At 40.1% G+C, this 144,179-nt stretch overlaps 1 pseudogene across 1 annotated transcript; it reads right to left on the bottom strand.

The window, feature by feature from the left end:
• Positions 1–66,956: 66,956 nt before the first annotated feature.
• Positions 66,957–139,507, bottom strand: LOC144369711 (E3 ubiquitin-protein ligase RNF213-like; annotated as a pseudogene). Its single transcript, XR_013429438.1, has 38 exons — positions 139,287–139,507; positions 138,889–139,044; positions 138,381–138,592; positions 136,221–136,504; positions 135,399–135,657; positions 133,844–134,041; positions 129,212–129,365; positions 116,472–116,685; positions 116,143–116,292; positions 105,441–106,026; positions 104,540–104,701; positions 103,457–103,691; positions 102,366–102,506; positions 102,092–102,256; positions 99,884–101,036; positions 98,793–98,986; positions 98,428–98,583; positions 94,179–97,793; positions 92,294–92,435; positions 92,166–92,172; positions 91,650–91,739; positions 90,621–90,739; positions 89,749–89,880; positions 89,186–89,311; positions 88,627–88,770; positions 88,236–88,374; positions 86,629–86,820; positions 85,755–85,900; positions 84,478–84,632; positions 83,104–83,316; positions 82,650–82,831; positions 81,915–82,035; positions 75,653–75,753; positions 75,309–75,491; positions 74,462–74,631; positions 74,271–74,370; positions 69,624–69,735; positions 66,957–68,844 (listed from the first exon to the last, which is right to left on the bottom strand). The product of XR_013429438.1 is annotated as an E3 ubiquitin-protein ligase RNF213-like (transcript).
• Between the last annotated feature and the right edge of the window lie 4,672 nt (positions 139,508–144,179).

The following is a 144,179-nucleotide window of genomic DNA, read 5'->3' as shown; positions in this document are numbered from 1 at the left end:
CTTTCTTTCTTTCTTTCTTTCTTTCTTTCTTTCTTTCTTTCTTTCTTTCTTTCTTTCTTTCTTTCTTTCTTTCTTTTTATTTTCAAGCATGGGAACTTTTTACGAAATATTGCACAACAAAGATTTTTTTTCTACAAAATTCAAGGTAATTCCTAAACTTCAGACATCAGCCCTTCCTTTGCTATGGTTCTGATAAAAATAAAGGTAAAGACAACATAAACAGATTTTGGAAAGCAAATGAGAAAATGTATTATAAACCAAAAGGAGGAAATTCCAACATCTTATCCTAGAGTTTTGCATAGATATGTTCAAAATATATTAGAAACAAAGTTAAATAAGCATTTTGCAGGCAAAGCTGCTTCCTCAGCATGAATTCTTGAAATCTCCTATACATAATAGAGTAAATATTCCATGATGAATCCATCATTTTGATAAAAGAAAGCAAAAGCAAGTCTGAAGGACAAGAGCACATTAGGATTTGGGTTGAAGAAAGAGAAGGCATGGTTTTGAATTTCCAATAGGAAAATCTTGGGTTTCAGTTCTACATGCATCCAAAGTGGCTGTTTATTTAATTATACATCATTAATTCCACATCTGAATTCTTTTCTTAAATATTGCTTTCATTGTAAAGTTCCATAATGAAATATTCTCTACTAATATGATTTTAAGTAAATTTTTTAAAAGGAAGAACCCATCCAAAAAGCTTCAAGATCCTCAAGTACACTGTGGATGAACTTGGAAAGTGAAATAATAAGTAGAAGTTATCTAAGAAAGACAAATAACTATTTGACTAATCACAATTTTAGAAGCATAATCCATCATTTTTATTCTAATAGCATGCTAATATTCCTAGGAGGAGTAAACATTGTGTTAATAATTTTGTTATTTATAAAGAATTATCAAGAACTTCATATTTAGCAAAGTGTGCTCAAATAACTGAGAAAGTATGATTCTTACTGCCTTGATGTTATTATGGTTGAAAACAAAGCTTATTTGATGTAATAAAAGAGGATTATGTTATTTGTGTGGCTTAATAAATACATAGACTACAAGTATTCAGGAAAAGAAATTTTAAAATGAATTAAAAGACAATTGCCTTTATGACAACCCCCCCCACACACACACACACTCACTTTTGGAAATGATCCATGAAAACATTATTCTCATTATTCAGGATTGGAAAAATTAGTTTATGCACTTAAAATATTCTCACACTTGTTACAGTTTCAAATTTTCCATTTTCTTAGTTATGAATATGAGGGGTAAAGGGCTGAAATTCAAGAACAGCAAATGGATGAGAATCTGACTGGTTTTTTGTCTCACATGCGAACTCCACACCCATTTCTGGACAATAGTTGAAAATGGTGCTGCTAAATCATGAATATGCATCTTTTTTATAGCTAATAAAGATATTCTATGAGATATGCATATATCATGCACCAGTTCAAGAAAAAAAATATTTAGCAAAATTGTGCACCCATTGCTTTCGGGGGCTGATGAATGTCCCCTGATTTTCAAATTCAAGCTAATGTTAAAAATGAACATTATCCCATGTTTGCATTTCTTTGCACTTCTGAGAAGCAGCTGAGTCCAAAAGCAGAAATGCTAATATTCTATGAGAACAGCTGTTGTTACGGTATTTCTGGACTGACTGCTTGCAGGAAGATTAAATCTTGCTATAAAGCTTGCATTTTCTTCTAGAATTCTCAGTTGAGTTTCACAAACTCAGAAGGTTTGAGTAGGTGACATGCAATTGTGATAAAGCAACCTAAGTGAGGTTATTTCTCTGAACTGAAACAAGCCCTTAAACTTTTCTTGACTATAATGCATTTCCAATAATAGTGAGTTTGACATCATGGATTATAGTGAAAGCCACAAATATACCAAGTCTGAAGAAAATGAGAAAACCAAAAATTGGAAAAGGAAATCTGATCTGAAGTGGGAAAAACGCCCCGAAGCATTTATTTATTTATTTGTGTGTGTGTGTGTGTGTGTGTGTGTGTGTGTGTATTCAAAGATATTTGACATCCATTGAAAATAAAGTTTGCTTAAACCTCACCAAAAGATTTGGTCCACACACCACAGAACCAGAAAAATAAAACAGTGAGATAATGAGCACTTGAGTTCACCATTACCACAGCTACACCTGTATGCCTTAGTGATTGGTTTTGCTCCTAATAACAAAATTGTTTTAAATTTTTTGAGCTGGGCATGGTGGTACATGCCTGTGTACTGCCAGAGATTCAGGACTGAGTCAGGTGGATTACAAGTTCAAAGCCAGCCTCAGAAACTTAACAAGGCCCTAAGTAACTTAGGGAAAACCTGTCTCAAAATTTTAAAAAATTAGAAAAAACAGGAGGGACACTGCGGATGTGGCTCAGTGGTTATGTGAACCTGAGTTCAATCCCTGGTACAAAAAAGAGAGAGAGAGAGAGAGAGAGAGAGAGAGAGAAGTTTTGAATATTATATTTATTAATGAAATAAAGATGGGTAGCTTTTATGTGTCTTGGAAATATCTCTGTTAAATCTAAATTTTTAAATGGGAGGTTATTGGAGTTATCTTTTTTTTAAATGTAAAAATATAGCATTAAGGACAAAATGCTATCTCCATAAAAGTAATATGAATAAAATTAAATCTAAATATTTATTAAATTTTAGCAAAGAATTTCATTTCATGAATATAATTAAGGGGCAAAGTCAATCAACCAACCAAACTACAAATGCTAAATAAAACTGACAATTTTGGGCTCTCTGGTGAGTTTGAGTAAAAGAAATATTCTAAAGATATAGGGCTGGGGTTGTGGCTCAGTGGTAGAGTGTTTACCTCCCGTGTGTGAGGCACTGGGTTTGATTCTCAGCACTGCATATAAATAGATGAATAAAATAAAGGTCCACCAACAATTGAAAATATATATTTAAAGAAAGAAGTATGTGAAGTTAAGAAAAAAAAGAAAAAAATAGGGTAATGTAAAATAAATGCAGAACAGCACCTGAAAATTACAGAAATGTGTCACTGTTCATATCCCATTGATACAGTGAGAAAAAAATATACAAAAATTTATGTATGAAGTGATAATGTATACAGAATGAAGTAATTTTTCTTTCTTTCTTTGATAGATCATAGATGTAAAACAAACATTACCAAAATAATTGAAATTTGTATTTTAGATATGATTCTGCTTAAACAGAAGCAAAAATTGTTCATTCTACAGGTTCATAGGTGTGGATTTTTTTCATTTTCATGGTAAAAATACCTCAAAGGAATTTCTAATATTTATTTAAAGACAAATAAACAATGCCTTTTTGACTCGATGATAAGGGGTATATATAACTAATAATTCAATTAATTAGTCTATCAAAACTCCTTTTGAGTTACTTTATACTATTTTCTTATCCTAGCCATCAGAATTATAAGATTTATTTACAGAAAATATTTTAGATGAGTGATGGGGAAAACGTGATTTCAATGAAAGTAGAATATATCCTAAAAAGAAAAACAATTCAAATGTTAAAAATTTCTAGAAGATGTCAAATGTTTAAGTTGTGTATTTATTCAATCTATATCAATATTTTAAAGTTTGAAGTCTCAGAATGCATGATGGTCTGTGGACCAAATTAAAGGACTTATCTAGACAGTCACATACTTTCCTTGACAGGAGGATAGAAGGATAGGAGGATTCAAACAAAACAAAAAAATTAAAGATTTTTTTTCTTCCCCAAAATAGCAAACTGTGCATATAAGAAGAGTTTCACTCATTTTTACAGAAATATATGTCAATGTTATCCAAAGAACTGTACTATCTATAGCCTTTTACTATATATAATTGGGTCACCAATGTTTATTGATTTCTCATCATTACACTCTATACGTTCTGCACATGAAACCTTGGGCAGATTGATACACAAATATATCTTCAGAGTCTGCAGATGAGATTTTCAATATACTAATGTTATCTTTCAGTAAACATAAATTGTTAATTTTAACAAATTTTTGTTCATGAATCCTATATTTATGGTTAGTATTTTTTTATGTTTAATTTGTTGACATAGAAAATCATGAAGATAGTTTTAAACCTTCTTTTTCTAGACATTTCATTGTCAAAGCACTCTTAAGTTATGCTGTAGTTTATTGAAAATAAATTTTGTATGGCCTTCTGTAAAGTTTTAGGCCTGTTTCTTCTTGGGGCTGGGGCTGTAGCTCAGTGGCAGAGCACTTGCCAGCATACAAAAGGAACTGGGTTTGATCCTCAGCACCATATAAAGATAAACAAAATAAAGACGTTCTATCTATCTACAACTAAATTTTTGTTTTTAAAATTCCATCTGTTCTTATGAATACCCACCTAACTTGGCTCGTGTTCATACACTGGTCATCTCCCCCTCTCTCCCCACTGATTTTTTGGCAGCATCTACTAAGAGACATACTCAGTTGCTTCTGCAGACTTTGTTATATTGATTTATTTGTCTAAAATGGTACTGAAGGCACACTGTGTTAGTTGCAGTAAATATGTACTCATTACTACCTGGTAGTATAAATTATTCAACTTTTACTCTTTCCTTCCAAATTGCCATAGCTACTCTAGGCCCTTCACCTTTCCATGTAAACTTTAGGAACCATACCAATCCCACACAAAAAAAAAAAAGAAAGAAAAGAAAAGAAAAAGAAAGAAAGAAAAGAAAAATTTAAATCCAACTTGATTTTTAGTAGAGTCATGGAATATGCAGGCAACTTTAATATAATGTCAATATCATAATTATAACTCAATTTCATAAGTTATCACTCTGTGTGTTAAAGTATTTAATTATTCACAAGACTGTGGAACTTTCAGAGAAAGGTCTGGAGCATCCCTCCTTAGCCATCCTGAGATGCCCCATGGTTGTTGCTGGTGTTATTATCAATCTTATTTTTATGTGTTTAATTTTCTATTCATATGTTATAATCACATCGATGTAAATATGCTTGTGTATACTTTCTTTGAATCCAGTAACTTTATTAACTTTGTATTTAACTATTTAGAAATCCCTGTGGACTAATACAAACACAATTTTACCACTTGCAAATCTATTAAATTTTATTTATTCTTTCAGTGGAAATTCTTAGATTTTTTTTCCCTGAATAATTTTTGTTGGGCCATTAACAACACTGGAGTTGCTGGAAATCATTGTTTTACTCCTGAGCACAGAGGGAAACTTTGACTATTTCCTCACTATTAAAGAATTTGGCTGAAGGATTTCAGACGTTTTGTAACAGGCTCAGAAATTGCCATCCCATTTCTAGTTTGCCAGTAATGTGTGAATAGTATCTATAATTTTGAGCAAATTAGTAATAATTGATCACTCAATAGTAATCATTTTTAGTCATATGCTGTTTAAAGTAGTAAGTGTAAATTTTATCCCATTAAGACAGCTTGGCAGATGTGTTTTTCTTTATATAAATGAATCCAACACAACAGAGGGGAAATCATGTAGTCATTTAATTTCTCTTTTGACTCATCGTCAGTATGGCACATTTTCCCAGAATGCCCTATGCTTGTCAGGAGCCATGTCCATGCCACCACTTACCAACTGCAGGCCCAGAGTGAATGCTTCAGCCTCCCTGAAGCCTGCAACACTCCTTCTGCATTGCACGCAGCAGTGGCTTCCAAACACTGATCTGCAGACCAAATGCCTTCCTGAGGATACTGCCACTCACAGCTGTCTGACTGGCAGAGTGATAAGAATGTGGAGAATGTCATGAGTTTTCTATATAAGTTCAATGTATCTTTTATTTTGAAAAAACTTTTCTACTTCTTAGAAATCAATTGGAAGATAATAGATGGTGTATTAGCACTGCATCAGTATAATTAGATACCTAACTCAGCCTCCTTGTAAAGTCATTTTATTTAGCTCATAGTTTTGGAGGCTCACGGTCTAATTGGCATGTATAGGCTAGCAGGTGAGGTCTACCTCTGGGCTGCATCACCTCAGGGTGTAGACAGCATTGGTGGGAGCTCATGTGGGAGAAAAGAAATAATTACAGAAAAGCCCAGGAGCAGAAAGAATAGGGGTGAGCCAAGCTCATGCTTTATAACAATCCTTTTGGAAGAACTGCTGCTTAGCTACATCAGTTCTTTTTAATTTTTTTTTTTTTATTTTGAGCCAGATTCTTGCTAAGTTACTGAACCTGGCCTTGAATTTGCAATCTTCCTGCCTCAGCCTGGAGAGTCCCTAGGATTACAGGTCTGAGTGACCATGCTCTGCAGGAGACTTACTTTCTGAGATCACACTCCTAATGACCTAAAGATTTCCAACAAGGCCTCGCCTCCTAAAAGTCCTATCATACTGTCCAGTGTCATCACCTTGGGGACCAAGCTCTCAACCACAACAGACACTTGAGGAACACTCTAATCACATCTCAACCATAGCAGATGGTAAATCATAGTCCTCATTTGTTTTTCTTTTCCATAGTTTAGCAAAATACAACCCATACCTTGGTTCCTATTTTAGTTGGCTTGTCATCTCATTTAAGTATTATTACTCATGAAAATCATACATCCTAGAGGCCATGACCTGCTAACAATGTCCAGATGTTACTTGTGCTCTAAATGGTCTCATCGTGAACCATCCTCACCTTTAATCATTCACCTTTATGTTCTCTGGCTTAATGGATTCCAAATTCTTAACTATTTCCTTATATGCCTAGTTGTTTGTAGTACCACTATTGTGATCTTTTGCTTTATAAAATTCTTTTAAAAATCTGGTAACAATTGGTTATCTGCTTATGGAATTGGAATCTTTAGGAGGCATATTTCATCCCTGATAGCCCATCCTTAAGCTCTCAAGGGATCCATGGAAACAAAGTAGAAAGATGTGAAAAGAAACTGTCCATTCTAATTCTCAATCTCTAAAAAAACATAAACATCATGCCTTTGAAAACAGTTCATGAGACTACCTCTTCGAAAGAAAAGGAACAAGATTCACTTAATTTTGCATAAAAATGTGTACCATTAAATCATGTTTTGGAGCTTAAAATTTTAATTCAGTAATAGTCGTGAAGCATCTACACATCTTCCAAATTCAAAGTATTGCCTTTATAAAGATCCAAACATTCTGTTGTTTTTTCCCCCCCTGGTGGTGCTAGGAGGTGAACCCAGGGACTTGTGCATGCAAGGAAAGCACTCTACCAATTGAGCTATACCCCCAGCCCACATTCTATTTTTGTTTAGGTGATTTGTTTGTTACTGTACTAGAAATATGAGGCTATTAATTAATCTGATTAGTATAGTCCATCTAAAATACCCAATTTCCTTATTCATAAATTGGTAATATCATGTCTTTCCATCATTTTAATTAATTGCTTGCTTTCTCATGGCAAATATTTTATCTGGAAACAATCAAATGTATAGTTTGGAATGTCATTATACAATGCTGTGGTACTCTGCATCTACCACAGCAGTTGATTCAAGAAAGAAAATGTATAGCTGTACAATCCTCCAAAAAGCAGTTTCCTAACTTGATGTTCACCACAGACAGAGTTAACTAAAGGGAAGTATGTGGCTATCACCATTTTGGATGAAGATAGTTCCTGCCTGCTTTCAAAATAACCCAAACATGTAATGAATCCACCACAAAACATTCAGAAAGCTAAGTAACAAAACTAGTCCTGTAACTTCACCATGCAAAGAGAATGGAAAGACCACAAGGGTTTCCATTAGAAGTTGCCCTGCTTCAACAGATGAAATCCAAAAAATTCTATCATTACTTCATGGAAAATACAATCTCCCTAGCAAATATCAGTGACTCTGAGAACATAATATTTGTATTAACTTAGATCTAAATTCCAAGCTGTATCTTTATACACAATTGTTTACATAGGATTTGTTTTTCTAACTAAAGCAAATACATATTAAAATGGTAATGAAGGAGGATGCACAACACCCAAACACTGGCCAATATATATAGTTCTGAAGCAGAGTTGGATCAGATTAAATTCACTCCTAACAGAAATAGACACTTTCAAATGTATAGCCACAACCTTTCACCTTTGCTATTTTCTGCTTTCGGAGAAAAGAGAGGTTGTCACTGAAGAAGCTTTGAAGTGAAAAACAACTTTGAGCAATATTTTTTTCTTTTTTCTCCTGTCAGTCTGAAATCCCATTTGGAAGTTAGATTCTCTGAAAGGAAAGCAGTTTGAAGGAGAAGGTTAGGGGTGGGGGACAAGTGAAGCTGGGTATGAAGTGAAGGAGCCCGGGGAAGGGTCTCCTTCACAACCTGCCATCCCTACCAACTGCTGTAAGAGGGAAAAAATCACCAGATTCGGAGATTATGAGGAGTTCTGGACTTTGAAAAAGGAATAAAACATTCCATTGGAAACCCCTCAGTGCACTACACAAAGGGATAAAAGTTTCATCAAAAAACAAAGATTCCACAATTTCAGCAAAAATGTCTAAGGAAACAGAATTTGCCAAGTACTATAAATAAATTTGGGAAAAACAATGTTAAAATTGTAAAAAAAAAAAAAGTTAAATTTAGCCTATGTGTTTGAAGGCTAATATATAATCTTTGTTGGAAAAAGGAGTCTTTCAAAATAATTATCATATATCTTGAATTATTTCCATAAGCAATTTACTGTATGCAAATTATAAATCATCTTCCTTGTAAACAGCATCAGTTTGATCACAGCAGATTTGTGAGAAAACTGATTTTAGGAGATAGCTTATTGTTAGTTGTTCATGCCTTTCAGTCACAGTCATTGTATCACCCCCCAAATAAATTCTAGTTCAAATAGAGATCGGTATCTCAACAATGTTACATTGATGTTTTTCCAAATGCTCTTTTAATTTGTCAAAATATTACAAGTTATTTCTTTTTTTTGGGGGGGGGAGCAGTTTTCTGTTAAGTACCTTTTGCAAACATATCCTATTTTAGTGTTTTATACATAATTTCCACATTATTTTGTTACATAAAATATTTGCTTCAGTATAAATAAATGGTCTACATGTCTTGAATTTGTAGTTAATAGTTAAATTTAAATTATATGGTTGAAAAGAAATACTGAATGGTTAATTGCACTAGCTAATGCTAAAATCTCAACAGAAGGATATAATTTGAACAAATGCTTCAAAAAGAGAGATAATTATTTAATATTATAAAATCAGAATCTAACTCTTAGATTACAATGATTAAACTAGAACAGTAATGAGAATTTATAAAAACATACTTAAACATATTTATAGTCTATGTTGGGATGTAGATTAACTTATGAGGATTTAAGCTTTAATTTTATCAAAACTTTTGATTAAAATTTTAATAGTTCAATATACGAAATTTACTTAACCATTTATAATAGCATAATGTCAGGGGTAAAATGGTAAAAATGAGGGCTCTAGAGTCATTCAAATACAAGGTTTACCACATACTAACAGACATGGACTATATATCCTACATAAATCTCACTTAGTGTCAATTTCAACATCTGCAAAATGGGAATCCTAATACTATTTCTCTGATTATGTTGTTCTGAGTATTAAATGAATTAATAAATGTAAATTTTTGTGTGGAGCTCCTATATTTGGGGGTTCACTATTATTTATTCTTATAGGTATCTGAAAATAAGCAAGCATAATTTAATTTTATGTGTAATCATATTATATGTAATCATGATATAATGTGCAGCTATAATCAAGAACCATAATGAAGGTAGCTTAAACCAAAAGAAGTTTCTTCTCCAGTCCTGGATGTTGGAAATCTGCTCCAATATGACCTCATCTTAAGTAGTTACATGGGCATCAAACCTATTTCCAAATCAGATCACAATGTGAAGTTCTAGGAAGGACATGGATTTTGGAAAGACATTATGTAACCCCACAGATTCCACAGGAAAAAATTGCTGACTTCAAGCTATGTCATTATACCAAGCACTGGAAGTAGGCTACCAAACATTGTATCTTTATCCCCAAATGAGTTATGCCCACTGCCCACAGTTACATATCTGCTATTGTCCCAGTGATTCTAAAATGATTAATTAAAAATGGATGGATGACTTTTGGTATTATGTCAATTTAAGAAAACAATGAATTTTCTATGTTAAATTTAGTCAAACTATTTGACTAATATACAGATAAAAGGAGAACAATGTAGCCATGCATTCAAATTGTCCAGAGCATTTAATTGAGAAAATTTCAATTATTTATATTTTTTCTCAACAAGTTGTCTTATGATAAATAAGATACAAAACTGAGATACCTATATATAATCTAAGAAATAATGTGATTTTATTACATAAATTACAATTTTAATTTTCCAATTCACATAGAATAAACATCTGAGGAATTTATTGATTTACACTTAGTTCAGAAATGGTTTAATATTATGCTTCTTTCTGCTAAAAAAAGAAAAAAAAAACAGTGAGAGGTCAATATTCTGCCCTCATCAGCCCAGAAATAGCCTCTGTCTAAATAGGATACATCATTACACAAATTCTTGTGAATATAAACAGATAAAAAAGTGGACAGAATCATTACCAAAAATGAGATCATAGTTCATATAGCACTGAATACATATATTGATTCTAATTTTATATACTCTAACAGAAGAAAAATAAGCAACACATGTTGAACTTCAGTGAATTTCTTATGCACAAAAAGGATCATTTTAAAAAGTAATTATAAAAGTGTAATTAATATATGTAATTATAAAACACTCTAAAAGTTTGGAGACTCTGATTATTCTTTTATTAATTCAAAGAAAATCTATTTTTCATTTTTTAATTGCAGTTATTATAGATCTGTGGGTTTTGTATATTTATTTTCTTATTAATTTAATTTATTTTAAATGGAGAAATGATTGTATATATTTATCATTGTCAGTTTATTATTTTGAAATATGTATGCACTGGGGAATGTTTAATTATTGTATTTATATTTATGTTTCAAAATTAATGACTTTTGCAATAATATGAAAATGAGAATACATAGGTTTCTTTGGTATGCCACTTATTTGATATTTCTAAACGTTTGTTACTTCATTTATTATTTTTTCTTTAATCCAAAGTATATTTATTGAATTCCTATGACATACCAGGAAAAGATCTGGTTATGTTATACACTACTGATTTATTTGTTATTTGTATTCTGTTCTATATCAATAATTTCTTGGGTTCTATTTTCAATTTTCTTTAATTTTAAAAATATTATTATTATTATCACTAGTTATTTTTGTTTTCTCTGGACAACATTAAATTGATTTGAAAACCATAATTATTCTTCTTATTTTATTATTATTATTTTATTGAGATGTTGTCTTGTGATGTTTCCCAGGCTAGTTTCCAACTCCTGGGCTCAAGACATTCTCCTGCTTGGGCTTCCAAAGAAATGGAACTACAGGTACATACCATGAGCCCCTCAATCTTTTTAACTATTGCTTCTAAAACTTTAGTTTATATTCAACAGGATTGTTCTTTCAAATTTGTTTGATTTCAATAATAAGATAGACATGCCCAAGTCTGAATTTTGCATTTTTGAAAAACTATTCATTGTCTGCAGTGCATAAAGTAAATCTTAACAGTGTATAATTGTTTCACACTTTCTCTGAATTTGATGGAGATAGTTTCATGATCATCTGCTCAAGAGTACTTAGATCAGTTGGAGGCCTACTTGGTAGCCTGCATTTGCCTCTTTTAAAGATTTGTTGATCTGGCTTTTCTGACCCTCTATTCCTAAGATGATTTGTTATCATCTATTGAAATTCAGCAAATAGCCATTGTGTCTTAATGTTCATTCTGCATCCATTTTCCCTGGACATTGTATCCAAGTTTTCTGTATGTAAAGATAGTTCAGACTACTCTCTCTGCTGCATTCTGTTTGCTCATTTGTGAATATTAAGGTTATGCATTGCAGAGTTTTTTCACTTATTTTCATTTTACCATTTTTAAATCATTGCCACCGATTTTTTATTTTATGTATAGGATTTTCTTTAATCTCTCTGCTATATACATCCCCATTTATGATTTTACTCATATTGTTTTTTGGCTGCTATTACAGAGCTATTCTACCAATAATATTTTCATTTTTTTTTTCTCTTGAATTTCCTTGCTGTGGCCTTCTGGCTCACTTTCCTTTCTGAATTTGGGCTGCTGTTGCTGGCATAATAATGTGATACTTGCAGTCTGGTCACAAGAAACTTAGGTTCAGAATTATTGACTTTAAAACCTTAAGAAGCAAAGATTTCTACTCTATAAGTCTATCTCCTTTGTTTACTGTGGTTCAGGGTAAAGTATCTTTGTCTCCCAGCACTGTGACCTGGCAAGGGCCACCTCCAGTTTCTCCTCTGACACAGTCATTTAGACAAGTCTCTCTGAGATTGAGCGCTAAATTGTGCTGCATGAAAGGAGGTGACAGCATCTCTGTTTTTTGCTTCCCCTCTCTGTGCTGTGCAGTTGGCATTCATTCTTTTCTCTTTGCCAACCCAGAATGTTAAATCTAGCCACTGTAGTCTAATCATCTTTGGTGTCCTTTTTAGAACTGTGGCACCTACTTTTAGAGATAATAACCAGTAGCCTTCTATGGTGATCTGAGGAAAGTTCTCATATTGTCATTGCATTCTGGTCAAAATTTTTTCAGTAATCTTTGAAATTGTGATTTTATATTAGAACTGTTAATGGCATTTTAACTACATTTTTACTTATCCATTTTCTTTTTTATCCTATTTGTTCTGACCCTTCAGTTCAGAGAACCTGCTAGAATAAAACTAGCCTTACTCTGGCAACTGAAGCCAGCAATATTTAATTGCCTAGAGGTTAAATTTTAAGGTTTGAGTATTAAAAAATTTTGATACTTCTAGCTAAATATCATTACTATATTATCAAATGATGTATTGTTCTTGCATTTGTTTAGTTTTAAAAAGTCAAAAACCTCCCAAGGAATTTTCAGTGAGTGCCTGAGAGCAAGAGGAAAGGATGAGTAGCGGTCTGGTCTGAGGACCTGGGAGGGAGGTGAGGGTTTGCATTATACAAAAAGCAGCTGCAGCAACACAGTCCAGCCATGTGCGGACAAGCCCATGTCTCCACTTGCAGTCATTCAGAGATAATGCTTTCACTTAACTATATTATTTATTGATTTCCACCTTATTATGCAAACATTGAATTTAACCAATAAGAGTAAAAGCATTTTATAATGTCCTACATAGTTCATATTTAGAGGCTCTACCATGGCAAAAGTTTCCAACATTGGACTGCATCCCTAATGACTTCTATTTATGTAATCATACATTAAATCCAGTGTGGCAAAGGACTGGAAAACTATCCAGTAGAGTACCTCTATTTGTACATCCATTGCACTTGTTTCACGGTATGTGGGGGAGAAGGTTTATTTTTCTACTTCTAGAATTGTGATGCTATATAAATTGTGTCCTGCCTTTGGTGGAAGTTGACACTCTATTACTGTATCGCATTAATAGTTTTGGATGTAAGGTCCTTACAGAGCCAAATAATCTGAACATAAAGAACAAGCTCACTTAGAATGGCTTATCACTGATATTCTTGGCAATAGATCTTAACTGTCATGTGTTTAATGCCTGACCATTATAGATGAAATACAGCAGCTACTGAAACACCCCAAAGGGGAGCTCTGTGCCTTGAAATAGTATATTAGTCTAGTATAGGCTTGTCTCCTTTGGTGCCAAAATGGTCAAAAATAATTTATACATTTCCCCGGTGATATACTAAAAGCACATTGGGAAATAGTTTGCACATTCATGGTATCTGAAACTTTACTTGATTTGTTAAAATACGCTTTAAGAAAAAAGTTACCAAAGGCAGAAAATTAATTTTAAACTGCTCCCAGCCTCCTGATTTATCTCTGCATCTGTTAATTCTATTACTCTTCACCATTGCTTCTGCCCCAGAAAGTGTACTGTGCAAACTGTCTCCATGGTTGTGTGTTGGCAATCTGTTCTGTAACATCATCATCTTTTTAGTGAAATAGTTTGCACATACATACAGAGTTTCTGTGAGAGCTTTTCAACACTAGCAAGTGCTGAGGTCCCAGCACTATGTTGATCGACAGCATAATTTGATCCCGGCCAGTTTTAACTGACATCATCAGGATTTCAATGTCATATTTCTGAGTCAGATTTGGATATGTATTCTTCATAGATTTTTCTAGTTACATTTAATAATGTATCACAAAATCATACTAAATTTGTACTTGAGCTTGCTTTATTTCATCCTTTGAGTTAAAATAAAATAATAATTTTTAAAAATATATTTATGAAAAATTATCAAGAATAAATAAATTAACATCTATGTCTGGTGTATTATATCATTCATTTAAAAATATTTTATAAACTGTATTTCAATTATATATAAAATATACAATTATTTTATAGTCTATCATCAATTCATTTTTTTGAAAAATAGTTAAATAAGTAAGACATGTTTTAAGAAAATGAAACACATCCTACTCAGCTAGCAAATTATGAAACAATTTAAGCTTAGTCAGGTCTGACTCACAATATCATCTATTTGAATTGTCTCCTGTTCCACAAAGTAAGTGTGCATTTTTAGACTTGATAGATCAAATTTTCTCCCATTTTTAAACAACAAAATGATTGAATAATAACATTTCAAAATAATTGTTAAAATCATTTGAAGTTTATAAACTAACAAAATATACAAATTAAACTAAATGCTTCCTCATATCTTTATGCTACTGTAAACAACATTCCCATTACCATATACTTGCTTCTTCTTGGTATAGTTAATTACTCTTGAAATAAAATATTTGTCTTTAATACCCAGCTCAGATTGTATCTTGGTTAAAATGTCTCCCCTGGTAATTTTTATTTCCAATATTTACCTTCTTAATTTTGTTTGTTTATATTCTCTGTAGTGTTCAGTTATCATATGAATATTCAATTTTCTATGATAAAATTGAATCTTTTAAAATCAATAATTGTTGTAATATGTACAAAAATTCTTATGATCATAACTTTTACTTCACTGGACACCCCAAATAGCTTGTTTGGGAACAATGATATGTCTTATATGTAGAAGATTTATTAAAGCTTAATGAAAAATTAGCTCACTTGAAAGGGTGATAACAGCAGAAAACATCACAAAACATCATAAACCACTTAAATGTCTTAAAATGAATGTCTTTCCCAAAGGTAGACCAATAAAGCCAGGATATTAATTTGGGCCTCAGCCTTCTGAATGGGATTCAAGAAGAAGTGAAGCTAATTAAAAGAGTTCAACTTCTACATAACAACTTCAAAGGACCTACACAGAAATGAAAGAAGGAAACAAAGTAGAATGCAGATGTAGAAGATGCTCCACTATAAAGCAATGATGAGAGTCCAAAAAATTTTTCATTCCATAACACTCAGAGTAGCGCTTAATAGGTCAGGGTTTTCAGCAGGTATTCCAATTATTAGTGCAAACAGTGGAGGAGATGTTTTATTTGATGCATAGAAAATAGATAATCACACCAAAAAAAAGAGCTGATCTATCTCTTTATCTCAGAACATAGCCATCCACTTTTATCTGATTTACAAATAGGTTTGTAAAACTGTCTTGATGAATAAAAAAAAAAAAAAACTCACTGTGTAAATTATCCTCCTTATAACCTTAATGGAAACAAAATAGATAGACAGTAACTACTTGTTAATTGAACATTAATTAGCATCAATGTCACAAGCCTGACTACAGAAATGATAAATGAAGCCAAAATTGTTAATAACAGATGCATGCAAATTAAAGTATAGCATGGTGAAAAGCACAGAACATAAGCATTTGCGCATAATCATATGGATTCATAGAATTGTTACTTCATGCCTAAATTAAAGTCTAATAAACTTTAAAGTCACAAACAAGTTCAATAGCAACTAAAAATTGTAAAGATTATGGTGACATAATTATGTATATATAACCAGTCTATTAAATATTCAGAAATCAGTGATGGTACAAATATAAGAATTTTTTTTAATTATTCCTTTAACTTTGTTTTGTTCAATCTTTCTTTTCTATTTTTTAGTGATTTTTTTTCATGTTGAATCAATTGTTCTCCAATCACTAATTTAAAAAATTAGTTATAGATGGGCACAATATCTTAATTTATTTATTTTTATGTGGTGCTGAGGAACAAACCCAGTGCCTCACACATGCAAGGCAGGCACTCTACCACTGAGCTACACCGCCAACCACTGTCCAATCACTTTTAATCAAAAGTTATACAAAGTGTGACCCCTTATAGTTGATTCAATGTCCACTCATAGCAATTTTCTAAAGTCTAATAGTCTCCAACATTAATGTTCAGGGTTACTTTGGTGACTTGAGAAGAAAAGGTGAGTTTAGCTTGCTTTTTTTCATCTTCATTCACCTCCATTATCCTTGGAGTGGAAGCATGATTATAAGCTCTTACACATTTAATGTTTTGGAAATAGGAGGTGGCTGGAGTTATCTTGCATAGTCAATTACTGGTCAGTGATGTGAAAATAACCTGTATCCCTCTTGGGCTAATAGTGATCTTTCCTAGTAGTTGGCCTGTGCTGATATCGTGAGACTCACTGTGTACTCTGTCCATAATTAACTTGAAGATCTTTTCACCCTAACACATATTTTCAGTGTTGACCTCCTCACACAAGGTCACTCTCCAAGAAGGAGTTCACCTTCCTGGTGTACAGCTTTCTGTGCAATGTTATGTGTTCTGTTTCCTTTCCAAACGTTCTTAGTCTGAGTGGAGCACGAAGACCAGAAAGTCTTCAGCCATGCCTTTCAAGGACACTGGAGAAAAGAGAGTAGGAAGGACATTCCCTCCCCACAACAATCATGTCAGGGAAGGGAAAAGTCACCATTTATCACTTCTCAATAGATCAATGTTTTAATAATACAATGACTCTTTAAATAATCATCTTTATTATTATAGTTTTTGACCCTTATATAGGCACATTTTATACTTACTTTAGAAAGCTAAGTACTTGATAACATCTTCTTCATTTAGGGTTCTATCCTCCAACACTACCACCTATAATATTCAATAGCTTTCTATAGATTACCCCCAATACATTTTGTCTTTAGAGGCTCAATAGAGAAATCAAAGTTATTTTTACATTGTTCAATACATTGTTTTGAATGTTTATTTTCAAATATCTATTAAACATACACTATTTACTAGGAACTTCTGGGAGAAAAATCAAAAACATGTAAATTGTCTTTAAGGAGTTAATGGAGCAAAAACATAACTATCATACAGTGTAAGCAGTTCTATCATAGAACTAGGAATGAACATTTAATTAGGTGGGCCTTGCAGATAAATCCTAGAGAAAATAAAGGGAATGATTAGAATGGGCTAAAGAGACTTTTTATGTCACACATTTAGTTTGAACTTGATATTAAAATATACAAGCATGCAATCATAAATTAAAATAAAGTGAAATAATTAGATATATATAAAAACATTCATCTATGGCTTATTTTAATACATTTGTAGTTTCATTTTTAAAAAATGCTGATGTCTGGGAAATCTTGTCATTGCTAACAATATATTGCAAGGGAAAAGATCATATAAATCTAAAACTTTAGTTGATTCATTTTAATATTAATACTCACCTCTCATAAGAAAATTTATAGTCTTGAATAGTAAAGTGTAATCTCTAAAATTTTTAATTCTTTTTAAAAAAGTTTTTAATCTTTAGAAATATATCAGAATATATGAATATAAGAATATTTTCACTTAAAAAGACTTAGAAAGATTTAACTGAACTGTGAAATAGTCATAAAGAAGTAAGTGGACTACAGAGGAAGAGACCCAATCCTATAAACATTTTTCCTTTCAAGATAAAATTATCAGAGACTGTCTTAGTGTATTTTGTCTAATTCTCGTGGTGAGTTGACGCCCCTGTTCTGGGCCCAGTGTAAAGCAGACTGTCATGGCAGAAGGGCAGGGCACAGGAAAGCTGCTCAGTCATCTCAGTTGGGGAACAGATAGAGACAGGGAGACAGCAAGGGGCCAGGGACAAATATAATCCCCATAGGTATCCTCCCAGTGCCCTATTCCCTCCAGCCATGCCCCCCATGCCTACAGTTACCACCCACTAAGCCATTCAATTTACCAATCCATCAAGTGGATTAATCTACAGATGAAGTCAGAGCTCTCATAATGTAATCATTTCACCTCTGAACATTTCTGCATTGACACCTGAGATTTTTGGTAGACATCTGTTTCACATCCCATCATAACATGTTTGTTACTCTGAAGGGTCATGACATACTAAATTCATCAGACAACTCTCTAACCTTTCTCTTCTATGTGGAGTACAATATCCACAGCTTTTCCTCTATTAGCTTTTGCTCTATCAGTCGCATTGCTTTTCAAGGGATCTCTTCAAAAGAATTAGATTGTATTTGTACAGAGGTGAGATTCCCACCCAAACATGTCAAAGCAACCAGAAAACTGCAAAACAGGAGGAGGAAAAATGTTTCTTTAGGACAATCCCACTTGGACAACAGAGAGCAATAATAGTCATCCATCAGATAAAAAAGCAAAACAACAACTTGAAAGGATTTAAATGAGCTAAACTATGAGACAACAACAGGAATCATTAAAATAAAGTCAGTAATCATTAAGAAAATTTCCAGCTACAAAACAAAATGTAATCTCAGATTCCTACATCTGGAATGTCAGACAGGAACTCAAAACACAAGGTGAAAAGAAAAGAGAAGGAGAATGTAAAGACCCCTCAAGAAGCGGGGCTGTGGGTAGGAAGGTTGTCCGTGATATTGCATTTGTTTTCTTCAATCATCAAAATGAGGCTGACATTAATTTTAAAAATATGTAAAATAAAGAGCTGTCATTTTTTAAAGTAAAGTGCCCAAGTTCACATGACAATTACAAGATAGAATAATTGAGATTCAGTCCCTAATTTTTACAAGTAGTCTATACATACGAAACTACCATCCTTCAGTCTCAAGACTAATTAAAATATTGGTATGGATTTATTTCAGTTATCTGAATTACCATTCTATTATCTATGACAATTAAACAAACATCAAGTTCACTGAACAGCCATCTTATTCCTGATTGATTTTGGTGAGAGGTAGCAGACCTCCAGTATTCACCTGAAGCTTTCTTTTAACTTCATGATGAGGTTTTCATTGCCAGCTGCATGCATGTCTCCTCTGCCCTCCAGCAGTGTGAGACAAGCTCATCTCTGGATCCACCACACCACCAGGGACACAAGACACTTGAATTTCATTTAATTGGTTCCTGTTGAAAGAATTAAATCTCATTCCTTATTTGAGGAGACAAGATAGAAAATGCAGAAATCCAGACATTTATTAAAATTTCTCACTTATCTTTCACTGATACTATTCAATGTGTATTTTTTTTTCTCTTTAGATGTTTAAAGTTTGTTTCATTAAAAGTTCAAAATTGTGCATGGAGAGAATCTTCAGAGTTGTTCTATTGTTATCTTTTAGTTAGAATTCTAGTATATCTTGTTATGGATTTTTTCTTCATGTATAAACAAATATATATTAAAGTATGTAAAAATTAAAAAATATATATACAATACTAAAACTCATTGTAAAACCAAATAAATAGAATAAAATTTTATAAAATACAAATTGTTGCTAAAAATATTTAACAAATGACACATTTCAAATATCAGAATGTTCTAGAATTTCAATTATATGGTCAAATATTCTCAGGTAATTGATTATTTGGAAAAATAAATTGCTATACTAATAAAATAATATTTATAAATACAGACCTAGAAAGCATATCATTTTTTCATTTCTCCTATCACTAATTTTCTCTTGTAGCCATTTTAAACACATTAAAGTAGAATTTAGAAGCAAAAGTACAAAAGTTTTATCTGCATTCTATCAAAATTTACTGTTAAATGAGATATTTACTATTAATAAATCTATCAGCCACCCATTATTAACACATTTGATTTATGTAAATATAGCCCCCTCTTAATTTTTTTGGTTTTTGCATATAAGGTCTTACTACATTATGTTGCCAAGATTTGTCTCAAACTCCACTCTCAAATAGTGTTCCTGCCTCAGCCTCCAGAGTAGCAAGGACTCAGGCACATGCCATTTTCTCTGGTATATTAACCAGGGTGATATTTTATATCATACATTTATATATTTACATGTTATCTTTAAATAGAGCAAAAATATATAACCAAATATTATTTAGATTATATTGGGACAATAATCAACAAATAGAATACCAAACAAAGGGAAGAAAAGGAGTTATGCATAATACATTTATAAATTTAGCATAAAATAAAGTCACTTTTTAAGTAAAAATGAAAAAAAAAAAAGCATTTGAAGGAAAGGCTTTTTCCAACAAACACAACATAAAGTAGAAACCATGAAGCAAAAACCTGACAGATTCAAATACTGAGTTTCAAAAGAAAAACCTACATTAAAAAAGTCAAACATTTAATAAAGAACCATTTTTTTAAAATTTTTTACATGTTTTAATATATATTTGTTTATACATGAAGAAAAAATCCATAAGAAGGACCAGGATTTTGAAAATGTTTGTAATATGAATAGCATAAAATTAATGTTAAGAGTATATGAAAACTATATTCCAAGTAATGAGAGAAAGACAAACACCCAATTTTTTTAAAAGGGCAAGTTGTATAAACAGGGAATTCACATGAAAAATACAAATAGCCAATGATATTACAGGGGTTAAAATCAACTAACATAAGAGTAAGTTAAATTTTTTAAAAAATTCTGTTATGTCTTCAATATATAGAATATGAGGAAAACACATTGTCATCAAACTTCAGAGGAAGAGGATATAATTCAACTCCTTTGATCTGAAAAAATGCTGGCCACTTTTAAGGCTTGGGGAGTGTCATGCCATTTGATGTTCCCTTTCTCTTTTGTGAATGTGTTCTATGGAAATGCCAGTTTATGAACAAAATGGTTTTGTGCAAATATGAACAGAAGTATTATTTAAAACATAAAAAAAACTAAATATTCACCAATAGATGAGTAGTTATTTTTTTGCACATTCAGCTGCAAAATACTATTCAGCCATTAAGAATAAAGTATGTCTATGTTTTACAATAGAGAAAATGATTAGAACAACTATGTTAGAGACAATATATACAGTTTCATTCCACTTGTGTAAGGGAAAATACACTAAGTAGGTGTGAACGTCTAGAGCATTTGGGTCCCTGGGTAAGGGTCGCGAAATAACCGGGACACAGGGGATGCAGAGCCAAGGCAGCAATTGCAACTGCATGCTGAGGTTTATTTGCAAGTTCCTTTTATATTCTTCTTCTAACAAAGCAAGCAATTCTTCAGTAACACTTCACCCACATTGCCCAAATATCATGCCTCAGCAGGTATACAGAGATAAATTCAAATTGTTCCTGTTCTTTTTGATAAGTACCCTCCCAAAGTTCTTTGTAGACATTATCTAATCCCCTGAGGATGTATTTGCTTCTTTAGAATGTACTGTTCCCAGGTCCAGTATGCAGGAAGCTTCTTCCTCTTGGCCAAACCATGCAGAACTTGTGACTTGCGATAAGGGGAAGAGAACTTTTCCTCCTCCTACCTGAGGTTTGCCTCAGCTGACCTAAATCACAGCCACAGCTCTTGCAAAAAGTCAGGCCTGAGGGAGCTAAACTCTGCACACTCAAACCCCAACAAGTAGGTAGGTGATTAGATAAACAAATAGATGTAATTAAATGCTACAGGATCTTTTGAAAATGAAATATATAAGAACTTTTAAAAATTAGGAACAATGGCTGGGAAAAATATAAAAATGAAACTTTTATACTAAAAATTATATAAAGTTTTCTTGTGGGAGATTTCTGTATAAAATTTACATTATTAAAACAGTTAATTTTTTATACAACAAATGCAAAAAAATTGCAAATAAATTTATAGAAGTTCTTAGATGAAAAAACATTAAGAAATAAGTTATTTTCATATTTAAGATTCTTGGGATTTAACATGAATATGTTTTAAAAATTTAGAACATGAAAAATCTATTGTAATACACATAATCTTTTAAAACTATGTAAATTATTCCCATTTAAAAATATAGAACTTCTAAGTTTTATTTTTACACTTATTTTTAGATTGCAGAGTACTTTCAAGCAAGCAATTGCCATGAATCTTATAAATAAGCTGCCCCTCTCTCAAAATCTTTGCAAAATTTGTTTAAGAGAGTTTCAAACATCAGTGTGATGGTCAAAAGATAATGATCTGCATCAGGAGATTATATTGAGTCACAGTTGTGAGTCAAGGAAGGTGAAATCAATTCATTATGTGCTCTTCTCCTAGGAAAAACTTCTCACACTCTGTTAGCTTTTGGAAAACGCAGACAGGCACTCTCTGTGATGATAAGTAACAATGTGAGAGAACAAGAGATTTGAAACATACCAGAGAATATAAATTCTCTATCAGTAAAAAAGTAAACATCAACATTCTTCTTCTTGACTGATAACTTTTAATTATATAAATAAATATCGATGCATCTTGGAAACACTCTCAAGTCAGGAAATTGTTATTTAAGTATTAGATCACTAAGGGGTAACTACTAAAATTATGGAAACATAAAATACCACTTCTAGGATTTGTGGGACATATTTGTCAATCTTCAGAATTATTTTTCTTTTAGAAAATGCATTATCAATAACTTCAAATGTTCTTTAATCCATAAAGAATAATTGTCTATAGAACTATTAAAAATGCATATTCCATACCTCAAGATGCATTCATTAATATATATGGCCATCCAATTGCTAAAATTATTTAACAAAAAAAATGTAGTCACTAATTTTTTGAATGATAGACAGTTTGGTAGACAGCAATAGTTTGCACAGCAGGCAGAATTTGACATAAAAGAAGGTTCTTAATGAAAAGATGAATCATGTATGTATGTATGTATGTATGTATGTATTTTTTATTGGTTGCTCAAAACATTACAATGCTCTTGACATAGCATATTTCATACATTTTAATCAAGTGGGTTATGAACTCCCATTTTTACCACGTGTACAGATTGCAGGATCACCTTGGTTACACATTCACATTTATACATACTGCCATACTAGTGTCTGTTGTATTCTGCTGCTTTTTCTATCCCCTACTATCCCGCCTCCCCTCCCCTCCCCTCTCATCTTCTCTCTCTGCCTCATGTACTGTAATTCATTTCTCTCTCTTTTTTTTCCCCTTTCCCCTCACATCCTCTTAAATGTAATTTTGTATAACAATGAGGGTCTCCTTCCATTTCCATGCAATTCCCCTTCTCTCTTCCATTCCCTCCCACCTCTTGTGCCTGCTTAATGTTAATCTTCTTCTCATGCTCTTCCTCTCTTCTGTTTTTTGAGTCGCCCTCCTAATATCATAGAAGACATTTGGCATTTGTTTTTTAGGGATTGGTTAACTTCACTTAGCATAATCTGCTCTAATGCCATCCATTTCCCTGCAAATGCCATGATTTTGTTATTTTTAGTGCCAAGTAATATTCCACTGTGAATAAATGCCACATTTTTTTTTATCCATTCATCTATTGAAGGGCATCTAGGGTGGTTATACAGTCTAGCTACTGTGAATCGTGCTGCTATGAACATTGATGTAGCTGTATCCCTATAGTATGCTCTTTTATTTTTAAGCACTATAAATAAATAACATTGAACACTAATTCAGACAGTCTACTTCACATATTTTCATGGTACCAAATTATACACCTTCTCTTTCTGGTGATAAAATAATGTGGCTTAATTAAATGTTCCTTGGTTCCCTCTTATCTAAAATATAAAAACCAACAAACAAAACAAAACAAAAAAAGGAACAAACAGACTTGCACTTCATTTGTTTTCATGGGGATAGAACAGAGCATTCCAGTAGGTGTTCATAAAATAAAAGAATATCTAAAGAGTGAAGAGAAATCCTGAAGGAATCACTCTAACAATGAAAAATGATATTGAATTGGCAGCATTTTTCAAATATTTTAAAATAAATAAGAAAATGGTGAATCAATGGCTGAGGCAGCCCCCAGCTCTCAGCCCCATTTACATTTCACTTGGCTGCAAACTTAGATTCCATCCAAGATCACATTCATTATCTGGACAACACACATCCTTTAACTAACCTATGCAGATGGAGGGTGGGAGGAGTCTTACCTACTATGCATCTAATATGTCTGTATGAAAATTCCTCAGAATCATTATGACATAGCTTTAAAACTTATTTTACAAAACGATGGGAAGATAATTGCTATTGACAAACCCAATAATACACACACAGAGCACCCAAAGTTCTTGAGCAGCATACCTCCAGCTACCAGGGAGAAGACAGGATGAATGCATTTTGTACCTTCTAATGTATCCACTGATCCAAGTACTTGACACTATATATTCTTTATCAATGAGATCCTAAATGCTCAGTAAATATGGGTGACATGAACAAAGAGATCAATCCCATTCCTGGGATCATTAGATTGTATTGCCAATGTTATTTATCTAATAATCTTGTGTGATCAAATTGTTTTTAAGCTTTATGCTGGGGTTTGGATTTGTCATAATCATTGTGGAAACTATTTCATGGTTTTTGCACTCTGATAAGGTATTGTACTTGCAATGAAAAAAAATGCAGTCAAAATTCTAGGTATTTAATAAATATTCATAGATATGACAGGGAAAATAGCAAAAAAAAATTTCAACACGATGGATGGGGAAGCTAACATAATAATTTTCATTCACTTTACTCAGATGTATGTCACACTTCCCCTTACCAAAAAAGTGACATTCTAAAACATTTTTTAAAGGCCTTTAAAATATCTCTTTTTAAATCACAGTAAAAGACATTGTATAACACATTTTTGTTTTGAAAATATATGTAGAGTTATGACTTTTATAGAATACAGATGTACATGTCTATTTCTATCATCTATTAGTCAGCTGCAATTACAGTTCTTTTTTAAAACCATATAGTTTAATGCACACTTCAACCCTTCGCATTTCTTCACTTTATATTAGAAGTGAACATAGAATACTTAAGATGAAAAGTGTTATTTTTTAAAAAGTTACTTTAAATATTTCTGATTATACAAAATTAACACAAAACTCAAAGTCTATGCATACCACATATGTAAAACATATCAGTGTTATGTCAATAACAGATGACATTAAATATTAGCATAGGAATATAGAAAGTCTTCTATTAAAGTCCATTAATGTACGAGCTACATCTAAATCACAGGAATAAAAACTGTAATGATAATAAAATTTAAAAGATTTTCAAAACTAATCATACAGTTAAATTTAGTAGCAAAATGACAGATATTAAGACCAAAACATGGCAATAAGATTAGTATATTTAACACACAAATTTGTTAATTAAGTCATTTTTCAGGAAAAACCAACAATAAAGTAACAGATCTAAAACATTAAAAATAATGAAATTTAAATTTAAAAAATAAAATTGAAAGATTTATTAATTGTCTTCTGTGGTCTTCATAAAACATCACCCCCCAAAGATATTTGAGGTAGAGTATTACCTGGCTAATTCAACACTCCATCTATAATCCAAACAATGGTATTTTTGTATTTGATATTTGCCATTTTAGGAGATGTTCCTTCTAAGGTCATCTTACACATGCACTTTAATTTGATTAATGAAAGATGAAAATCGCTGGCCAAAAATCAGATTTATGGACAAAATCAAAGTTTGTATATTATAGAACTCATTTGATCTTTGGTTCCCAAATACATTTAGTCATTTGGAAATTCACTTAGTCAATAAATGTTTTGTTACCTTCTTACTGTAACTGCAGGTGGTACCTAGGCACTGGAACAGCTGGTGCATCTGGTAACTAAGGGGCATGAGCTGTGATGTACAGTACTTCAGCTGCTTCTCAGATACTGGAATGCATTACTGCTGGATCTCTCTCAGGTTTCTGGATCCCATCTGTTTCTATGATGCCCATATCACAATTAGGGTCTTCCTCAGTTAACACACTTTTCCTGAATTCAGCAACATGATGAGACATGGAAAGTGTGAGGTGCAGAATACAACAGTTAAAATGGCTATAGCTCTCTCTGCACACAACTAATTTATTGAATGTAATTGTTACCTAAAGTTGGATGATGGCCATTACTGGTGTAAAATTGAAGTCCTCCTTGTACTAATACCAATGGTCAGAATTTAACTACATATGACTATCTGGCTAAGTGATTTAGGTTGGATGGCTATTTGCCTAGATGAAAATTCTTATATGATGGAAATAAAAGAGAAAGGTACTGTAGAAAAACCAATAGTTTATCGCTCCCATCATCCAAATATCATTGCTTACCTTCACTGGTATATACATAGAACTTGACCCTACAGTGTTATATCCCCATTTACTACATCTAGTTCTACTTTGTTCAACTGCAAAGCAATTAAGAAAATAAATCTCCCTCTCTGCATTTCATAGACATAATTCAGGTAGCTATTTACTCAATCTCAACTAAAATGAACACATAATCAATTCCCCAAGTTATAGTAATCTTTCCCCTGATGAGAGGTAAAGTTAAAATTCAGGCCCCAGATTCCACTCCATCTTGGAGATATTGGGGATCACAACATGACTGTCTTTGAAAATATTTATTTTCAAATACCATCTGCTATCCTAATAGAAGGGCACAAAGTCATGTGGCCAGATGTAGGATGCCACCTGTTTTTTAACTTCTCTGGGTATGTATCACGTTTAGCCACACACTAGTATCTGAAGTCCATTCTATCTTGCTGCCTTAGTTGCATAGCTCATTATGTAAATATTGCTTATTGCTTACTAATCAAATATTTCTCTCATTACCTCTATGTTTGTGTTTTTTCCCATTCCTGTGATTCAAGCAGCAAAGCATATTTTTATCAGGAGAATATTTTTTTTCACAGTAGAGGAACCCAGTACCATCTTTGTGTTTGAAAAGCATCAGCTCTGCAGCATTAAGCTTCTTGAAAACAACAAACATTTGCTCGATAAACATTCTCCTTGCTGACCAACTTTCCTCCTGTGTTTGCAGTTAATCATGGCCAAGAGGCTCATTTCATCCAATTTTGTCTGAGATGAAATTAAATGTGCCATTAAGAAACCATAGCATAAATAAAATCCCACACAGCATGCACACACATGAAAATGCACATGGACCCTCTCTTCTTTTTGAAACTGAGGATTCTGTTTCTAAATTTTTCAGCTTATAAGAATTCGGATATTTTTCATGGAACTCTCTGAATGACTAATGTGGTGATTATGTCCAACCCATAATAAAAAGTATTAAGGAAACAAAGGAAGTAACTTTTTTTTTAAGGGACAGGGCTTGGAGGTTTACTTAGACTATCTTGATTGACAGTTTGTGAATGAAAAGACAGATTGTATACAAGTTTGGTTCTTGACAAAATGCCCTAAATGGTACCACCAGCTACCTCTTAGAACAAGTTTTCTTGCTATAGAAACTCCATAGGGACTCAAACACCACAACAGACACGGTCTCAAGAAATAACCATTTAACAATATCATAATATTATAGGCACATGGATCTCTGTTTTTCTCTTTGTTTTTATCCCCCAAGAAAAAAATAGACATCCTTTTGATCTTCCTTTGAAACCTCAATCAAAAGAAATGTGTCTCATGGAATAAGGTCGTTTTTATCAGACCACTAACACTGACCATTGTTCCCAAAAGTTCATGTTTCTAATTTACAGGGTTGTATTTAAAAATCCATTCCATGCTGCTGTAGAGAGCTCTGTAAACAACAACAAACAGATTTCCATGGCTTCATAATGGTAGAGAACCTTCTTACCTTCTCACGGTTTTTGACTTTTCTCTATTTTTCAAGTATTGTATGTGGCTCACCCTTTTCTACCTATGGACTTTGATCTTAAACTGAGCTCTTTATTGCTGATTTACTCTCCTGTAGCTTCATTCCAAGTGCAGACACAGCCTATACTTTCTCACAACACCACTAATGCAACCCCTTGTGCTGAATGGGACTTTCTGTTGATTCAGAAATCAAGATTGACACAACATCGCTAGTGAAGCCTGCCTGCCACCAAGTGGCTGTGGTCTTCCGTTTGATCCTTTTCAGAGACAGTTTTCTTTAGTTTATGTGTTCTTTCAGAAAAAAATACATACACACACACATATATACACATACTTATATATACATATACACTTATATGTTTGTATACATATATAAATACACACATATACAATTTGCGGTTTTTTATTTTTCGAAAAGAGGAGAGATATGTGTTTTTGTCCTGTTTCAATTCTTTATGTACAACTACCTCCATTTCGTCAAGTGTCTCATCAAGTATAATCCAAGAATTTGTGTCTTCCTATATAAAACAAAATATACACTCAAGTGTTTATCCTCCAAAAGTAGGTTTCTACCACATATTTCTATTCTTAGAGACATGAAGTAATAAAGAAAAACTCTTGAAACAATATTTTTTCATTCAAATGCATTATCAGTTACCATTCTTTTTTCTACAGTAATCTCTACAAATAGAAGTGAGAGTATGTTAGTCTGTTAGTTTTTATAACAAGAAACCTGAAACATTTTATTATTTATGCATACCCTTTTTAAAAAAATATCCTCATTTCATGGCAATTTCTGCCCTTAATTTTTTTCCTTTGTCTCTAAGTCATAAAAAGATACTCTGTGTTTAGATCATTTAGAAACTACAAAGAATATATCATGAATATAATGTTTTCTATACTCTACATAGCTTCGACATCTATCTACCTATCTATATGTATATACATGTATAGACATTTATATATATGTAAATATATAAATATTCATACACATATGAATATTTAGTCAATATATGTCCTGCTTATTGTTTATATATATAATTTTTTCTGGACATTTATCACTCATGTTTTTCCTAAAGAAACACAAGTCATAATATATGTACATATATATATGCATATATATTCAGCATATGGTTCATATATTTTATTCCATTCTATCCTTTGTCATAATATATATATATATATATATATATATATATATAATACATATATATAGACATACATGTATGCATGTGTATGTATATACACTTGTTTCATTCTTATAGTGTAATAGTGTATCTACAAACTACATTAGGATGGATAAAAGATTTAAGAAAGAGGTTGTATAAGGTAAGAATTTTGGAAACAGCTGAGACCTTTGGTGAATGAATGAAAACAGAATAAAAGTTTTATAAAAACCTGTCTTTATGAAATTTTAAGTCCTCTACAATCTTATCACTCTTGAAAATGATATTGAATAGACTGTTTAGAAATATTCACTGTTAAAAGGAATGTCTTTTTGAAAACCACATGGAATACCTTGACATGAGCAAGAGTGTTCTAAGTACTTATATTTCCTATTTCACCTGTTGTCACTGCACATTAGTCCTGATCACATGCCAAGTCAGTTGAAACCAAGAGGAGTTGGAATATGTCCCAAATATCAGAATCATACAAGCTCAATGGTCTGCGCAAACTGACTGCAATTAGAGCTTGAAATGATCAGATGATTTACCATTTCCTTACACCCTGGGAATAACTTATTACAGAAATACCAGAAAAGCAACATATTGCAGTTACTTATACTTCTGTCTCATCCAAATATACCATAAATAACCTGAGATGAACCACTTAGAGGATTCTAAAAATCATGTTTTTTTTAACTTAAATATACAATATTATGTTGATATATATGGTACATATATATATATTCAATGTTATCTTAAACATAATCTTGAAAAAGTTGCAACTCTTTACATAGTCTTTTACTTGCAATTAAATTCTGTATACCAATAACTTACTCTTTATAACAAAATTCATTTGAGCCCTCACTCCATCAATATTTTGCCTTCTATCATAAAACACAGTGTCTACTTCCAAGAACTCTAATGTGGGTTTAAAAAGGGATGAAAACAGAGCCCAATAAATGGCAAAGAACCCAGAAAATATGAGTCTATATAACATTTGAAGGCATATATGGTTTTGATGTACCCTTGGCTGCTGCAGAGCTATAATACTAGAAAGCAATCAAGAAAAACAACTATGGTTGTCATGGGTGTGTGGAGTGGTACCGTATGGTTTGAACACCATCTTGCCAAGGAAGCCATATGGGATTTCCATTCCTAATGCACCCTGGGAAGGCCTTGTCTCTGGATTAGCTGAAGAAGACTGCTAAACTCAGGTCCATGCTGCAGGCAAAGTCACTGCCTGAAAGATAAAGATAATTTAAGAATGTATTTATTGACAAATGTGCATAGAGTCTAAGAGTATTCCACTAAGGGTTGCCATTTTGTATATAATTGTGAAGTGACTAAGGAATAAAACAGGATAGTTGTGGGGCCTGCCTGAGGTTGAATTGAATGTGGATAAGAAGGAGAGTGCTTGGAATAGATAAATGTCAGTAGGAATTCAGATTGACCGGTGCCCTATGATGAGAGTGATGCTAAACAATCATGAAAATAAATTTTCATACAGCATTGCACATCATAATTTTAATAAACACAAAATATATCAAAAATTAACATTGACTGGTATTGCCAAAAATTAATGGGCTCATGTAACACACACACACACACACACACACACACACACACACACACACACACATATATATATATATATATATATATATATATTATATATATATATATATATATATTATATATATATATTTATATATATATATATTTGTCTTATCCATGTTTTCAAGTATGTTTGTATGCAAGCAGCTGCATAGAAGAAACACAGGGTTTATAATCCTAATGCACTTTCAAAGAATTGTTGAAAATAAATTATATTTGAGAATAAGTAGATGATTAAGTAATCCAATTATTTGGATGACCAAATTATGTATCCTTTCATATTCCTGTGACCTTATGTGTCCTCTTCAATTTTTAAACCTGGGCTGTGAGTCTGTCAGGCACCTGATTTTAACAGACTGTTCTCATGAGCATCAAAGATGTTAACATGTTCTAAAATTACCGTTCTCAAGATCTATCAGATGGCAAAATTTTCCATGCCATGTTGTTATTTGATTTAAAAATCCTTTTCCTTTGGTCACATAAAGCTGAAACTAAGCATTCTTTTAAAAGTTATGTCTGCAACCACAGTAGCTGAAAGCAGGCCTGGAGTAATACCTCCAGTTTCTTACATGAAGAAAATTTGCTCTATTCTTCTTGATGGAATGGTCCCATACACTTTTCAATTCCAAATAGCTCTGTTTGGTTTCACAATAGTGATCACATGCAGTGGTAAATGGTGGAATGTGTATGTATCAAGATAATTATTAAATGGGTTGTGAGGTTTCTCAGTTGAAAAGTACCTTACTCAGAGGGAAGGTGTAGTAGAAAAAAATGAGCTCAGTGTAAAAAGCTCCAATTTTCTTGATGATTCTCTCCTTCTTAGTGCATTTCTTCCATTATGAGGCCATGTTGTCTCTACACAGCAGTGGAAAGAAAGTGTGTAAGAGCTGCTGTGACTCCAGGCTCAACTGTCGTGAGCCCCCTGGGGTCTACATGTTTTAGGTTTGCAAGATCACAGGCAATCTAGCATACAGTTAATAATTTGAATAAACACCATGACATGCAAAAACAGATTCAGATGAGTATAGAGGCTGTGCCATTCATTAATGGAATCTGACCAGCTCATCATGAGTGGATTTAAGGGCAGGTACAAACTGCCCACTACATCTTTCTTCAGAGCCCTTGTTGTAGTGAGAGAATTCTGCACAGTAGGATGATGCAAAGAGCAACAATTCCTTTTCCAACCACAGCACAATATGTTAAGACATCATTTATAACCCTAATGTCATTACTGTCATTCAGCTCTGTAAAGAAAGCACAGGGAAAAATGCTGTTAGGTGGCTCTAAGTTTTTCGGTTTTAAAGACAGTTGCTCATGCAATTTGATCTAGGGTCTTGTAGATGAAACAGTGTTAATGATGTTCTCAGGTGATTTTCCACAGGAGACCACAGATGCAAAGGTAAAAGGTAATTGTCTGCTCTGCATAGCTTCCCTTTAAATAATTATGTCAATAATTTATTTTAGATACTTTCCTCTCTCAAATGATATTTTAACCAAAATCTTGTGGGCTGTAGAAGCAAATTTTAATTAGCTTACTTTAAAGAAAGTGAAAAATGTTAAGAACAAATACCATCATATTTGGCTACAGCTATCATAACCAGTAATAGTGAGTCTATCCCTCAACACCACCACCTTCTCTCCCCTCACTTCCCCAAAGACTTCAATCAAAACCACTGGAATCTCTTGTAGTGTTTATATGAACCCAATTACCACCCTTCACAGCTCATGCTTAGAACATTGTCTGGTCCTTGAAATTACAGGTATTGGGTATGATAGTGCAGTATTTAGAATAATAAATCTTTGTAATTGGAAAAGTCTTTAAATTGCATTTATCCAACTGCCCACCTGATTGTGCAGGTAGGTCACTGTATGATGTTAGTGGCTAGATCCACAGGTCCCATTCTCCTAGTGCTGAGTTCTGTCAGCGTTCCCCTGATTATAAATTTCCATTAAACCCATGAAGCACATTTCACTGGTTGTCACTGCTCAGCACATGATGGGGTCTCTTCCATCAGTTTCACCTCCAATCCTGGTGCCTGCTAGTATTTCCACTGATAATAATTCTACTAAAGGAAAAGTCATAGATCAGATATTATCTATCTGGTAATATTTAGGGATCTTAATAGATAAATTGCTGAGCATGAATCAGAGGTAAAGTGATATATTTGCAGCTGTTTTGCAAGGTTAAACAATCCTTTATTGTCAACATTTTCTTGCATTTTTATGGAGAGATACAGAAAATTTGGAAAAAAACAGAGAGTGAAATTTAAATGAGAAAAATATTTGGTGAAATAGGAAATTTTGAACTCAGAAAATAAAACTTGGATATTGAATGATATTTCACAAAACAGTTCTCTTTAATTTTCATCAAGAATAAGAAAAAAGGAAATAATACAATAAATTGCATTTAATTTATTATTATAATCTTGTGGTTTATCAAAGAGTTGAAAATTTTAACCAATACAATTTCATAGTTTCTCCACATACACACACACCCAAATATGCAGGTAAATTCAGACAGTCTTACACACATCTGTAGGCTCCTATGGAGTCATTAAAATAAATGATTTGAGTCTGTGTTATTCCTTTTAGTGTAAAAAAATCAATATTCCATGCAGAAATCATCATCCCATATCATTCCAATCTGAAGAACCTAGGCTAATTTAATTATTAAGGCATTCATTTTTACAATAATAATAATTCCAAGTTGAAAGATAGGCACTGGCCCTTCTAGAGGTTGCTTATTCTTAAAACCAAAACAAAGATAGGCATACATTTTAAAAGCAACACATAACATGAGTTAAGTGTAGTAATTCATTAGTAAAATTATTTTATTTATGTGTTTCTCAAAGAACAAACAAAACAAATAGTTTCAGACCAGGACATATAATCTCTCTCTCTCTCTCTCTCTCTCTCTCTATATATATATATATATATATATATATATATATATATACACATATATATATATATTGTTCAGAGACATTTCAATGTTGCCAGAAACTTTATTAATCTCCAACAAACTAAGTTCTTCCACTTTATCATATGGATGAGTAAAAGAGTATTTGGTTCTCAGATTAATTATAGAAGACACTGCAAAACTGTCAAAATTATGGCCCCAGTATAATCACTGTGAGCTTTGTCATCTTCCTTCCAGACACCAGCCAAGCAGGCAGTACATTTTATTTTTGTGTTGACTGTTATTTTTGAGAAGTGCCATTTAAATGAGCAGAAAACAAAAATAAACTTAGACAAGGCTCAGAGCTTAAATCTGTTTTGCAACAGCAATATTATGGCTCAGATAATATACCAACACAAACTTAATCCAACAACACACACACCCAAATTGCATGTAGGCATTAAAATCTTCTACCATTCTCGCCATGTAGAAAAGCAAGTATTTGATCAGATTCCCCACAGCAGACCCACTTTTATTTCATCAACTAATTTTAAAAGATGCACATTTCAGATCTTACTGAACAAGATTGAAAAATTGATAAATATGAGAAGTGATAGAGCAGCAGAGATGTAACTATCCTTAAGGTACTCAGCTGTCTCTGCAAGAAATGATGTAATCCTTAAATGAGGAGAAAGCACAGCTATTGACATGCTGATCAGGAGTTTTATTAGCTTCAAAGATTGATAAAGCTATTGTTGATAATAAAATTACCAGAATTGTTGAATTTCCTGTGCCTGTGACACTGTGTGTGGGGGGGGTCATTGTGCAACAACAGTGAGTAAGCTCATCCTAGAGCTTTTGCTAATGTCATTTTGATGCAAATTATAGAGCAGAGATAAGTATTTGAGAGATGGCAGTGACTATGCTATACATTTGTTGCATTAGTGTTCACAACATAAATTGTGATTTTGTTAGGTACATTGGTCAAACTACGGCCTTAAAAAGAATTTGTACTTCCATCCCCAAATAAGCCCTGTATGCTACTCAAGGAAACAGAGCAGTGTTCCACTAAGGATGATAAAACCAGGCTGAACAAAAACCAAGCCAGTCTTTTAAAGGCACACTTTTAAAAAATTCTAACATAAAATAGAGTTATACCTGCAAAGTGCCTTGGAGTTTATTTTTACCTTAGATGGTGCTGCATTGTTTGAAGGATAAAAGGAGAAATAGGAAAAAAAAAAAAAGAACAGAGGAAGGAAGGAAGAAGAAGCAGTCCGCAGAAGATAAAATAACCAGTACTCATCTTTTCATATATTTGTTGATCAATTGTGTATCTTCTTCTGAATAGTGTCTGCTCAGCTCTTTAGCCCATTTATTGATTGGGCTGTTTTTTGTTTTTTTGGTGTTAAATTTTTTAAGTACTTTATATATCCTGGAGATTAGTGCTCTATATGATGTATGGTGGCAAAAAATTTGCTCCCAAAATGTAGGCTCTCTCTCTTCACCTCATTAATTGTTTTTTTTGCTGAGAAGAAGCTTTATCATTTGAATCCATCCCATTTATTGATTCTTGATTTTATTTCTTGCTCTTTAGGAGTCTTGTTAAGGTGCCGGGCCCTAATCCTATATAATGAAGATTTGGGCCTACTTTCCATCAGGCATAGGGTCTCTGGTCTAATTTCTAGGTCCTCGATCCACTTTAAGTTGAGTCTTGTGTAGGGTGAGAAATAGGGGTTTAGTTTCATTTTTCTGCAGATGGCTTTCTAGTTTTCCCAGCACCATTTGTTGATGAGGCTATCTTTTCTACACTGTATGTTTTTGAGACCTTTGCCTAGTATGTGATAACTATGGGGGTTTGTCTCTGTGTCTTCTATTCTGTATCATTGGTTTACATGCCTATTTTGGTACCAATACCTTGTCATTTTTGTTATTATACCTTTGTAGTATAGTTTAAAGGATGGTATTGTGATGCCTCTTGTTTCACTCTTCTTGCTAAAGATTGCTTTGGCTATTCTGGGTCTCTTATTTTTCCAAATGAATTTCATGGGTTGCTTTTTCTATTTATATAAAGAATGACATTGGGATTTTAATTGAATCTGTAGAACATTTTGGGTAGTATGGCCATTTTGACAATATTGATTCTGCCTATCCAAGAGCCTGGGAGATCTTTCCATATCCTAAGGTCTCCTTCAATTTCTTTCTTTAGTGTCCTATAGTTTTCATCATAGAGTTTTTTCACCTCTTTTGCTTGAATTCCCAAGTATTTTTTTTTTTGAGACTATTGTGAATGGGGTAGTTTTCCTAATTTCTCTTTCAGTGGATTCATCACTGATGTATAGAAATGCACTTGATTTGTTAGTATTGATTTTATAACCTGCTACTTTGCTGAATTCATTTATTAATTTTAGCAGTTTTCTCTTGGAAGTTTTTAGATCCTCTAACAATAGAATCATGTTCATTTGCAGGTAAGTGGATGGAGTTGGAGAATGTCATGCTAAATGAAATAAACTAATCCCCAAACAACAGGGGCTAAATGTTTTCTCTGATAAGTAGATGCTAATCCTTAATGGGAGGGGCATGGGATGAGCACAGGAAATTTGGATTGGGCAAAAAGGAGCTTGGAAGGGTCACAGAGGTATAAAAGATGGTGGAATGAGACAGACATCATTACCTTAGATACATGTATGATTTCATGAATGGTGTGACTCTACTTCATGTACAACCAGAGAAGTTAAGTATTCTGTTCCATCTGTATACAATGAATTGAAGAGCTTTCTACTGTCATGTGCAACTGATTAGAAATAATAAATAAATAAATAAGAGTTCAATAGGCTCAACAATGTACTAGATTCATATTATAAGACTGGTTTTTAATTACAGGGGATTTTTAAAATAAAACAAATAACAATTACTCATTAATAAATATGCATTTTTGTGAAAAGTTTGTATGTAGACTCTTAATCTTGGGAATACAAAATAAGTAATACAACACTATTTCTGTGCCCATGTTTGCGTGGCATGAAAGTAAGAGAGTATAATCATACAATTGTCAGCAATGATATAACTAATTGAGAAAGAAAAAATCCAATTCAGTACGGAAATGTGGAAATGTTTGTTTATCTTTTCATGCTTCAAGGCAATTGATTTCTCCCCAAAGCTGTCAATGTTCATATGTAAGTGGTAAGTTTTAAGGATCAATATTCAAAAAAATACCATGGACAAATGTTTTATTATAACCATAATGACTATGTTTGAGTAAAGCTTTCTTCCTAGCTTTTAATTTTCTTATTATTTTTAATTCACCTTGTATGTTGAATGTTGAAAATCACACACACACACACACACACACACTCACATGATGGTCCTGTTTTCATTATTAATCCACCTCCCCAAATAAATTAACTCAAAATCAGATTCTACCCATCAGAATTCTGGAAAGAGAATGAGAATGTGAAATGGCACAGAAAATAACATAGTGAAAAATAACTAAAATGGTAAAACAAAACAAACAAACAATCTTCTGCTTCCTTGCCAAATGAGCAAACAAAACATGTTTGCGATTCAGGCTCTAATTTTTGAAAAGTTAAGAGCTCCATCAGAAACCATTTTCTATATATGGAAATGTCCTCTCCTTATATAGAGATGAAGCTACTGACTTGTCAGTATGACTTGCGCTTTGCATTTTATTAAGAGATTTTTTCATACTTTTAAGAAAAAAAAAGAAAAGTAGTCATGTCCAAGAAAACAAAATAATTATGGAAAGGTGTTGGCACCTAGAAAAAAATTAGTAGGTCCACTGGGGTCTGTCCTGAATGCTCCTTGTATTGAAGACCAAGTTTGATCCTGTCTGCACTTTCCTATACTGGCTTAGCTTTATCCCAACCTTTACTTCTGCCTAGTGATGATTTTAATCTGCAGACCGGTGAACTTTGTTGAAAGAATGCAGTCATATATAGTCAGAGAGTTCATTGATTCTAGTTGGGTTAACTTCTAACTTTATGCCTGTGCCAAGGGCACCTGGCTATACAAATCATCTTCACTGAAAGGAATATTACAAAGAGAATCTACTAGGAAAGCATGGTGTTGGGTTCAAGAGTTCAAGCTATTTCTTGGCCACAGAGAGAAGCGCACCACTCATCATTCCTTTGTTACTTTTGGCAAATTGGCTGCCTTGAACATTCATTTTTAAGTTTCTTTTAAAGATAAAGGATTGCTTTTTGTTATTTAAAATTACTACAAGGATCAAATAAGATGATGAATGTGAAAAGGCTTGGAAACTATAAAGTCCTGCATGTATGCAAACTCTTCCAGGACAATTACTGCCATCATTACTGACTGACATAAACATGTTGCCTTAAGCCACCAGAGACTCATGATCACACATGACCAAACCGTAATGAAAACAATGAGTGATGCACAAGCCAAACCCAGAAGACAAATTATGGAAACATAATTTATTTCTGTGAAGAAGATGGATATTTCTAGACCCCAAAGCATTCCTAATAATGTGGCACAAACTCCCATGGTGCTGGAAAATCGAAAAATAATTCCAGTCTGTTTTGCATGTTCTGAACTTTGATACAATTACAAGAATATCAACACTGCTAAGTCAGACAATTTGTAAAAAGTTTCAAAGTCCATGTGAAGTCATGTTAAGGAAAATGGAAGTCAAATGACTCTAAAGTACACTGAAGGGTGTTTCTGGTCTGGCACTAGCCTAAGCATGCTCATTTATGCCCTGTGACATCTCTATTCAGTATGTGATATTATTATAAATGCTTTCCAAATAAGAAACTAGGACACAGGTGTGCAAGTAACCTTTCCAAAGTCTTCACCAAGATGAAGTCAAGAGACCATGGTGTGAAACACTGCAGAATTCCTTCTCTGATAGGAGGTCAATCAAATATACCAAATATTACCAAAAATCAAGGTAAATGAGGAACTCAAGAATGAGAATGTTGAAAAGCTCTAAATAATAAAACATTTAATAGTGCTGAAAACAGGGCCTTCCACATTTCAGGTATTGAATGACAGACTTGTGACTGTAAATCTCTTTTGGTTATCATTTCCCTTTTTGGAAGAAGAGATCGGCTGTAGATTTATACACAAAATGTTACTAAAAATCTTTAGAAATTGGACACAAAACACATTAAGTTAATGATTCTCAACTTATGTAGTATAAACTAAATAAATGCATATTTCCAGGCTCTGCAAGTGGATGAGATGATTACATTTTTACAACTATCCTTTTGTGGTCAACTTCCCAGTTGGTGCACTTTTTTAGTCAATTATTTCATCTCTGTCACAAAAAGAACTGATGAGAACAACATAGAGGAAGAAAAGTTTATTTTAGGACTTCTGATTCCTGAGGTCTCAGTTCACAGCAGACTTCCTTCATACCTTGGGCCTTGATGTGAGACGGAACTTCAGGGTGGAAGGAAATGGTGGAGAAAAACAGCTGAGAATCTCACCAGGAAGCAGAGAGAGAGAGAGAGAGCTCTTCTCAACAAGGAAAAATATAAACCCCAAGAGCAAGCCCAGAATGACCCACCTCCTCCAGCCACACCCTATCGCCCTACAGTTCCAATCCAGTTAATCCTTATCAATGGATTAATACACGATTAAGTGAAGGTTCTCATAATCCAATCTTTTTACCTCTGAAACCATTTGCTTTGAGTCACACATGAGCTTTTGGAGACACATCTAAACCATACCATCCAATGACAGCCTGATCAACTAGCATGAGTCTGTAAAAAGAAAGCATAAGAGAGGAGCACCACATGGAGGTCAAACCTCCTGCCAATCATAGAGAGAAGGGTGTCTTGGGGGACAGAATGTGAGGGGCATTATGTGTGTGGGTACAACCAAATCCATTGTTTTAAATGTGTGGGTCTCAGAAAAATGCAATCCCTAAGGTAGGTCTCATGACACATATTTGTTACTGTTGTCATTGTTGTTTTAGTCTGTTGATTTGTTCTTTGGTTTGAAAGGAGGCAGAGTTTAGAGGACACTGCTCTGTTTATTTGAATTTATGCCACCGTTTGATGGATATCAATACCAGAACTCTGTTAAGAATGAGGTGATAAACAATGCTCCTGCATTCTTCTAAATGAACTCCCGTCAGCTTTGCAAATTGTGCTAAATTTTCATCTGTTGCACATCTGATAACCTGTAATGAAAATATTGTTACATTTTGACTGTTTTCTGCTAAATCTGTTATTCTTTGCATCTTTTCACCATTTTTCATCATATTTAACTGGAAGCTGATTTGAAATGCTAGGATGTATGAATTTATTTTATATTTCTTCAAGAGGAATCACAGGGAGATGTTACTGAAAGCAGAAGTCATACAAACACATCTGAATCCCTTGTCCTCCCTGATTTTATGTCCTTCAGTAAACTCCAGCCTTATCAGCAAAATAGGAAGATAATTATGTGTCAATTACTTTTATGACTTTCTACAAAATTATTTGGCATATGTACCATTGCTGGAGCATGTGTGTGCATGTAGGTATGCACATGAATGAAAACATATTGGATTTAATATTATATGAATGCACTGATTAAAACCCAACAGAAATCACCACCATCAATATAAGCATCATCACCTTCTTCTTCAATAATACATAGATTGCTAACTATATGATTATCTCTGCATATTCAAATTATTGTATATACTGCACTTTTATAGAAATCCTTGTAACTTATTATAAAGCAATGGATTTGAGTGAGATGGTGAGGACAATTCTCAAGATTATCTACGAGTTGTCCCTGAAGGAGGAACTGGGCAAACCACGAAGTAAAAGAAGGTCTAGGTTGTGGGAAGAGCTCAGAGCCAAGAACCTGGCTCAGCAGACATGAATTCCTATATAGGTGGCACAAAAATAGCTCTGGGTATCCTCAAACTGGCCTCTGCCCCTTTCAATACCTGACTGTGCTCCCCTCCAACAGGAGTTGTGACCAAATCCTGACCAGTCCCAGGGTCATAGACCAAGAGAGTCTCCAGTGCTGAATTGCAGGTTTCTCTGTTTTTTCTTCCCTTTCTCAAGGTCATTATAAAGATTTGGTTTATCCCAAATGCCTCTTGTTGCAGGGTGTTTGGAACAGAAGAATTCTGAGACAGCTTCAGCCTGCATGTCACTGGTGACTATCTCCTGAGCACTTTCAATGACCAATTCTGGCTCCTCTCTGATGTCTAGACAGCAATATGCTTTCCCAAGTGACAGAGGAGACTTTCAGCTACTCTCACTTGTGCACACTCCCACTGTTATGACACTCAGTTTGAGACTTGGAACCTGAAGGAGCACACTGGTGTGGCCAACTATCCTGACCACTGTGTGTCCATCACAGCATTTTCTGATTTGAAAATGTCTATTTCCTGTACACAGCAACCAGGAAATGCAGGGATCCCAAGGAAGAACCTCAAGGCATGGCAGCTGGATTACCACTTTGAGGTGAAGTCACTGAACTTTGACCAGGAGATACCTAACTGGTCCTTGGGGTTATGAATGCAAAACTACATCTTCCAAAAGTGGATAGAGGGCTGGGGATGTGGCTCTAGCGGTAGCGCACTCGCCTGGCATGTGTGCGGCCTGGGTTTGATACTCAGCACCACATACCAACAAAGATGTTGTGTCCACCGAGAAATAAAAAATAAATATTAAAAATTCTCTCTCTCTCTCTCTCACTCTCTCTCCTCTCTCACTCTCTCTTTAAAAAAAAAAAGTGGATAGAGATTTTTCACTGTACAGGTTATAATTGCCTGACCAGGGGTGTACCTCACCACCTGATGACCAGCTTCTCAACAACTGGGACAAATTCTATAACCCTTTCCTTATTTTATGAAATTTTGGTCTATTTCAGTAGTGGGATAAAGTTACTTGTGGGATGATATGGTTGAGGGGGGGGGACCTGTAGAAAGGTGGCTGGGAACAGTTATCTTTGGAAAGGGTCAGTCACTCACTTCACTCTGCTCTGTGTGGTGGCCTGAGAGCCATGGCACTATGAACCACCCTAGTCCATACAGACTCCAGGGTACATGGGAAAGACAAGAAAATCAAGGCTGAACAAAGGGGTAATAAAAAAGGGGGGTAATAAACAAAGACATGGATTTTAATGCAGCACTGAGTGCAAAGTCTGTGTTCCTAATTAGCCTATGAAGTCTGAGGTTTGGGGGATTTTAGCTATGTGTGGCTAGGGTTATTTTGAACCTGCATGAGCACTTGTGGATGAGAACTTGAACATTCCGATGCTGATGCTCTCCTAGATGTCTTTTCCCTTCCTCTCACCAGGCGCCTTAATTCTCCCATGAGGGCTGTACACCTGTTGTCCTGGTAACACATGTAAATCACAGCACACTGTGCATCAAAAAAGGAGTGAAAGCATGGGGGTGGGCCTTCCTAAGGCATCACTGAAAAAAAGGAGGTTACAAGCAATGTCCTAAATGAGATTCCAGCACTTCACTGGCTGCTGTTCCCACTGTTTATTGTAATGGAAATTGTGTATATCCTGGTCCTATCTTATTCAATGGAACCAGAATCTTGTCCTTTTATGAGAAAATGTCCTGTTATTCTAAATTTGGATATATCTATAATTTTTTGTTTTTAAACTTTTGTTCCATCTTAACAGAGAAAAATTTATTTTCTGTTGGACTTTTAATGTGAAAAATATAAATTACAGTGTCCTCATATTATATCATCAAAATACATTTAAATGTAATGATTACACCTATAATTCCCCATATATTAGTGACATCTTGTGTCTTTAATAGGAACACATTTTTTATTCTCACACATCATGCATTTTCTACAACTGCAGGGGAACAAAAGCATATGTATAAAGGAAATCTTAACATTACTCCCTTATAGTAACTAGGCAATTGTGATTTCTCAATTCCTTTCCAAATATTTTATTTAATATTTATACAACCATGATAATCTCTATACCCAAAATAAATTCAAAGTTACCATGAATTATAATAACTTTATGCTTGTAAAATTCTGATTCTCTGCAACTATAATAGAGGAAAATGCAAGAAAGGAGTAGTTGGTTTCCCCTTTATAATCTGCATTAATTATAACACCCATAAAAGAATAGGTTAAAATGTAATTGAAAAGTCATTAGAAAAGAAATAGTATTTTTTCCCCAAATATGTAGTCATACGGAAAAGTTGTATCGATAATGCAATTTTCAAGTCTCTGAACACTTTCTATATATGATTTCTCAAATAAAAAAAAAATTCAATTTAACTGTCCAAACTCAGGAGCAGAACTATATTTTATTCCTAATATTAGGTTGGATAGCTTAAAACCTTGACAAAATTCCTGCCTTCTTTGCATGCTTTAAGAATTCAATATGATTATATTTTGGGGTAGAGTCACATTTCCTTTCCTGATGGCCAGAAGAGACACATAGCCAACTTTGGGGAGTGGAGATCTACAAAATTATCTTTTGTGGCAAAATAAATAATTGTAAATTATAACAGTTTAAAGTAACAAATGTACACATTGATTCCCATTGAGATGCTGACCATGTTCATACTTGTCTTTTTATAAATATGTCTCTTCATAAATATATCTTCGTGATTTTTATCATGAGTTTGCTTATGAATGAAAATGTTTGGTGTTCAAAGATTTATGAATATGTTCAGATTTAGGAGGAATGTCAAACAGTTTCCAAAGTAGTTCGTATCATTCGATTCATAGTTGATTTGATTTTAGCAGTTCTTTCAAGAATGCTCTGGTTTTGATGTTTTTGTTTCTGTTTTCTACCTAATACTCATCATGTCATGAATCTGTTAACTTGATATTTGTCCATTCTCTCTTGTGAGATACCTCCATACTTCTTTTAAACATTAGCTTCTTTGTTTGTTTGTTTTTCCCTACTTAGTTTTATAGGAGACCATTATTCAATTTGTTTCACTACAGGTTAGCACAACATCTGTATCTAATACATATATTCATACTGATTTTGGGGTCTTGCATTTTGATTAACTGAAGATTGTGGCAAAGAGAACTTATTATTTATAATGAAATTAAATTTAATTTATGGATAGCAATTTTTATGCTATTTTAAAAATGTGAAGTTTACAAACTTTCTGCATTATTCCTTTATATTGGAAGTTTATTTTGTTTCACTTTTAATTTAAGTTAAATGTTGACAATTTGGGTGAAGATTATTCTACATAAATGTGAATATCCAATTAATCAAAAAACAATTATTTTAAGTTAAGTTTCGCCAATTTAATTTGAAGCAATATTGTAAGAAATATATTTGTGTTTGTTTTCAGACTCTATTCTATCAAACTATCAACTTCTACTTGTACCAACTCTATGCTGTCCTAGTTTCTATATTTTATAATACATCTTGATAACTAATTTTTTTCATTCCTCCAGCTCTATTTTTAAAAAAATGGTTTTGGCTATTCTTGACTCTATTTTTTCATATCAACTCAAAAATAAGCTTGTCACTTTTGACAAGTTTTCTAATGGGATTAGTGATTGAGATTTCATCAAATCTATACAATTTTGGAGGGACTGACAGCTCAATAATATTGAGTTTCCTAATCAGTTAATATGACATATTGTTTAATTTGTTATATCTTATTTAACTTCTCTCAATAATATTTTTCAGTTCATCTGTATAGGTTTATGTCTTTTGGTATATATATATTTGTTGTTGTTGTTTTGTTTTGTTTTGTTTGTTAGTACTGAGAACTGAACCCAAGGGTATTGTTATCACTCAGTTACTTCCACCATGAGACAGGGCCTCACTAAGTTATCCAGGATGGTCCAGAATTTCACACTTGTCTTACCTCGGCCTCCTGAGTAACTGGACTTACATGCCTGTCCCACTACATCCAGTTCACACTACTTATTTTTTATACTAATGTAAAAGACAATATTCTTTATATTTATGTTTCATGTGTTTGAATTTAGTATATAAAAATATGATTGAATTTGGCCTATGGATCCTACACTCAAAAAGTATTATATTCAAAACTTAAAAGTTATTCTGTAATTATTAAAGTTTTTCCACATGTAATTATGTCATTTTTGAAGAGTTGCATTTCCTCCTTTACAAAAATTTAAAGCTTTAAAAATTCCTATAGCACAGAATCAAACATCAATTGTAAGTGGGATTATATATTGTGATATAGAATATTCTTTCCATTTTCCCAAGTTCAGGAGACATTGTAATTCATTAAATATAATTATTTACTGTAGATATTTTGTGCATATATTTCTTCACATTAAATCTCTCTCTAAGGTTACATATCTAAGAATGTATGAATCATAAATGGTGTTTTACTCTATCAAATTGTTTTATTGCTTATGTGGATGATTATATGATGATTATTTTAAATTGGATCATTTTTTTTTTCCTGAAAAAAGTCTACCTAGTCACAAATTATTATGCTTTGGGGGAATAAATTTCTAAAGTGTACGTAACTGTAACCCAGAGAAAATAGCAGAAACACTGAAATAAATTCTCCTTACCCTTTATCTTTTACAAGATTGTTCATATTTTTGCCTATTTTGATTATATTCTATCTATCTGTTTTATCCATTTTACCTATTGACTTATTTGCTTGAAATCTTTCTCTTCTCTGTCTATTTATGTGGGTGTAAAAGTATATACATATATTTATACATGCATAGAATGTATTTTTCTGAACCTTTTTTTCAAAGCCATCATGACTCTTTAATTTAGAGCATAAATCTCAAGATTCAGAATATTTTTTATATAACCACAACACAATTATCTAAATCAGAAAATTTTTAACATCAATACAATGATATGTAATTTGTCACCCAAATATTTGGCGCGTAAACAAGATTTAGAGAATGAGTAGAAAAAAAAATATTTTTAATGTGTAGCATCCTGTTCATTATGGAATATGACTAGAACCACACCAATTGTCCATTGTCATCTTTCTTAATTCAGAGTTATCATGTGTTCCCATAAATATATCCTCCTAGACTAGGTTCACAGAACTCCTGACCATTGATAAGCAGAAGTGTTAGACTCCAAGTGATTAGAATAACAAAAGTAGGAGTCCTTACCCCCATGTTGTTGATTGACATGGTGCTTTCCTAAAGCATTTATTCATTCATGAAATATTTTATTGTTGGCATTATTATTCCTCCTAACTGACTGGACACAAACCAATCTTCTAGGACTCCTATGTGGTTACCAAGGCAAAGCATGATGATAAGCTTTTAATAATGTTCTTTTGTCCTGATGCTGAACATCAAGACCAGTTCCAAAAATCTCCACATAACCTCTGGCTGGTAAGGTAGGCATGCTTATGAAACCACTATTTATGCATTTGCTCTTAAATATTAATAAAGAATTTTTAATAAAAAAATAATCATGAGGATCGCAACTTCAAAGTCAGACTGAGCAATTTAGCAAGGCCCTCAGCAATTTAGTGAGACTCTGTCTCCAATTAAAAAAAAATAAAAAGGGCTGGGAATGTGGCTCAGTGGATAAGTGGATAAGTAGGTTAAGTCCCTGCTACCACCCACCCTCACAATAAAAGTAAACAAGAAAGAAATGAAGTGAAATTTCATCCTTGAATCCTTTTTTTTTCATCTTATTTCCTCTTCATAATCTCAGAAAAATTTCCAGTGATATCTCCATCATTCATTCATTCATTCATATTCAATCTACCAACAACTTAGTGAAGAAAGTAAAGCATTCAAACATGGCCAATCAACTAATTTGTGCAACTTGACTATTTTAAATTTAACCAAAGGCACAGTTTCAATGATAAGAATTGTGAATAGTATTTTTCCACAATATTATGTTTTTTACCATTTTCATAAACCAGTAACATTAGACTATCTGATTTAATCAAAATAAATATATTCACATAGTTCAAATTTAGGGAAATCACTTTTTAAATTTTCAGATTGAAGTATCTGTTTCCTTCTATTACAGACTAAGAAGATCCTAGGGTATAAATCTTAATCCCAGTTAATACACTGCTGTAACCCGTTCCTTAGGGCTTCTGCAAGACTGTCAATATAATCCACTTGTCTCCTGTGCATTGGTGATATCCTCAGGAAATTCCACCTATGGTAATTTTTAACTAATTCCTTTTCTACTGGTGTTGATAAAGGTGTTTTTATCATGTAGTGGTTGCAGGAGGTGCAAAGAGGTATGCTTTATACCCTAATCAAGTGATTACAGCTCATGCACATGGGTACACCCATTCACAAGGGCAGCTAAGACTTCTGCTTTAGCATACTGATCCCCCTCTGCGTTGAAAACTTGACTTTAAAGTATATACACCCATAGCTCACTTGAATACTCCAAATTCCCTTAGAAATTTTTGTAATATAGTGTCCTCATTAGAGTGGATTTTTATTCTTATCATTTTCTTGTTATCTCTGGCCTGACCTTATAGTGAGGCCATTGGTTATGAACTAAAGTTTTATAAATATCCTAACACTTCCCAAAGAGCATGACACTAATTTCAATTCTCCATTGCATACACTCTGCTGACTTTCCCACTCCTTATTTTTTTGAAATTGGCCTTCTGCATGAGATATTACTGTTGATCAACACACAGCAAGGTGCTCTCAATCAAAAAAAACAGGCAAAGAATTTCTCTTCAAAGAACCAGACATAACTGTAAGATCACAATGAAGGAAAAGAGGTGTTGGGATGTTTGCACAACTGTTTTACCAGCATTAGAGCAACTTGTCTGTATAGACAATGCCTTGCTCTTGGATTCCCTTAGGTACATGATCTTCAAAATAACACCTCCTCTAAATGAGTGACTTTTGCTGGGCTCAAAAGTCTCTCCATAATCACTCAGACATTATGAGTATTGGTATTATTTCTGCTCTCCAAATTTTCTAATGCAGTAGTATCAACTACCCTCCAGAGAGAAGCCAGCAATTGTCTTTCATATGAGCTATGCTAAGGAATCGCATTAGGCAGATTTTCAAGGGTAAAAACCCCAAGAGCTCTCTGCTGGTAGCCTTGTGTGATTTTTGTGGGAGACACCAGTCTATGTGTATTCTCTTTGCATATTCTGCTAATATTACAGGAACTATCAGTTCACAAGAACCCAGCAAGACTGCCTGAGCCTTAGTCTTTTGTAAAACTTTAAATGCTGTTTTGGCTGAGCCTCCTTTGAAATTCAGGTAGCTTTCTGATCCGTTGGGAATCAGTATCAACAGAATTCTTTGAAGAATGAGATTTTCTCTAAATCTGAGCAGCCTGCTAGTAACTGAGATTCTCACTTAATGGAAGAGTCAGTGAGAGATAACCCATTTCTGAAAGTTTAAAGAATGTCCACAATTGCTCCAGGAATTTCAGACTTAAATAAATCCTTGCATTTAAGCTACATTTGAGGAGAAGATTCTTTTTGTCTTTTGGGTGATTACAGTTTGCCACACCTCTGTGATGCTTTCTCTGGGGATATAATATTATAAATGAACAGCTCTCATAAACTACCTTCGTGATTGTCAAGCCCATGTCTTGTCATACTGAATTATGACAGCTGGGCAGCTGGTTCTAGCATCTTTGGGGCATTGCAGTAAACACATGCTGGAATCCAGTCCACGTGAATCCAAGCTGTTCAGCTGGACTCCAAGATTAATACTGAAGGAATCAGTAAGGATGGCATACCAGTCCCCCTTAACCATTGTCCTTTTTAAATAATCTTTCAAATGTCAAGTTCAGCCAAAGTAATTGGCAGAAATACTTAACGTTTTTTATAGTTTACTATTAGTATATAAGAAACTTGCCCTCTTAACTAGTCAAAGAAGACTACCAGAAAGATTATTTGTGCAATCAAAAGTTTTACTTCATTCATTGTCATGATCATAAAAGTTACCTGAAGTTTGTTCTGCAGCAATTCTGGATAGCTGAAGTAATGCTCAAAGCTGACTGCTGAGGATGATTCTCAGTTATTCATCATGGTTAATCAAAATGGGGAAATGTGGACTTGGCTCAAATTCCCCATGAATAAGGAAATGGCAAGATGCCCCCATTCACACATAATGTCACTTTATGCATCTAGCCAAAGGCAATTATTCCACTGAATATTCTCTCAAGTCAACCATCTAAATTATAGGTTACTTGTGTTGAACCACAGCATAATCATATTCTCAAAATTTTCTGTCTATATGCCATACTTTCGGAATGCCCTTAATTTGGGAAATTTTATAGTGTGATTCCAGAGTGCTTACTGAGCACAGTGTTAGCAATCCTAAACTGTTGTGCATATAAACCTATCTTCTTCACCCAAGTTATGCAAAGGGCCCCAGACCTCTTCCAAAGGCTGAGCAAGCAGATGTCCAATAATTCATTTAGACTTACTTACCTTTTACTTCAAACAAAAAGGTACATTCACTTCCCTTTTAAATTATTTTCTGTCATGAATTATGATAACCACAATGAGTTTGAATTTTTACATGGTAAACTGATTATAGAACATCTAATGAGGCATTTTAAGTAGTAGGACATAACGTGCCAAGCCGGGCACTAAGCTCATGCATTGACAATACATTCTCACCTCCTTAGTGGTAATGCTAGCAATATCTTTTTTCCCCTTTCGTTTCTTTTATTTTAAACCACTCTATTGATATATAGCATGCATTCTATGTAAATCACCTAATTAAATGCTTTGATTCATTATTTTTACTAGATAATCTCCATGTTATACAATCATCATCATAACCTCATTTTAGAATGTTTTGGCTTTGGGGGGGGGTTGTTTTATTTTTGTTTTTTATTTGTTTGTTTGTTTTATTCCAGGAAGAAATCTGTCTCTTATTTTCCTGACCACTCTATGATCTTGTACCTCCCTCCCCCAGACAACCACTAGTCTACTTTATACCTCTCTATAGTTACTTATTCTGGACTTTTCACATACAGATCCCCTTCAATTTATAATAGATTATGTCCCAATAATCCCATCATACATTGATGCATAGTAAATTTAAAAATATATTTTACCTACTCTATTGAACCTTGTAGCTCAGCAATACAGTTTACTGTAGCAAATATTGTTGTTAACCCTCATGCTCATCTGGCTGACTTGGAGTTCAGGTTTGCTGCTGCTGCCTTGCACCACAAAAAAAGCATCATATTACATATCACTAGCAGGCGAAGGAGAAGGTCCAAGTTCAAAATCCACAGTACAGTGTTTACTGAATTCATATCACTTTCACACCACTGTAGCTTTAAAACATTGGAAGTGAAACCCTCCTAAGTCAGGGACTACCTCTGCATGGAACCATGTGGTATGTGGTAATTGTCGCTGGCTTCTTTCACTTAGCAATGTTTTCAAGGTTCATTCAGTAATGTATGTATCCAGTGGTGACACATTGTAGAATGTCACCACTCTATTTCTTTTTATAAAAAGCTGCCATCTTACCCACATATCACATCTACTTATCCACTCACCATCTGATGTTGTTGCTTTCTTGTGGCCACTTGGAACAGTGATGTTAGGAACATTAATGTTCAACTTTCGGTGTGAACAGGTATTCCCATACTTCCTGAGTAAACACTCAGGATTTTCTGAGCATGTAAGACTCATATTTTGAGGAAATTTCACATTGCCTTCCAAGGGGCTACATACACATTTTACATTCCTAACAGTGGGTGTATGGGAATTCTGATTTCTCCACATTCTCATTTATCCTTTATCATATTGATTATCACCATTTCAGAGTGTGTGAAATGGCAACACATTATGGTTTTGAGTTGTATTTCCTTGTAAGTTAATGACATTGAGATTTTACTTGCTGTTTGTCTCCTTTGCTGCAGAAATGTTTATTTAAATGCATATTCCTTTTATTACAAACAACCCTGTTTGCATTTATTTTTGAGTTATGACTATTCTATACTTTTTAGATGCAAGTTCCTTAACATATATGATTTGCAAATTTTTTTATTCTGTGGATTTTCTTTTCACTTGCTTGATTTATTATATTATTATTATTATTATTGTGTCTTAGAACCTGCAATCATGATGCATTGTTTTATTAGTTATGATTGCTTTTCAGTGAATTCCTTAGAATTTTCATATGTTTATAAAGATATATGTAAAAAATACATATAAATATACATCTATTTCATACAAGTATATATGCATATGAACATTTTGTCCTTAACAGAGAATTTACCCCTTCTTTTCCAGTCCAAATGACTTTAGTTTTCTTGCTCTGTTGCCCTGATGGCAATCTCTAGCACAATGTTGAACTGAAATGTAACAACTAAACACCCTGGATTTTTTCCATATATTAGAGTGAAAGCTTTCAATTTGCTTATCATTAAATATAATGTCATCAGTGTGCCTTTTAACTGGGCTTTTTATGTGAATATTTTGAGATAATTCTAGTATATCTAATTTGTTGTCATCTCAAGAAAGGCTGTTCGACTTTGCTAAATATTTTTATACCCATTGAGATGATTATGTTAAATCCCTTTGTACAGCCCTCTAAACTACTTCAAATAACTAATACAATTAATTTTACTCCATCTTCTCATATCATACATTTGTCCCCTCTTTAGTTTGGATGTTCCATCTTTGTTTGATTTTACACAGTGAAGATGCTAACAGCCTTAATGTATATTCAACAACTGAGACATATAATACATCCTAGAATAAGAGACTGCATCTGCTTTATGATTTTAACCATTCTTATATTAAATATTAGATACAGTATATGTGTTGTTTATGTTTGGAAAAATCATTGTTACTTAGCAAGTGGTTAGTTGCATATCTTTTTATGATGAAATAAACTAGTGCATTTTTTGTGATTTTAGTTTCTTGCTCTTGGTTATTTCTTTCAAAAAATAGTCCATCTTGCTTGTTATAATTTTATCCTCATAGAATTATCCATCCAAATATTTGGTCACATATTTTTGAATTTTAAAGCTGTTTAGAGTCCTATTGTTCTGAATCTTTAAAATAAAAACAAATGCTCACAGTACATGAAATTCATGACATCAACAAAGAAAAATGCATTAGTCCACCAAGGTTCTGAAATGATCTAAACATCTTTATCTTCTATTAAACATTTAACAATATATATGCTTTTCCCAAATTGTCACCTCAAGGATACAAATATTATTAGAAAGCAATCAATGATTTCAAAGAACTTTAGTCCAATTGGGTCAATAGAAATTTCCAGCATCACTTTTAATTGGATGTTGGCAGGATTTTAGGCAGCCCCACAATCCAAGTTCACAGAGCAAAGAGCTGAAGGTACAGCCATACCCAGAATGGCTTGATTAAACATGACAATTCAGTCCTCCCTCAGCAGAAAAAAGGGCTAAAAAAGGAACAGTGGCCAGTGCATTCATTTGGGGAAACACATAATGTTGAGTAGGTGACCCACTCCACTCTTTCTTCTTCAGAAAAATCTGAATGACAATGACATCATATAATCCCTTCAGCTAAATCAAGCTGATGGGAATATGTTTTGATTCACATTAGTCAGCCATTGGACTAGCAGTACCTGAGACACAGAACAGGGGCTTAAGAAGTTTGAGAGAGCTGAAAGTGGAAAGAGCTGTAGTTGGTATGGCAAGGGTAACACAAGTTATTTTTAATGTAAAGTAGATCTTGCTCAAAGAGATTCAGAATTAAAATATCTTGTCCAGAAAGTGAGCAACACATTAAGGAAGATACATCAAAACTAAGAGCAGTTATGACCAGTGTGGGAAATAACTAGGAGCTCACGTTGGTAGCCAGCTGGGGACATCATTTTCTCCTCTGGGAGAAGAGCTCCCAACCACAACCTCCAGACATCAAACCTAGCGGGCCACCTCTGATCCATCCACTCAAGCACCAGATCTTCCCTGCACTAAGGGGAAAAGAGGACTTTAAATGACACTTGAAATTGAATCAATCAAGTAATGGGAGCAGTTAAAGAAATGGAAATAACAAATTCGTGGGAACAGGCTGAAGTAACCTTAAGGAACTTGTCTATTTCTCAAGATATTGAGGTGGTAAATAAGCAAGTCAGTAGAAGATAATACATAAATAAAATTATCTTTTTAGAGAGCAATGACTTCTATTTCTGTTCACTTATTTGTATGTGATGAAGAGTAATAATAATCTAGTGTGGTTTTAGAAAAAATAAAAGACTTTTATAAAAAGGAAAGAACATTTGTCAGTTATTATATATAAGCTTTGTTGATATACAGAAATACCTGCCTGAATGCCTACACATACACAGGAAATAGATCTTGTGTTCAAGTATTAAGCTTTTATATTTGTAAATTGTTTTGGTTCCACCTGATTTCAGGTGAACTTTAAAATGTGAAATCCATTCTAGAATTAGAAATCTTCAAGGAAGTGAGAAGGATGCATTCCTTGTTGGTCGCAGCTGACTCTTCCTCACCCTGCTCTGCCTGCCTTCCCTTCATCCTCTGATGGAGTTGTGGAGAGACCTTACAGAGTTGCTGTTAGGAAGCAGCAAAGTGAAGCTTTTGAATTATAAAACATTTAAATGCCAATCCTGGAAAATACATAAGAATCTTGTCATGGGTGATTATAGAATAGAGGGTTTCTTTTTAAATTTCCTGTCAAAACATGAGTTTAGATGATATTTATCTATTTCAATACATAATATAACCAGCAAATTGTCTTTTGAATTAAGTTGAAGTACAGCGGATGCCTTCTCTTTGATATGCTTATTTAATGTATTCACATATGAACATATTTTCATTATAACAATGACTTCTGATATTAGATCTAGTTTTTCAATATGAAAATAACAGAGTAATAAAATGATTTTATCCTCTGAGTTATAAATCAAAATAAAATTTGTGGTATTCAGTTAGGCATCGCAACAATCGAATATTTTCTATTTCCAGTTTCTATAAAATGATACTGGAAGAACAATGAACATGAACTACAAAGACACCATTTATTATTATCCTTCAAGTGTACTCACTTAACCTTGAGTTAATAAGTGTGTAAAGATGGGGGGGTGCATTCAGGGCATATACTTCTTAATAGCCAATATCAAATTTGCATTTCCTCAGGTTATATTATTATTATTATTATTATATAAACATTATTTCACATAAAATTATGAGATTTCAAAGACCAAGAGTGTTTAAATTTTTATCTCTGTGTATACAGAGCCAATTCGGGTCCAAAAATATATCATCTGAAGTAGTACAGGGAAGAGGAGTCAAAGAACTTCATCTTGGAGACAGGAGTGGCTATCTGAGACAATGGAAGATGCTGAGTTTGGAAGGCAAGCAGACCTAAAGGAGACAAAAGAATCAAGTTCCAAATCCCAGGGAGCAGTGAAAGTGCAGAGCAGAGTCATTCACAGCCAAGAAAATATCTGAAAGTATGGATTCAGAAACGACATTACCAAGGGAAAATTAGGCATAATCCGATGAAAGAAAGACAATTTTTGACACTTGAAATCTTGAACAAATTCTAGATAATTTTTTGACAGTTGAGGCACCCATTTTATTAATTGGCCAAAGCATGTTATCTGTAGTACTTATAATGATTTAATGGTATACAAGTTATTCATTGCTGTAGAGCAAGTGCACAAAATAGGAGAGAAATACAATAACTAAAACCCCAAAACACTCTCAGAATTTTAAAACAGGAATCATTAAATTTATCATTTTCAATTCCATATATATTTAAACGACTTTTGCTTAATAGAGAAAGAAAAAAAATAATGTAACTGATAATTATATTTTCATGTTTTATTCCAAAATTTATTTGGGTAATTTTAAGATTGAAATGATAAAATCTCACTTTATTCCAAGTACCTCTCAGAATACTAAGTACTGGAGACTATATCTATTATTTCAAGGTTATATATCAATCTCATTATAATTGAAACCAAACTAGATAATTTTTTTTCTTTTTTAGTTGTTCTTTACATTTTTACAATATTTCTTCTGAAAGTCAACTATTTCTCTTAGATTCAAAGCATATGTTGGGAATGCACCATTTAAATAAAGTAATCTCACCTAGATAAGAAATCATATTTTAATTAATTTTAAGCTTCATCTTAAAACAAATTAGTTCATGAAGTTAGTAGAAAACATAAAAATCATTAAAAAATTGAGTATAAACAGAAATGGAAAAATAGAATGTTACAGGCTTGTTTTATATGACAGCAAAATTCTGAATGCTGCCCTGACTGAAAAATTAGAGATCCAATATAAGAATAAAGATGAGGCTACAAAAGAAGAAAAAATTTTCATTTTGTTCAGATTGTCATAAACTATTAAAAAAATTACCAAAAAATGTAATTCTTAAAATAAATATTTTTTTTTTCTGTGTCCAACCAGTTTGTAAATTCAACACCAGGGACATTTTTAAACCTGATAACAAATACTTTTAGCAAATTTTTAGGAGAAAGAGGTAACATTTTGTTCAAGAAGATGTAGTTGAAATAAACACAGCTTCTCCATTTAGCAAATAAGATGGCATAGCAATTAATGTGGCTTGTACACATGCTCCAAAACCCACAGATTTAAGAACATTGTAAGGTTAATCCAAACATTTTAATGGTGTATAATAATTGTGATATAATTTGATTTCTTTCCCCAAATTGAAGGAACATATATCTAATGATGAAGATTTCCCTGACAAATTCATTATTTGATAATAGTCTGTCTTTGTCAAAACTTCAAACACCAGAATTCTACCAAGTTCATTGTCTACATGATCCATCTGCCTTCTACTGCTTGCTGAGTTAGCATAAGTTGCCTAAGGGAACAGGAACATATGTAACTCTCTTCAAAGTCTGCATTTCCACCCATGAATTTCAATCTTACATTCTATTGCACTTACTTTCCATCTTGCTAGTTAATATTCCTTTCAAAATGTACCAAAATATTTAAAATATGTGTGTAACAGACAAGTTCAGTACCTGCCACATGAACAGAAATATCACAATGATTCTACCAACTCCTTAAGAATTTGTGTGTACATTAAAGGCTCTTGTGCAATTTATTTTTAAAAATTCAAAGCATTTAAAAGTTTATAGAATAAACTTATTTTTATAATAAAATACCTCACTATGACTACTTTCAACCCACCATGGTTTGGTAATCATTGATTGACCAAAAATTCACTGGGAAAATAAAATCATAAGAGTGAGCCAGTGAGAGAGGAGGGGAAACTGTTCCAGTCACTGAAGGCTAAGCTCACAGCACAAATAACTTGAAACATGTGGTGCCTGACACTCCTTGGAAGATGGGAGTCCACGTGGGGTGGAAAAAAAAAGACTGTCCACGTGATTCTCAGAGGATTAACCTGGGAGCACCAGGAACTTTATATCACTGCATACACTTTGCTATGAAAAATCTATTTTCTGGGATTAGAAGACTAGAAGTCAAAATCCAAGTTTTTAAAGAAGATAACAGCTACACTTCCTGGGCTGTGTCAATCTCTACTTAAAAGTCATCCATGGATCTGGACATCTGGGTTTGGGGTAGAGTACTTTCCTATCACTCACAATTCCCTGGGTTCTCTCCTGACTGCACAGAAAAAAAAATCTATCTTTGCTTGAAGACAATTTTCTATAATGGAAAAATTAATGGTCTTTCTTTTCAAACATGGTCAAAAATGAATAAATAATAAAATTATTTGAAAAAAATTAAATTCATTAATTGTACCTTATTTTTATTTCTACAAATTATTTAAAATCATTTTATGGGGCTGGGATTGTGGCTCAGCAGTAGGGCGCTCGCCTAGCATGTGCAAGGCCCTGGGTTCGATCCTCAGCAGCACATAAAAATAAATAAATAAAATAAAGGTATTGTGTCCAACTACAACTAAAAAATATTTTTTTTAAAAAATCATTTTATTTTCAGTAGTTTATGAAGAAACAAAAAATGTTCTTTGTCTGAATGTCATGTAAAATGTGGGGTTTATCAGAGGATTCTAAATTTTAATATTTTCAAGACATAAGACAAATGTATAGTCAAAGAAAGACAAAAAATTAAAGTAGCACTGAGAATTGATTTGCTATCATGAGTAAAGAAATGTTTCCCTTTTTTTTAATAGAAAGAGCACCCATGAAATCTTTTATGGAGGGATTTCTAATGCACACAGTTAAGATTTTTACAACTTTCTAGGCTTTTATAAAATAGTAAGTGCCTTATTATTCTTCTGTCATAATATTGAAAAGCTAATTTCAAATAAAATTATTTATTACAACAGCTTTAGTTTAAAAGTCTGTGTGTATATATATATATCATGTATATATATATATATATATATGGGATAATGAATAGATTACGACAGTAGAGGGTTGTAATTTAGATAAACAATTCAGGTATTTACACTGGCAGAAGTGCAATGCTGGAGGGGAGAGGAAGGAAAACAGTAGCAGAAACTGAATAGAAAATAAAAAAGGAGAAAAGAAAGTTAAAGAACTAACTGAAGAGAAGAGGTAAAAAGAGAGTCGGAAAACACATAGCAAGTGAGAAACTGAAGGGTCCCTGTGTTTCAACAGAAGCTGTGTGCTGAGGAATCTCCCATTCTCCTCAGCTTTGGGCACACCGTGTGTTGCAAGACTCCAAAGCATGGTTCACCATGATGCCATCTTTTTCAATTCATGGTGTGTTGGTGGCTTATCTTTTTTGTTCCTCCTCCTGGCTCCTAAATGGCATTGCCTTATTTCCTGTTTCTCTCCACTGTGCCTTCTCATAATTGATAAGAGAGTTTCATAAGGAAAATCCAGAAGTTGGAGTTGGAAACTGGAAAGGTAGATAAGACTACCTGAGAGAAAGGTGTATGGAGAGGAAGCCTAGATAACAGAGAGTCCTCCTCCGGAATCCACAGAGGTCTGATCAGGGCATGCACATGAGAAAATCCCCCAATAAGGGGAAGATCCACTGAGTTACAAGGAATGGAACCCAGTGCTCACACAAGACCTGAATTGGGACCTAGTCCCACCAGCCTGGCTCAAATGACTTTATGTTCACAGACTGCTTGCAGGGAACAGAGATGAGTCTTGCCTCAATAGTAGGAAAAAAACCTGAAATTAAAAAGGTTGGGTTACTACCTAACCATCTGTATCAGACAATTACTAAAGGTAAAACTGGTCCAAGTAGTAACTGTATCCCTGTACGAATCTCATTAATATATAAAGGATTTTTTTTAAGTTCCAGAAAGAAAAGAAATTAAAAGCTTTCCATTTAATACAATCCATAATGAGAAGAAAAATCAAGAATTGCAATCCATTCAGCAAGCACCCACACAGATGTTAGAATTAGCAGATAAGCACATCAAAACAGAAATTATAATTCTATTTTATATATTCATAGGTAGAGACATAGAATGTATAAAAAAGACTCAATTATATTTTCCAATGAAACTTAGTGTGTCTAAGATAAAAAAAAATATGCTGGATGGAATGAATAGAAGATTGACTTTGCTATGGAGCTCATGAAGACACAGCAACAGGATCAACCCAATGAAACACTAGGAACATATGCTGAACACCAATAAATAAATGACCAAAGCATCAGTGAGCTGAAGAACAATTTCAAATGGACTAATTATACTGTCCATGGGTGTGGGCCAAAAGTTGCATACAATGTTGTACGTTTAAATTCATCACAATTAGAAATTTCTCCCCGTTGGAAGACTTGACTTGAATTTTAAAAAGTCCCACTCTAGGAGAAAATCTGATGAACGATGTTTACCCACAACATGTAAAAAACCTTTGACTATCAATAATAAGAGAAAAAAAAACATCACTTTCGTACTAGAATAAAGCTTAAAATACGCATGGGAAGAGATGGAAGATCTGGGACTCCCACCCACCTCCTCTTAAATGAAACTTAAATGGCAAATAATTTGTCAGTTACTTAAATAAGTGAACATTGACCTACATTAGGACTTAGTCACTTCACTTGTGGGTATTTGCATAGAGAGGAAAGTGCATGGCCCTACAGTGATCATTACACATGTATTTGCTGTCTATCAACATTCGCTTGAAAGAACGTGGAGGCATGAATTCACCATGGATTGTAACTCAGTAATAAGAAAATGGACCCGTAATGTACTAAGAATGTGGGTAAATCTCAAAATAGTTACACTTTGAAAAGAAGCCTACGTGCCAAAAAGTGTTTAATGTATGATTCATTTGCATAACATTTTAGAAAATGCAAAATAATCCAGGGACAAAAGCAGATCAGGGTTTTCTGGGGAAGTGGGAAGGAGGATTTGCAAAGGGGCACAAGAAAACCTTTGAGATGATGAATACATTGTGTCAGTGGCTTTTAAAAATGAGGTGTGATTTATTTTGTGTCAATTGCAATTTAATGTAGAGGTTTTAAAGATGGTAAAACTAAGTTAAATTTTATGATTAATATACTAAATGTAAGACTGAGACTGTCACATAATATTGCAAAAAATTTCAAAACTACATAAAAATGGTTATTACTCTTTATAAGAGATATAGAAGAAATTTAAAAATTAAAAATTAAAGGAAACAAAAGCTATAAAACCATAAAAAGTAAGATAAATCTAAACTAAGCTAATTCTAAAGTCATTGGCAATGCATGAGGATTTAATCTCATTTTTTTTCATTCCAAAAAACAGCTCTATCCTCTCCTTGTCCCCAAATGCCACAGTGTTCCATCTCTGCTCCTGGACAGAGCTGGGGGCTGGGTCTCTTGCCAGGACTGTCTTTCCTCCCTTCTCTGTTGATAAATTCTGATGTTTCTTCACATTGTATTCTCCCTTTCTATTAATTGAATGTCTTTCCAAAGTGTCTTAGCAGTACATCTGGTGTGATGACAGTTTTGGGCCCTTTGGATTATGACATCATCAGAAAAGTTTGTCTTTATAGTTTTTTGTTGTTGTTGTTCTCTCTCTCATTCCAGAAGAAGAGTACTTTTGACCAGTAGTTGGCTTTTATAAATAATTGAGATGAAAAATTAATAAACTCATAACCTCAATTATTAAATTTACCTATGAGCAAATAATTTTTAACATAGAATTCAAGCTGGAAGTATTTTAAAATTTGTAATAGTTGTTCATTTTTACTTGGTTGAATTTCCCAGCCTATGGCCAAGGATCTGAGCTATCACAGGGTCCTGTGCCTGTGGGAAGGTGTCTTTGCACCATCATTCTCACAGATGGACTGACACTTGAGCACATATTTTAAATACAATTTGTTTTTATGACAACAAAAAATATAGTAATATAACATTAAGTGTAAAATATTATTAAATATATGGCAATGAAAATAAAATGCAACTCTTCTAAGTGCCACCTAAACTGTCTTCTGTAACATCAAGTATTAAGTATGTGTTGTGCAGATTTTTAACAATCTCTCCTACAGGTAAACAAATATGTTTCATGTGACCTGAGAAGACATTTAATTGATTGTAAAAGAGAGAAGGGAAGAAAAACATACCATTTGGGTTTAAAGGCCTCATATTTGTAATCCTTTACCATATTCAGTTTTGCATAGAAAATAAAAAAGGGCAGGAAATAGAAATTGTAGAAAAGGTAACAAAAAATTTGTTTTAATAAAATTATGAATGTCAAAGGGAAACGTTAAACAGGCAAGGGAGGTTTTCCTCAAGAGCATGGCAGTAAATGTCAGGACTAATGCGATAGGGAAGAGAGCTTGAACTTAACTCCTACCCAAACAACATGGGAGAATTTTTTAAGTCCTCGGTTGAGCTAGTGGAGAAGTACTGGAGAACTTAGGGAGAGGTTCATCATTGTCATCAGTCCATCTGGTGTGCTGATTGCCACTACAGAAGTCAGATCCTACAGAGTAGAGAGGGCCCTCTCTTGACCGTTACATTTCAAAAGAATGGGTCCTAAGTTCATGAAAATGATACTTTTGATTTGGAAACTGGCAAGAGGCCATTTATTTCTGAAAGGGACAAAGAAAAAATTTGCAATTCTTTAATTTTCTGAAGTATGTACCCTGGGGAGTTGTGAGGATGAGGGGCAGAGGGCTAGAATCAGAAAAAAAAATGTTTGTTCAATTTTAATCAAGCTGAGTGGTATGTTAAAGATATACTAGTGAAAAGAAATCTAAAAAAAAAAAAAAGAAGAAAGACATACATGTTTTCCTGTCATTAATTACATAAATTATTTTTTTTAATTCTTGTCTCTGGAAAGTTTTAGAGCTTCTAAACTTAGTGTGCAAACTTCGTAAGACTTCATCAGTTCATATTAATAATGTGGAAAACTAATTTGACTGACCAGCTCTGTTGAATCACATTCTGTTATAAACATGACAAAAAAGAAAAAAAAAACTGAAACAAATAGTTCAGAAAATATCCTTTAAAAAACCTATTCTGAGAAGTGCCATTTAATTTCCATTATTTTTAAACTTACTGGTATATTGTTAAATGAATTGAACTTTATTTAATATCAGTAATGAATTCTTCCTCTAAATCTTCACACCTAGTTTTCTGCAATCAAATATTTGCTGGAATGTGGGCTGAGCTTTTAAGAAAGAGCCAGCTCTTTGGTTAATGAACTGAAAGTCAATCATCTTGACACAAGATGCTTGCATACAGTACTGTGTCTTTCATTAGAAAATGTTCTGAGAAAAGGATTTTTCTTGATCTATCACAGTGAAAAGACTCTGTCCTCTTTATAGACTTAATTGATTTGGAGAGTCTTTGTGTACCAGCTCTAGACACAGTTCAAAACAAAACCTAAAACAAAACAAAGTCTAATCCATACTCCAAGAATCATTTAAAATGCAAACAGTGTATTTCAAATTGATCCAAAACAATTTAAAAGAAGTGGTCCAAAAGGCATCTTCATAAAACTACTATAATTACCAAGTCGGATGCATAAGTCATTTATACCAGCAACTCTCTGTGCCTCAAGGAAGACTATTGGTGTGTCTCCATCACCTCAGTAGTGATGAGATGCTCTTCCTGAGGTGTCATGGAAAGATTGGTGGAATTATGAAATCCTGCCAAAAGAACAACTCAGATTCTGTTGTTGTTCCTATGTGAGTTGATCCCCCCCACCCCCCACCAGAGCTCATGTGGGAGACAAAGCAAGAAGGCTTCGAGGTAAACTGATTGGGCTGTGAAAGTCACAACCCAATCAGTGAATTATTCCCCTGATAGGGATGAGATGAGTGGTAACTGAACACAGGTGGCTGTGGCTGGGGGAGGGGCTCATTGGGGTGTGCCTTTGGGGGTCCTGTTCTGTCCCTGGGTAGTGGTGTCTGTCTCTGCTTCCTGTTGACATGTTTCCAGATGCTTTCTGGTGATTTGGGAAACAATTAGAATCACGATCCACTTTAATAAAAAGTGGATTCAAGTGAGCTATAGAATTTTATCTTCAGCTTCAAGAAAAAGAAATGGTTTTTTTTAACCCACTCATCTACTCTCCTATCCATTCATCCACTAACTTAGCACAGGTCTAGATGGCATTGGGTATGTGTGTGTTACACATGGCTTCATTTTCCAGAAATTAACATGTCTGTTGAAAGAAACAGCAAGCCAGGACATTACACCTCATCCAGAGGTGGTCAAATGAGTAAACTGGAAAATTTCACAAAGGAAACAAATAAGAAAATTTGCAAGAGTTATTGAAAAGATTGGGAATCTACTCCTCTCGCACAACATTTTGAAATATGGGACTATAAATCTTCCATAGATGGGTCAGATTTCAGTTGTAGTAACCTAAAAATGAAGTCAACATACCTGATGATTAAAGCATTAGAAAGATGAATTGCAATATGTGTAGTGGATTTTAGCTTGCTATACCACAAAATTTCTGAATTGCATTGCGTTTTGGGGAAGTCATGTCTTGAAGTATATGATGGAAAATAGAACAGGGGTTAACTATTCATAGAGGGAGCATTGACAGGCCCTGCATAGTTTGGGTAGGTGAATTACACTGATGTCCATGACTTGTACAAGCATGAAACACCTGAAATGTTGAAATCTCAACTTCTCCCCCATTATGGACCAAGAATGTGAGCAAGGATGTTATCACCTTGATCTTCCCCTTCATGAGATTATCAATACATCATACAATCTAGTTGCTTTAAAAATAAATAATTTCATGATAGCACTTTTACATTGATGAGAATATTATAATTTCAATGCAACAGCAACAATGTTATTATGCCTACATGTGTATTTTTACTATATACAATATTAATTCATCAAACAAAAGAAAGTAAAGCAAACAAAACAAAAGGTTCTAGCAACTTTAGTTCTATATGCCTCTCTTCAACTTCAGGGGTTTTTTTTGTGTGTGTGTTACAAGTTCCCACTTAGTGGATCCGTCAGTATTTCCAGAAATGCATTTAGCATCATGGCCAACTGCAGGTGCTAGATGTGCATAGTATTGGCTCCTAGATGTCATGCCCTTTCTAGTGTTGCCAATGTCTGGTCATTGCTTAGAGGTGAGAATAACTAGCATAGACTCACCAGGGTTTAAGGGGACACACAGACTCCTTTTAATCTTGCAGAAGACCAAGTAAACAGAATTTCACTTCAACGTGCACATATCTAGATATCTGCTGAGGGTGATATATTGTTTGCCATACCAAACACTGACCTTCAGATTTAGGAAGAAACTGTCAATGTACTAGTAATAAATATGTTCTCCTCAGATGTATTTGAATGCACATAATTTGAGTGAATGGGCTTTGTTTCTTGTGAAAAGATATCAAAACAAGCTTATGTGCCCTATTTTTGCTTCTGCTTGAAGAAGTCATAGTTAATTAAAACATATTGAATGCATTTAAAAATGTATTTTTGATTCAGTTAGTTGATTTGATTTGAGTTTAGTGATATTTAGACCTAAGATTTCTATTTCAGTCATACATATTTTTCTATTTCAGTCATACATATTTTAAGTGTAACAAACAATGATCAGGGTTGCTTGGAGACAGTGACCTTTGAATTCTAACAATAAATACTAAGATTAAATATTCACTTACTCGTATAAGCACTGGTGGATTTAGAAAGGTCAGGCAAGACAAATATTACCACCGTGGCTATACGTGTACATGTACATAAAAATAATATATAAAATTCTAATTGGATCATCGAAAATAACATTTATTCTTGCACTACAGTCCGGGATTTTACACATGTTATGTCATTAAATCGTCACTTTCTGTTACTTAGGGATAAGGAAACGATGGCCTCAAGAATTTAATTGCATTTCCTAGTGTCACACGTCTAGGTAATTGTTGAGCCGGGATTTAAAGCTTATCAAGCCTTTCCACGGAGGTTATTCTTTTCATCAAAAGGCTGCCTGTAGCATTCTTCTGACAACGCTTTTCCATACAAATTGTTAATGTTCTAATACAAATTCTGTGTGCCTACCCCCAATGAGCTTTCTTACTCTGTAAGATGTTTTATGAGACTTTTTTTTTTTTAAAGAGAGAGTGAGAGAGGAGAGAGACAGAGAATTTTTTTTTTTATATTTATTTTTTAGTTCTCGGCGGACACAACATCTTTGTTGGTATGTGGTGCTGAGGATCGAACCCGGACCGCACGCATGCCAGGCGAGCGCGCTACCGCTTGAGCCACATCCCCAGCCCCGTTTTCTGAGACTTTTGAAAATAATATCCACATGGAGATAGAAAGCTGAGCACTATGCTGTTTTCCTTTTGCTGATTTGAAGGTCCTTACAAACAGATAATATTCCTAGGGGCTTTGCCTGTTAGGAGGCACATCCCAGACATCTCAGATCTTTCAAACACTTATAAAATATGTTATTATTTTATTTGATTTCATAATCTTTACAACATGACTGTGTTCCATCTCATACACATAGATTTATCATAATGGCTTAAACAAAACCGTGTCATGTTTAAAACAAGCTGAATCTAATTACTAGAATCTAAACAACACAATCCATAAATAGCTAAGGAAATGCAGTTGATCAATAAACATATGAAAAAAAAATGTTCAACATCTCTAGCAATTAGAAAAATGAAAATCAAAAGGACTCTGCAATTTCGTCTCACTGCAGTCAGAATGGCAATCATCAAAAATACAAGCAACAATAAATGTTGGAACAAGGTATACTCATTCACTGCTGGTGCAACTACTCTGGAAAGCAGTATGGAGGTTCCTCAGAAAACTTGGAATAGAACCACCATTTGACCCAGCTGTTTCATTCCTTGGTCTATACCCAAAGGGCTTAAAATCAGGCTACTACAGTGATGCAGCCAAATCAGTGTTTATAGCAGCTCAACTCACAATAACTAAACTATGGAATCAACCGAGGTGTCCTTCAGCAGAGCAGATGAATGGATAAATAAAATGTGGTACATATACACAATGGAATATTACTAAGTCTACAAAAACAATATGATGTTTTCCAGTAAATGGATGGAGCTGGAGAATATATGCTAAGCAAAATAAGCCAGTTCCCCCAAAATCCAAAGGCTGAATGTTTTCTCGGCTATGAGAATGCTAATTCACAATGGGGGTGGTTGGGGCTAGGGAAGAATAGAGTTACTTTAGATTAGGTAGAAGGGAATGAAGGGAGGGGAGTGGGTATGAGGGTTTGAAGAATAGTAGAATGAATCTGATATTATTACTTTATGAACTTATATGACTACACAATTGATGTGATTCCACATCATGTACAACCAGAAGAATAAGAAATTATACTTCATTTATGTATGATGTGCCAAAGTGCATTCTACTGTTATGTATAACTAATTAGAACAAATTTAAAAAAAAATAAACATAGTTAAGGTTTAAAAACAAAGACTTAGTGTAAGTGCAGTCTCAGGCATTTTTCCACCTATTTGTTCAACTATTTGACTGGATGTGTATATTGACTTAATGCTGTGATTCCTTTTAGTAGACCAATAGTCTACATATATGCAGTAATGTGAAGATAAGAGTTTTAATATTGTGCTACAGACAGAAAAGCTAAAAGTTCTCCTCTTTAAACTTCAATTATTGAAATGTTTTGTATTTCATATTTTTCCTGTTTCCTCCAATGATCACTGTATCACCAAGTGTCTAGCAGATCAGTTTTAGTGGCTCACTTTGTTGCTTTGGATAACAGTAGTTTATTTGGAGATTGATAGTCAGTATTAGTTTGAAGGAGCCTTGGATTAACAATTTATACCACAGTAAATTCCCACAGAAGCCTGCAATTTTGGTAGAGTAGCCTAAAGTTAGTGGCACATTCTGGAATGATTTAATTATATACCAGCCAGAATGATGTCTCCAACTTGAAGAATTCTTAAATTACTAATGTCTAGTGCATAAAAAACAGTTATTGTTTTGTCTTTGTTTCAGGGTTATTTGGCTCTAAAATAACCACTTTGAAAGCACTTTGACCAGTGACTGCGGACAATGATGTAGTAGATGACCCAAATCAAGTAAACCTATTTTGTTTTCTAACCCAAGTTGTACGTTGATACTAAATGTATTTTAAATTGTTTGAAGAGTTTCCAAGAATTTAAAATATGGATGAAATAAGTGCCAGTTCTTATTTACACCCTTTTAATTCAATTGGTTGAAAACATAGGACTGTTCAGGCATATAGATATATTTACAGTTACATACAATATTTATTTATGTGTTGACATTAGAAAATACCACTCTAAATACTCTTGATTTAGATATTACATCTGTAAAATAAGAAAATATTCATAAAACCCAAGGTCAATGAGGAAATGTTTTCTTATGAATGAGAATTCTAGTTATTGATGGTTGGTGGACCACATGTTTACTTTAACTTAGAACCCAATACAGTGATAATTAAATTAATGATTTAAATATGAACCCACCACAATTAAAAGGAGAAGAAAGAGGCTACCAAAATAATTAACAAAAATGTTGGGGGAAAAGCCAAATTACAATGATAAATAAAGAAGACTTTGAAAAAAATACAATTTTTGATCAAATTGAAGACCAATCTATAATACCATAATAGCACCTATTGAAAGTTCTTTGAGATTTTAACAAGCACCGTTCAAAGTATTTACCCTCAATTAACTAATTCAATCATCAAATTATTCACTCTCATTGTGTACTAGATCTTGTACTTGCAATTAAACCTGGTCTTCTTAGCAATAATAGTCCCTTAGTAACAAGTTCTTTCCTCCAGAATAATAGATCTTGTACCACCTCCCACCTTCAAGTGCCTTTACTGAACACTTCTATCTATCATCAGTTTCTCTTCTCTCTATAATTGCAAATTCTTGGGAAGACTTATCTGTATTCACTCTGTTCCATTGCTTATGCATGATTAATCATCTGTCCTCATCTTATGGTGACAATCTGACAGTGGTGACACTTATGGTTACTGCCTGCATCTTGAAGCAGAAATTCATTTTCCCTTTCTCCCTTTATCTAAGGTGATGCAATCCCCTTTGGTATTTGTATTACCTCCCTACTTACTCTTTCTCATAATCCTTTGCTAGATCATTTTAGTAATTTATAATCTAAATATTGGATATTAAATGCTCAATGTGCCAAAAATCAGTCCTCTTTTCTTGTCCTCTCCTGTTCTCTGGTATTCAGCCCACATTTCTCTCTGGCTAGTGATCCAGCTGAGGGTCTGTGTGGCTGAGCCCTGCTACAGTGCTCCCAGCCAGCAGCATTATGGCATCCCAGGAGACTTGGGTGATGCCTGCAGACATTCTTGGGCATCACACTGGGCTGGGGGGTACTGCTACTGGCACCCAGTGAGCTGAGGCTAGATATGCTGCTAAATATCCTACAATGCACAGATGACCTGCAGGAAAGAATTATGTCCTTGGTATCTCTAAATGAGACTCAGTTGGAACACACTGAGTAGTCCTCAGAATGCACCTGTGCCTCCCAGAAGGTGAAGACCCTTATTCCCAAGTCTTTCCCCACCACCCCGGATGGGAATGCACATTTTGAGCCTCCCCCAAACACCAAGACTCACCTCTCCTACAGTGCACGGATGACCATTGGGACAAACTGTTCAAAGAACAACAGGACACATATTAGCAAGTCTCCATCAAATTACCAAATGTGGGAAGGGTAAGTTGCTGCCCTCCTCTCTGGCCCTGACCAACAGGACACAGAGCCCATGTCCTAAACACCTCACCAGAAGCCTGGAGCCATGCCATCAGCTAAATTACTTGCGTGTTCCTGGAGCTCAGTGAACACATATCACCCATGAAAATAGTCTGGTTTACACAGCAGAGAGAAGTTGAATTCCAGACACAAACCAGGGGTAACTTGGTAGCAGCACTGTATATCTTTCTGTTCTCTTGGATTTTTATTTTTTTGGCAAAAGCATGTTTCAGTACAACTTTAAAAACTAGTTTTAGAAGATTATTTACTTAAGGCAACAGCACAACTCATATAAAGTCATGGGTTATGTGGCTGTCTCCCAGGTGTAGGCTGCGGGAAGCTCTCTCTGGGTCAAAAACCTCTGGATTGTGACTGGCCTTTGATTGAGCCTCAGTGTGGTCTCCAGGCCCCCCTTCTTCCAAGTGACATTTCTAGAAAGCACCAGTGTAGCCCAATGGCTCTTATCCCATGACTACATAGGGAAATTATTTGGTCATCTAGTCAATTAACTCTGTGGCCCTCAAGCCAAAGGCAGGAGGAGGCAAGTAACATGGGCTTTCAGCAGAACCTAGTGAAGCCCAGGTCCAGCCTCAGGTATGGCATGGCCGCAGGCAGACCTTACAAGCTGAGAAGAGTGCGACCCCTCCCCATACACTGGTACTCACTATACCATTGGATGCCTTCCAGACCCTCCCACTTCTGGGCTTGAGCCAGCAGGTCTTCAGGCATGGTTGGAAGAAAAGCATTCTGAAAGACCAAGAGCAGAAGTGGCCCTGCTGAGAGGGCCTCTGGGCTGCAGCTGCTGCCCAGCAAGAGGCACAGAGTGAGGCAGTTTCTTCTCAGCTCCAGAGCTGTTTACAGAGGATGTACAACAGCTCTGTGTGAACCTGCAAAGGGCACAGCATGTTTTCACCAGCACTGTGCTGAAGGATCAAGTGGGTCAACGGGGCAGAGAATCTAAAAGGTGGACAGGTTTGAGAGTTCCCACGGCCACCGGCTAGGTCTCAACATGCAAAAAATACACTGAAGTTTCACTGTAAAATCAAAGTTATCATCATGCAGCTTACCGACATGCTGGCGGGAGAGAAAGCTAAGTTCCTCAGGGGCACCAAGACTTCACTCTGTCCACACAGAAGGACAGCTGCAGTGTGAATGGCCATTTCTGTCACTGTTCTTTCAAGACTGTTGGCACCAGGGCCCATGCCTTTGCTGAGCATGGGCCTTGGCCTTGTCTCTCTGAGGAGCAGGTCTGTAGGAAATGGCCTTCCTCCCTCAGGCAGTCGAGTTCACTCCTTGTACAGTAAGCGCTGGTCTTCTAATGAATTGAATCCTAAGGAACAGAGAACAAGAAAGAAAAGAATATTATACTTTCCAACAGGCAACTCCCCATCCTTCTAAAATTATAGAAAACAACAAGAAAAAAGCAAACTTATAAGGAAAAAATGTGTATAATCTATTTTTATAATATGCATTATACAAGTTTTGGGAATTAAAATATGAAGACAATAAAAATAAAAAGGATTCAGGATCTCGCCAGGTGGGGATGACCATTGCTAACCCTGTTGTGTACTCATCCAGGCTGTGGTTTCTTCTGCTTTGCACACACATGTACATGACTCTCTCCCCTTTGCCCTATCTAAAGTTCCTCCATTCCTTCCATGCTCCCCCCGACCTCCATTCTGGATCAGCATCCACATATCAGAGAAAACATTCAGACTTTTTTAGGATTGGCTCTTTTCATTTAGCATTTCATTTGTACTCTATATACTGCTGAACAACAGGGACACCTTCAAAAAATGCATCTGTAGGGGATTTCACTGCTGTGCTAACATCAGACATTTTCAGATGCTAGGTGAGGATCTCACGAGACCAACATCAGACACGCAGTGATGGAAATATCACCAAGTGAATTGTGACTGTGTGTGTGACATCTAAGAGTAGAGCAAAGTCTTTGAAACTTCTTTCTTTTTTTTCACATGGAAAAAAAGCATCTATTAATTGTACTGAATAAAGCTGCATTTTTTCAGTTTTCAGAAACTCTGCCACTGTGTAAACCATATGGTTCAGAGAGTTTGTAGAAGAAAAGCACCAAAGTGGCAGCTGGCTTACTTCCAGGCAGTTGATGAAGAGCATGTAGGGTTCAGTCTTATCTTTAATGATGAATGCCTTCTTCTCTAATAGGGACAAGTAGGCCTGGATGTAATCTTTCATTGCATGGAAGCTGTGGAAAGATAAATATTATTCCTGATGACATTAGAATGGCAGAATCACCCTATACAAAAGAGCATCTATTAACCAATCATCTGCCCATCTATTTCTCTGTGTGTATAAAGGTATAAAATATATATAGGTATATAGATTTAATAGCTCTTTTAATTAATTCATTCAATCTAATTTGTTATACATGAAAGCAGAGTGCATTTCAATTCATAGTACACATATAGAGTACAATTTTTTTCATGTTTCTGGTTGTACACAAAGTAGTGTCACACCATTTGTGTCTTCATACATGTACTTAGTGTAATGATGTCCATCTCATTCTACCATCTTTCCTATCCCCATGCACCCTCCCTTTCCCTCCCTCCCCTTTGCCCTATCTAAAGTTCCTCCATTCCTTCCATGCTCCCCCCGACCTCCATTCTGGATCAGCATCCACATATCAGAGAAAATATTCAGACTTTGGTTTTTTAGGATTGGCTTTTTTCATTTAGCATGATATTCTCCAACTCTATCCATTTACCTGAAAATGTCATGGTTTTATTCTCTTTTAATGACGAGTAATATTCCACTGTGTATATATACACCATAGTTTTTTTATCCATTTATCTACTGAAGGGCATCTAGATTGGTTGTACAATTTAGCTATTGCTAATTGTGCTGCTATACACATTGATGTGGATGTGTCACTACAGTATGCTGATTTTAAGTCCTTAGGTATAAACCCAAGTTGGATAGAACAGTGAAGCAGGTGGCATCACTATACCAGACTTTATACTACAGAGCAACAGTAACTAAAAAAGCATGGTATTGGCACCAAATTAGACTTGTAGACCAATGGTACAGAGACACAGAGACCAACCCACAAAATACAGTTATTTCATACTAGACAAAGGTGCCAAAAACATATATTGGATAAAAGATAGCCTCTTTAACACATGGTGCTGGGAAAACTGGAAACCCATACACACCAAAATGAAATTAAGCCCCTATCTCTCACCATGCACAAAACTCAACTCAAAATGGATCAAGGACCTAGGAATTAGACCAGAGACCTTGTGCTTATTAGGAGAAAAAGTAGGCCTAAATCTTCATCATGTTAGATTAGGTCCCAATTTCTTAACAAGACTCCTATAGCACAAGAAATAAAATTAAGAATAAATTTATTTTTTAAGAATAAAATTATTATTATTATTGCTGTGGATATATACGTGACTGCATGACCAATGTAATTCTGCAACATGTACACTCAGAAAAATGAGAAATTATATCCCATTTAATTCAAATGTATGACATGTCAAGATCATTGTACTGTCATGTGTAACTAATTAAAAAAAGAATAAATAAATGGGATGGATTCAAACTCAAAAGCTTTTTCTCAGCAAAAGAAACAATCAGTGAGGTACAGAGAGAGCCTACGGAATGGAAGTAAATTTTTACCACATGGACATCAGAGCACTAATTTCTAGGATATATAAAGAACTCAAAAACTTAACACCAAAAAAAAAAATAACCCAATCAAAAAGTGGGCTAAGGAAATGAACAGAACTTCTCAGAAGATGATATACAATCAATCAACAAATATATGAAAAAATGTTCAACATCTCTAGCAATTAGAGAAATGTAAATCAAAACTAATCTAATATTTCAACTCATTCCAGTCAGAATGGCAGCTTGTAAGAATACAAACAACAATAAGTTTTATTGAGGATATGGGGGGAAAGGCACACTTACTCATACATTGCTGGTGGGACTGCAAATTGGTGCCACTAATCTAGAAAGCAATATGGAGATTCCTTAACAGCTTTTTATTAAAAATATGTTTGCAGAGGCTTGAAGGAATATTAAGTTCCAGTTTGCAGACCAGTTGTTCTCAAACATTTTGGATTCAGGCCCTTTTACAGTCTTAAAACTTATTTATTTATTTATTTATTTACTTATTTACTTATTTATTTATTTATTTTTATTGGTTGTTCAAAACCTTACAGAGCTCTTGACATATCATATTTCAAACATTAGTTTCAAGTGAGTTATGAACTCCCATTTTTACCCCAAATACAGATTGCAGAATCATATCGGTTACACATTCACATTTTTACATAATGTCATACTAGTAACTGTTGTATTCAGCTACCTTTCCTATCCCCTACTATCCCCCCTCCCCTTCCCTCACATCTTCCTATTCTCTACTATCCCTCTCCCCTCCCCCATCTTCTCTTTCTATCCCATCTACTGTAATTCATTTCTCTCCTTGTTTTTTTGATTTGTTTATGTGGGTCAAATCTATCAATGCTTATAGTATTAGAAACTGAAAAGTTTCAAGAGTGTATCAGTTCATTTAAGATAAAAAGAATAAACCCACATGTGTTAATGATGTTTAGAAGAGTGGCTTTCCTATAATTCTTGGAAGCCTGTTTAACAGAAGTCAGCTGACTTCCTACATCTGCTTCTGATACTACTTTGAAGCATTTGAAGAAAATCTGGCCTTACACATGATATAGTTGGAAAAGGGAGAAATCTTTAATAGTTCTTGCATATATTGGGGGTTATTCTTTTCAATACTATAAGAACACTTTTAAAGTTATCATTTCTGAAGGCTGGTTATAGAACCTGATACCATGTCAGTTGTTTTCATCAAGTATATTACAATCACATAGTCTACTCTGTTATGGATTTTTCCCAGTGCTATGGGTCAAACTGGGGTCCCCACTGTGTGATAGTCAAAAGCTCTACCACTGAACTGCATCTCCAGCCACTGGATCATTTTTTGACACACATGATTCTGTGACATTAGGCATTGGTCATTTGGAAAAGCCTTGGTTTTCTGAGCAAGGCAAATCTTGAGATGTTGGCATCTTTTTAGTCTACAATCTCTTGTTGTAGATACCTACCTACATGCATTAACATCACCACAGATCTGTAGTCTGGTGATCACTGGTTCAGGCAAAATGGCAAGGCCTGAGACAAGCAGCTAGTTCTTATATGGAGACCTTTAGGAGTAGCATTCTTTGAGATAAGCACTGTCTTCTGTTTTGCAGTGTTCTAGGTCAATTTCCATTGACCAACATTAAAAATCACAACCTCAGGCTGAGGTTGTAGCTCAATGGTGGAGTGCTTGCCCTCAGGTGTGAGACATTGGGTTCAATCCTCAGCACAACATAAAAATAAATAAACAAAATAAAGATATTGTGTCCAACTATAACTAATTTTTTTTTAAAATTTCAAACTCAAGGGTTGAGATTTAGTAAAGCTCATAGTGAAACTGGCATTTTAAAAAGTACATATGCACAGTGAAGAAGAAGACCGTAACTGTGGTTGCTATTTCCTTCATGCAGAAAAGCTTTAGCAATATTATTGCAAACATGGACATGTTGAACAGGCAAATTACTCTCTCAGTATTATTTTTAAAAATTCAGAGTTCAGGAACCAACTCCCCACCAAAGGGTCCTTGCCGGCACTCTGAGAACTGAAGCTCAATGAACACAAGGATCAGCCAGAGGACACTATGCTTGGACATCACCGACTGCCTAATTTGAGAAAACACAGAGTCCACATGTTGTGGAATCTGGACTTGGAGGACATTGAGGGTGAGGGAGACTCTGAATTACCACACCAAAAATCACTCTGGGGTGGCCATGGAGCTAAGGTCAGAACAACCATTCCTGGGTTCTGCATGCATCACCACACCAAGGGTCCTTTCCCAGCACTCTGTATTTTCACTTCATACCCATGCCTGGCCAGCCTCTACCTCAGAGCAAAGCCTGTCCAAGGAAGGGGGCGTGACCCTTGTCCTTGAAAAGACCCACAGAGCACTCCTAGGCACACATACCCACCCTTATGAGTTGTTTATCTACAAATAACAGGAGAGATCTGCTATGCCAGGTGTCCCTGACTCAGTCAGGCTAGGTGAGGACCCATAGCAACCCCCTAGCAACCACCAATCAGCATGAGACAGGAAAAATACCTGGGATGCCAGATGACCCTCATAGTAGTTTATGGTGGTTAATAACATGTTGGGAAACCATGTAGTTCAGCATGTACACTCCTCGTGGCTTAAACGAATCAGTTCAAATGAATTCCCCTCTGGTACTAACCAATCACCCTTACCCAACTTGTTTCCGACAGTGAATGTGCTAATCAATGTTAAAGAGTTGTTGTTTGATTTTCCCGCAGTGTGTGATGATTTGCTAAGAGATGCTATGATGTATGTGAAGTCCCTGCCTTCCCCAAAGAGTGCATAAAACTGCTGCAAACCCTGGGCTTGGGGCCTCTCAGTGCCACAAGTTGCTGTGTGTGCAGAGGACTGAGCTAGCTTGCAATAAACACCTCTTTGCTTCTTACATCGATCTTGGTCTCTGGTGGTCTTTTGGGGGTCCTGAATTCGAGCATAACAGTATGCCCACAGAGACATGTCTAAACACTCTGAAGAAACTTTCCCCAATCATGCGTGAGGATATGTGGTGGCACAAAGACCAAGCACAACACAGGCCAGAGAAGCCAAGGCCTCAGAGAAGTGTGCATTCAGGGAGCTGCTCCTACCTGTATTTCAGGAGCAGCTTCAGCACCACAGAGCAGATGACAGGAGTCTTATCCACAGCATCATCAAATGGTGAGAGAGACTTTGTGTGTTCCTGGTATCCTTAGCCAGAAAGAGAAAGGTGCTATTGCTCATATCATGGCACAAAACAGAGAGGAACTGAATCAAGATTTGAAAGAAGAAGGCAACTCACGTTGGGGAACATCTCTCAAGAGCTCCTTCTGCACGAAGAGTAGAGACAGAAGCCCATCAATCACGTTCTTCTCAGGAGGGTTATTGTCTTTGAAACACATGGTAGAAATCAGGTCCATGAAGAAACTGTTGCACATCTGCCGGAACTGGGCATGTTTCCCAATGGCCACCCTAAGGAAACAGCGAAAACCCAGTCAGAAGACTCAGAGACCCTGTTCCCAAATCGCTGCAAGAAGAATGATTTGAGATTTGGACAGCATGTTGTTATACATCAAGAGATTCAAATATCTACTTTTGTTCATTAGCTGGTCTTAAAAACTGCATACAGCATCTACACACATCTCTTCCAGGAACACCTCCATCATTTAACCTGCCTAAGCTTGTCATAGAACCCCTTCATTGGGAGGAAACAGAAGAGAAAGCAACCACTCATGGAGCATGACCATGGTCTAAAGCCCACAGCTCCCCTTCCTGACCTCCCAGAGGCTGGGAGAGAGCTGGTGTGTGGCTCAATGGTAGAGGGCTTGCTTGCCTAGCACCTGCCACCTATGCAAAAAGGAGGCTGGAGAAGCTGTATCCAAGTTTCTTGGATCTCTTTCAAGGGCTTCATTTATTACTTTCTGAATTTTGCTGTCTCAAAATCTTGTCAGATGTGTGTGTCTTGGGGAGAGAGGAATTCAGAGACACCCATCATCTAAGAAGTGCCCAAGTCATACTTCAGACAGCTCTCTGAAGCCAGGCTTTTACCAGACAAAGGTTAATAGAAATTAAATTTCTGAATATTATATTTGGGAAAAAAAAAGAGAAAAGAGGAAGAGAAACACTTTTAAAGAGAAAGAGTGTTTTACCTGTGCTCTTGGGAAACTGTCACAGAGAAATTATCTGGCAGGTCAGTTAAACAGGAGGGGCAAATCATCTGCCCAGGGACAAGCCAGCTCTTGATGCACATCAGGCAGTACACATGGTCACAGGGCAGACACACAGGATCATGAGCATCTCCCAGGCAGGTGGGGCACAGCTGCACTCCACACCTGGAATCCAAGCAGGTGATGGGGTTCAAGGCAGACACTGGCTTGGAGGTGCCAGTGCACCCCAGGGGCAGCGTTTCCTCCTCCCAGCACTCCCTCCTCCCTCTTCCCAGTGCTCCCTCCTCCCTCCTCCCAGTGCTCCCTCCTCCAACACCCCCTCTCACCTGGCCAGGCTCTTGCTGGCTTACTCCTTGCATTCACAGAGAGTGGTCATCACAGCCACAAAGGGCCTGTGGGTCTTGAGGTCAGAGTTCTCTTGAAAACACTGGAGGAGAAAGGCCTGGTTAGGGGTGGCACCCATCGAGGAGGGACAGGGGTCAGCTGTGCCCTGGGGCATCCCAAGGCCTGGGGAATTCTTAGCAGTTTTCCATCCTTTCAAATCCTTCTGGCCCCACTGCTTTTTAAAGAGAAGGACTAAATTCCCAATGTCATTTTCCATCTTCTTCCTTCTTTTCAGGTCTACCCCCTTTCCTCATCAAGAGGTATTTCAAACTTTAAATGATAATAATGTACACACCATTAAGCTCTAAGAGACCTGAGCATTTTTGGACTATTTGCTTTAGATCTTGTTTTACTTATTTACTTAAAGAGGGGGTATTGCTATGTTGTCCAAGCTGCTCTCAAACTCCTGGACTCAAGCCATCCATCTGCCTCAGCCTCCCAAGGAGCTGGGACTATAGGGATGTATCACCACCCTTGGCTAGATCATATTTTGAAGGAACAACACATATACATCCAGTTGTGGCATCATGGGCAACCCTTTCTTGTCAAATCCCCTCCCCACATTCCTAAACTTCTCTGAGGACTTGTGTGCACCAGTGTAAACACCCTGCCATTGTCCTGCACCATTCTGCCCTCAGGCCTGGGAGGCCTCACTGCAGGCCCCTTCAGTGACTTCCTGGTAAACAGCTCAGCTGCTTTAACCACTGTATATTCTTCCAGATACCTGTTTCCAGTAACCAGTATTTAGTGTGTACTTGAGTTTTTGCAATTCTGAACAGTCCTGTACAAACAATCTAGCATATGTCTGCTTCAGTAAAAACAAAAGGTTGGGCTGGGAAGCAGCTGGGTGGTACAACACTTTTCTGGCATGCGTGTGGCCCTGAGTTCCACCAGAGCACCATAAAATAAATCAAAGTGTCTATTGGACACACATTTAGAAATGCACATCTCCAGCAACTCAGGGTAGTAAATTTATTTTTTTCTCAAATTCTTTTATTTTTAATTAATTTTTCTATTTATATATGACAGTGGAACGCATTGCAATTCTTATTACACATATAGAGGACAATTTTTCGTATCTCTCATTGTATATAAAGTATATTCACACCAATTCCTGTCTTTATACATGTACTTTGGATAATAATGTCCATCACATTCCACAATCATTTCTAATCCCATACCTCCTCTCTTTCCCTCCCACCCCTCTGCCCTATCTAGAGTTAATCTATTCCTCCCACATTCCCCATCCCTATCTCATTATGAACCAGCCTTCTTATATCAGAGGAAACATTTTGACATTTGATTTTTTGAGATTGGCTAACTTCACTTAGCATTATCTTCTCTAACTCCATCCATTTAGCTGCAAATGCCATGATTTTATTCTCTCTTATTGATGAGTAATATTCCATTGTGTATATATGCCACATATTTTTTATCCATTCATCTACTGAAGGGCATCTAGTTTGGTTCCACAGTTTAGCTATTGTGAATTGTGCTGCTGTGTCCCTGTAATATGATATGTAACATTGATATGGCTGTGTCCCTGTAATATGCTGTTTTTAAGTCGCTTGGGTATAGACTGAGGAGAGGGATAGCTGGGTCAAATGGTAGTTCCATTCCCAATTTTCCAAGAAATCTCCATACTGCTTTCCACAATGGCTGCACCAATTTGCAGTCCCACCAGCAGTGTATGAATGTACCTTTTTCCTTACATCATTGCCAACACTTATTGTTGTTTGTATTTATAATAGCTGCCATTGTGACTGGAGTGAGATGAAATCTTAGAGTAGTTTTGGTTTGCATTTCTCTAATTGCTAATGATGATGAACATTTTTCATAAAGTTTTTGATTGATTGTATATCATCCTCTAAGCAATTTTTAGCAGGAAGAGTGAAGCAGGTGGCATCATTATACCAGAACTTAAACTATACTACAGAGCGACAGTAACAAAAAAAAAAAAAAAGAATAGTATTGGCACCAAAACATACTGGTAGACCAATGGTACAGAATACAGGAACAGAGACTAACCCACAAAATTACAATTATCTTATATTAGACAAAGGCACCAAAAACATGCATTGGAGAAAAGATAGCCTCTTCAACAAATGGTTCTGGGAAAACTGGAAATCCATATGCAACAAAATGAAATTAAACTCGGATTTCTCACCACGCACAAAACTCAACCCCAAATGGATCAAGGATCTAGGAATGAAACCAGAGACCCTGTGTCTAATAGAAGAAAAAGTAGGCCCTAATCTGCATCATGTAGGATTAGGCCCCAATTCCTTAATAAGATTCCTTTGGTGCAAGAGTTAAAATCAAGAATCAATAAATGGGATGGAGTCAAACTAAAAAGTTTCTTCTCAGCAAAAGAAACAATCTGTGAGGTGAATAGAGAGCCTACATCTTGGGAGCAAATCTTTACCTCTCATACATCACTAATCTCTAGGGTATATAAAGAACTCAAAAAGCTAAGCACCAAAAAGACAAGCAACCCAATCAATAAATGGGCCAAGGACCTGAACAGGATAGTGAATTTAATGACTTAATGCTGTTTCTGAAAGTTTGTAGTCAGGCATAAATTTTAGTACAGATGTTAGCACAAATGTCCACTCTGCATTATACAAGTAAGGAAAGTTCCCTATTTCTACTTTGCTTAGGGCATTTTTTTTCTAAATCATGAATTTTTGTCAAATGTTCTCTCTACCTTTTAAATTATCATTTAGAGTTTACTTTTTCATTTATATAACTGATGACATTTATAGATATTTTTAAGCCATCCTTGAATTCCCAGGATTGATCATACTTGGAAATGATGTGTGTTTAATATCCTGAAATTTTGATTTGTTAATTAACAACCCACTCAGCAAAGGGCAAAGGACTTAGACATTTCTCCAAAGATGCATACATACCTGAGAAGAACATGAAAAAATGTTCAGCATCATTAATTATCATGGCAATGCACATCAAAACTCTCTGAGCTGGGCACTGTGGCACATACTCAGTGAGGTCAGAGGCTGAGGCAGAAGGATCACACATTTAAGGTTAGCCTCAGCAACTAAGCCAGATTCTGTCCTAAAGTAAAACAATAGGCTGAGATGTAGCTTAGTGGTGGAGCATCCCTAGCTAGAGACAAATGTAATAAATTGATACAGTAAGTCCCCTTCTAGGTACACATCCAAAAGAAGTAAAAGCAGGCCTCAAATAAGTTCACAGCAATCACAACAGCCAGAAGGTGGAAACAGCCTGAGTGCCCATTAACAGATGAGTGGACAGATTCGGTGTCCACCCATACAGTGGCATTCATTATCCAGCCCTAAGAAGGTTGAAGGCTGACACATGCCACCATACAGATGAACCTTGAAAACATCATGCTAGGTGACACAAACCAGAAACCAAAGACAAATGCTGAACAACTCCACTTATGTGAGTTACCTGTGGTAATCAGAGTGACAGATAGAAAGTAGAGCAGGGATCTATATGGCTTGGGAGTCCATGTGTGTGTGGAAGGAGGTAAGGACACTCTGGAGCATGATCTGGTGGCAGCACAACACCCTGTGCTTGATGTCACTGACTATATGTTTAAAAGTGTTTACATGGTGCATTCTGTGTCATGTATATTTTAGCACACTTAAAAAAATGCAGCAGTGGCCCAGTGGTGGGGTGCTGGTTGGGGAGGTTAATATTAGGACAGAAGGGAAAGCCAGTTCCCTGAAACCTGTGGAAAAATATGCATTACAGACATGAGCCATGAGAATTGGTCTCCCTTGCATCTTTCTCTGCAGACTACCTACCCGCCTAAGATCTACCTCTGTCTGCCATGTCTAACCCTCCTGTCAGAGCTGATGGACAAGATTCGAATACCCATCATGTGCTGGCTACTTTCAGCTTTTACCAATTTCCAGGGGTGTAGGAGTTAGCTCTGTAGTGGCAGTCTGCAGGAGGTAAGACTCAGGCCCCAGACATCCCTCACAGTTTCACTTAAACTTCTAACCAAAGGAGGAGAGCAGCAAACATCAATCCAGGGCAGCACCCTTTCCAGGCTCAGGGAGCCAAGGAATGGAGCTGTAGGGATTCCCTGTAGCTGGAGGAAATGCACAGAGCACAGACCAGTGTATAACACAGGCTTCAAGCTCGGTAACTAACTGGGTAGCATCTGTGGCTATGGTTAGTTGCACAAGGATCTGATTAGAAGGAAATGAACCAGAAACCTGTGAAGTTTTTGAGGTCATTACATTGGGGAAAAAGTCTCCCATGAACAGGTGCATGCCAGCTCTCAGGGCCAGAAAACCCATCTCTCAGCTAGCAGGCTACCTGACCACCAGAGGCCACACTGGACCTGGCTGAATGCCCAGTGCATCCCCAGGGTCTGAGGGTCCTGGATGGGACAGGAAAGACTTGGAGAGAGCTGTGTCCAGGCCATGTGGAAAGGTGGTCCAGGATGCCTGTGGCCATAGGGCAGATACATGCTCCTTCTCACTATGTTTTCTCTACTTTTCCTTTAAGAACCTCCACAAGAGTGGTCCAGTTCATACTTTGAACATAGCTTTGCTGCTCTAAAGCATACCTGTTTTTCTCTCCTCCCTGATCCACCTAATATCTCCTTCCTAATCCGGGAAAACAGAATTCTTTGAATAGCCTCTTTAAAAACACTCTGTTCCCCCTGATAGAGGAATCACAGCCTCTGGGACAGGAGTCCCTTGTGTTTCTCCTTTGCTAGCAAAGCAGTAAAATTTCCTTTTCCCTTTTCTCAAAAACAACAACAAAACGCCAAAAATTTTTTTTAAAAAATCCTTTAAGTTCCATGGCACATAAGCATACTCTGAGAAAGGTTTCCCATCTTCTTTCAACTAGATGAGGCCAAGGGACTTATTTAGGGTGATGAAATATGAGCTGTACTCTCTCTCTCTGTGTGTGTGTGTGTGTGTGTGTGTGTGTGTGTGTGTGTGTGTGTGTCCTGGGCTGTGTTCTTTTATAAAAATTTTTGGTACTGGGAATTGAACTCAGGGGCACTTAACCACTAAACCTCATCCCCAGCCCTATTTTGTATTTTATTAAAAGACAGAGTCTTACTGAGTTGCTTAGTGCCTTGCTATTGCTAAGGCTGACTTTGTATTCACAATCCTCCTGCCTCAGTCTCCCGAGCTGCTAGGGTTACAGGCAGGTGCCACCATGCCCAGCCTAGGCTGTGTTCTTAAAGGCACTGTGTGCAGGGGCTGGAGTGTGGCTCAGTGGCAGGATTCCAGCCTAGCATATGTGAGGCCCTGGGTTCCATCCCTGGCACTGCCACTCCCTTCTTTTGTTCCCCAGGCTGTGACAGCAGGAATAGACTTTGAAGATAAGTAGCTGGAAGGTAGCTGCTGAGGAGGACAGAAGAGTAAGCGAGAAGCAGTGTGGGCCCCTGGCAGTGTTAGCAAGCTCTGGCCCGTATAGGCAATCCTGCACAAGGCCTGTGACATTCTGATCAAGTCTGAATACGCTGGCACCTGGCATCTATGCCAATCTCCTTCTGGTGCACCTACCTGCATTTCAAAGACTGCACACCTAAGTGGTCTTTCTCAGACACCCTGACAGTGGGTACACTGAAGGCCAATGGCTGTACACCCACAGGATATGCTCATGAGCTATTTACCCTAGCCCAAGATCACAGGGTGACACAGGTAGGAACCGTGTTGTGCTGAGTGGCTGTTTTTGGTGGAAAGCCACAGAGATGATGGCTTTCTCTGAGGGGTACTGGTTGCGACATCATCAGCTTTATCTGGTGTTGGGGGCAGAGGCTCATGGTTCCCATGGTCCCATGGACATCATGTATTTTGAAGTCCCAGCTCTAGTGGCATTCTCCTGCATTGCTATCATCCTTCCAAGGATGGTGGTGAATTTGCCCCTAAGGGCTAGGCTGCTGGCCTGCTCGAGGTCATCCTAGAGGTGGGTAGAACCTAACCATTCAGCTCTTGCAAAGCATCCACAAGCAAGTTCCCTGAAGAAGTCCAATTCTGTACAATCATTCCTATTCCTAAGTGACATGCCCCAACTCGGCAATCAGGGAGGGCAAACTCTTGAACAACTGAGCTTATCCATGCAATGGCTGGCTGAGGATCCACATTCCCCTGTGCAACTGGGTGAGAGCCCAGCACTGACCTGCAGGTGAGGGCAGAGTGGGCTCCCAAACTCTGCATTTGACCAAGAGAAGTGCCCAGTGCTCACCTTGTCTAGTGAAAAGACGTACTTGGTCACCAGCTGACACAGCTCAGGAATCTGGCTCTCAGTCCCCAGGAGCACGTGCTCCACAAAGAGTGCAATGGGGAAAACACGATTCCACTGGGTTCTGTCAAAAGAGGATGTTACATACTCAGCTCTAACAGAGGACTCTGAGACAGGAGGAGGGGACAAGAGAGCAGATGTAAGGCAGCATGGGAAGGTGAGCTGACAGGAGGGGTTATCCACCAGCCCTGCCCTCAGCACTCCCCCAGTGCTCTGTGCAGGCAGGACTTGGAGTCTCACTTTGCTACCTCAGCATGCACTGCCACTGTGCCTACTCTCTGACAATCCTGCATACAGTAAATCCCTCTTGACTCTCACAGCACAGCATGGATTGGGACTCTCCCCAACACTGAAGGCCTGCCCCTCTGCTTGCCCTGCCCAACCTTGTCCTTTCTAATGGCTCCCTGCCACCACAGTGGTTCTCAAGGTGCAGATTAATAACCTGCCTTTCTGTGGCTCTGGGGCACCATGGCCTCACTGCATGTGGTTTTCCTCTTTCTCCAGCATCTAACGAGATGCCTGGCACTTGACAGGGTTCATCAAGGGCAGATTGAGTGCACAAAGAGCCCCTCCCATGGCAGGAGCACCTGCTCTCCCTGCTGCCAGGTGTTCCAGGACCGGGAGTCCACTGGTGAGCACAGGCTGAGCACGCCAGGGAGAGCCAACTCTGGATCTCACCTGACCTCTGCAGTGACAGCTCTGGCTATGCTCCCACTGCCTCACAAGTACCCATTGGAGCAGACAAGCTCCAGCGGTATGGACAGCTTCTTCACCAGCTGCAGCCAGGTCTGGGGACTTGGCTTCAAGATGTCTCTTGTCAGCATTTCAGCACAGGCCATTGTAGCAAATGCATCCAGTGTCTGGGAAGAGGAGAACAGTCACATGACCCCACAGGGCCCCTGTCCTTCCACCCACCCTCTTCTTTGGCTGAGGCTTCCTTAGGCCAGAGGTCCCAGCAGAGGCAGTGTGTCCTTGTATTCCAGGCTCTTAACCTGCTCCTTTGGGTCTCGGGATACAGGAAGCACAGCTGTTCCCAAAACCTCTGGGCTATGCTGATCCACACACCCCTGAAGGGTTTCTCCTTCTGCTCCCAGGGACAGGCCAAGGGCCTGAGCCTCCCGAAGGGCTGTACCATCTCACTGCCAGCCATGTCGTGCTTTTGTGCAGCTTCAGTGAGGCTCTGCAGAACCTGTGGGTGGATGGTCAAGATTCTGGAGAAGTTGTGCAGCCGGGTCCTGAAATGCTGATAGGCCAGGTGCACCCACGGCAGGCAGAGCCCATCCACAGGACTCCCTGAGGCTGCTTGCAGCTCACAGACGCAGGACCACAGGGCCATCTGCAGAAACTGGGGTTTTCAAGGGTTTTCAGTATGTATTTTTGAATCATAAAGAGATGTTTTCCTGTAGGAATTCAGAACTATTCAAAAACCACAAAAAAATAAAATTACAAACCAGACTTCCTATTTCCTGACTGCTTTTTAGTAGAGTCTCTAGCCATTTTCCTAACTGTTCCTTGCCTCAGAATCATCCTCAAATCAGAATCACTGTGTTCCTGATTTTTTCCACTCAAGAATAGGTTATAAGAATTCCTCTACCACTCATTATCTGTGAAAATATTGTTTTCAATGGTTGCAAACAACTATTTTAAAATGGTCCTACTTTAATTTGTCCCTCCTTCATTTATTTGAACACTTAAATTGTTTTTAATTCTTTGTGATCAGAAACAAAGCTGGAAAGCCTTGCTGTGAGCACTGTCCAACCACCCTGCCATGTGACCACTGCTCAGTACCTGCCCAGGAAGCCTGTGAGCCTGCCCTTCTTTTTGAAAACTCAGTTTTTCCAGATGAGCAGGTACAACTGGCATCTGGAGACTGCTTATCTTCTTTTGACTGCCTGGTGGAGCTGAGCATGTGAGCAAAGCTTTCTAGATTCCTGCACAATTATGCCCTGTGTAGCTGGCTTATAAATTATACCCATTTTTTAAATCAGGATAATTCTGCTCATTCCCCAAAAGATCTCGCTAACCTTCCCTCATGCTGGCTAGAGTATGTTCTTCAATGTTCTTTAAGTTTCCATCTTGGGCTGGGCTGCTACTCTGCAGTCAGCACTTGCCTAGCATGCCTGAGGCTCTTGATTTTCTCCCCAGCTCCAGAAACAAAAAAGTATCTACTTTCCCATTGAATTTCACTTATTATTCTTACCGTAAGACATCAGTTACCTATTTGTCTTAAATTTGTCAAGAGAAACTCAACGATTTCAAGAGGGTGCTACAAGGAACCTGGAGAGCTTTTCAAGGTACTAGAATATCCCATTCCAGGAGGCCTTGGGGAGTGATGAGGACTGGCCCTGTGTTCTGAGCACCTTGGGGGGTATTCTCAGCCTAGCATCCTGTGTGGCTTCATTTTGTTCCCCCACATGGCAGCACCAGCTCTCAGAAGTTGAGTTCCTGTGTTTGTCCCCAGTCTATACCATGCAATTTTCACACTTGACCTTGAGTGGATACCTACCTTCATCTCCTCCCAGGTGGACACTTTCATGGTTAAGAGCAGGAAGTCTCTCAAGTAGCACTGAACCAGCTCCTGCTGGTGATCTCCAGGGAGCTTGGCAAGAAACACGCCCAGGGGAGTCTGCTGGAAGATTTCCACTAACTTCTCTGACCATCCTGCAGGGAGGAAGCCAGAGCGGCTTGAGACAAGTGAAGCCACAGCTGAGAGAAACTTGCTCCCCAGTAAGGAGCCACAGGCTAGTGTAGCACCCTGGGGCATTTCAAAGACAAAGTTCCATTATGGGAATAGAGTATGGTGGATGTGTAGCCTAGGTGACATAGAAAGGAAGGCAGGATCAACATTCAATTTAGGTCACAAAATCCACATTAACTCCAACAGGAAAAAACATATGAGGTAGCCTGAGTTTTGTGCTGCAAGTCTGTTCAGTGTAATGGGCCCAAGTAAGTTCCCAGAGAATCACGACTGAGTGGGCTTCTCTTTAGGGCTGGGGTCAGAGACTACACCAATCAGAGAGATTTGCCTTCCAGCAGATGGGGAGTTGGCTACCTACTTCACACTCAGCTAGACAAGCAGGTCCAGGCAGGTCATTCCCCCAGGGGAAGAAACACTTTCTCAGCAGGAGACCAACTGCTTCACTTTGGTTTGGGACAAGTGGCAGAATGCAAGCCCAGGAAAGCAAGTTCACCTTGAGCATACTGGTTCTCTAAGTACATGTTGAAAAGATGATTTCACATATATCTGAAAAGTGACTTTTCAAAAAACATAGCAATGCCACTGGCTTTTCTGAAATGACTATGGCCAAACTCAGCCCCCAGCTATGACTCAGGAGGAAACAATGGCTCAGCATGGGGAAAAGGGTCATGTTCCTTTCATTGCTAGCATTTGCTGAGAAAGCTTGAAGGGGCTGTTTCCTGGGTCTAAGCCTCAGAACAGGAATGGTCAACTTGCAGCAGGAAGTAAGCTTCATCCCTGCTGGAACATGCTCTAGTTCACCAGACTGCCAGCCAGTGAGCCACTAGAAATCACCTCACAGCCTCCCTTCACGGCATGACTTAAAGGCTTCTGATCTCCTGGAGACTCTCATTTCTTCAGCAGACATTTCAAAATGAAGGTAAGACATGAACTTGAGTCTATTCCACATGCAAAGTGTGAGAACTACAAGTCCCAGAATTTACCAGGTGCTAGCTGCTGTCTGCCCACTGATGGTCAGGCAGTGTCTTTGTGGGTAAAGGCTGCTTCACCAGGGCTGCATCGGGCCCATCTTGAGTAGGACTCACCTTTTGCATCTGTGATGTACTGGGCCTGGACCCAGAGGTCTTCCAGATAGTCCCTGATTCTCCAGCTGAAGGGGACACTGTTGAAAGCACCCTCGGGAAGGCTCATATGGTTCTGTACCACGATAAAGGATATCTCACTCTTGGATCTGCAGTGAGGTGAGGTTAGTGAGAATCAGTTCCTGAGATGGTGCTCCAAACACCAGAGGACATGTGCCACAATTCTCAGAAGGTTCTGTGGGTCAGGGGTGAGGGGGTAGCTCTGCAGTAGAGTGCTTTCCTGGCAAGTGTGAGGCCTCAGGTTCCATCCCCCACACCACATCAAAACAAGACAAGGTGCTGAGGCTGCATAGACAGCTGCTGTCTGCCTTCCTGGCCAGGGCTACCAGTGCACAGAAACTGGAGGGCTACCTCATAACCCTTGTTTACAGGCAGAATGAAAGCAGGCCACCTGTGCAGGGCCTAGAAAGGGCCCAAAGCTTCAGGCAGGACCAAGTCTCCAGTGCCTGTGCCTGCCCCTCTCCTGCATCTTATTGGCCTACATTCCAGAACTGAAGTCCCTGTAATCTGAACAGAAAACTTGGGGAGGTTCCCTGACAGAACAGGGGAACAGCATAAGGGAACACAAGCATGATTAAGGACATAGTCTCTCCAAAAGGCAGTGTCCCCACTGCACACAGAATCCAGCCTGGCTTTCTGAACTATCACAGATGCCCTCAGAGAAGAAAATGAGGAAAAAGGAAATGGAACAAAGACCTGCCAGGATGCCATGACCACTAGGCTATAGAAGAAGCTGGAGAAACATTCCTTGGAAAGCAGAGCCTACATTCTCAAGCCCAGGAGAGCTACTGAGGGTGCTGTGAGGATTTTCATTCACCTTATGTTATTCATCATAAGCGGAATGTTCAGCAACTTAGTGTTACTAAAAATAAACATCCACAGGTCCTGGGCCCAGGCTGGTGAGTCTGGTCTGATCAGAAGCTCGAGGTTGCCATCTCTGTCAATGAGGGAGATCATGCTGGCCAGCAGAGGGGTGACTACGCTTTGGACCCGCTTCCAAAGGGTATGCCTGCAGCAGGGGTGGGACAGAGGACAGGGGACAATGGCTCAGCACCACAGTCAGTACTATGATCTTGATGCCTCCTTCCTCTGTGTCAACAAGCCTTCTAGCCTACAAGCCAGGGCTGCAAATTGAAGTTCTCATCGCTTTTAAGTGTAAGAGACTCACAAATGTGATTGTCTTAAATTAGAAGCAGGACTGGATGGAACTTAATTCTACATCTAGTAACAGCAACTAGTGCCTTGAACAGATGAAGAAATATTTGCTGTTTTTGTATATAATGTTTTTTTAGAACAAGGCAACTAGGTTCTATAAACAAATCAAATAATAATGAACTTCACTAAATAAATAAACTTTGCAAGAAAAAAAAATCAGCTGTGGATACCATATAATAAAGATGAAGAGATGAACGTAAATTTGATCTAGATGAAGTTAAGTAAGAAAACATGTTCATCCAGAATTCAGCTTTCATTGTGGATGTTTCTGTAAATAACCCTGAGTACTTTAGAGTGACAGCGCTTAATTGGTTGAATTAACTACATCTCACTTTCATGTTGCAAAGATATGTTTTTTACATAATAACAAAAATTCTATAATTTCTTATGGTAAAGGACAAGAATTACTAGGTAATTGTGTTGGAAAATAAAGTAAGGCCTTTTGTATGAATTTTTTTTTCCTGAATATATAGTACACAGGATTCTAGAGAGAACTTAAAAACATCTACTGAGAAAACAAACATCCCACTAGTCAAGGACATCACTTGACTTAAGACCCCAAACTAGAACATGCACAGAGGATGGGGAAGGGGTGGTCGTGAAAGAGGTTCTGGGCTGGAGGAGCTGAGAGCCCTGAGAAGTGCTCTCAGAGTAATGCAGTCACCTCAAAGGGGTTCCAAGAGACCAAATTTAAACAACTTGAGAATCAAAAAGAATATTAAGACAAGGCTACTTAACACAGTTAGCTAAAAAGCAGAGGACTTCTGGTGTAAAGGACTTCAAGGAGGCTGGCTGTCTAGCCCCAAGGATATGTGATGTTAAGTCCCAGACACACAGTGTTAGTGAAGACTCATAACATCCAGCAGGGTCCTAAGGCTCTGCTAGCCCCAGAAATGGGCATTGAGGGTGCAGTGCAAGCAGGTCCAGTTGTTCCTGGGTGTTCCTTGTGACCACAGGGAAAAAACTGGTCCCGAGTACTGTGGAGACCATGGGGTACTGAAAAGGGAGGCTGGCAAATCCAGCAAGGACAGAGCAACAGTGGCAAAGGGGCAATGGGAGCATGGCTCGGACATGTGCTAGGAAAGGGAGACCATCCAGGGAGCAAAAACATAGTTCTGCCCTCCTCAGAGGTGGAGAAAAAAACACCTGGTGTGCTCCTTCCCCTGGGACAATATAGTAGATCTCTGCACTGCCCGGTGCTCACAGTACCTGAAAGTGCCGGCCTCCTGGAGTGCATCCTGGTTCACAGCCTCTCACCCCACCCACTCCTTCAGACTGCAGAGCTGGTTCTATTCTTGCTTCTTTAGAAGGACAGAGAGGCGCATCTTGGATATCCACAAGAACGAGGCTGTGAAAAGGCAGAAGGGACATAATTTGGTCCACCTGTGAGCACCAAGTTGGAGGCTCCACTGTGCTGCTTGACCAGTTCCCCCACAGAGGAAAGCCACAGGTCCTCTGGCCAGGCCAACTCTAGAGAAGAATTCTAGAGATGTCCTGAGATTCCCACTATGCCAACTGCATCTGCCAAGCCACAGAAACCCAGAAGGGCAGCTCGCCACACTCAGCCACCTGATTCCCTGATGACAAGCAGGGACATGACTCATAGCATTGCTTACACTGTCCCCATTCAAGAGGCTGAGGAGGATGGTGACTCTCCTCATGTTGCGTGTGCTGCTCTCCTGGTCCCTGAACATCCCCACGGCACTTTGCACACAGCTCCTCAGCAGTCTGGTGGTGTCCAGGACTTGTGCCTGCCAAGGGAGATAGCACGTCATCTGCTGCTGTCATGTCCAGGGTGGGTGAAAGCTACTCTACCCACACAAGAAGGTGGCCTCGTGTCCACGTGCCCAAAGCATCAGTGGCCAGTTTCCATGGTGAAGCTGACCTACAGACCTCTCCCAGCTGATCCCTGTGTGCTGCCCAACCACCCTGAGGACCACTGGCAAGGTGGTTGCTGACATCAGGGATTTGGTTACTGGTTGAGGGACAGGGCAGAGCTAACTAGGAGTCTTCATAAAGAAGGGAATGACAGATCTTGTCCTGGTAAGTCCCTCATACTTCCAGCATAAAGAGAAGGCAGGGCTCAGCCTGACCCTGGCACAGCTGCCTGGGCTCCTCCAGCTCAGCCACCTGCAGCCAACAGAGGAACAGAGGAGAACTCACATCACTGCCCCTCAGGTCCACGGCCTCCCATTCCATCTCCTCAGGACCTTTCTCTTCCATTTCCATTTCTGCCACCTCCCCCGACATGCTAGTCTCTGCCTCCATCACCTCCTCCTGGTTGCCTTTTGATGCAAGCAAAGGGAACACAATCTAGTCACCACTTGGAGAAGGAAAAGGATGGGGTGACACCAAGTCTGTGCCTATGCTGAGAGCTTCACCAAGGTTTCCTGTCCCAAGCTTCAGTGGCAGCCCCAGTCATGGGGACATTTGTCACCCAGTTTAGCACAAAATCTACTGTTCAGGTGTCCCACAGCCTGGGGCACATGACCCACAGCACACCAGTTAATACACTGGGTGTTGCTCCTTGGCCTTCCCATGGCCCTGGTGATCTTGACCATGAGCCAGGCAGGTCAGTGCCACATCCTGAGTTCTGGCTGAGGCCAGGTGCCAAGACTCAAAGGTAACTCAAGTGTGGCAACCCTGACTCCAGCCCCACAGGAAGCTGTCTAACTTGACACCTTCCATCTGCCTCTCTGCCCCCACTTTCCCAGACTGAAACCTTGCAACTCACGCTCAGGGCTGTCTCCTGGCATGAACAGCTGGCTGATGGTAACACTCTGCAGCTTAGTCACATCAGAGGACATGAATGGGAACCTCCAGAGGTCATCGATGTGCACAGACCACCATAGCCCTGTGAAGAACAAAGCTACCAAGTCTTCTCAAGTCTTTTCACTTTCTTCTTGTCAGCCATGAACAGGGACACACCTGTGTCCAGATGTTTAATCACACTACTGACAGAGGAATGATCAGTACCTCAAAGTCTATGTCCCTGAACACACCAAAACCCATCAATTCCACTACATCATATCAGCATGCTCACCATCAACCTGTGTGTTGAGACTGATTAACTGGTGTGCAAAGGCTACCTGGATCCTGTCTATGGTTCTTTACATGCATCTTAGCATACATACTGTCACTTAGTTAGAAAGTGCTTCAAGATACTGACTTCAAGATACTTCAAGATACTTTCCATCTGTGAAATTATTAAACTTATTTTCCTCTTCTCAGAATACCAGTTGTCTTACATAATCCAGTTTGTGATCATTCCACAGAAAAAGAGTTGGGCTGATTTGAAGGCAAATCAAGGAATCAGGCACAAGGAGTCAGCACTAGGGCTGGTTGCAAGGAGAAGATCTCTGAGTCATTTGTACAATGAAAAGTTGGAGCAGGAGCTTATCCTGTGCACACCTGACATAGCACAGGCCATGCTGACAGAGCAGCAGCAAGTCCCAGGGTGATGGCTGTGAACAGTGAGCCAAAGAAGCCCAGAGACAGCTGGAGTTGGTGTTTGACTTAGACATGCAGGCAGCATGGGACCCCTGAGAATCAACCCAGACATACTTAAAGACAGTCACTTATCTTTGGCCCTACCTCCATGAAATCCCACATAGGATGCTCTGCTCCCCATCTGGGACAGTTTTGTGATGAAATAGACAAAGATGCATCCCTGAGTTCCTTGTATTTTGTTGATTTCATTGATAGCAGAGTATCTATTTAGAAAACAAAAATCAAAACAAAGCAAACAATTGAGCAAAAGCCAAGGTGTGAGATGGCTGCTGGGTGTCCCTGGAGCTGTCAGGGGCTTTACCACATTCCACACAATGCCAGGGGCCACCACATCTCTTGTGAGAGGAGGATGGCTTCTTGTTGGTGGGGTCACTTTCTACCTCTCACTGCTGATCAGAACTCCCACTCGGCATGTCTCAGGGCCCTCACATGCCAGAGGGTGGGGCTTGTTGGCCTTCCCATTTTGAGAGAGTACAGTGAGGTACAGTGCCCCTTGCACCCCCAGTGGTGGCAGACCATCTCCTAGCAGGATCTGGCTAGCCTTAACTTTGTACTAGGCTCCCAGTACTTTAAAGGGGCAGAAGTCACTCTTACATTACATGAGTAATAGAACACAGCAATTATGAAAGCAACAGATTTATAGTCATCATAAAAAATGTCCAATAAATATTAATTTATTTACATAGTTTTACTGCCCTTAAACTTATGATAAGTACTTTTTTTTTCTTTTTATGCAGTGCTGCGGATTAAACCCAGGGCCTCAGACATGCTAGGTAAGTGCTGTACCACAAGGCTACATCCCAGACTAAACTTTAATCCTAATTGTGTGATTAAAAATTAAAATGACAAAAAAATGACTGCAAACATAGCTTTAACACATTCTTCTACACACTACAAATATTCCATTATTGACACTTCTTGCATTTCACCAATTCTGTGCCATTACTGGCCTTTTCCTTCATCCTTTCCTCTCTAGCTTCCCTAGCCCATGTCAGGAGCTGGGAGGGAGAGTCATTCTTATTTTCACACTGCTTTCAGGAAATAAATTCTTCAGGAGGTCCTGGGTAGATTTTGGCTTCCTGTGTTTCCTGAGAAAAAATACTAAGAACATACTTAGCTGATGCAATGAGCTGAGCACTGTGAGCGCCATCATCAAAATCCAACTGGACAATGAGGATTTTACGTCTGGCTGTCTTCATTAAGCTGCTTCTGAAAGAAAAATTGAATCACCCAAGTGAATCCTCTGTCCTAAAACACAGGCAGCCATGGCTCCGTAGGCTGAGGCACAAGGGTCACAAGTTCCAGGCTAGCCTCAGCAACTCATCAAGACCCTGTCTGCAAATTAATAATAATAATAATAAAAGGGCTGGAGATGTGGCTCAGTGGTAGAGCAGCCATGAGTTCAGTTCCTAGCATAAGTGAAACAAAACAAAACATAAACATGGATCACAACACTCCACAAAGTGAAGGGAAACACAGGCCATGCAGAATAATCCAGCATCCAGTAGGGTCTCCTTCCACAAGGTGAGGAGGCAATCCACTGGAGAAGGAAAGGGCTACACAAATATCAAGAGACATATGATACAGCTGTAGAGAAGGCCACTTATGACAGGGGCTGGAAGGGCATACCATGAGGCTGAGCAATGACCTTCTCACAGTGTCCAGTGCTCAGAGTTCCTTTCAAGTGGCTACCATGCCCCATCATGGGATACCATATACCTAGGATGGGGGCTGAGGGTGATGGCCAGGCAGGACACCTCATCGGACTTCCTTGAGGAATGAGTACTCGGTGTCGAACTGCTGCAGTGACAGGATCATGGGCTTCGGGGCCAAGCCCTTCACTTCCTCCCCTAGGGCCTCGCAATCACGGCTCGTCAGCAGTCTGGAGAAGGTGGTGACCTGCAATGTGGGTGCGCAAGCCATCAGCCAGAATTCAAGCGAGGGCACAGAGTGGTGGGTTAGAACCCAGGACCAGGGGGCACTGGGACAAAAAGAAGCCTGACCCCGAGCAGGTTTTACATACAAGGAATGGCTGAGGCAAGCAGAACCTCCAGGGTCAACAGATGGCAGAGAGAAGACTTGCCCCGGCCAGAAGATGCCTTGGATGCCTTCTGAGAAGCCAATGTCTCTTTTCCTATTTTGGTCCCTACCTGAGAGCCTCCTGATCCTTTAGGGCTCAGCACAATGCCATTTCTTCTTGTAATCTGGCTTCCTGCTATCAGATGGAGTTAGCTACTGGCAACTCTTCCTCCCCTCAGTAGTTCCCAAGTCTCTGCCATGGACCACATCCCATGGTGCAAACCCAGATGTTCCTAGGCATGTAGGACCTCAGCTCTCCAGACCCATTCTATTTTTTTTTTTTTAGTACCAGAGATTAGATGTAGGGGTGTTTAATCACTGAACAACAACCCCAGGCCTTTTTTAAAATTTATTTATTTTTTAGTTGTTAATGGACCTTTATTTTTTATTTATTTTTATGTGGTGCTGAGGGTCGAACCCAGTGTCTCACACATGCTAGCATTCTACCACTGTGCTACAAGCCAACCCCTTTAGCCCTTTTAATTTTCATTTTGAGATAGAGTCTCACTAAGTAATTTAGGGCCTCCATAAGTTGCTGAGGCTGGCTGGCTTTGAACTTCCCATCCTCCTGCCTCAGGGATTATAGGCATGTGCTATTGCACTCAATTCCAGACCCCTTCTCTGGGCCTGTCCTTATGAATAGGCTTCAGGTTCCCACATCCAACCATAGAGCAGACATCCGAACCTATCCCAAACGGATGTCACCACCACTAGCTGCCAAACCCACTGCTGTTCCTGGATTCTCCATGGTGATTGCACAAAGCTGCAGTGAGCTCAGGAAGGCTGTCTTCCACCTCCTTCCTCCCCTTACTTCCTGCTAACTGTCTGCAGTTTGCACCATGCCAGCAGCCTCCTGACAACTCTATCCTCTCAATGTCAGTCTCTTGCTCCACTGTATTCCCATCACTGGGGCAGTGGGGTATGTCCACATACATATTGCTTCATAGCTCCTCTCTGTGCAGGCAAGACAAAGCTCAAGGCTGCTGACAAGGCCCTCCACATGTCTCTCCACCTATTCCATCCCTGTGAGACCCAGCACTCAAAGCTTGAACTTTACCATCTGTCAGTGATCTCCTCCAGGTCTCTTGCACAGATGCAGATTCAGACTCAACACCTGTGTCCCACAGAGGCCTCTGCCTCTGACACTGGCCCAGCAAGCCCTCTCTTTCAGTGCAAAAAGCCTCTCTTAAGGAGAACCACCTAAGATCCATGTCCCTACCTGGAGTGCACCTTTCACCTATGACACACACTAAGGGCACATGCATGGGAGACATTCTCATCCATTACTCTTACTCTGTCAAAGGATGGGAAGCAGACCAATTCACTTACATCCCAGGTGGACCCAGCACTCTGGGACCTGAATGTTGTGCCCAATGCTGCTCTCAGAGCAAAGCTCTACTCACAGTCAAAAAGAGGCCTAACTGAACTTATCCTCCTTGTGCCTGTATGAAACACACCCGTTTCCTAGACTGCGCACTATCTTGAAGAGAGTCTAAACCTCTGGGCCCCAGGGACCAGGGCTCTTGGGTGAAAGAGGAAAGGGAAAGGCTGTGGAGCAGTCACCTCTGTGAAGATGGCATGGCACTCTGAGTCCCCATTGTGAAATTGGGCCTGGAGGAAATCTGCAAAGGACTGATGCTGCTGCTTGTACCAGTATTCCTGCGACAGCACCTGCCCAGCAAATGAGCCCAGTGCAGAGTTGCTCAGCCTCACCACAGCATCTGGTGTGGCACAGTCCAGCAGGATCAACTTGGCTTCCTCAGACACCCTGTGATATAGCTCCTCCGTCAGGTCCCCGGGGCCCTGCCTCTCCACAGCCTGCAGCACCACGGAGGCACAGGCATCGGAGTGGTAGCCGATGAAGACGTCAGCAGGGCTGTACTTGTGCCCAGCCAGGAACTGATGGGCCTTCACTTTAGCAAACTGCTCTGCCCACTGCATGAGCTCCTGCACAATGCTCTTCTGCCACCCCTGTAGCACCGAGCTGATGTCCAGGTAGTGCTTCTCCAGCCGGTTAATGAGGGGCACAGGGAACTGCTCATACACCACATTTTTTTCCTCGATAACAATCAGACGGAAGTCAGGGTGGACCCGACACTTGACACGATGGGTGCCGAGCCCAAGGTCCACGTACTTCTGGCCCCCGAAGTAGACGTAGTACTGGTTGAGCGCATCGTACAGGCTCTCATATAGGTGCTACAGGTTCAGCAGCACCACCATCTTGCCAGTCTCCATGCAGATCTTCACCCGATTGATGTTTCTGCAGATCTGGGTATACTCCTGGTCCCGGGGAAAACTGGAACCAAAGATGACCTCAGGCTGCTGGTCCTCACTGAAGAATGACTTCTGCAGGATCTGCAGGGCCATGTAGTTTTTGGTCAGTATGAGCAAGTAGTGGGATTCAGCTTCTTCCAGTTCCCCTACTGCTGGGAGTATGTTCTGCATACTCCCACAAATGTTCTGCTTGATGAGCTCCAGGGTGCTGACCTCTTCCACACACCCGGCCTCAGGTAAATTGGCCATGAAGATGTCCAAAGCAGGGATGTCTTCTTTGCCACTGAAGTTCCAAAGGACTGCACGTGCAATATCCTGTGGAGAAGGCTTCTTGTTAGATGCTCTGGCGGTGGTGAAGACCATCTTGATGAGGCTATAGTAGTCGCGAAGCCCGAAGAATTCCTTGTTCTGCCTGCTGCACACTGTTTCATAGGCCTTTGCAAAAGGAGCGAAGTACCTTCGGACCCTGTCCTGCACCAGGCTGTCTGAAGAGCAGATCCCTCTGGCACTCTCTATGAGCTCCTTCTCACTGGGGCTGCCGCGGGACACAAAGATGCCCCGGTTCATCTTGGCAGGGTCGAGGGCCCAGTTGGAAATACCTATGAAGCCGACTTTTTGGTGGGGGGCATGATCACCTTCAATGCACCCATCTTCTAGCAGTGGGTGCAGAGCCTTCAGGGGCATTTTGGGGGAATCTTCTGCCAAGCCGACCTTATCCAACACCACCACAGACACGTACTGCTGCAGGTCCTTCCCCTGCTGGAAGCGAGCACACTGCTTAAAGGTGTTTATGATGCCCTGTGGGGTGCAGTGGGGGCTACACTGGAATGATACCAGATGGACCTGCTTCAGGCTGCGGAAGAGAGCAGAGTGTGCGGCCTGGCCTTGCATGGCATCTGCCACAATGGTCTTGGCGAGAGATTTGGAGGTGCCAGGCTTTCCCACGAGGAATAGGGGTATCTTTAGCTCAATGCAGATGATCATCATGAAGACATTCTCCTTCAGAGCCAAGTTCCTGGCTATGGTTTTCCTCAGAGGCACCCCACTCAGGAAAAGATCCTGTGCGTGTGTGATCTCGTCCAGGATGACCCCGCTGTTGTCATATGGTTCTGGAAAATACCTGCAATGGCTCTGCGGTAGGACTCCTTGTCCTTTAGGGAGGCGTGGTAACAGACCCCCACAGCTAGTACCAGGGACCAGAGGACGGGGTCTCTCCTGAAGTTATTTTTGCTGACACTGGTCTCGCAGAGAAAGGTGTTCAGCTTCACCAAGAGCATCTCCCTGCGGCCATGAAACCATGTGAACACCTTCACACAGCGCTTCACATTCCGGGGGCTGACGAAACTGCACTCATTTTCAGTGTTCCTCATGAACCTCTGAGAGGCAGAGAGCACTTCCGTGATTACATGAGTCTCGTCCTCACTGATCCTGACATGGTCCACCAGTCTCTGCACAATCTGCTGGATGTAGAGCTTTTCAGCAGTGTCGTTCAAGTTGCCCAAAGTCCCACACCAGAGGAATCAGGCTGGGGGGCAGGGCATGGACACGGTACACCAGCTGCCTGAGGGGAATGGAGCCCAGCCTGTCTGCTGTCTCCTTGGCACTGACCTTATACCCCAAACCAGCTGACTCCAAACAGCAGATGGTCTCCTGGGAGTGCTTCCTGTAAGGGTTGCAGGCAGCTATGATGTGCAAGCCTGAGTCCTCCTCCAGGGGCTGGCCATCCACGGTCTGGTCACACAAGACTTCCTTAATACAGCTTAAGGCTTCTGTTGTGTTGGCTTCGTCAAAGAACAAGATGGTGTCCAACTGGTGTTGATCCTTATTGGATAAGGCAGTTTTCTCAGCCTCCAAGACTTTGGAGTGAATCATGACTGCAGTTGTTCCTCCATGAACCTTGACCAACTTCATGGTCTCAGCCTGGGCACCACAACGCCGCAGATCACTAGGGAATTTAATGAGCCTGGTTTTCCCATAGCCAGTTTCTCCCATGATGATAACTGGGATCCCACACCTGAACCGCATTTCAATGGCCAGAATCTTGAGCATGTTGTCCATTGTAAGCTCATATGTTTCATCAGGGTCAAAGGCCTGAGGAATTCCTAGTGGCTGGCAGAGTCTCAAGAGTTTCTTGTGTCTGGGCATGTTATCAAAGTCAACATTGAAGGGCATGCCTTGAAGCAACAGCCCCCTGTACAGTTGTTCTGTCATGACATCTTTCCTGATTATCTCCCCATTGAGATGGTTGATGGCATCAACGCTGCCATTCTCATTGGGCTGGAGATGGAAGCCTATGAATGTCATGGTCTCACGGTCACCATTGAAGAACACATAAGGGTGAGGCTCTGACTCCCACCTCCTCCAGAGAGTGAAGGGGGCGAGCTCTGCCTCATCAACCCCATCCATGGTGACCATGTGCTTCCCTGGGCTCTGGTCAGAGGTATGAAGTGTTGGTGTGGCAAAGTCTCTTGCCATGAAGATCACGAAGGTGACCACGAAGTTCTTGAAGCCCTGTAGTGTATCTCCAGTAAAGTCTGGATTGCAGAACACAGAGGCCTCACAGTCCTTGAGCTGACAGTTGAGGAACCGAGCAAAGTTCTGGAGCTCTGACCAGGAGGGGTTGATGACCCCACAATATATGAGGAGGTGCTGAATGCACTCTCCTGGGGTACCTTCAACAGAGCCTGCTTGGTATTGAAATGTGTCTAGGTTTTGTTTTATATGGAATCTTTTTAAATATTGGTAAGGTCTTTGGAAAGTAGCACTGCAGAACTCTCTCTCATCCATTTCAGGCTCTATGAAGCTCCTCTCAGGGCTCAGCTCCATGGCTATCACTTCTTTGGGAGGTCTGCAGATGACTCTGGGGAAGATGTCAAGAAAACTAAACTGGGGGGCATGTGGATTCTGCAAAGAAGAGACCTAAATAGAAGTTAGAATTTGATTTCCTGAAAGATGCCCATATGTGTTAACCTTCAACGTGGTCTCCTGTGGATAGACCTTTATGAAAACAATCACTTGAATGCATGTGGCTTTCTTCAGCCTCTTGTTCACAGAGGCTGGCATCTGCATGTTAGAGCATTACAGAAGCTCAACTATGGCATCTGCATTATGAACCATAAAGCTATATCCAGTCCTGTGACTTGATCTCTTCACCAAGCATGAACACATTTGTAACAATAGAACTCCCACCAGCTAACAGGTTTCCATGAATGACGTCTCACTGTCTTCTTCACTGGCAGTAAGGGAGACAGTGGACATCAACAGAGGAATCCTCCACACTCAGCACCCCTGGAATTCAACCCAAGACATAGGAACCAATCTGACATATCCAGATGAATCCAAGATGCTACCAATCAACATGAGAGTATTCTCATTCTAGACATCATTAAGATCTAAGTTGAAGCATGCATTTCCCCTAACATGTACTCACAGCTACCCTAAGGTGAAAGTGGAAGACAACCAAGATGTGTCAACCCAGGCTTCAAGCCACAGAATCAAAGGTGTGCCATGACCACCTGAAAATGCCCTGTCTACATACCAGCTTTGTAGACCTCTTTGGCAGTACTGAATTTCCTTCTGTAATTTCAATGATATATAAATGTCATGGGTTCCGAAGCCACATTTTCCCACTTATATCCATTAGGTATTGTAAAATGAGGATCTTGAAAAGAAAGACCCAAGTTTCAGTCTGTACCTAATGACAGAGAAGCATGGGTTTGAAAATACACAATTGCCAACCATTCCTCCCAATCCCCAGAACCCTCCTGACTTCTTCCTTGGGAGAAGAGTACTAACTACAGGCAAGTATAGAATGAAGGGACTCTTCATTCAAGGAGAAGCAGATGGGACCCTGGGAATGTGAGCCTTCTGATGTGGCCATTCAGTTGCCATGTGGGCACTTACCGAAGCAGTCACATCAAAGTGGAATATCATGGGCATTTTCCAATACTGAACATCCCAGAAAGACAGGAGGGAGCCCAGGACCTGGCCCTCATTCACCTGAGCGTCAGTCAACCGAACAATCTTTAAAGGCACCTTTTCACTGTTTAACTTCTTTTTCAATTTTTCATGCAATCTCTTCACATAGAGAGATTTTCCTAGAACGTTAAAACAAGGAAATTAGATCCTAAGCCTATGGATCAAGAGGAACAGATTCCAGAGAGATTAGAAATTACTTCTCAGCCAGGAGCAGTGGCACATGCCTATAATCCCAGGAGCTTGGAAGGCCAAGATAGGATGATTGTAAGTTCAAGGCCAGCCTCAGTAACCTAGTAAGGCCCTAAACAACTTAGTGAGACCATATCTCAAAATAAAAAATGAAAAAAGCTGGGGTAGGGCACCCTTGGGGTAAATCCCCAGCTAAAAAAAATTAAAAAGTTACAGTTACTTCTCTATATAAAATTCAAAACTGATGCAATGGAACATCATATTAGAGCACAACTCCACCATGAAGTCAGAGTCCCTAGCTGTCACCCACCCAGCATCCTCGAATTCCCCATGATGACAATGGTGGAAGTGTAATAAAGTAAAAGCAGAGGCATGTCCCCCAGTGGGAGAGAGAACAGGTTGTATCTGGACAGGGCACAGTGATGCTCACAGGCTGAAGTCAACAGAATTGAAGTCACCACCTCTTTCCAAGGAAACATGACAGTGACTAAAGGGAAGGTGCAAAGGCACTCTTCTCCTGGAGCTAGAGCAGCTGTGCCTCTTCTGCTCACACCAACACAACCCAGAATAAGTCAAAGGAGGTTATGCAGGAAAAAAGTGACCTGCAGAGAAGTCCATGCAAGGAGAGGATCAGGGCTTCCAGGAACTGCAACCTGGATGGAAAGGTGGCTCCTTCTAGGGGAAGCACTGACCGCAGGGAGTCAGACTCTCCTGAGACTCACTTTCCCACCTGCAGAGGGTTGTCAGCTGAGGTGCCCACTGCTACAGAGAAAGGGGAAACTAGGAAGCCCTGAGAGACTGCCTGCCCATCCCAGCACTCTCATTACCAAGTCCTGCTCTCTCTGAGGCCACGATCCCCACACACATCTGGTCTCTGAACACAGCTGCTGCTGACAAGGTCTGTGCTGGGACCTGATAGTGATGTGCCAAGTAGGCCTGGATGGCATGGAGGGGCGCCTGGGGGATGACGTGGACTTTGTGCTGGCTGAAGGCTGAGGGCAGGTAACAGCACTCCTCTGCTGCATCACAGACCAGTACTAGCTGGTAGTCCACCCGGGGACACTGTGTGCACAGGCTGTGGAACAGGGCCTCTGCCTGGCAGGCCACCTCGTAGCTCAGCTGATCCACAAACAGCAGGCTGTAGACCTTGTGCCCCTGGGAAACTGGGGCCAGGCAGCGGTGCAAGAGCAGGGCCACCTCCTCAACCGTGGTCCCTGGGGTACAGAGTAGCACCTCATTGAAGGTGGGCAGGGGCTGGCCTGGGGCCTGCATGTAGATAGCCAGGGCAGCCAACAGCACCTCAGAGTGGCCACATATGACCAGGTTGGGCTGGCCAGCCTGCAGGCCCACAGGAAGAGACCGCTCCACAGGAGGCCTGCCCATCATGGCCAGGTGAGCCAGACAATGGCCCAAAGCCTCCAGGTCCAGGCAGCCAGGCAGAAAGACACTCATGCACTCCAGGGACTGTTTCATGATGACCCTCAGCTTGGTCACCAGGCTGATCTTAGAGGATTGCAATAGTGGTAATTCTTCCATCACTGTCCTCATGTGGTGCCTGGGGGCCTCGTTGAACCCCTCGGTGGCCCTTAAGATGTCAGCTGGGGTGCAATTGTCTTTGATGAAGGACAGTATCATGAGGGCAGCTTCGCTGGGACTCTGCTTCCTGAGCTCAGTGCTCAGGAGGACCAGCTGCTCGGCCGTGTAGAAGTTGAGGTAGAAGTGCTCTCTGTGCTTCCTGCTCACGAACTCCTTCCAGTCATCCAAGAAGTGCTCCATCTGCCTGCAGAGGGCTTCCAGGAGCTGGGTGACATCCCCACTCTCTGTCAGCTGGCTTACCAACTCCAAGTGGAAGTCCATGCAGATGGAGACGCCATTCCTGGGGCAGCAGTAGACCTTGGCAGTCCAGATCCGGAATAGCATGTTTCCCGCAGAGTACAGGTTTAGGAAGGCTTGCACGAGCCGCTGCACATGGCAGAATAACTGGGGGAAACAGGGGCATAAGGCAGATGTCACAGTGAACTACTGGAGGGGGACATGCCAATCTAGACACACACAGGTTCTAATTGAAGGGGCTTGGGTTCACTCCTCCCTTAGGGTCACTGGGAAACACGATCAGCCTAAGGAGTGGGCTCGCATCTTTGGGAAGTGATCAAGTGGCAGATAAGAATGTCGACTGTGGGCTGGGCTGTGCTCAGTGGTAGAGCACTTGCCTAGTATGTGCCAGGCCCTGGCCCTGTATCCAGCACTGGGGGAAAAAAATGTCAATTGTGAAGTACAAATAAACTGTAAGAAAAGAAACTTTACATGAGAGAGACTATTATATAAATCAATAACCTGTGTCAACAATTACTTCAGATTTTTTTCAGTACTGGGGATTGAATCCAGGGTAGTCTACCACTGAGCTATGTCCCCAGTCCTTTTTATTTTGAGACAAGATCTCACTAAGCTGCTGAGGCTGGCCTTTAACTTGCAATCCTCCTGTGTCAACCTCCTGAGTCACTGGTGTTACAAGCATGTGCCACCACACCTGGCTTGATTACTTTTTTTTAATATTTATTTTTTAGGTGTAGATGGACACAACACAATGCCTTTATTTTTACGTGGTGTTGAGAATCGCACCGGGGTTCCGCCCGTGCTAGGCCAATGCTCTACCACTGAGCCACAATCCCAGCCCTGGTTACTTTAGTTTTGATGAAGAGTGCCCATTAGAATCTTGAGATTTTTGATTTTGCCAATTTACAAAGTAAATGAAGCCATTCATACTTCTTCCTAAGAACTATCTACCTGGTCACCTCCTGTTAAATGCAGTGGATTAACCATCTGTCACTACTGGTTGGTGACAGATGGTAAATACATCAGCTCTTTTGGAGGAGCTGATGGCCCTAGGGCCTGTCCCATCTCAGATGTGACTTCACGCAAGGTGCACTCTGCAGACCCACAAGCTCCACTCTCTGGAACCACTCTGTCCACCGGAGGCCAACCCCTGCTTATTTCCATTTGCATGCCCAGCCTGAGGCAACAGGGCACCTGCTCACCTCAGAAAACCTCTCCACTTCCATACTCTTTTGGTCTTTCTTGCCAGACATCAGCATCAGCTTGTTTAAAAGATCCCTCAGCTCTTCCAAAGTGTAGGAGCGATCTGGCTCTAGGCCACTGTGACCCCCAGGGAGGATCAGGTGCAAGATGGCATCTGGGGAGATCTGGGAGGCACAACATGTTTAGAGGTCATTTTCTAGTGGCTGAAACCCTGACTCTGCAGCAGGCCAGTATGTGCCACCAACAGTGCACCTGGAATCTGGGAGGGCTCACCTTCTGGTCACCTGTGGGTGCCCTGATCTCATAGATGCCTCTGCTGTTGATTGCTGTGGCCAAGGACAGGGATGAGAGCTCAATGGATCCATGGTTTTCCTTCACTGTCTTCAGCCACTCCAAGTTCCTGGCAGAATCTCACTATTGGGACAAAAGTAGAGAACATGGGCCAGGGTTCGAATGACTATCTTCCTGGATGTCCTCCTCCTGCCTCTGCCCTTGCTGGGCAAACTCCAGCCACTCCCCTCCAGGGCTCTGGGTGTAGCTGCTCACCCAATGCCTAAGGCTGTCTCAGGTGCCTCTGCCTGATCCCTCAGGACCCTGCTTGGTCCCCAAGGACCCTGGCCACTCAGTGTAGATGCACTGGTGCCTGGTTCCTAGCTGACACATGGAGTTCACGTGGCCTGCACTTATGGGTAATTGGGTGGATGGCCACAGGACTTGCAGCCAGGTGGGAGGCCACCATCCTGCTGTGTTCTCAGAACAAAGGCCCTCTGAGGAAAGATGCCTGACTGAACAGGAGCCCTAAGTTCTTAATATCCTGCCATGGTCCCTAAGCATGGCCAGAACAACTTAGGAAAATTTTAAGAGAATGTGAGCTTCTAGCAGGAAAACTATCTATCTCCCCATCCTCCAATCACATGTAGGACCAGCTGTCCTGAGTAGGGTGCAGGCCTCTGGACATCTCTGCTCATTGGGTGAGTTATGTAGTGCTGGTTAACTAAGACTCTGGTACAGGCAATTTACTTAAATGTTTATTTTTTCTGATAAAAAATTAATCAATATCAATTGTGAAAAATACCCAAAAGTAATAAAATAAAGGAAAATTACTACCATTCAGAGAAAACCACTGTACACTCTCTTTTACACTTCCTATTGTGCTCCTTCCACTCCTGTCTTGTAGGGTGGAGAGTACTCTTGACATGCAGTTCCATAGCTCTCTTCAAACCCAAGACAAAAAAAGCATTTCCATTTATGAAGAAAACCTGGTTTTCAACTTCAGTTTAAATGGCTGCCCATGTGCCCTCAAAGCAGAGCAGTTCCCTCGAGCTGCAAGATCACCATGCCTTGGAACCGGGAGCAAGACTCACCAGCTTACTGGGCAGGTGAGGGTCGTTTTGCAGAGCCTTCCAGAGTTCTTTCAGCAGTTCCATGAACTCGCTGAAGCCTGCCTTCTTGTCCAGCTTATACAGCAGGGACGCATAGCCCTGCACAGCATCATGGAAGCAAGCCACCCGGTCCACATCAATGTCATTTTCTCCAGCCAAGATGGAGGCGAAGTCCACAAACACCTGGAGCTCGGTGATGCCTGAGACAGAAAGGGGGCTAGCACAGAACAACTCCATGAAGCTGCACAACTCATACCTGGGGCATGAGGCCATCAATAGATACTAAGTAAACATCTAGGGCCTGCTCCACTTCCTGCCTTCAGTTAGGACTCCAGGATACCTTTTCTTTTGTAGGATATGATGACACCACTGACCAACATCTAACCTTTACCAAACAATTCCCAGACACTGTACTAGGCTTGTGTGTACCTTATTTCCTTTAAACCACAAACATCATCACTTAAACAAAAACAGGTTCAGTTGGTAAAAAATATGTAGATGATTAATTATTTTAAAAAATTGAGATAATTCTCTTGAGTTAATTACCAATCAAAGATTGTACATCAAAGCAGACTCAGGAGTACAAGCAGTACAGTTCTGGATGCTATCAGGAGGTGTCCTGCCAGGCCTCTGTGGTGCACAAGTGCTGCTCCTGCTCCATCTACTTGGCCTTTCTTACCTCCCCTCCCCCACCCTCTATCTAATCTGTACAACCACATAGGCTGCCCAGCCCTAGACTTGGAGAGAAATGCACAGCTTCCACAAGCTTGCTGCAGCAACATCCCCTTATGTGCAAGAGCTTGCCTAGTCCTCTAGCAGAATGAGTTGGAAGGCACAAAAGGAGTCAAGATACTGAAGAAAATGATGCCAGCATCCAAAGATGGAGAGAGCAGAAAAGAAAACAGTTTTAACCAGAACTCTGAAAAGCCACCCTGATGCAAACTCCTGGAAGCAGACGCTGCCCCCCACCTAACACACGCAAGTGATTGAGGCAGGATGTCCTCAAGTTCAGGAACAAAACTTGGCAAACACTTGAAACCGAGCTACCCGCATACGTCCCAGAGCAGCCAGCTGACCAGCTCCTTCTGCAGGTCCAGCTCTTCTAGACACTGGCAGTGGGGCTCACTTATATCCTGTAGCAGCTTCTTGGCCTGGATGAGCTGTGGGCTGATATGATCCAGTCTCTCATGACGGGTGGCCTCGAAGTCATCAGTCTGAAAGATGAAGCTCTGCTGAGGGCTATACCAGAGACCACCCATGCCTGCCTTCCCACATGCCTGGACAAGAAGACGCTACAGCAAGAGTGTGACACACTCTTGCACCAAAAATAGTATGACCTCCATGGCCCTCTTTGCTACACTGCAGAAGCTACTGTCCACAGTTACCCAGTGCCATGAGGAAGCCTTCAAGGACTTTGAAACCTGTTCTGCACAGCAGCCCTGCCAGTTCTGGGATTCTCTGTTTGTGAGAGTAACAGATGTGCTAAAAGTTTCAAGATTAGGTATAGACAATTCCACACTCTGCTAAATTTTAAGCACTATCATGCCTGTCTCTATTGAAACATAGGCTAAAAACAGGAAGGAGAAACTCAGGCCTGACCTATGACAGGAGTAATGTATCATTTGGTACTTCCTGCTGGAACTAGGAAAGGTACCTGGACAATTGATAAAATATTTCCTTTTGTGCTTTTATAACCTAATGAAATAAGATTCCTCTGGAAAGAGTATGGTTTCTCTATCCTGAACTTTTGGTTCTCAGATCGACCCAAGAAAACTCACTAGCTAAGGAACAGTCACACTATCTCAAGCAAAGGTAAAAATGCAGGCCATGTAATGTTCCAGCCTCAGTGCAGCCCAGACTGAGCCTTTCAGGGGGGCTGCCACACTGCTCGTCCCAGAATCCCTGGAGCTTCCAAGGAGTCTGAGGTAGGCCCCCACCTCACAGGAGTCCCCAGAAAATAACTTACAAAGTTTTTAAAGTGTAAAGAACACTGAAGTCACCAGTCAATCCAAAATCCTTTTTGACCTTGCAGATGACTTTGGCTAAGCTGATTGCCTGGTGCAGGCTATGGTACTCCTTGATCTGCTCAACACGCTCTGAGATCCAGCCCATCTGGGCCTGAGGATGTACTTCACACATGATCTGGAGGTCCAAAGTCAGGTCATTGTATTTATCTACAAAGTCTTTGAAGATGACATCAATTTCTGCAAAGGTGACATCTCCTGACTTCAGATCCTGATATAGTTTCATGAACCTTTGGTAACAAGGCAAATATAAGTACTGATAGGCCTCTGTAAGTGCAAGGGGTCGACTTTTATATTCCCCTTTGGGATCGTTCAATGACTCTGCGGCTTCTTCCCAGAAGATCTGGAAGATGTGGCTGTCTGTCAGTGAGTCTATCCTTTCAGCCATTTCCTGGACCTTGGGGCCTAGGTTGTAGTGTGTCATCTGCTTACAGGCCGAAGACAATGGCTGGCTCAAATTCATGATTTCATTCAGTCTTTTGCAATTCAGGTCTTCCATGTGTCTTGCTTCAATCTCTCCAAAATCCACTTTGGAAACCACAAGGAAACATGGAAGTTAAACTGCTAGTCATGGTAGCATCTTATTTTACTTTCCCAGTATTTCTAATCACTGCCTTAAGAAAACTAAGTGAACACCATTGCTGGGATTTTTGTCACAGGAAGAATTCATCCCTCCTCCCCTCCACCCTGCTGTGGCTCATTCATCGGTTTTCAAGATAAATAACAGATTGTAAGCTCTTGTGTGGAAAGGACAATTGGAAACACATATCCATCTCCTTTCCTCCCAAATCTGTCTTCAGTGACAGATTAGAAATTGCTTTTTCAAAGATCATAACCATCAGGAATGAGGAGAGTAGAAAAGGAGCCCAATAGCAACATATACTGGGAAGTAGAAAGATGACCACACCAAATGATACTCCTGGGGCCTGAAAACACAGACCCTGAGGCCACCGTAGACATGAGCTCAGCAAGGCCACCAAGGCACAAGCTCCTGGTAGGCAAGAACACTAGTTTCTAAGGTCACTCTAGACTGGAGGAGGCAGAGAGGGAATAAGAAGTGAGTTCAAAGTCTATTTAAGAAGCAGTTGGTAAGAGTCCATCCCCACCATGGAGGCTGCCCTCTGCCTGGTAAGGAACAGGAAGGACCACCTGCAGGGCTCTCAGGCCTGGAGGCCACGTCTAGACACATACCTGTCTTGGGCAGTTACAAAGGACAGGGAGTATTCAATTTAAGAACCAAGAGGACCACACAGCCACCAGGGCAGGAGAACTGGAGTAGAGGAGCTCACCCTCCTACACTCCTTCTTGGATCCAGAAATATGGCAGCAGGCAGGGGGCTGCAAAAGTGACCAGCCCACAAGAGAAGCCCTCAAGGACCAAGTCAATTCAAGGGCAGCCACAGAGCCTCAGGGGCCATGGCCCAGAACCCCTAAGCCTGTCAATCCACTTGTGGTGACTGTCTTTATAGACACAGACAAACAAAAATCTTCAACCAGAATAGAAAAAGCTTTAACATGGGGAACATACCAAAAACCCAATAGGGCTGATGTAGCTCAGTGGTAGAATGCTTGCCTAGCATGTGTGAGGCATGGGGTTTGATGCTCAGGGCCACATAGAAAAAGAAAAGGCTAGGTTTGTTTCATCCTCAGCATGCGATAAAGAAAAGAAAGGGGGAAAAGCCAACAGAGAGAAGCAAATTGAATGAAGTGGAAAACTATGCAAGGAAAAGAAAAATCTTTAAAAATACCAATAATCTCCAAAAGATAAGATACTTCAACCATGACCCATGACAACAGCATAGTATATAAATGGATCTTTAAAGAAAAAAGGGAGGGGCTGCAGTTGTGGCTCAGTGGTAGAAAGCTCACCTAGTGCGTGAGGCACTTGATTTGAACCTCAGCAATACATAAAGATAAATAAATAAAGGTATTATGTTTGTTTACAACTAAAAAAAATTAGAAAAAAAAGTGCTGGTGTGGTGGCATATGCCTGTAATTCCAGCAGCTTGAGAGGCTGAGGCAGGAGGATCGTGAGTTCAAACCCAGCTTCAACAAAAGTGAGATGCAAAGCAAATCAGTGAGACTCTGTCTCTGAATAAAATACAAGGAGCAGATGACAGCGACCTCAGCCTTTCTGCCACACAGAAGGAAGTGGAGCAGACAACAGCGACCCCAGCCCACTCTATGGTAGGAGGAGAGCGACCATGCTATGTCCCCATCTGCTGATGCATGCAGTGGCTTTTCCCCTGGTTTCCATTTAGTGACAACAGGCAGGACCAACAAGACCATATTTCAGGTTTCTGCAGGCAAGGAATTGGTAATCACTACAAGATTATAAGTTAGAAACTATAATACCTCAAATCTACAATGCTAGAGAGGAAGACACATGGATGACATGAAGAAACAAGGGAAGAAAGTGCTTGAAACACACCAAGCTGATACAATAATAGATTCCATTGACATTCCATTCCAAATGTACATAATTAAAATGATCTGCAGAGCAAAGTATGAATTAAAAGAGCAAATACAAGCAACAATTGACTGCTCCACCAAAGAGATTGAGAGCAAATACAGGTAACAAAAAGTTACTTCAAGAAAATCATAGAGACTGTGGAAAAAAAAAAAAACGGAAATCCTTGAAATGAAGGAAAACAATAAACCAAATAAAAAATTTAATAGAAAGCACCAGTAGACTAAATCACTTGGAAGACAGAACCTTAGGCAATGAAGACAAAATATATAATCTTGAAAATAAAGTTGACCACATAGTGATGATGGTGAGAAACTGTAAAGAGAACCTTCAAGAATTATGGGAAAATATGAAAAGACCAAATATAAGAATTACTGGGATAGGGGAAGGCACTGAGATACAAACCAAAGGAATGCACAATCTCTTCAATGAAGTAATAACAGGAAATCTCCCAAGCATGAAGAATGAATTGGAAAAATCAAAAACAAGAGGCTTACAGGACAGCAAATATACAAAATTACAACAGATCCACACCAAGGCACATTATAATGAAAATGCCTAGCATATAGAAAAAGGATAGAATTTTAAAAGCCACAAGATTAAAGTTTCAGATTACATATAGGGGGAAAATGATTCGGATCTCAGTAGATATCTCAGCTGAGACCTTCAAAGCTAGGTGATCCTGGAACAACGTATATCAAGCTCTGAAAGAAAATGGATGCCAACCAAGAATCTTCTACCCAGCAAAATTAAGCTTCAGATTTGATGATGGAATAAAAATCTTCCATGATAAAAATTAAAAGAATTTACAATGAGAAAGCCTGCACTACAGAATATTCTTGACAAAATGTTCCATGAGGAAGAAATGAAAAATAACAATAAAAATCAGTAAAAGGAGGAACCACACTAAAGGAAAATCCAATCAAAGGAGAAACCAAGTCAACTTAAAAACCAAAAATAAACCAAAATGACCAGGAATACAAACCATATCTCAATAATAATCCTGAATGTGAATGGTCTAAACTCATCAAACAAAAAACATAGATTTATAGATTGGATTAAAAAATCCAAAAACATGCTGCTTTCAAGAGACTCGTCTCATAGGAAAAGACATTCACAGGTGAAAGGTGAAAGGATGGGGAAAAAACATACCACTCACATAGGCCATGTAAACAAGCAGGGGTTTCCATTCTAATAACGGACAAAGTGGACATCAAATCAAAGGTAGTCAGAAGAGGTGAAGAAGGACATTTGACACAGCTTAAGGGTACCATATATCAACAAAACATAACAATCATATATGTCTATGCCGCAAACAATGGAAGTTCTATGTATATCAAACAAACCCTTCTCAATTTCAAGAAGAAATTGATCACAACACAATCATACTGGGTGACTTTAGCACACCTGTCTCACCTCTGGATAGATATTCCAAACAAAAACTAAACAAAGAAACTACAGAACTCAATAATACAATTAAATGATTTATATATAACAGATATATATAGAGTAATTCATCAATCATCGAGTAAATACATCTTCTCAGAAGCACACAGACCCATCTCTAATATAGCCCATATATTAGGCCACAAAGCAACTCTCAGCAAATGCAAAAAAATACAGATACTACTCTGTATTCTATCATATCATAAGGAAATGAAAGCATAAATCAATAATAAAATAAAAAATAAAAGCTACTCCAACACTTGGAGACTAAATAATATGATATTAGAAGAGAAATGGGTAGCAGAAGACATCAAAGATCAGTTAGAAGAGAAATGGGTAGCAGAAGACATCAAAGATCAGTTAAAAAAATTCTTAGAGGTAAATGAGAATATCAACACATCATATCAAAATCTCTCGGACACTATGAAGGCAGTGCTAAGAGGAAAGTTGATTGCAGTAAGCTCATTCATTAAAAGAATAAAAAGTCAACAAATAAATGACCTAACATTACATCTCAAAGCCCTTGAAAAAGAAGAACAAATCAACACCCAAAGTAGTAGAAGACATGAAATAATTAAAATCAGAGCTGAAAACAATGAAATTAAAACAAAAGAGAGAATTCAAAAAGTTGACAAAATGAAATGCTGGTTCTTCTAAAATATAAATGAAATTAATAAACCCTTAGCCAGGATAACAAAGAGAAAGAGAAAGAAAATTCAATTTACTAAAATTCCTGATGAAAAAGGAAATATCATGATGGACATTCTTGAAATACAGAAGATTATTAGAAACTATTTTGAAATTTATACTCCAATAAAATAGAAGATCTTGATGACACCAAAAAATTTCTAGAAACATATGATCTATTCTATCTGAATCGGGAGGACATACACAATTTAAATAGATCAATATCAAGCAAGGAAATAGAAAACACCATCAAAAGCCTACCAATCAAGAAAAGCCCAGGACCAGATGAATTTTCAGTCGAGTTCTACAAGACCTTCTAAGAAGAACTATTATTAGTACTCCTCAAATTATTCCATGAAACAGAAAGGGAGGAAACCCTTCCAAACTCATTCTATGAGGCTAACATCACCCTAATACCAAAACCAGACAAAGACACATCAAGGAAAGAAAACTTCAGACCAATATCCCTGATGAACAGATACAAAAATTCTCAATAAAATCCTGCCCAATCTCATACAAAAACAAATTAAAAAGATAGTGCACCACGTTCAAATGGGGTTCACCCCAGGGACGCAAGGTTGGTTCAACATATGGAATCAGTAAATGTAATACATCACATAAATAAACTTAAAGACAAGAATCATATGATCATCTCGGTAGATGCAGAAAAAGCATTTGACAAAATACAGCACACTTTCATGTTCAAAACACTAGAAAAACTGGGAATATTAGGAGCATACCTCAACATTGTAAAAGCTATCTATGTTAAGCCCAAGGCCAGCATCATTCTAAATGAAAATAAATAAATAAATAAATAAAAGCATTCCCTCTAAAAACTGGAACAGGACAGGGATGCCCTCTTTTACCACTTCTATTTAACATACTCCTTGAAATTCTAGACAGAACAATCAGAAAAAAACAGAAGTAATTAAAGGGATGTGCACAAGAAAAGAGAAATGCAAACTATTTGCTGACAACATGATTCTATATATAGAAGATCCAAAAAATTCCACCAGAAAACTCCGAGAACTAATAAATTAATTCAGCAAAGTAGCAGGATATAAAATCAATACCCATAAATCAAATGCATTTCTATACATAAGTGATTAATCCACTTAAAGAGAAATTAGAAAAACTACCTCATTCAAAATAGCCTCAAAAAATACAAAATACTTGGGAATCAACCTAACAAAAGAGGTGAAAGACCTGAAAACTACAGAACACTAAAGAAGGAAATTGGAGAAGACCTTAGAAGATGGATAGATCTCCCATGCTCTTGGATAGGCAGAGTTAATATTGTCAAAAGGGCATACTACTCAAACTGTTACATAGTTTTAATGCAATTCCTATTAAAATCCCAATGACATTCTTCATAGAAGTAGAAAAAGCAATCATGAAATTCACTTGAAAAAATAAGAGACCCAGAATAGCCAAAGCAATCCTTAGCAAGAAAAGTGAAGCAGGGGGCATCACAATACCAGACCTTAAACCATACTGCAGAAAAATAATAACAAAAACAAGTTAGTATTGGCACGAAAATAGACATGTAGACCAATGGTACAGAATAGAAGATACAGAGACCAACCCATATAAATACAGGTTTCTCATACTAGCCAAAGGTACCAAAGACATATACTGCAGAAAGGATAGCCTCTTCAACAAATGGTGCTGGGAAAGCTGGAAATCCTCTGTAGCAAAATGAAATTAAACTTCTATTTCTTACCATGCGTAAAACTCAACTCAAAGTGTATCAAGGACCTAGGAATTATACCAGAGACACTGTACCTAACAGACAAAAAAGTAGGCCCAAATCATCATGTCAGATTAGGCCCTGACTTCCTTAACAAGACTCTTAAGGCATGAGAAATAAAATCAAAAATCAATAAATGGAATGGATTCAAACTCAAAAACTTGTTCTCAGCAAAAGAAACAATCAGTGAGGTATGGGAGCAGAATTTTACCACACACACGTCAGATAGAACACTAATTTCCAAGATATAGAAATAATTCAAAAACCTCAATACCAAAAAAAAGGAAAGAAAGAAAAGAAAAAAAGAAAGAAAGAATGTGTCTTAGCGTTGGTCTACTGAATGGATTAAAAAAATGTGGCATCTATACACAATGGAGTACTATGCAGCAATAAAAAATGACAAAATCATAGAATTTGCAGGGAAATGGATGGCACTAGAGCAGATTATGCTTAGTGAAGCTAGTCAATCCCTAAAAAACAAACACCAAATGTCTTCTTTGATATAATGAGAACAACTATGAACAGAGCAGGGAGGAAGAGCAGGAAGAAAAGATTAATATTAAACAGAGACATGAGATGGGAGGGAAAGGGAGAGAAAAGGGAAATTGCATGGAAATGAAGGGAGACCCTCATTGCTATACAAAATTACATATAAGAGGTTGTGAGGGGAATGGGAATATAAACAAGGAGAGAAATGAATTACAGTAGATGGGGTAGAGAGAGAAGATGGGAGGGGAGGGGAGGGGGGGATAGTAGGGGATAGGAAAGGTAGCAGAATACAACAATTACTAATTGGGCATTATGTAAAATTGTGGATGTGTAATCGACGTGATTCTGCAATCTGCATTTGGGGTAAAATTGGGAGTTCATAACCCACTTCAATCTAATGTATGAAATATGATATGTCAAGAGCTTTGTAATGTTGTGAACAACCAATAAAAAAATTAAAAAATTTAAAAAAAACAAAAAAATAAAGAAAGAAAGAAAACCTAAACAACCCAGTCAATTAATGGGATAAGGAACTGAACAGACACTTCTCAGAAGAAGATATACAATCGATCAACAAATATATAAAAAAAACTGTTCAACATATTTAGTAATTAGAAAAATGCAAATCAAAACTACTCTAAGATTTCATCTTACCCCAATCAAAATGACATTTATCAAGAATACAAGCAATAATGAGTGTTGGCAAGGATGTGGGGAAAAAGGTACACTCATACATTGCTGGTGGGACTGCAAATTGGTGTATCCACTTTGGAAAGCAGTAAGGAGATTCCTCTGAAAATTTGGAATGGAATCACCATTTGATCCAGCTATTCTATTCCTCATTCTACACCCAAAGGACTTAGAATCAGCATGGTATAGTGACATAGCCACACAAATGTTTATAGCAGCTGAATTCCCAATAGCTAAACTGTGGAACCAACCTAGAGGCCCATCAAAAGATGAATGAATAAAGAAACTGTGGTATACACATACACACACACACACACACACACACACACACACACACACACATACACACACACAATGGAATATTACTCAGCATCAAAAGAGAATAAAATTGTAGCATTTGTAGGTAAATGGATGGAGTTGGAGAATATAATGCTAAGCAAAGTAAGCCAATCCCAAAAAACTAAAGGTGGAATGTTTTCTCCCTTTAGAGGATGCTGATCTATGATGGGGGGTGTGGGAAGAATGAAGGATCTTTGGATTGGGCAAAGGGGAGGCTGGGGAGGGGTTATGAGGGTAGAAAAGATGGTAGAATGAGATGGGCATCATTACCCTACGTACATGTATGATTGCACAAATGATGCATCTCTACAGAATGTACAACCAGAGAATTGAAATGTTGTACTCCAGTTGTGTATGATAAATTGAAATGCATTCTGCTACCATATATAACTAAGCAGAATAAAAAATGAATATAATAATAAAAAAGAAATTACTCAGCCCACCAATAAAAGATATAATCCATGATTATACAATTACATCAAAGTGAATTCTACTCTCATGTGTAACTAAAAAAAACCAACAAAATGCAATCTCAAAAAAAAATCAGCATACTACAGTGATTCAACCACATCGATGTTTATAGTAGCTCAATTCACAATAGATAAGCAATGGAGCCAACCTCAGTGGACAAATGAATAAAGAAAATGTGGGGGGGCTGGGATTGTGGCTCAGCGGTAGAGCACTCCCCTAGCACGGGCGGGACCAGGTTCAATTCTCAGCACCATATAAAAAAATAAAATAAAGGCATTGTGTTGTGTCCATCTACAAAAAAAAAATCTCTCTCTCTCTCTCTCTCTCTCTCTCTCTCTCTCTCTCTCTCTCTCTCTCTCAAAAATGTGGTAAATGTACACAATGGAGTATTACAATTACTCAGTTATAAAGAAAAATGGTTTATGGTATTTTTTTGGTTAATGAGTGAAAATGGAGACTATCATAAGTTAAATAAGCCACAGTCCAAAAGTTAAGTTGAATATCATGTCTGATATGTGGAAAGTAATCCAAAATCGGGGGGGGGGGCATTAAAAATAATCAAAGTAAGATCAGAAGAGTAGACAAAGATGAATGAATATAAGGGAGGAGAGAAGGGATAGGAAAAGTCAGTGGAATGAATGCAACCTAAATTTCCCATATACCTGTGTGTATATACCATGAATATACCACAGTGAATCTCACCATCATGTATATCCACAAGAAACTAATTTTAAAAAACTCTTAAGTAAATAGCAAAATGATCAGTAGAGTAGAGGGAAGGGAACAGGGAATGGGAGGAAATTAAGGTAAAGAAAAATACTGGGGATGAATTAGAACAAATTATATTCCATGCTTTTAAAATTATGCCAGTATATTCTATTTCTATGTATAACTAAAAAGAACCAATAAAAAGAAATATTTTATTTCTTTTATTTTTTTATTTCTTTATTTCTAAATAAATAAAATACAAAATAGGGCTGGGGATGTGGCTCAGTGTTTAAGTGCACTTGAATTCAGAGTTCAGAGGGTTTTTGGTACCAATACCTGGTACCAAAAAAAAAAAAAGAAAGAAAGAAAAATAAAAATAAAAAAGGGAGTGTCTTCAAATTAAATATATGAGAGCTGAAATGAAGTTCAATGCCAAGGCTGCACAAGAAGGTTGAGGAGAAGGCTCAGGAAGCAAAGCCCAAACAGAAGAGATGTTATGAGAATCAGGCAACTGTTCTAGCAGGCCCAGCAGCTGCTGATGTGAACCCAGCAAGAAGGAAACCACAATAAACCAATTCATGAGAACTCCCTAGAGTTCTAAGACTAGATCTCCAGCTGACAAAGATCTGCCAGTGCCCAGTCCTGGAGATGGAAAAGAGATCAACAGTCAAGCACAGTTTTATGACATCTTCAGGACACCAGGGCCAGAGAGCTCTCCAGAGCATCCCAGGAAGGACAATAAGCCTCACACAGAGGATCAGTAGTGAGGCTGCATCTGATGGCCCAATGCAGTACTCAAGCAGCACTCTGAAGGAAACTCTGTCCCCAGCCAAATGATCAACCTACAGCAGGGGCACAGTTCTGTATCTGGCCTCCTGTGCCCCCATCCCAGCAAGCAGCAGATGCCACCCTCTGTCAAACAGGATTCAAGTTCAGGTCATGGATGCAGGACTTGTCCTACCAGCCCGGAGGCACAAGGCAACCCTGCGAGGTAAGGGGAGATTGAGAGCCACCTCCCCACCAGGGAAAATAAGCCCTTAGTCTGGGAGACTTTTCAGAGCCATCCACTCATACAGCTGATATAGTTCGGGGTTGAATTCAAACTAAACACAATGAAAAAGGGGGGAAAGTTAATGACAAGACAAGAAAAGCAATTCCACCAGCTAAAGAAATCTTGTGCCAAAACCGTGGGATAGTCATGGTCCATGGCACGATCCACTTCTGAATCCTGTGTTCACACATGGTGAAGGCCTAACCCTGAAGAATGCGCCAGTAACTCAGGACACCACTGGGAGTGACAGAGCAGCAAGAAGCCTCATGTGCAGGGCACAGACTGGAGAAAGATCTACGCCTCTCCTCCATGGGAAGCCAGAACAGGACAGTGACACTAGGAAATTGCAGATGTCTATGGGCGTGGAGATACACAACAAGAATGTACAAGCTGAAGTTGCTTCCCTGGGCAAATGCATTGAAAACTGGGCTAAGAACATGTTTTAAAAGCTTCTCCCTGCCAAATAAGGCCCCACTATTTGTGGCCTGCTTTTGTCCCCATTATAGCTCTAGAGGGTGGCCCAGCATGACTGCGGGAGCAGTACCTTGGACGAGGTGCTTCACCTTCCCACTCAGCCTCAGGAGGCTGTCCACCTGTCTCTTCTCTCTCTTCAGAAACATGACTTCATCCATCCTCCAGTCCAGTGTCTCTTCCATGTCACATTTTTTCTCTTGCAATGAAAACTTTTTTCTCTCTGGAAAATAATGACAAAGTCAGCCAAAGGAAACAAACTTCATGGCACCCCTTTCTCTTCCTAGGAGTGCCCCCACAGTTACCACCAGAAGGACAGAGAGGCCTCCACTAAGTGGCATGGATAAGGACAAACAGCACTCATGTGAACATGAGCTTCTTACAAGCCTGGCCTCAGCTCACCTAACTGCCACAGGTCCAGAAACTGACTTTTGTGCTTCAGGATCAGCTCCAACCATCTGACCAATATGGACCCATTCAGGACATCACCAGCAACCTCTGCGAAGACAGAGCTGGCAGCAGCCATCAACCTCTTGGCGTCCTCTGTGATGTTGGCTAAGAGCGTCTCATCTGTCCCTGAGAAGATAAGGAGTACAGTGAGCTGGTTGAATTCAAACTAAACACAATGGAAAAGGGGGAAAAGTTAATGACAAGACAAGAAATGCAATTCCACCAGCTACAGAAACCTTGTACCAAAACCGTGGAATAGTCATGGTCCATGGCTGGTGTGAGGTTCTAAAAACAAGGAGAGGGGGCAGCCCCCTCTCTTTGTTTTTAGAACCTCACACTAGCCCCATGCCCATGTGGCTCCGGCAGCAGTGAGTTTTGTTTCCAGATGTGCTGATGCGTCATTCATCTGTGCATATACCTGTAAGGTTCAGGTCTTACCCTAGTGCATCTCCTGACTGGGAGGACGAGACCCTCCCAATGGCCAAAGCCAGCCAGGAGAACCACAGTGCTCAAGGTTGAAGGCCTGAGTCCATGCTACAGTGAACATATTTCTTGGACTGCACATGATGTCCTATGAAATTCACCTGTCTTGGGAATCCCTGCAGTAGTACAAAAATAAACTGCAACAGGACAAGCTCACACATAAGAGGCCACTCCATGGGTGCAGTGAAGCATCTGCATAACACCAAGGAAGGAGACAGATCCACGCTGAAGCTTCATGCTCTGCCTATGCCTGTCTGAGGATCAAAACCTGGAACATGAGCTTTTGGAACAACTTAGAGGGCAACAATTTAAAATGTGCTTAGTTTAACTGCCAGACTATTTATCTCACAGTAATATGAGGCCCATAGAGTAGTATGAGAAGAGCAAGTTTATCTTTACCATTAAAAACAAAGATAGCAGAGGGCTGGGATGCAGCTTGATGGTGGGGTGCTAGGCTCGCAGGCATGAGGCCCTGGTTCAGTCCCCAGCTTCACACATACAGACTTTCATTCATAATTATAAAAACATGGACACAGCTGAGATGAACTTCAGTGGGAGAATGGACCAACCCAGGCACATCCAGACAAGGGAGCTTTGCTCAGTTATAAAAGTAACAGAACAATGAAGCCAGGAAAAGACAAGGAGGAGCCTTAGATGCATACTGCTGAGTATGTGGAGTGTAACACGATATAGTCTTCCCCAGCAGACTGCTATGGCCCGTGCACACAGCAGCCACCTTCAGGACCACATGCTACTCCTATTTGTCTCCTGGCATGGAAGGACACAACTGGTTTGGCTCAGACAATCATCTGCCCTGGGTTTTTATTGCCACACCCAGAGTTTTTCCACTACAAGATCTGAATCTAGCAATTTTATTCATAAACCTGCACCATCATTTCCAGGGCAATCAATGCACAACACCTGGGAAGGCAATGGCTGAAGAGTCACTTCATGTTTTGTTAGTTATCAATATTAGTCTCAATCTGTGACAGATGGGCTTCACAGGGAGGCAAGCTGGGCTTGGATTTGAGTTCCAAACACTTGTTATCTTTGAAAAAGTAAGTCTCCAAGACACTGGGTAAGCTACCTGCCCTGGGCACTTCCATTCCCTCAACTGGAAATCAAGGGCCTTGGGGACTTTCAAGGGGCTGCTTGAAGGACAGTGTGTCCCCACAAGAGCAGGTATTCAGCAGGCACTCAGCAGAAGATGGCTCTGGTGCTAGATGCTCTTTATGCCTATCACCTGCCTGGGCACCTCTGCCCATCCTGCCTTTACCAAACCTCAGCACATGCAGGATGAGGATCAGGTCAAGTACCTTGCCCTGTTCTATTGCCCAAGGAAGGACAGCAACCCCAACCAGTCCTACACGCACCGTACAACTTGAAGAGCTGCTTCACATCTGGCCCCATAACCAGGTATTCAAGAATCTCATCCAGGCCTTATCTGTTGTTCCTGGGCCAGGACTTGGTGATCACAGCAGACACAAGGCTGCCAAATTTCTGCAAATCATGACAGGAGACTCCCTCTAGGACATTGATCCAAGACTAAAAAAAAATGAATTAAAAAGAGAGAATTTAGAAGATTTTACTGATTTATTTTTTAATGACATAAGTTAGCACTCAATAGCATTTCAGAAATCTACTGAAGCTAGCTTTATAGTGCCTCCAAAAAAAAAATACACACAGAAGAGAGGCTTGGGATATCCCCCTGATAAAGGGGGAGTTTAGCTTATCAGAGGCCCTAGGTTTCATCCTCATACTGCAAAAAGAAAAAGAACAGAAAATGTAAAATACTTAATGTTTCCTAGAGCATATCCATTCCCCTGTGGCCTGGTTCCATATGTGAGGTGCCAGAGATTTGAAGATGCACACAAACAAATGAACACACCCCAACAACCCCAAGTCACATGCCCTCCCAGCTCACTGCCAGCTTCTGTATTTCTATTAGACTTGCCTGCAAAGAAAAATACCAAAAGCAAGATGAGGAAAACTTTACTACGTTGTATGTTTTATATCCTGAGCTGCCCTCAAACACCACTGACACTACAATTCTCCTTCTGATACTTCACCAAAAAACAAAACACTTTTCTTCTTTGGGTTCACATTTTTACAAAAAAAAAGTTTCAGTAATCAGTACAAAACACTGGGTGAACTAACAACAGATACTTTTTGACATTTAAAAGGATAAAAGAAAACATTAACTAGCAATAAATAAAAAGTTATAGACCATGGGGAAGTGAGATTTATCCCAGGAATAAAACCATGTTTTAGCATCAAAAATCAGTTAATAAGCCTGGTGTGGTGACACATGCCTGTAATCCCAGCAGCTGGCTAGGCTGAGGATCAAAATTTGGAGGCTAGATTCAGCAACTTAGTTAAGCTCTGTCTCAAAATGAAAAACAAAAAGTGTTGGCAATGTGGCTCAGAGATAAAGCACCCCTGGGTCCAATCTCTAATGTCACATATACAGACTTAAAAACATGAATACATCAGACCAATAGAAAAAAAAAATGACACAATCATTTTAATAGATGCAGAACACGTATCAGACAAAACTCCAAGAACAAGACCAGGATGGCCAATTTCACTCCTTTGTCAGTCCCAGAGTTGCTATCCGGGGCAATTAGGCATGAAAATGGAAAAAAAAAATGTGTTGGGATTGAAAAGGAAGTACTATCCTCAAAGGCAGATAACATGTTCATCTACATTGAAACTTCAAAGAAGCTATTCTCCCATGTATGCTCTGCTAGAGCCAAGAAACAAGCCTGCCAAGCTGTAGGTCACAGAGATGAGATGCAGCCCTGTTTCCAAGTGCTAGTGATGAACAATCTGAAAACAAAATTGAGAAAATAATTTTAAAAAAATTTTTTAGTTGTAGATGAACACAATATCTTTACTTTTTTATTTTTTTATGTGGTGCTGAGGATCAAACCCAGTGTCTCGTATGTGCTAGGCAAGCGCTCTACCACTGCACCACAACCTCAGCCCTGAGAATATCATTGGTCACAATAGCAAAGGAATAAAGAACTTAGGAATAAATTTCACAAAAGAAATGCAGACCTCACTATTTGCAAACCGCAAACCATTGTTGAAAGAAATTAAAGACCAATATAAATGGGGAGACATTCTAGGTTCAGAGACCATGAGATGTGACATTTTTAAGAGGTCAACACTCCCCAAACTGACCTACAGATTCAAAGCCATCCCTGTCAGAATCCCAGCTGCTTTCCTTGCAGAAATTGACAAACTGATTCCAAAATTCATATGGAATCCCAAGGGATCCAGAAGAGCAAACGATGTCAAAGAGGATAATGAATCAGGAAAATACATGCTTCTTAATTTTACGACCTACTTGAACGAAATGGCAGTGGAGACATGGACAGATGTGAGGTGAACCCTCACAGCTGCGGTCAACAGACTTTTTGATAAGAGTGCCAAGATCAATCAAGGGGTGAAGTACAGTGCCTTCCTCAAATGGTCTGAAACAGCTGGATCTCCACATATAAGAGAATGTACCTGGACCCTTACCTCATACCACATAGAAAAAGGAATTAATGTTAAGAACTAACACTCTAGAGCTTTCAGAGGGGGTTGCTCCATGACAGAGCACATGCTTAGTATATGATCCTAGGTTTAACACTGGTGCCAAAAGCAAAACAAAACAAAAACCTTTTAGAGGAAGACACAGGTAAATCTTGATGACCTAGAATTTAGCATTAGATTCTTTGATGTCAAAAGTACTAGCAACAAAAGAAAAAAAAATATAGACACATTGAATTTCACCAAAAGTTAAAACCTTCCCAGGAGTGGTGGAGCACACCTGTAATCCCAGCTACTCAGGAAGCTGAGGCAGGAAGGTTACAAGTTTGAGGTCAACCTGGGCAACTTTGTAAGACTGTGTCTCAAAATAAGAAACAAAAAGGGCTAGAGATGTAGCTGAGTGGTAGATCACCCCTGGTTTCAATCTCTACTATCACAAAGAGAAAGAGAGAAAAAAAAAATTAAAAGTCTGTGTGCTTCTAAAAAAACCACCAAGAGTGAAAACAATCCAGAGAATGGGAGAAAATACTGGCAGATCACATATCTGACAGGAGATTTGCACCTGATTATCCAAAGAACTCTTTAAGCCACAATAAAGGAAATACTACAGCCCAATGAACAAAATGGGCTAAAGATCTGAACAGACATTTTTCCAAAGACATTGCAAAAAGAAATAGCCAATAAACATATGAGAAGGTACCCGAGGTCATAGATATCAGAATCATTAGAGAAACCACTCCAGACCACCAGACTGTACTTCCTAGGTCTGAGAGCAAAGGCTGTGGGGTGTGGAGAAGTCAGGACCCTCTGAAGCTGGCAACTGACATGGAAATGGTCCTGCCAGTGTGGGAATGGGCCAGACAGTCCTTCAAATCACACAGGTACTAAGTGATCCAGCCACTTCACCATAAGCATAGACAGCATGAATAGCATATCCACAAGAACCTGTGCATGGTGGTTCGCAGCAGCAGATTTATAACAGGCATCAGTCAGGGAGAGCTTGGATATCCATCAGGGGACAAACGGAACATAAAAGCACACTGCGTCCATATGATGAGCAACATGTAGCCATGAAACAGGACAAAGTACTGACAGGTGCTCCAGCATGGAGGACCTTAAACACACACTCAATGAAGCCATGTGCTTAAGGCCACAGCCTATGTGATTTCATTCCTGAGCAGTCTGTGGAGGACGAAGGGGATTAGGTGCTGCTGGGGAGGGGTCTGGGTCAACATGGTGGAGGGTGGACATGGCAGCTGAAGAGCTGTGCTTTCTTTCTGAGCTGATGAGAATCTTGCCAGGTAGACTGTGCTGGTGGTACCCACACCTGCAAACACATTCCACCACCTAAGTGTGGCTTCCAAGGGTGAGCGACAGGACATGTGACTATCATGTTACTAAATCACTGAACAAAGAGCAAATGAAAGCCTTAGAAAGTATTATTCATGTAAAAAGATGAGAATCTGTTTCCTTGGAAGAAGGGACTTCTAATTCTTGGGAATCCACTGGCCAACAATGAAGGTGAGGCCTGTGCAGGGCATGAGGTGTCCTGTAGGAAACAGAGCAGGGTGCTGGGGCCATCGGGGAGCCACAGTTGTATTGTGTGGGGACTACTCCTGTCACGAGGTAAGACAGAACCCATACCACTTTGCAGAAAAAAGCTAAGTGAACTGATAGAATCTTTTCACCCTTTTTCTGCAGTTTTGGGAATAGAATCCAGGGCCTTGCACATGCTGGGCAAGCACTCTACACCAACAAGGATGGAGTCTATTTATCTTCATAAGCTTCCTTCCATAGATGCTTTATCAACCTTTGGGGTCCTTTCCTGTATACCTGTTGGGCAGGAGTTAACAAACCATAATAAACCAGCAGAAACAATCACAATGGGCAGTTGGAGGCATAGCCCACCAGATAACCTGCACCAAGGCATGTGAGCATGGTTGTGGTTTTGCATAGCAAGCATGGGCTGCCTCTGCAACAGGAAGCCAAGTTTCATCTCAAGGAGTGGGTAGAGAGCACTGGATCACATGAGGCCCAAGCCAGGGAGGGGACACCTAGGACCCAATCCTGATCAGCAGAGGCCTTGGAACTGGCAAGCACTTAGGTCCTGGAGCTGGCCATGTCAACAAGCAGCTATGAACCCAAGCATGTTTCTCAAGAAGAGATTGGTCACCTGGCAGGCAGAGCTCACAGCTTCGATGACACACTTCTCAAAGCTCCTGGCCACACTGTCCTTGAGGCCAGCGGCATCCCAGTGAGGGCTGCAGAAGGCAGAGATCTGGGAGAGAGGCCTCTCCTGCAAACACAGAGGTGGGTGGGATGTGAGTGGTTATTCTGACTCCCCTCCTCCCTGCCCTACACTAAGCATGTCCTCCCTGCCCGTCACCAGAGGAGCAAAGATGAAACCAAGTTAGTCTCTTCCCATGCTACAAAAAAGTAGCCAGAACAGCAGCTTGCAAAAACATGCAAATTTTGAAAAATGAGCCATTTTTCCTCGCTTTTGTCTTGCTAAAAAGATCCATTTAATCAGGTCCTTATAAAACAGTCATGTAGAAACCAATTTTCCTGGGTTTCATTCAAAATGAAGGGCATTTTTGATTGTGTGTGTTTTCTCCATGTCATTGTGTTTAATAAGGCTGCTGCCACCTGCAGGTCCCTTGGAGCATCTGCACATAAAGTGCTTTATGACACATGTCTAGGGGCCCAGTGACAGCACAATCCCATTCCCTGGCTCTTCTCAAGAATGTCACACTAGAACTCTGAAATGTTTCTGTAGTCAAACTGCAGAGGCCTGATCCGAAAGAAAAATGCAAAGCTGGGGTGGATCCCAGGGCTTGCACACACTGCACTGCTCGTAGCCCGAGGTCCTGCCAATGGTCTGGGCTCATCACCACTCTGAGGGTGTCCCTCGTGTCTGGTACCTGCTTGAGCCTCCCTTCCATGTCCCCCAGCAGCGACTCCTGCCAGCCATGCTCTGCAGGAAAGTTTATTCCCACCAGCCACCGCCAGACCTGCAAAACCCATGTATTAAGTGACAGCCACAGGGACAAGTAAACATCACAGGGATATCTTACAGAAAAGATAGCAATAGCCAGGTGTGGGGGGTACCTGTGGTCCCAGCTGCTCAGGAGGATTTTGAGTTCAAAGCCAGCCTCAGCAACTTAGAGAGGCCCTCAGGACAGGCAGCATTAGGAGAACAGGAGCCTTGGAGCAGCTGCCCTACCCATGTGCCTCTATATGTCTACCTGACATCTGGATCCAGGGTCCACCTTGGGACACATAATGCATTTACTGATCATGTCTCTTTTCTAGAGAAGTTCTCTGGCATTATCTTTTCCTGATGTTGACAATTTTGAAAAGGTCAGGCCTTTCTGTAGACTGTTTCTTGACTCAATTGACTAACAGTTTTCCCTTGATTACAATAGGCTTGGTTGGAACACTACTAAGTCAAGCCACATAAAAATGCACTTGATATAGGTCAGATGTGGCCAAATGTCTGCACTTGCCACAGCTGCCCAATAAAACACCTCTAGCCTTAACAAGCAGCCCATGAGACCTGTTGGTGCTATCGGGGCTGACAGAGAGGTTGGCCCTTGATTAAGGTTTGTTTTCCAGAATTCTTCACTGTGAAAGTCGTCTTTCCTCCTCCATAAAGGCATCTGCAATGGGGCACTGGAAATCCTGTTTCCTCTTGGAGCCCCCACTGATCTCAGATTCCTAGGTGAAACCTGCCTGCATCAGCTATTGTACCTTGGTTACAAAGTGATAGTCTTCTATTGTAATTATTTATTCTACATTTCTTAGTTCGTTTTTTCTGTATGTTTGTCAATGAATTTTAATCTGTTCCTATCATTTTGCCTTTTAATAATCAAATTGTACCAGATTTGGCTAACGTAACCATCTTCAACAGTTTTCTTAAAAAGTACAGAATAACTTCAGACTTCCAAAACACTGCAAAGATAGCCCAGATAATTTCTATGCTTTTTTGGCCCCATTTCTGCAATCATTAACATGACCACCATTCAGTCATCAAAAGTAAAAACCTAGCAACAGCAGACCACCATGGCAACCACAGACTTCACATGAAGTCCTCTTGCTAACCGAGATGTCTGGATCACCACATGTGTTTAACTCTATCCCTGTGATGGGCCTGCAGCCTCAGCACTTCCTGACATTCTAGCACAAGGAGCTCTTGGTCCACCTGTGCATCTCCTGGAGATGGCTCATGGAGGTGGCTCTTCTTCCAGGAATAGCATTGTGTGGTGGGAAATAGCAGTTAGAAGATATGATTGGGCCATGTGAGGTGGAACATGCCTGAAATCTCAGCTACTCAGGAAGCTGATATAGAAGGGTCACAAGTTCCAGGCATCCTGGGCAACTTAGTGAGACCCTGCCTCAAAATAAAAAATAAAAAGGGCAGGGGATATAGTTCTGTGGTAAAGTTCTTGTGGGTCAGTCCCCAGTACAAATTAAAAAAAAAAAAAAAAAAAAAAAAAAAGAAAACCCATGATGTGATATGTTGTGCTCAGGTCCCAGGGCATCATTATTTCTATAGGTGCTCATGGTCCTAGGGTGCCTTTGCCACAGGACTCTTGATGGACAGAGGGGGCAACTATCTAAATCATGAGTTCCTACTACTATTTCTAGCTCCTTCCATACCACATAGCTCTTTTACCCCTTTGTATTTTCCTTCTCCTGGTGAGAAAGAGCCTTGACTTCCAACAATACCAACAGCATGTTCATCTCCCCAGACCTTGGTAAATTCACTTATAAAACAGCAATAACAGCAACAACCACCTCAGAGTAGATGTTTAATTAATTTCACTTATTTTTATCATTACTACTGCACTTAGAAACATTCTTTCTTGTCAGTGGCTCCACAGCTATCCTTCACTCATGTTTAATGCCTGGGGATTATACCACTTAGAATCCTGGAATAATATTTAATAATCCAATTGTGTTTTCCTGGAATTTCAGTCTGATGGTATCAAACTTCATAAAGTAGTTGGAGGAGGATTTTTTTTTGTCCTTGATTGAAATGAACAACTCTCTGGCCCTGTGCCCATCCTAATCTATACAGTTGGGGTACCCCTGCCTCACATCACAATGAGTCCTGCTCCCAACTCTGTGTGAAGACCATGAGCAGGTTCCACAGTCTCCCTGGAAGACTGTGTCTGAAGGGGAACAACCTTCCACTTCCAGGACAGGGAATAAGGCAGCCAGGCTGAAGAGCAGGCCTGGGGTGGGCAGGACCTCCTGCCTCCACCTCCTTCCACTGCAGCCCTCTAAGAACTCAGGTTCCCAGATCCCACAGGGCCTTAGTCATCCTTACCATCACTGGGGTGCCTATTGTGGAGTCCTTCCCATGTCCCAGGCTTTGGGGGTAGAGTTCATCCTGTCAAATGGCTTCACTCAGTTGCCAGCTAAAGGCACTTCCTATCATATTGGCCTTCTTTTTCCAGTGCTGCACTGCTGGCTTGCAGCCTCAGACCGGAAGCAGATGGTCCTCCTGGCAACCCCTGCCTCAGCGTGACTGCACCCCATCCTACCGACTTCCTGACAGGCAAAGGGCAATGTCCTGTCCTCAGAGTAGGGGCCAGGGCCAGAGGCAAGGTACATGATGAGCCCAAGCCTTCAGGCCTTGGGACCAAATAATTGGTGATGGGCCACAGCTCTGTGATTCCCCACCCTGGTGCCTGTGGAGACTCTGCAGCCTCAGGCAAAGCTTACCTGGATTTCCTCAGGGTATGTGAACAGGACAGTTGAACCTTTCCAGAACATGTTCTTTGCTAACACTGTGTGCAGCCAGGATCTTGTGATGGCCAGGACACCCTGGAGGACAACTGTCAGTAAGCCTTTCCTGGCTGTGGCTCCCAGGTCCTCTACCAAGTCCTGTGGGCACATAAAAGATTTACCAGCTCTGCTCTGCTCCTCCCCACACCCAAGCCATCTCCTAGCTCTGTCCTTGTTGGAAGCCCAACTGACACAAGCACTGTCATTTCTCCAAAACCCTGGGCTCCCCTAAAAGGGGCCACATGGGAGAGGAGAGGAGAAGGCCTGGGTGTTATAGGTCCCTGAGCAGACTCCACCTCAACAAGAGCCTCCAGCAGCGGGAGCACACATAAGAGCCCTGTGCTTTCTCCAGATCAGGTGAGAAGAATGGACCCATGAGCAGAGAGCTTCCAGAGAACCCAGGGCCAGTGGACCATGCAAACTCCTGGCACCCACTCCTCAGGGATGTGAAGTAAACCCTCTCTGGCCTGAGGCCAGCCAGTCCTTTCCCTTGGCAACTCTGTGGGGACAGCCACTTTCTCTCCTCCTCTCCTCTACCACCACACCAACAGAACCACCCCCTTTGGGGGCTCAAGGCCTCTGGTGTCCTGTCACTCCCTCAGCCCCTCTTTGCACTCCAGAGGTATCTGCCAGGGAGCACATGCAACTCCAGCATCAGGCCCCTCTTTAGAGAGGCCTCTCCTGAGCCCCTGAGGGCTGCACAGCTTGTGCTCTTACAGAGCCCACAAAATCTGGGTCTGCCACCTCCTGCCCCCCTCAAGGCTCACAGAACCACCCTGGTGCCTCCATCTGGGCAAACTGATGAGGTGACCAAGCAGATGCCATTCCTGCAGGAAGGAACCAACCAGAGCAGAAGAGATGACCCATTCAGACAGCGGGAAGAGCACGGTCCTCAGCCACAGTAAGCGCCAAGGTGGAGAAACACAAGGAGCTGGGGAGGCATACCAACAACAGGGCTCCAGGCAGGGTAACCAGAGCACAGGGCACAGGTGAGAGCAGGGCAGGAGAGCGTGAGGGGTCTCAAGGGAAACTGAAACAGGGGCCCTTGTACAATGTCCTTGAACAGCACAGCACCTTCCAGGACAATCTGGATGCCTCAGCGGGGCATGCATTTCCCTGGTACTAGGCCTCGAGCATTCCACCAACTCCAAAAGTGGCCCCAGTCCCATACTGACCCATCCTAGTGTCATCCAGGGCTGTACAGAGGTGGTCAATAAATGAACTGCAGGAACAACCCTGAGGATGAACAAGCAGCAGGGCCCTGAACTGTGCTCTGGTCCTCATGGCAGCCGCCCAGATGACCATCCGACAAGAGGCTCCCACTTGCCCCGGTATGTTTCTGTTTTAATACTGCAATTTTTTTTTTTTTTTTTTTTTTTTGCAGCACAGGTAGAGCATTTGTGACCACAGATCTGGGACCCCAAACAACAAATGGGGACATTTCGTTCTGCAGAAAAGTAAATCCTAAATAACTGACAAACTTCCAAAGCATCATCTATTGGGAACTGGCACTAACCTGGGATGGATAAAATAGTACCACCTGGGAGAAGGCAGACACCATATCAGTAATCATTCTTAGTGCCTGTAATCCCAGTGGCTCAGAAGGCCAAGGCAGGAGGATCCCAAGTTCAAAGCCAGCCTCAGAAACTTAGTAAGGCTCTAAGCAACTCAGTAAGACCTTGTCTCTAAATAAAATACAAAAAAAAAAAGGCTAGGAATGTGGCCAGTGGTTAAGCACCCCAGGGTTCAACCCTGGCATAAAAAAAAAAAAAAATAGAGTGTGTCTGTGGTATTTTAAAGAATAAAGGCTGAAAGGAATAAAGTGAAAATATAGACTTAACCATCTCCATTCCTGATGTCACAGTTCTGAAGTGGAAAAAGTTTAAAAAGAGAGTATGCAAATGGTAGAAGACCTTCAATGATACACAAAAGTATAAGAGGTTATGATGGTCAAGGGGGAGGGGGAATAAAAGGGTGAGAATTGAACAACAGCAGAGGAGGCAGAGAGGGAAGGTGGGAGGGGAGGGGAGGGGGGAATAGTAGGGGATACAAATGATAGCAGATTACAACAGTCACTAATATGCCATTAGGTAAAAATGTGAGTATGTAACAGATGTGATTCTGCTATCTGTATATGGGGTAGAAATGGGAGTTCAAAACCCAATGGAGTCAAATGTATGAAAGATGATTCATCAAGAACTCTGTAATGTTTGAAACAATCAATAAAAAAAGAAATCAATAAATATTGTATTAAACTCACTGAAAAAAAAGAAAAAAAAGAGTCGCCTGAGATGCCACTCTGCATCACCCACAGCAGAAGCTCAGGACCCATAGTGGAGACGCTGCATAGCAACGCAGAGCTCCCAATACAGCAGCAGGAAAGCTGCCCTGAGACACAGGTGAGAGAACTGAGTGTGAAGGCCAAGGGCAGAGCATCTCCAGTGGCAGAAATCAAAGTCTGGTTCCCTCTGGGGCATGAGGGGGAGGATGACTTCAGGTTGAGGGACACAGGGGCCTGAGCAGGGCAGCAGGACATGGGCTGTACTGCCATGTTGTGTTGCAACATGAAGAGAAGGGTTCTGGCAGGGAAGATGAGGCATAGATATGTGCTTTTTAGGGGGAAACAGGCCCTAGTTTTCTGTGAACAATAGAATCAAGGACAAAGAATGGGTCATCTTTTTTGTGAGGCTAAGAGCTAAGTGTGTAGTCTGCACAAAACAGAACCCAGTATCTAGGAGGTGCCAAATAAATACCTGACAGCTGACTTGACCACTCTGTCTCATCCAGGATTCCCCAAATACCCCAAGTTCCCTTCCAAATCAGACTGCATGGAATCTCAGACCTCTCCTGGGCATGACATTTGGGACATAACTCACCACTGGAAGTCTAAGTCCAATAATTCTGCAAATGATTTCGGCAGACAAGGCAGGGATCTCGTAAAACCTCAGGCATTTGGTGATCCTGCAGACAGCTTCATGGAGCTTCAGGCACACAGTCAAGTAGGACTCTAATGAGGTCTTCTCAAGAATCCTACCCCCACCAGGATCCAGAGAGATCATTGAAGTCACTGGGAAATGAGAAAACAATACCAATTATCAATCAATTACCAGTCCCTTCTCCTTTCTTAGATGTACAAGTATGCCTGTACTCACAGCGCCTCAGGAGGCTGAGGCAGGAGAATGGCCCAATTCAAATTTAGCCTCAGCAAATTAGCAAGACCTTATCTCAAAATAAGAAACAAAAAGGGCTGGAGTGTGGCTCAGTGGTAAAAAGCCTCTGGGTTCAATCCCCAGTACTGCAAATGAATTAATTACTTAAAATAAAATAAATGACCACAAGTAAGGCATTTACTTGATCTCCTCTAGGCTATCATTACAATAAGCCTTAAAGCTGTGACTGAAATAAGAAAGGAACACAGTCATTTTGACTTAGCTCAGCAGTTGGAACTCAATCAAAACCAAGTTAAAATATTTTTCAAATACATTCCCTTATTCAAAAAAATAGCAAAGGATGAATCTTTCTAATAATTTAAATATAACTTAAGAAAAAAATCAGATACAGAAGGGAGAGAGGGAGGGTACTAGAAGAAGAGTGTGCACTGTGTACGGAATTTCTTCCACTTGGTGTGAAAGGGTTTCACATTTACTAATTGACAGCCTGGTGATACGAGAAAGAACCCTGCAAAGTCACAGGGACTTGTCATGCAGGGAGACCCTGTGCTGTGCCCCACGTCCAGACATCCCAGAGGCTCAGAGGAGGGAGACCAACAGTGCTGAGAGGCTCCAGGAACACCTGGGCCCCTGGTGCACATTCCTGTTCTGTGTTTCATGTGCTATTCCTCCAGGTGGCAAAGGTCACGCACAGGGGTTGGAGTAAATGATTCTGCAAGGCAACCTTTGATTTTTGTTTTAAACTGGCCCAACTTACAAAAACCATAGAAGCAAATATTTAAAAAATGCAGGACGCATACATTTGCACTATGAAAGTGATCATTTAAAAATAAATGAAAACACAAAGGCCAAAAGATTGGGTGGGAATGAAGCAAAATCTCAGCATACAAGAGTGTGATTTGCTTTTTTGTTTGTTTGTTTTTAGTTCTGTAGACTGAACCCAGGCCTTGTACATGCTAGGCAAGTGCTCCATCCCTGAGGTACATCCAGAGCCCTATTCATTTTTTTTTAAGAAAAAAGAAAAAAGAAAAACCTGGATGGCTGGATTGGCAACTGCAGAGGACACTGGGGCACTTGCCGGTGTACCACCCTCCCACTTTGACACGAGGCAGCCCACACAACATAGGAGCCCCATAGTAATTGGCTGTTCTACTTACATGTCCTGATAGATGTTCACGAGGTACATGAGCATTTTGAAAACATTCCCGACATGCTAAGGCAGGGAAGAGAAAAGGAAATATGAAAGTTTCAACCAGAAAACAGCTGTTATGCTGAGAAGAGAGAAGGGCACGGGGACTTGTCTTGTTCTCCCTGCACATGAGACTTCAAGGGCTCAAGGGCCAATCTTTATTTTCCACTGGTAAAATGCAGGCTATAAATTCGTACCATTTTCTTCTTCTTCTTCTTCTTCTTCTTTTTTTTTTTTTTTTTTTTTGGTTGGGGTTCTTTTTTTTGTTTTTTCTTTTTTGGAACTGGAGATCAATCCCAGGGCTTTGCCATTGAGCTGCATCCCAGCCCTTATACCATTTTCTTTACCCCAAAAAGCATAAAAGGAAAGACAGCAACTATGACACATGTGATGTTCACAGAGCCTTCCAACAATCATAATTAACAAACGGCTACTGTTCCCTTGTCCTCTATATACTAAACCAGAATCAACTCTGGGAAGTCAAACTTTAACCCTAAGAAATAATGACTTCTTATTTCAGCAATTCTGAGCACTTCCCCCAACCTGCCCTTCAGGACAGAAGACCCACAAGCATTCAATGTTCAGTGTGTGACCTGCTTTTACTAAGCAAGGACCTGACAATCTACTTCCAACCACAAACCTCCAAGAGATCTTCTGAGATCTTAGAGATCTTCTGAAGCCGTTGCAGCCAGTAGTGAGTCCCTAGAAAACAGTCCAGGACCCTAGCAGGCATGAGACTCAAATATTCAGTGGAGTTTTCCATATAGGAAACCAGGCTTCTCAGAGGCAGCAAACTGAACCAGGATCGAAAGAGATACTCATCCACATACAGCAACTGCTTCCTGCTCTCCATGAAGTCAAGAAACTGGCTCCTGAATGAAGAAACCAGGACAGAGACGAGGGCAGTAGTGAGAGCACTGAACAGACTCAAGACAAGGAAAAGCAAGGCTGGGAAGGCCCAGAATGCTCAGATTTTAAAGTAGATATCAATGCATCTTGGAACCAGACATACAGAGTGAATCAAATGAAAACTAAATAAAATAGCCAAGTGTATGGCACACTTGTGGTCCCAGCAACTTAGGAGGCTGAGACAGGGGGATCAAAAGTTCAAGGCCACCCTCAGCAATTTAGTGAGGTCCTGTCTCAAAAAAAAAAAATTAAAAAGGGACTAGAGATATGGCTCCATAGTTGAGTACCCCTGGTTTCAATCCCTGGCACCAAAAAAATAAATTTTAAAAATCATTTCCATTTGGCTTTCATTTCAAAAGGTTTCAAAACTAGATAAGTGATGGGAACAATTGAGCTCACTGCCTTTATCCCTAATGATGGCACCTGGCTCCCAGTGGATGGGGTGGGCAAGGGGATAGGTTATTCCACACATGGCAGTTATCTGTATGTGGAAATGAGTACAGTGATGATTTCATGTTTAATTCAGATTTACTTTAAGTTTTGAACTTAAATTTGATTTCAAAAACTTTTTTTTGTGGTGTTGGGGAGGCAACCCAGGGCCTCACTCAATGCCAGGCAGTCCTCTTCTACTGAGCACAGCCCAGCCCCCTTCGATTTTTCTTATGTAGTTGTGCTTTCCATGTCTTCTTTGAAGAACCTTTCCTCACTCTAAGATGATCTTATTTAGAAGCATGCTGTTAACATATCCAGGCATGTAAGGATTTTCCAGAGAGCCATCTGCTGAGCTGTGGTTAGGAACCTGCACCCTTGGACTGCAGCACCTTCAGGGTACTGAGAGTGGTTCAGCTCAGAATGCAGCTGTTTTGTTGCATGTGCCCACGGGCACACCTGCCATGCAGGGCACTGGAGTCCCTGGGTGCCATCTGGGTCTGTAGCTTTGTCCCCAACATCTGTACCATATTCATTCTCCTGCCATTTGTTTTACCAGTTGCTGGAGAGGAGGCACAGAGCTCTACAGAGCTATGGATCTGGATCTGCTGGCTCCTCCTCTCAGGCTCTTGGTTTGGGATTGGATTTGATTCTCCACCTACACAGTTCTACTTGGTACCTTTGCTCTCGATTCCTCTGTGACTCCTGCTCTGACTTTTTTTCTTTTTGGTGGTACTGAGGATGGAACCCATTGCCTTGGCCAAGCTAGATAAGTGCTCTATCACTAAGCCCCAGCCCCAGCCCTGGCCTTATTCTGGCTTTTTAAATTGGTGGAATGCATGTTGCTTAGTATTCCAGTTTATCATTTATTTAGTTTGGAGTTTTGCATCTGTGAGTACCATTTCTCCTGATGAAGCACAGTTCTCAGTGGGGACAGAAGTGTTCAAGCCCACCCCCCATCCCACCCAGGGGGGGCCTGGCAAAGCCTGGATACACTTGTGCCTTTAAGACCTGGGATCAGGGCAAGCCATTGTCTGTGTACCCTTGCCCACCCAAGACTTCCACTCCAGGAGGCCTGAGCTTCCCACCCAAGGGACACCGCAATGCCCTCACAATCAGACAGCAGAGAATGTGGAAGTACTCTGCTTTTCCTGGCCAGTTCTCTGGCCTGAGCTTTATGGCTAGCAAAAGGAGAAGCTTGTTCCAGCTCTACCAAATGCACTCATCACCCACCACTTCAGGTAAAAGGCAAGGTTAGAGGTCAGAAACTAAGATTTGTGGTACTCAGGGCTAAGTCCTGGGATACACAGAGTTGCTAAGTATCTGTCACACAAATGAGTAAACACATATTAGTACAGTCACAAGAGAAAGACTGCATAGTACACTGGCCACGCCAGTGATCCCAGTTGTTTCAGAGACAGGAAGATCATGAGTTCAGGCCAGGCCAGGCAACTTAGCAAGACCCATCTCAAAAATTAAATCTTTTTTTTTTTTTTTTTTTTGGTCGGGGGTGGTACTGAGGATTGAACTCAGGAGCACTTATCCACTGAGCCACATCCTCAGCCCTATTTTGTATTTCATTTAGAGACAGGGTCTCACTGAGTTGCTTAGCGCCTTGCTTTTGCTGAGGCTGGCTTTGAACTCACGATCCTCCGGCTTCAACCTCTGAGTTACTGGGATTACAGGCATGTGCCACCATGCCCAGCTTCAAAAATTAAAAATTTAAAGGAGAACTGGGGATGTAGCTCCATGGCAAAGTGCTGATGAATCATTCCAAGATGTGCTTACATAAATGCAGCTTTACAACTTACTCATTTAGCAATTCTTTCTGAAACTGAGAGAAGGAGATTCCCTTGAGGGCAGCCCAGATGTCCTCAGACTGGTTCACAGAGTCCTTTCTTGGAGGGTCCAGCTGCATACAGTAGTGCAGGACAGGGAGGATGCCCAGCCAGTCGACGACCCTTGCAACCATGCATCTTTGGCACAGGTTGACCAAGTTCACTTGCCATCTGGAAGGGAACCAAGACCTACCATGAGCTATGGATGGCTGTGTCCAACCTTCCCTGTGGTCTGATGTCCCAGGAGGGAAGGGACAGCCACTTGCACCCAGCAAAAGGAGCATTACACACATGGACCGAGTCCCAGACCAAGAGTCAAAGGGTGGCAAGGGGGACAAGTTCCTGGCCCCCAACCCAATGCACCAGGATATCACAAATGCCAAAAGACACCCACTAAGGTCATTTCCACCCACACCATACAGCTGAAGTATTGAGGTGCTCAGTTTCAAACCAACGAATTCACATAGGACCTAGGGTTTGAACCAGGCAGTCTGGCAATGGTGGACCTAAACACAAAGCAAATGTTTTTGTTTTTAAACTGGGATTGAACCCAGAGACATTCTACCACTAAGCTATATCTCCAACCTTTTTTATTTTGAGACAGGGCCTCCCTAAGTTGCTGAAGCTTAAACTTGTAATCCTCCTGCCTCAGTCTCCTGAGTCACTGGAATTATAGGCACATGCCACCATGCCCAGCTATGTTTTAGAAGGAATGGCACATGATGTGTGTTCCACGGGCACAAAAATTGATGTTTCTTCCTTCTCTCACACCCATGTACAGCTGTTTGTAGATTTCTTGCCTCTGTCTCTCTTTCATACAGGACACAGCAACTGCCTGGGTCTTTAAAACTTAGGAAACCCACAGGTGCTAAGAGCTCAGGAAAGGCCACCTGATGTTACCCAAGCTCAATCCAAACAGAAGCAGAAGAGACCCTGATCCTCCAATCACAGCAGCTCAGAAGAGGTCTCTCCTACCACATAAAAGGCCATGGCTGACCCAGCAGGGGCAGTGTCCTTCCACCAGCACAGGTGGGACAGCAGGAACAGCATCCCTGTGGATTCCGCAGCTGAGGTAGGTGATACCTACAGGCAGGCCTGGGCCCCAGTGCTAAGGAATGCTGAGCGTGAAGAGGAAGGTCCTCTAAGGAGCACTTCTGTCATGTACTTTATATTATTCATTTATTTTTCCAGATGGGGTTCCACTAAGTTACCCAGGCTAGTCTTAAGCTCTTGGGCTCAACCTTCCAAGTAGCTGGGATGACAGTGTTGCCATGGTACCTGGCCCTGTGAAGCCTTTTGCAGTCAGGGTATTCAGGAGAATACTGAATTTAACAACACTAGCAATGACATACATGCCAGGAAAGTGACAGGAGCAAGTGGTAACATGACTGTGGTTTTATTTTTCCCCAGTGTGCACTCAGCCTTTCTCTGACTAGCACTTATCTCTATAGTCAGATAAAAATCATGATAAATGCCTATGAAACCTCTGACAAAACAAAACAAAACAAAACAAAAAACCATGGGATACCTCTCAGATGTGAACAGGATGTGGTGGAGGTCGCTATGCAGGGCATCTGGTGAGCAGGGACTGGGGCAGAGAATGGAGCACAGTGAGGTCAGGTCACGCTCCAATAAGCAGAGTTTGGTATCTTCCACCAGGAAGAGAATGATCAGACCCATCCTCAGTCTGCTCTTCACAGGGCACCCTTCAGGCAGGGCACCCCACTCTTTCCTTCCAGAAATGGTCTCATCTGCTTTTTCAAATACTTCCACAGGTGTTTCTTCACCTGATGCAGGGGGAAAAGAAGAGGCATGACTATGGAGTGCATGCCCTGGAGGCTGGAGGGCCCCTTGGGCAGGGGATCAAGGCCCTGAGGACAGAGAGCTCTGGGGAGGGTCCCATCTGCCCCACTTCCCACCTCCCCAGCACTTGGGCTTCTGGAGCAGCAGGAGCACATCGATGCTCAGTCTCAAACAGTGTAGTGAGGGGGTCTGGGAGGCCCCTGGATGCTCATGAGAGCTCAATGTCAAACTTTTTTGAGTGCCAGCTCTGTCTCCAAGCCACAGTGTGGCTGAAGGGGAAAGGATGGGCTCCACCTTTTCTTTCAACTCTGCCTAAGCCCGGAAAGAATGCAAGATTGGTGCTGGGAATGAGGCTCATGGGTACAATCAGGAGGAGAGATAAGGAGAGAATTCCCAAGAGGTGGTGCAGAAACAAAGGGATGGAAAGGTCCTCCTGACCCCTCTACACCTGCCCTACTTAGTCACAGGGTCTCTATATGCCTCTAGTAGGTCAGGGGACCCTGACCACCCACACCAGAGCTACTGGTGATTGGGGGAAGACTGATACCTCTTCCTCTCTGAGGCCCAGGCTATGCCAGGGCTGTGCTTTCCCTTCATAAATCATAGGCACTCGGACAACAGAGTAAAACTGCCGGAACTGGGTAAAGAAGTTCCTCAGGTTGATGGGGTTCCAGGTCTGGAGGATGCTGAAGATGCGGCCCAGCATGATCTCGGCTGCCATCTTCTTCCCCCTCAACAGCTCCTTCTTTATCTTATTAGTGAAGAGGTTCTGAAATTTCTCCAGTGTCCCAGGAGGCCTCATGCAAATTATGTCATCATATTGATGCCAGTCTATGGGTGATAGCAAGACAAATGTCACACTTAAGATCTCAAAATCCACCAACCCAAGGTACCACCCCAGAAGACAGAAACACAGGGGAGCAGCCAGGCACAGTGGCACATGTCTATAATGCCAGTGAGGCTGAGGCAGGAGAATCACAGGTTGAAGGTCAGCCTTAGCAACTTAGAGAACCCTTCTGAAAAATAAACAGAAACAGGGGAGTACAGTCAGAGGATTAAAGGAAGGAAGGAAAACAAGTCTGGTAAACTGAAGTGATCAGAACTCACTCCATCAGCTACCATGGGCAGGTCATGCCCCTGCAGAGAGAAATTCTAGACAATCCAGTGATGAGCTTAAAACCAAGTCTCTGCTTAGCCATGCAGTTCAGCAAGCCTGGTAAAAGCTTTAAACATGACCATATGCAGGTTAAACATTTCTTATACCAAAACTTCATCCCTCACTAGCAACTAAGTACTGTTCTGGTAAATGAACAGGGTGCATAGTGGAACAGCAATACCCACCCCAAAGAGAACAGCGCAGATCACCCAACAGCCACAAGCCACTAGCAGGTGCCCAGTACAGGGCAAGGGCTGAATTTATGGCTATTCTGAGGACCAACTGCAAGTGACACAATTATAGACCAAGAAAACCCAGTGACATTAACTGTAAAATAATTAGAAAACAAAAGTGGTTAGCCAAGCACTGTGGTTGCACGGCTGAACTCCAGGCAATTTAGGAGGCTGAACCAGGGGGATCCAAAATTTGTGGGCAGCCTGAGTAACTTAGGAAAACGTGACTCAAAATTTAAAAATGAATAAAAGAGCTAGGGATCTGGCTTAGAGGTAGACCAGAGGTAGAACACTTGTCTAGCATGAACAAGGCCCTAGGTTCCACCTCCAACACTGTCAAAAAAAGAAAGAAAATGAAAAAAAGAGAGAAAACCTATAAGAGGGCAGAGAGCTGGGCATGATAGTACATGCCTATAATCCTAGTAACTCCAGGGTTGAAGCAGGAAGACTACAAGGTGGAGATCAGATTAGGAGGCCCTAAGCTACTGCACACTACTGTCACATTGGTAGGCCCTGCCACCGCAGCTCTACCCTGTCCTTTCCTACCCTGCCAGGTGACAGTTGGCCAGGGTTCATATGCTGATTTGGGCATGGCCTCCTCCCGAGCTTCTCCTTAAGCCCACTCTAGCCCCTCTCTTTGTGGGAATTGTCAGAGAAGAAGCTCCATCTTTCCTTGTGGAATTATCTGATGAAGTCCAGTTTCGCCTCAAAGCTGAAGTCCTCGGAGTGCCACTCAAGAGGATGAGGCAGGAGGGCTTCCTTTCTAGTTGGAGCCCAGACACTTGAGGCCAGCCCAGAAAACATATTTTTAAAATTCTGGGTCTCGGAGGTCGTTCAGGATAGAGCTAGGTGCCCAGGCAGGACAGGACAGCCAGTATCTGCAGAGAGGCTCACCAAGGAAGAGCTGCTGAGGGACTGAAGAGGTGCAGAGGGTTCTTTCCAAAGATTCAGCAGATGGAATGTGGAAGCCACCCAAGTGCCACCAGCAAAATGTGATGAGGACAAATACAGAGGCCCATAGGGAGGCTCTCGACACATTGTCCTGCTTCTGGTCACCACCTAGACGCCTCCAGGAAGGGCCAGCCAGCAGCTCCCTGTTCCCTGCTTTGTTCCAGAGTCTGCCTGGTACCTAGGCCCACCTTGCACACAGCCCCAACCCTTCCTTTGGCTTCGTCCTCTCTCCTTCCCATTTCCTCTCTCACCTAAGTTAAACCACAGCAGGGGCAGCGCACAACAGAGGACCCATGCAGATCAGGCAGTCTGCTCCACACAGCCCCACCCAGGCCAGGACACATGTGCCATGGGAGAGGCCCTTTACCTCCGGAGTGCAGGAGGGAGGACTTGACACACAGGCAGCGGTTCACGTGCTCGCCCGCCTTCTGCGGCTGCTCGTAGATGTACTCATACTCCACGGTGCAGTTGGAACCTTGGCCGCAGTGAAGGACGTACTTGTAAGGGATGGCTCTATCCAGGCTCTGCCTGGGAATGACAATGCTGCCCTCGATGAGGGACCCGTACTCATGTAAGTCCCTGGAAATCAACAGACACTGGCCAGTTATCCGGAAGTCTCACATCAGAAGATTTTGTTCTCAAACACCCCAGGAACATAGACCCAAAATTATAGAATGCACACTGACCAAGATGGCATGTCTAGAACAGGGAAGGGCTTCCTTTCTACTTAGAACAGAAAAAAGAGCCATGGCAAAGTGAGACAAAGAATGCATGCTGGGAGTATCAAACACACTCACCCAGGGAGCAGGGGGACCCTGGGGACTCACTGATCACCTCTAACAAACACCAAGGGGAATGGGGGCCCCAGGACTCACTCAGTGTAGTACATCTCGCAAGCGTCACTCCACTCGGGCTGTCCAAGCTCTTCTCCTCCCCTGATGAACACAGTGTGGAGCATGGGGTCGAAAGTGACATGCTTGGGAATGATGACATGGAAATACACGGTGATCCCCTCCTCCGGGTTCAGCCAGCTGGAAGAGGGAAGGAAGCAGTTGGTCACCAACTGCTCCTGGCCCAGCCCACCTCCTCTTTCTCTACTGGTCATTTTCACACCTGGCCACTGCCCACCATGAGCGGCCAAGAAGAGGAAAAGAGAGTGTGAAACCCCAACCTGGCTAGCCACCTCCCCTGCAAACCCCACAGCTGGACTTGTCATAGGGGCCCTCAACAGGTGCGGACAGCATCCCTGTGCCTGGGCGGGGCAGCCTGGTACCTTGAGGGGATGGCCTGAGTGCTGGCCTTCTGGTTCTTCTGCTCCTTCTCCTTTGTCACAGCAGCTGTGTAACTTTTGTCACTCCCTTCTGGCTTCCTCAAGTCTTTGTGTTCTGAGCTGTGTTCACCTGGTTTTTCTCCAGGAGCAGCCAACCCGTCCTTGGTCTCACGCTCCTGAAATGAGCAACCAAGCCCCAGCCTGAAAGGCTGCCCCTCAGCCATGCATCTCACAGCAGCCCAGGTGGACTGTCCAGTCCTTCCAGTCCACTTCCATGGCCTCTCAGGACCCTTCCCTAACCTTGCCTGGGCCCTCCTCCCTCTCTCACTCCTGAGCACACTAGTTCCTTCCCTTGAGAACAGGCTGCCACAAGATAACCCCAGGCCTTAGCACGCCAATTCTTTCATCTGAATGTGTCCCCAGGGACCCCAAAGCTCACCCCTCATTCCCTCTAGCCTCTGCTCCCCCAGCACCTCCCTGGAAGCCTCATCCAGCTTCCCTGGCTGAGGGGCCACCTTCCCTCACGGCACCAACCATCACATTCCTGGGGACCCTCCTGGTACCAACCATGCTCTTTTTCTCAGCTCATTTCCTGTTGCCTGGCTTGGCCTCAGTCTTCCCCCATCAAGAATGAGAGCTCCTTAAAGGAAGGCTTGATCTCCTTTGCACTGTCCCTAGCTCTCCATAACGTGCCACACAATCAGACTGAAGATGGGCTAGTGACTGGCTATAGCAGAAGGGGCCGGGAAGGCCAAGCAGTGTCCCCCAGCCCACCCTGGAGAGAAACTTGTACCTGGCACTGTTCCTTGGAAGCAGGGGGACTTGCCGGCAGCTCATTTGCTGCGACTGAACCTTATCTTTCATTTGTTTCCCAGTCCTGTTAACTGGAATATCTGGCTCAGCTGTAGTGTGAACTCTCTGGAGGAAATAAAGACCCCAGACTCCTGGGGTCTGAGCCACAGAGACAAATGGAAAGGCTGCTCTGCCCCAACGGCTTAAGATCAGCTTTGGCCTTAATGCCGAGTGTAGGATCAATAGTCCCTTCTTGCCTCCACAGCTGCCCTCCCAGATAGAGAAGTAACGTCTCACCCACATGGCATACCAAAGGTGCGAGGGCCAGTCCCATGCCCCTGGCCACCACTCACTATACTCACCCCAGAGGCTGGGACCTCCACGTGCTGCCTGGCCCTCTGTGCTTCTTTCTGAGGCTCAGAATCCCCTTTGGACTCAGGCAGCGGGAGCCCTTGAGCAGCATCTTCAGGCTTAGGGTGGGCTTTGCAGATAGATGTGGGTGGCCCAGACACCTCCTGAGAGAGGCTCCTGGCCCCAGAGGGTGTGGAAGTGTGGAGATCCATTTCTTCCGTGTGGTCCTGTGGTGCTGGCCTGCTCTGAGCCACATCTCCTGTGGCTGCACCCCTGCACTGGCCAGATGGACCAGCATGCGGGGCTTGGCTTTGGGCCAGGGCTGCGTCCTGGGACCAAGGGTGTGAAGGTGAATTTGGACTCTGGGGAATGGAAGGCGATGGGGCCAAGGAACCCTGCTCTGAGGAAGCAGTAGTGTCCTGATTCTTCCTCCTTTTCTTTCTTTTGTTCTAAACAGGAGAGACATACCAATCTTACTTCTTAGGTTTACTACAACTTGCCCCACGTTTCCCTCCCATTTTTGTGTCCCAATTTCTCTGGTACAGCAAGCTTAGCTCTGCTGAACCACTTACATTGGTCATTCCTGCAACTTCTTTATCATGGGTGGAACTGAATTAAGAAACCAAGGGTGGGGGGTAGGGGAACCAAGGAGCAAGATGCCAGGCAGAGACTTGCATAAAGGGGCTGGGGGTGTCACTACAAGATTGCTCTTGGACACTACAACATTCATGGACTGTTCACGTGACACTCTTCGTAGTATGTGTCACAAGCAAGAAAACCAGAATAAAGGTGAGAAGACTGCAGAGTATGGAGGAGCAGTAAGACTGTTCCTGAGCTCTTGAAGCCTCAGGCAGCTCCCAGGCAAGGTTCCTGCCTTGGAAACCAGTAACACAGCTTGTGAGGAGTAGGCCACTGGGACCCTGGCCCCAAAGGCTATTATGCTCCAGAGGAGGTGTCAATGGGCCACTGAAAGCAAGTGGCTCATACGTCCTGAGTCCTGGCTGTATGTGGGGACACCCTGCCACCTGAGACAGCTGGGGGTGAACCTGCACCTGCCCTAGACCCTCACTCCTTGCATTAAGCCATCAAGAAAAGGGAAGAACTTGGGTACATCTGTGCCTAGAATGTGTGGCCTTCTTCTGAGTCACTATGCAGCTTCCCCAAGAATCCTAGCTGACCTTCCTGCAGAACTGCTCAGATGCCCACAAAATCCCTCCAGGTACCCAGAGCACTCCTAGCCTGACTCATGCTCTTGACTGGGCTCATGAGAGTCAGCGCCCAGTGCGTGCAGTAGAAAGACAGGGCTTAAGAGACTTTTTTCTTTTTATGGTACTGAGGAAGGGACCCAGGACTTTGCACAAGAAAAAAAGATTTAAGACAGAAACTTCTCCATCTTCCAAGGGCAACCAAATCACCCAAGACATTGTTAACATGTGCAGTGACTCAGCAGTCTGGGTGGGCCCCAGGGTACTCACTTTCACAGGCTCCTTGGAGGCCTATGCTGCCCGCTCAGGCCCAGTCATGAGCATGAGATAGTGCAGTCACTGGTGGTCTTCTCCATGACACCTCAGGGTCACTAGGAAGCCTCTGAGACTGCTGGACAGGTCTGGGGTCTCTTGACCTTAATGGTGTCTGTCAGCATCCTGATGGTTCCAAGAAATTGCTGAAAACTACCACATCAAAGCAGTGTAGACTCCAGGAGGGACATACTCCCTAAGCCCTTCCCAGAGACCCTGAAATGTCAGTGCTTAATCCAAGTGGTGCTGCCTCCATACTGAGCCACTGAGTGATATGGGCCTCTGTGAGGCACAAGGACCATGAGGGCATGAGGGCAAAACAGGGTCCTGTCCCACGATGCTGACAGCATCATGAGGCAGGCTAAGACACATCATGAGACATACCAAGCACAAATCCAGCCAGAAGGGCATGGTGGGAGGTCAGAGGCCACTCTGACTCATAGGCTTTCTGGAGAAGGTGGCAAGAGGCTGAGTCTGAAAGATGCAGAACCTCTAATCCAACCTGCTCTGCTTAGCAAGGACTCACAGGTCTTTGTGTACAAACATGAGCCCTGCCTCCTAAGGCTCCTGCTCACCCAGGATGAAAGCCAAAATCCAGCACACAAAGACCCCATGAGGCTCAGGCTGCTCACCCTCACCCAGTGCAAGCAGCAGCTCTGGAGGTGAGTGAGGCCTGGACACAGGCAGTGACTCTGGCAGCACCTGGCGGCAGCACTGAGTGTAGAACAACTGAACCAGGGCACCTCCAGGTGGGACACAGGTACATGAGAGCTGGGAGCCAGGGTGAGTGAGGACAGATGGGCTTGGGAAAGGCACTCGGCCAGCTCAGCCAACACCTGCAGTAGGCCTCTGCCTTAGGACACGTGGAGCATCAAGGCTGAGGTGATAGAGCAGGGAATGGGCAGAAGTGCAGAGGGGCTAAGGCCCAGGATGTAGTCCACATAAGAAATGGAGAGACTTCAATGTCACCAAGGGGGTACAGCATCAGGGATGGGGACAGGCCAGCAACACAGACAGGGATGGCTAGTCCTCATGCTAGTGGGCACTAGGATATAAATGCCGAGAGGAGGTGGGCAGTGAAGCTCCCTATGGAGGCCCAAGGGAAAGAGGCTGACAGGTGGGTGCTACATGCTTCCAAGCCCCCAGGGCCAGCTGGCTCATCCCTGTAGCAGATAAGGGCTGTGAGGAGCCAGGGGCAGGCTGTAATGAGGACAGTGAGGTCTCGCCTCTGGAAGCTGCTTGACACATCCTTCCAGCAACCTGGCTACCAGAGCTTTGCGTGGGAGGGCCTCCTGGCAGAGCCACAGGGACATCCACCTGACACACCTTTCCAGGATATTCTCCAATTCCATCCATTTTCCTGAAAATGCCATAATTTTATTCTCTTTTAATGCTGAGTAGTATTCCAGTGTGTACAAGTACCACAGTGTCTTTATCCATTCATATGTTGAAGGGCATCAAGTTTGATTCCACAGTTTAGCTATTGTGAATTGAGCTGCTATGAACATTGATGTAGTTGTGTCACTGTAGTATGCTGATTTTAAGTCCTTTGGGTATAGAGCAAGGAGTGAGATAACTGGGTCATTTCCCTCTGTTCTGAAGGAGCATCCTTTGTTCCCTGGATGAAGCACTGAGGCAGGGAACTGTGGATGCCATGTGACCAAGAAATGGGATGGTCCAGAGCACTAGAGACAGTGGCCAGGAGGGTAAGGAGGCAGTGCAGACAGGCAGAGCTACACCTGCACTTCAGGGCTGCCAGCTGGGTGCCTAGATTGATCTTGCCTACAGCCTCAGGATTCATCCATGATATGAGCAATAAATTCAACATAACCAATGTGAGTTGCATTTTTGGTAATTTGGAAACAAAACATTTCTAATGGTTTGAATAATCAAATCTCAGATTAGGTTATTTTCTTCTTACAGAAGTGAAAACTAAGTCCAGGTAACTAATGTCCTAACTTCCAGGATGAAATGGATGCTGGGGTCTTGTAGATACCTGCAGGTCACCACGTGGCACAGAGGACCCTCCAGGCCCATCAGAGTACACACCCTGCTTCAACCTTAGAACAGCTCCTAGCTGCCCTCTAGGAGGGGAGTGGTCAGAAGGGAGGCACTCAGCAGCAGGACCTTAAGAGGGCAGGCACCCTGGTTGGGGCTTGCAGGTGCCCTGAAGAGGGCCTGGCTATACCCTCCATGACAAAGTGGTGTGGAGACTGCAGGAAATGCAGAGGTGGTC

This window comes from Ictidomys tridecemlineatus, chromosome 13, assembly GCF_052094955.1.
Source record: "Ictidomys tridecemlineatus isolate mIctTri1 chromosome 13, mIctTri1.hap1, whole genome shotgun sequence".
Lineage (NCBI taxonomy): Eukaryota > Metazoa > Chordata > Mammalia > Rodentia > Sciuridae > Ictidomys > Ictidomys tridecemlineatus.
This window is presented reverse-complemented; position numbering and strand designations above follow the sequence as displayed.